The sequence below is a fragment of the Castanea sativa genome, chromosome 4 (assembly GCF_040712315.1).
Source record: "Castanea sativa cultivar Marrone di Chiusa Pesio chromosome 4, ASM4071231v1".
Lineage (NCBI taxonomy): Eukaryota > Viridiplantae > Streptophyta > Magnoliopsida > Fagales > Fagaceae > Castanea > Castanea sativa.
The window spans coordinates 39,932,946-40,077,124 of record NC_134016.1 but is presented as its reverse complement, the minus strand read 5'-3'; the positions used below and the strand labels follow the sequence as shown (position 1 = coordinate 40,077,124).

The 144,179-nt window shown below is 36.5% G+C and overlaps 9 protein-coding genes and 4 pseudogenes across 12 annotated transcripts; 8 read left to right on the top strand and 5 right to left on the bottom strand.

Annotated features, from left to right (window-relative positions):
* Window positions 1-8,881: 8,881 nt before the first annotated feature.
* On the top strand, window positions 8,882-9,813 carry LOC142630710 (germin-like protein subfamily T member 1). Its single transcript, XM_075804738.1, has one exon. It carries the CDS (start codon window positions 8,897-8,899, stop codon window positions 9,650-9,652), a length of 756 nt encoding a protein of 251 aa, XP_075660853.1. The 5' UTR covers window positions 8,882-8,896; the 3' UTR covers window positions 9,653-9,813.
* A 12,039-nt stretch (window positions 9,814-21,852) lies between these two features.
* Window positions 21,853-22,533, top strand: LOC142630423 (germin-like protein subfamily T member 2; annotated as a pseudogene).
* An 11,344-nt stretch (window positions 22,534-33,877) lies between these two features.
* LOC142630867 (germin-like protein subfamily T member 2) lies at window positions 33,878-34,724 on the top strand. The gene has a single exon (XM_075804922.1). It carries the CDS (start codon window positions 33,900-33,902, stop codon window positions 34,566-34,568), a length of 669 nt encoding a protein of 222 aa, XP_075661037.1. The 5' UTR covers window positions 33,878-33,899; the 3' UTR covers window positions 34,569-34,724.
* Window positions 34,725-41,615: 6,891 nt separating this feature from the next.
* Window positions 41,616-45,315, top strand: LOC142631960 (germin-like protein subfamily T member 2; annotated as a pseudogene).
* Window positions 45,316-50,622: 5,307 nt separating this feature from the next.
* Window positions 50,623-51,546, top strand: LOC142630728 (germin-like protein subfamily T member 2). Its single transcript, XM_075804761.1, has one exon. It carries the CDS (start codon window positions 50,638-50,640, stop codon window positions 51,391-51,393), a length of 756 nt encoding a protein of 251 aa, XP_075660876.1. The 5' UTR covers window positions 50,623-50,637; the 3' UTR covers window positions 51,394-51,546.
* Window positions 51,547-58,430: 6,884 nt separating this feature from the next.
* LOC142632897 (uncharacterized) lies at window positions 58,431-62,070 on the bottom strand. The gene is made up of 3 exons (XM_075807215.1): window positions 61,777-62,070; window positions 61,168-61,480; window positions 58,431-58,633 (listed from the first exon to the last, which is right to left on the bottom strand). The coding sequence occupies exons 1-3, from the start codon at window positions 62,068-62,070 to the stop codon at window positions 58,431-58,433; spliced, it is 810 nt and encodes a 269-aa protein (XP_075663330.1).
* A 9,011-nt stretch (window positions 62,071-71,081) lies between these two features.
* LOC142630289 (germin-like protein subfamily T member 2) lies at window positions 71,082-72,317 on the top strand (annotated as a pseudogene).
* A 20,734-nt stretch (window positions 72,318-93,051) lies between these two features.
* On the top strand, window positions 93,052-94,001 carry LOC142631877 (germin-like protein subfamily T member 2). Its single transcript, XM_075806213.1, has one exon. It carries the CDS (start codon window positions 93,170-93,172, stop codon window positions 93,836-93,838), a length of 669 nt encoding a protein of 222 aa, XP_075662328.1. The 5' UTR covers window positions 93,052-93,169; the 3' UTR covers window positions 93,839-94,001.
* A 6,571-nt stretch (window positions 94,002-100,572) lies between these two features.
* LOC142630836 (germin-like protein subfamily T member 2) lies at window positions 100,573-101,519 on the top strand. Its single transcript, XM_075804891.1, has one exon. It carries the CDS (start codon window positions 100,695-100,697, stop codon window positions 101,361-101,363), a length of 669 nt encoding a protein of 222 aa, XP_075661006.1. The 5' UTR covers window positions 100,573-100,694; the 3' UTR covers window positions 101,364-101,519.
* Window positions 101,520-102,016: 497 nt separating this feature from the next.
* LOC142632180 (transcription factor bHLH79) lies at window positions 102,017-107,462 on the bottom strand. Of its 4 annotated transcripts, XM_075806594.1 has the most exons (7): window positions 106,829-107,460; window positions 105,986-106,189; window positions 105,715-105,780; window positions 104,983-105,051; window positions 104,819-104,896; window positions 103,078-103,135; window positions 102,017-102,487 (listed from the first exon to the last, which is right to left on the bottom strand). In XM_075806594.1, the coding sequence occupies exons 1-7, from the start codon at window positions 107,135-107,137 to the stop codon at window positions 102,468-102,470; spliced, it is 804 nt and encodes a 267-aa protein (XP_075662709.1). In that variant the 5' UTR covers window positions 107,138-107,460; the 3' UTR covers window positions 102,017-102,467. The 4 variants fall into 4 exon arrangements, with proteins under 4 accessions (XP_075662709.1, XP_075662707.1, XP_075662710.1 ...); XM_075806592.1 differs by lacking the exon at window positions 103,078-103,135 and having other exon boundaries at window positions 106,829-107,462; XM_075806595.1 differs by lacking the exon at window positions 103,078-103,135 and having other exon boundaries at window positions 102,017-102,388.
* A 7,012-nt stretch (window positions 107,463-114,474) lies between these two features.
* LOC142632896 (uncharacterized) lies at window positions 114,475-114,984 on the bottom strand. The gene has a single exon (XM_075807213.1). The coding sequence runs from the start codon at window positions 114,982-114,984 to the stop codon at window positions 114,475-114,477; it is 510 nt and encodes a 169-aa protein (XP_075663328.1).
* A 3,280-nt stretch (window positions 114,985-118,264) lies between these two features.
* LOC142632895 (uncharacterized) lies at window positions 118,265-119,130 on the bottom strand. Its single transcript, XM_075807212.1, has 2 exons — window positions 118,780-119,130; window positions 118,265-118,645 (listed from the first exon to the last, which is right to left on the bottom strand). The coding sequence occupies exons 1-2, from the start codon at window positions 119,128-119,130 to the stop codon at window positions 118,265-118,267; spliced, it is 732 nt and encodes a 243-aa protein (XP_075663327.1).
* A 13,089-nt stretch (window positions 119,131-132,219) lies between these two features.
* Window positions 132,220-137,381, bottom strand: LOC142632894 (short-chain dehydrogenase/reductase 1-like; annotated as a pseudogene).
* Between the last annotated feature and the right edge of the window lie 6,798 nt (window positions 137,382-144,179).

Below are 144,179 nucleotides of genomic sequence, written 5' to 3'. Positions count from 1 at the left end.
ATTGATTTCATTACAATTATTGGAACTAGAATTTGTACCAATTAGTAACATACTTAACAATGACAGAGAAACATTGGTAAGCACAATTCTCTCATTACAGAGTTTGGCATGAAATTGTATCAATTAGTAACATACTGGAACAATGAATAAGAATTTGTAACTAAGGCTGCGTTTGGTTCGACGGTAAACCAATTCCGGACGGAAAATCATTTCCGGAAAAAATATTTTCCCGTAAAGAAAATGTACTCATGCTGTTTGGTTGCACCATGGAAAATAAGGGCAGCAAACAAATTCCACTGTTTGGCATTTTCTGAAATTCGTTTTACTGTATTCATTTTCCCATGTTTGGTTTGTTCACACATTTTACGGAAAATATGAAATGCATTTCAAATAAAAACCTGCATTGCCTAGATGAACCTGTAATAGCACAAAAATAATCATCCACTTCAACAGTTACAAAAAGCATCACAAAAATAATCATCGACTTCAACATCAACAAAGAGCATCCGAATATCACGTGGTAATATTTATATCAAAACTCACATAATGTACTTTCACCATTACAAGTCCATGGTATGCAAAATTGATACCTACACGTGGTATTCGAAGTGCACATGTGCCCTACATGCTTAAAGTCACCACACATAACTTGGGCAATTGTATCGTCCCAATAATACAAAAGAGTTCACATCCTACAGTTACAAATACATACATAGGCTGCTCCGATAATACAATTGTCACATATATCATACAATGTTAGGATCATACTAGTACTACATCACACACAATCCCTACCATCACAATCGGCACTAAACGTACAAGTCGAGTCGAGTGAACAAATAACTATCCATCCAAAGCTTCCTCAACTTAGTCTTCACAAAAATCCCCTAGCTACCTTCTTATTTTCACACGTATGGTCGAAGGCGGTTGCAAGCATATCTTCACTATACCCATCCGCCGCCATAGCCATCACCTCGCAGTAAAGACTATTAAAATCAACAGGCCCCCGATCGATTTCTTTCAGAGGCCACAAAGCAATTTCCTTAAGCCGACAACAAATCAGAGCGCTATCATCAGAGGGAGGTGCACGGCTTCTTTTGCGGGACTTTGAAAGTGTGGACCCAGTGGTGGACGATTCTACCACATTCTTCCCCTTATCCACCACACCCTCCTCCCCATTATCAGCCACCATCTCAGTGCTCTCTGCATTGTCATGCTCTGTGTCAATATCAACATATGACTTAGCAAAGCTTCCTGTGGCCAAATCCTTACCCACTACAATGGCCAACTCATCATACAACTCTATCTTCTTGTTCAAAAAATCAGCATGCTTCCGATGCGCCTGTAAGGGAGACAGGAACATACAATAACAATGCAATGATCACTTCACTCATAAATTCAATATTCAATTCAATATTGATGTCATTAGATGATTTATGTGAATGATAAACAAGTATAAGCTATTATTACCACAAGAGACATAATCCATGATTTATGGGATAAGAACAATAGAAAATATAATGCACAAATATAGTTGAAAGCCATACCATAACTTCCTCTTGGTACATCTTCGCATCGCACGTGATCATTTTTAAGCTATCATCCCAACCGAACCCACTCTTCTTTTGAAGAGTTTGAATGGTAGTCCACATTGTCCTTAAAGTACGCATTCGATTCTCAACATACGAGGGGTGGCACTCGACCCCAAACTATTCAGTTATCGCCTTGGTGACAGTAGCGAAGGAACCGGGCTTAAAAGTGTTCGAGGGCTTGTTGCCCTTCGTGGCCTCTTCGGCAAGTACAGTTAGCATCGTCGTGTGCATTGGTGGCAACCATCGAAATTGCTTACTACCCACCTTTTCTTTCCCTTTCGACATTACTACATATGATAATTGCATAGTGAGACTAGCATTTAAACAATCCAAGTAGCATTCACAAATTACTGTGCATATGAACAACAAATCAAACACACATACAACCATGATTATAGATGTGCACAACAGAACGAAACAACTACTGGAAATAACAATGTATTGTTGAAAATAATACTCCTTACACCACCAGAAGTCTACAGTAAATAGATTAAACATATATAAAACAAGAATACAGTACATATGACAATCACATAAATCTAAATAAAGTTCTACTCTCCACTCCTGGTATAATCAGACCACATAGCTTTGCATATCTCATCTCTCTTAGCATTCCACATTCTACTGTCTTCAAGGGACTCCCGACGTGACTGTGTTTCTTGTTGGGAGCCACTACCCTCTACTTGGTTCATTGCAGCTTCCATAATATAGTCAGCAGGATCAACCCCCATAATGTGATTATGAATCACACAACATGCTAACACTACTTTCACTTGTGTTTCAAAAGACCAAAATGGTTCTGCATCCAATACTCGAAAACGTTTCTTCAACACTCCAAAACCTCGCTCAATGGTAGTTCTCAAGGAAGAGTGTCGGAGGTTGAACAATTCTTGTTCATTCTCAGGAGGACGATCACTAAACTCTTTCAAGTGATATCGCACACTCCGATAGGGTGACAGAATTCCATTTTTATTACCATACCCAGCATCACCAAGATAATACTTACCTACATATGTTCAAAAATAAAACCAAATCACTACTATGCTTCGAAAAATGCACAAAATTTATTAAACTAATAAACTCAAAAGGTGAAGTCATCCTATAATACCTGAGGGAATTGAAAATCCCCGTGGCCTAGCAAATGCATCATTTAACACACGTGAATCATGTGCACTACCTTCCCATCCAGCCAATACATAAGTGAACTTCAAGTCAAAACTAATGGCAGCTAACGCATTTTGTGTGGTTCCACCTTTGCGACCACGAAACCTTCCTTGTATCTCAGGTGGCACAGATGCACGAACATGTGTACCATCTATCGCTCCAACACAATCCTAATTTTTGACAAACATAATGATTTAGAATTACACAAACTTTCACAATTTACACATATACACAAGTCTTAATATTTACCTTGAAATAGGGGTAGAACCTTCTGCTATCCCTTATCTCTGGGGGTGTATCTTCGCTAGGCAGTCTTATTAGAGCTCTATATAATTTCAGGACCCCCCTAAGGACGACGTTGAAGTATCTATGGACAGGTTTCATGATCTATGGAACCGACTACCAATTACACGAAACCTCACATTATGACCAATAATGTGTAAAAAAATTAGCACTTGCTCCGTAACGGACATGTGCGTAGTAGGGCGTATGTGCTCCCCCTCAGTGAGGATGTGACATAAGTGGTGGAAAGCTATAGGTTTCATCCTAATTTGACTAACACAAAGTCTTTCACTTCCATGCAGAATACTATTTATGTAATGCTCTCTTTAGGCTGCATGATTAATATAAGGCGCCCTAGGCAGTCGTCTACGTCGCAATTTCCTTACCAACGCAACCCCCACAAGGAGGACAGATGCAACTGAGGCAAGAACTGCTGCTTTGGTTTTTTTCTTCATCTAAAACATCACAAACGTTGTGGTCTAAGAGGTATGCAAACAAGCATGATATTGAGTACACAGTATATAAAAACAACCACAACAGTAAAACAATCCAAATTCAAGCAATCTATAGTATTTTTTTTTTTTTTGAACAAGTGAGATCAAAACCATTATGAGCAGCCATAAAATGTTTAATTCCCCTCTAAATAATAATCTAAACATTTTCTACCTAAACAGTAGAGTACCCATCAACAAAAACACCAAGAGCAGAAAATCCCCAACAAATCACATTGCATTTATATTTCTGTATAATTGTAAGAGCAGCACAATTGAATTTCTGATATCAATAATTAAATAAATAACTAGATAATTAAAAAAAACAAGTAAATCAATAATTAAATAATTTTATATATATATATATATATAACCCATATCGGTTCAACCCAGAGCTGCATTGCCTAGAGGGTGGGTCGGAGGTTTGGTCGGGTTTTGTAGAAGGGTGGGTCGGAGGTGTGTGGGTCGGAGGTAGGTGGATTGGGTTTTGTAGAATGGGTTGGAGGTGTGTGGGTGAGGTGGGTGGATCGGGTCATGGGAGTTGGCCTGAGGTGGAGTGGGTCAGAGGTGGGTGGTTCGGGCTGTGTAGAGTGTGTCGGAGGTGGGTGGTTCGGGTTGTGTATAGTGGGTCGGAGGTTGTAGAGTGGGTCAGAGGTTGTGGGTGAGGTTTTGTAGAGTGGGTCGGAGGTTGTGGGTCGGAGGTGGGTGGATCGGGCTGTGTAAAGTGGGTCGGAGGTGTGTGGGTGTGGGTTTGTCCAGTGGGCCGGAGCTGTGTGGGGATCGGAGGTGTGTGGGTGAGGTTTCGTCCAATGGGCCGGAGCTGTGGGTCGTTTGGTGTGTGAAGGAGACTGCGAGAAACGGTGGAGGAAACTCACCGTGGGAGAGTGGCGGCGCTCGTTGGACGGTGGGTGAAGCTCGGACCGGCTTGAGGCAGGGAGTGGAGCTTGACTGGAGCTTGACTTGAGGCAGCGAGAAGGTGAGAGGGAAAATAGGACTGAAACGGTTTGAAGGTAAAATACAAATGGAAAAGAATTTCCGGGTCAGAGGCCGTATTTTACAGTCAACTGTTTGCAATTTTCCGTTTGACCAAAATTTCAGCACCTGCCAAACACCCGAAAACGCGGAAAACCATTTCCTGAAACCGTTTACCGTCGAAACAAACGCAGCCTAAGTTCTAGAAAGCAGTCCTTTGCTTACACAGCTAAAGAGCTAAATCAAACTAGGAGATTCTTTCTGCGTACTGATACAATTAACTAAAGTGTATGCAGTAAGATGATAAATAAAATTATTAATGCATTTTCTACATATGATTTCATATTACAATTTTGGGTGATTAAAAGAGACTAGGAAACACACTTCAGCGTCAGACATGGAGAAAACCTACAGCACAGTTGCCCTTTGATTATAAATGATTAAGTACTAATTCTTCTCTCTTACGCACTCAAGATTACGTTGCTCTTTCTAAACTACCGCGCGCCAATATGCATATGCAGCCACTCAGGTTGTGATCTTTGAGCATATTACTTCATTGCTTGTGATCCAAATATCATTCCAGAAGCATCAAATGGCTGTGCACCAAGCTCAAACACCAAATCAATTCGTTACAAAAGTCATACAGCATATAATTCCAAAAGTCTTCTTTTTGGATCTCCGATACAATTTAAAAAAAAAGAAGATATTCTCTTCACAAGAGGATAACATAATATTCAAAGCAAATTCTTAAGAGCCTACCACCAAAAAACTAATGAGAAAGAAAAAACAGACAAGCATGATTTAGTCCTTGGGAATAAAATACAAGCCAACATTACAAATTGAAAGGGATAAATGAATTTTGGGGGGGGGGGGGGGGGTGGGAAGCGTGCACCCATGTCGAAGGGTGGCACCAAATGGTGAGAGGAGTTGGCATAATCATGCATAACAAAAGCCAATGGTTGCACACAGAAGCTCACATACATGTTGGAAGCCCTTGAAAGAACAAGTAAAGCAGAAAAAGAAGAATAAAGTGAAGGGGAAAAAATTGAAAATAGGCCAAACAAACTTCATTGGTCCTGAACCATGTGAGAACGTTTAATATCATCATTAAACTACTGATTGTGTCAATTTAGTTGCTAAAGTTCTAATGAAGTTCAAAGTTACCTTGTTCCCCACTTCTTGTCAACATTAACTACAGGAAGTTGTACTAATTTTCCCCCCTTCAAACTGTTTATTCTTTGTATTAATAAGGATCAAACTAAATTCACTCAATTTGAAAAGAATTTCACAGAAATCAATCAATTTCTAAGGGAAATGGGAGCAAGTGTAACATGCAACCATTTTCAAAATGTTGGAACTAAATTGGAACAATTAAAAGTTGACGGACGAAATTGAACTCGTAATATATCTAGGGGATAAAAATGGTAGCTTGCCAAAAAAAAAAAAGTGGGGGTAAATCAGAGGATGGCTTTATTGTAGATGTGAACGAATATGTGTGTACGGTTCTTGTAGTCAACCCAATTATTTAGAAATAGCCACACTTGAGATCCATATCAACATATCAGAAATATTCACATATGGCATTAACAGACCAAATGGAATATACAAGGAAATAGAATATGGGAGTGGTGGCATAAATGTAAAAGATTAATAACACAGTGAAGGGCAGCTTCAAGCTACGCCATACAAAACTTTGGTTTAGAAAGTCAATTTATCACTTTTTATAAATTTTTTATGAATTTATTAGAAGCACACACCTATTGAGGTTGCAAAGAAACAATGACTGGCATATGAAAGTAAAACAGACGTGACTATTTATCGGGCATCAACATTGCTTTCCAACAAGAGTAAGGTGGTCTTTCCCACTAGACTTGTCTAGAAATTTGCATGCAAAGTTGGGGTCTGGGGGTCTTGGCTTCAAATCTCTAATAGTCCAAATGAATTTATTGAATCAAACCATCAAGATTGAGAGGCTCACTTGTTAGCATCATTTTATTTCTGCATTTCCAAATCGTGTTCATTGTCACAGACTCACAGCTACAATAAGAAGAGTTTGATCTTTGGAAAGCCCTCCTTGTAATAACACACTATCTGAGATACAGAAGCCTTAATCAGACCAAGACTTGAGTCTAAACCACACTAACCTTACCAAATCACTTTTTTTTTTTTTTTTTTGTAGAATAACATCACAACTTTAAAACAAATGAACCTCAATTCTGTCTTTCTACCACATGAATACCATGTGCTGATGTGTCTTCTTCCCTCCCAATCTTTTCGCTAATCCTGCTTTTAGGGGTAACAAGAAGCATCAACATTTTTAACCTTTCATGGAATATGCTTTGCCATAAGGATTTCCAAAAGATAGTATGAGAATTATTGAATCTGTGCTGTTTATCAGCCCAATATATGGACTAGACAAAAAAGAGTGGAGATCTCTTTCTGACCAAATCACGTTTTCTTGTGTAAGGGAAGTTGGTAGAGGATTCTTGTAGCCATAGGATCCAAGGATCATTCCAAACGATTATGCTGAGGCCTTGCCCTACAAGAAAGCATCTATGCCTAATAGAATTTTCTTGTAGTAACCAATATCATGAAAATGACATATTCAATGCTCGAGGTTCTCACTATAGCAATATGTCAAAAAATTTGCCATTTGAAATCTTTGATGGAATGACTTTTTTTGTGTTTTGATGGTAAAATTTAGCATATACCCCTTTTAGCATCCTTAATGGGAATGCTCTAAAAGAGGTGATTGGTAGACAGCTGCATCCATAGTTTTTGAGAAATTGAGGGCCTGTTTTGTAAGAGATTTTTAGTAACGTTGCTATTTTTTTGTGAAAATATGTGTGGATAAAAAAATGTATAGAAATATGTGTAATATTGTTTAAATACTAAAAATTATTGTTTAAACAACAGTAACAAACACTCCCTGATTCTCGTGCTCGAACCCATAACATGCTAGTTGGGCAAATAGCACTTGCCATTGCACCAAAATCTAGCCCCTTTTATTACTAATTCACAGGGAAACAAGAAATTCTATATAGAGAGTAAAAATTGAAATGAATGAGCAAAATATATTTTGATAATAATTTTACTTCGTAGTGTGATGGGAAAATGTATTGCATACATTGTAGAGGTAATTTTTGACAAAATATTGTTTTCAGTCTTAAAATTGACATGAAGTTCAGTTTTCATCCTTAAACTATACAAAGTTTTTTCCCCCTAAACTATTGAAAACATTATACTTTATGTCATTTGTACATTCCGTTGATTTTTTATCCTATGTATCTAACAAAATGCTTGGGTGAAATTACTTAATTTGATGTGCAACACTAATAAGTAAATGGTCTTGCTAACGGGTGCTCTTAGGGTAATGGTTAACAATCTATTTTAGAAAAGTTTTGATAGAACTTTTATGGGAAATAGAAAAATTGTCAAAACATTAATTTTTTTTTTTCCCATAAAAACATTTTTTAAATGAAATATTTTTCTTTTCCCATAAATAAATAGTTATTTCTCAAAAATAAATAAATAAAGAGTTATTCTAGGATCACAACTTTTGTTTGATAACTTTTTGTCACAGCTCTGATATTATCAACTGTAAATGATTGTCTATCACTTTCACATAGATACCCCACTTTTTATCTATCACTCACAATCGACCACATTTGTGGCACAAATGTTGTTCACAAATTTTTCTCATAAATATATAAATAAAACATTTCTCAATGTGATCCATAGTCTGAAAGTAAATATGGCATGTGATGAAATTGGATTACACATGATTTGAAAAAGCAACTGCCTTCTGGCATGAATTCTGATGCAATGGAAAACCGTAATTGTTCAGGGAAATCTGGTAACTTTCACAGATGACAAACCATGATGTATCGGCATAGAACTTCTTAGGAAACACACAATCGTGTAGTTACTGCTCATTGAAAAGAGGCTCAAGGTTGAAGGAGTCAATGAATAGAGACTGCAAAAGAACCATGGCCTTTTTCACATTCATGTCATTATAAAACCCTTTCCATTAAGTTATTGAATTGTTCCTGTACAGCCATCTACTTTAAGATAAGTTAAAAAGACTATTTTAAAATTTTAAATTATTGTGATACTCATCAGACATTGTCAAAAATAGACAAATGTTCTAGACCATGATAAAGATTTAGAAAATAACTAAGATTTTCCATTTTGCTATCTCTATCAAAGCTAATTGGTCCTTAACAGTTATCAAGAGGGACACGATTTGCTAATAAATTTAAAAGATATTTTAACGACAGCCGGCCATCTTCAGTGGACTTTGTTGCTGCTTGTGTCACTTCCTATGTCTCTGCATCAGCAAAACTAAGAAGACTATTGAGGTTTTCACATAGAAAGAGCGTTATATATAGAACCATGATCTTCATTCTTCAACCACAAAACCAACCAAAAACTATCTTTTACAATCTTGTACTCTCTCAAAAACAGGAGTTTCTAGCAGCCATGATGAATTCATCAAACTCACCCCTCTACCTGCTATCTTGCCTTCTAATGTTACTGCTTCTCCCGGTGCCTTCCCTATCGGCTGACCCTGATTCGTTGCAGGACTTCTGTGTTGCAGATTTGAATGCATCCATATCAATCAACGGATTTCCTTGCATACCTGCCTCAAAAGTTAATGCAAGTGATTTTTTCTTTGATCTGAGCAAAGAGGGTGTCACTAACACATCAAACTTAAACGTCAGTGTCACTCCTGCAAATGTCCTTGCATTTCCTGCTGTCAACACTCTTGGGATTTCAATGAACCGTGTAGACCTTGATCTTGGAGGACTTAATCCACCACACTCTCACCCTCGTGCAACTGAGATGGGTTTGGTCGTTGAAGGGAGCATCCTTGTGGGGTTTGTGACAACTTCCAATGTGTATTACTCTAAGGTTTTGACTCCTGGAGAGGTCTTTGTCATTCCTAGGGGACTCGTACACTTCCAAAAGAATGTTGGAAGCAAGAAAGGTATTGTCTTCACTTCTTTCAATAGTCAAATGCCAGGGGTTGTGATTGCCTCAACAACCCTCTTTGGTTCACAACCCCCAATGCCTAATGAAGTGTTAACTCAGGCGTTCCAAGTAGACGATGCTGTTGTCAATAGCATAAAATCCAAATTTGGTTCTTAAGCCATGGCCTTCCTGATAAGGTCCCTTTGATTTGAAGATTGCGTAATAATACTATTGAGATTACTTGCCTCCCTTTGTTGGGCTGTGTTATTCAGGTTATCCGTGTATGTTGTTTTGATTATTGATTGATTTTATAAAAAATCGTTATTGTTATTGATTGATTTTGTGATACCTATGTTGTTATGTTTATTGATGAATTTTATGATAAATGTTTTCACCTGTGAGTTGAAGTATTGTGTTCTAAATAACACATTTGAAACTCCCTCACTGTATAAAAATACCTCGAAGAATATACCTCTGAATTTGGATACAATAATCTGAAAGTGTCCTGTATCAAACCCCACATACAATGACAGCAGATTGTCACAGAGTATTTATAGATCAAATTAATTTTCATTTAGTTTCATTTTAAGTGGAGAGTAATGATTCAAATTGGCTTTAAGGGTTTCTCTCAAAAAAATAATAAATATAGTCTCCTATGGCTTTTTTTTAGGGAATCCTATGGCATTTGTTAATTGCTAATTGTAGTGAGGCGATTGATGTTAGTTTGGGTTATTAAACATATATGACATAGTCTGACCAAAACATTTGGAGGCACTAAAATAGTTTTTTTTTTTTTTTGTTGTTGCAATTTTCATTATATTGGTTGCACTAAGTTTCTCATTATATTGCTATTACGTATATAATTTTGAAAATCACTATTGGATACTACATATACAATATCAATTCACAATTATTATTTGTGAAATTCTACTAAATATAACACAAAATAAAATAATACATTGGTCAAATAGAATATCTTAAATTTAATGGGGATAGGTGCATGGGATCATTCAGCCCAATTACAGTTTGTTACGTTCAATATCTTCGCATACAAAATATATGAATAGAAACAATGTAACAAATATGCTTACTAGTTCAGAGAAAAAATAACAGTAAAATTCTAAACAATTTAATTTATATGGAAAGCTAACGAAAGCAAAATCTAATTTTGATTCTAATTGAATTTTCTCTAAACTTTGGTTTTAAAAAGCAATATATATATATATATATATTACCTAATTAATAATGGAACATACATAGTCATGGTATATTATATAAATAACTTATAAATTTGAATTATTTTTAGTTATCCAAAAAAAAGGCTCATAAAAATAAACTCATTCAAACTCTCTCTTCCTCTAATTTTTTATATAGAGTTAGATATATAATTATTTTTTTTTTATGGTTTATTTATATTAGACTCTTCGTTTTCCACACTAAATTAACTTATTTGACACAAAAATTAAAAAAAAAAAACCCTAGATTAAAAAGGATGAAGCACAAAATTAAATTTTAATTGAAATTCAATTTTTACACTGTAACGACCCAAGGAAAAGTGTTAGCCACATTTATGCTATACCTCAAAAAGACTAGTCACAATTGAGATTCTTTGTAATTGTTAATGAAGCCCAGATCTACTTTGTAAATACCCGATGTAGGGCTCATCACACACCCACACACATCACACAATCAATCAAATTGGGGCATCATTAACGTCCTCGTCAGGGCCCACTTTGTGGGGGTAGTGTCTCTAAGCCCACACGGGGTTACCGGGTCGGCTTTGATACCATATGTCACGCCTTACCCCCGTGTGCATGATATTGTCCTTTGGGCAGCCCGAAGGCTCTCTTAGTCCCTCAAGATTTTGTTCTTCCCTACGTTGCGTTGGGGAAAAGGCCTCATACACAACAAGGATGGCATTTCTTAAAAGCACATCCCCATGTGCTTCCCTAGGCAATGTAGGATTCCATGAAATGCAAGACCTCCTTTTGAGTCACTACAATCCACCCTTTTTTACGGGCACACGTGTCCTCGAGTATGGGGCCCACACTTCCAGCTAGTGCATGGCTTTGATACCATATGTAACGACCCAAGGAAAAGCGCTAGCCACATCTGCGCTATACCTCAAAAGAACTAGTCACAATTGAGGCTCCTTACAGTTGTTAATAAAGCCCAGTTCAACCTAGTAAATACCCGACGTGGGACTCATCACACACCTACACACATCATACAATCAATCAAATTGGGGCATCACACATCGTGTATTTAATGGGTTGAACTGAGTTTTGTTAATAACTGCAAGGAGCCTCAATTGTGACTAATCCTTTTGAGGTATAGCGTAAATGTGACTAGCGCTTTTCCTTGGGTCGTTACATATGGTATCAGAGCTGGCTCGGTAACCCTGTGTGGGCTCAGTGACACTACTCCACAAAGTGGGCCCTAACGAGGACGTTAGAGATTTAAGTGTGGGAGATTGTGATGCCTCAATTTGATTGATTGTGTGATGTGTGTGGGTGTGTGATGAGTCCTACATCGGGTATTTACCGAGTTGAACTGGGCTTTATTAACAACTACAAGGAGTCTCAATTGTAACTAGTCATTTTGAGGTATAGTGCAGATATGACTAGCGCTTTTCCTTGGGTAGTTACATATGGTATCAGAGCCGGCCTGGTAACCCCGTGTGGGCTCAGAGACACTACCCCACAAAGTGGACTCTAACGAGGATGTTAGAGATTTAAGTGAGGGAGATTGTAATGCCCCAATTTGATTGATTGTGTGACGTGTGTGGGTGTATGATGAGTCCCACATTGGGTATTTACTAGATAGATATGGGCTTTATTAACAACTACAAGGAGCCTTGATAGTGACTAGTCTTTTTGAGGTATATCGTAGATGCGGCTAGCGCTTTTCCTTGGGTCGTTACATATGGTATCAGAGCTGGTCTAGTAACCCCGTGTGGGCTTAGAGACGCTACCCCACAAAATGGGCCCTAACGAGGACGTTAGGGACTTAAGTGGGGGAGATTATAATGCCCCAATTTGATTGATTGTGTGATGTGTGTGGGTGTGTAATAAGTCCCACATCGGGTATTTACTAAGTAGATCTGAGCTTTTTTAACTACTACAATTGTGACTAGTCCTTTTGAGGTATAGCATAGATGTGGCTAGTGCTTTTTCTTGGGTCGTTACATACACTGAATTAAATCACTTGACACAAAAATTTAAAAACTTAAATTAGATGGGGCACGTGGCACAAAATTAGATTCTAATTGAATTCCCAATTGAAATATAATTGAATTTTCTCTCAACTTTGCTTATCTATCTATCTATCTTTCTATCTATCTATCTATCTACACACACACATATATATATCAATAGCTAAAACATAGAGAGAATCAAATTAGATTTTAATTGGATTCTTAATTTTGCACCATATGTCCTATTTAACTTTTAATTTTGTGCCAAGTGAATTATTGAGTGTAAAAATAAAAAAAGTTTAAATCCAGTTAGATTCTAAATTAGATTCCAATTGGAGTCCAATTTTTCGCCACATGTCCATCTAAGTTTTTGATTTTTGTGGCAAGTGAATTAAAAAAAAAGTTTAAATTAATAGCATGTATAATTTGAATCTTTTCTAAAAAAAAAATAATTTGAACTGTATAATTGTGAATATTTTTAATTGTCTCCGTATATATGCACAGGACTACACACTAGTTAATATATATATAAAACTCCAAAATTTTGCATTATTTGATTTTATTTCATTACCATTATTGAAACATGAATTTGTACTCAATAGTGACATGTTTAACAATGGAAAAGAAACTTTGGAAAGTACAATTCTCTTGTTACGTAGTTTGGCATGAAATCAATCTATTTATAATCTATATTTATATATATCTAAAAGTTGAAACATAATATTTATTGTTACTCCACTTTTGTTGAGCCATATCAACAGCCACATCATCCACCAATTTCTAACATTCTCTCTCTTTTTTAACCATTTTTATATATTAATTTTCGAACTCATTGTTTTAGTTTCTCCAACTTTTCCGGAGAAAATATTAAAATAGCATTAATTTTCAAACAATATAGTTAGTAGTTTAGTTTTACAAACTATATTTTTTACTAGCATCTCGAGTCTAAAAGACTCGATTTTGGGGCTATAAATCGAGTCTTTAATGCTTGATTTTTATGGTCTGATTCTATCTGATGTGGCATTTTTTCCACGTGGCGACTACTTGGAAATCGAGTCTCTAAGACTCGATTTACAAGCCAGATGAAATTTGAACTCCAAAAAAAAAAAAAAAAACGCACCAGGCAGCGCGCGGCCTGGCCGCGCGACCCAGGTCTGCGCGACCTGGGCTGGCTTGGGTTGCGCGCCCAGGCCGCGCGACTTGGGCGCGCGGTGGCCTGGGTCGCGCGCCCGGGCAGCGCGCCTAGGCGGCGCGGGGGCACTGGGTCGCGCGCCCGGGCAGCGCGCCTAGGCCGCGCGACCGGGCGCGCAGTGGCCTGGGTCGCGCGCCCAGGCCGCGCGACCCAGGTAGGTTGACTACGTTTTTTTTTTTTTGGTGGTAAATCGAGTCTTAGAGACTCGATTTCCAAGTAGTCGCCACGTGAAAAAAATGCCACATCAGACAGAATTAGACCATAAAAATCGAGCATTAAAGACTCGATTTATAGCCCCAAAATCGAGTCTATTAGACTCGAGATGCTAGTAAAAAATATAGTTTGTAAAACTGAACTACTAACTATATTGTTTGAAAATTAATGCTATTTTAATATTTTCTCCAACTTTTCCCCTCTCTTTTACCTTTTCATCTCCTCACTACTATCTACCTTAATATCATTTTTCTTCTATCCCTTTATCTTTCTTTATTTTTGACTTTTCTTTATCCCTTTCTCTTACTATAAATTTACAATTCTCTCTCTCTCTCTCTCTCTCTTACTATACATTTTTTTAGAAAGACGAAACGTCATTTTATTTAGATTGGCCATCAAAATCAGCCTGCTGTACAAAATGAACATCTAATGGAACATCTTTCATCTAGACTAATAAATGAGGATTTAAAATTGCTCATCTAGCTAAAGAGTGGGCTACTGCATTGCAGTGCCCACGTACATGAGTAAGATTGAAACTTTGAAATTTCGAGGTGAGGTATTTATCATCCTCTGCTAACTAACCAAACTATACCAAGGAGTGATTATTACATCAAAGCGCATTGATAAGGATCTCGCAATCCCCTTCAAGAGTGACCTTGTTTACTCCTATCTCCATTGCCAATTCTAGAGCCCTTCTTGTTGCTAATGTCTCCACCTCTAGGACAGTTGAGGGAAGATGTATCTGCTGTGATAAAGATGTGATGACTAAACCTACTCCATTTTGAATCACAACTCTGATACCAGCTCTTCTTTCTTGACAAAATAAAGCTCCATCAAAATTTATCTTAAACCATGAAGTTTCGAGGGGGTCTCCAACAAGTTCTAGGTCTGATTGAGGATGATGGAGCAGGATTCAAATGATGGGAAAATTCTAGGATTCCCTCCTTGGCTTGTTGTAGAATCTACTACAGTGGTGTTGTCTTGCCAAGCCGAAGATTTTCGTCTGTTCCATCAAGTGCTTATCGAAACTCCACGGTTCACTCGCCAAGATTTTATCCACATCAAGTTTACTCTCAAAGGTGAATAGAACCACGTGATTTGCTTCATTTTTCACTTTAAACCCCTGTGTTGATAGCCAAAGAGGGGTGAAAGTCTTGGCAATAGCATCTATACATATTTTTCCCACACACAAAAGATTATTTCTCTTTCTCAAAATTTTGTTTTTCCAATATTTAGTGGATTTTTATTTTTATATTTCTTGCATCTTTACTTCAAGTTGATGAATTTTTGTATAATTTGGAACTTTACTTTAAAATTGACAAGATTAAGCTGTGTTTTTAAGTTGTTATCTTTCTTCTTCTTCTTCTTTTTTTTTTTTTTTTTTTTTTTTTTTTTTTCTCTTTGATTTCATAGATGTTATCCTATTGCATTATAAAGATAATATATAAGAATATAATGTTATTTTATTACATAACATAACATGAATAATTTGGTGTTTATTACTTTTTTTCTTCTCAAATTATTTTCTATAAATTTCTTATTATTCTCTCTCACATTCTCCCTTGAAAAAGTGATTATATTCTCTCTCTTGATTTTTTATTCTTTCTTTCAACTCTAATTTATATTGATGAATTATTGTGATTTTTAAAACTCTATTTTAGGTTCATATTTTTTGGTGTTGTATTTTTTAGTTCCCCATTACAAGAACTCTCTCTCTCTCTCTCTCTCTCTCTCTCAGTTTCGATTTGATTTTTGTCTGAGTTAATACTTGACTATTTTGGAAGTACGAATTTGAGTTTATATCAAAACACAATCTTGACTATGTTAATTACAAATCGATATTCAATCCATTGCAGTTTATTTGAATCCACTTCATCTATTTGGTCTGGTTTAGTCTACTTCAGTTCATGTTAGTCTCATTTGGTCTACTTCGGTCCACTTCAATTCAATTAGGTCCATCCAGTCTACTTCGGTCAATTCAGTACTGTTCGGTCTATTGCAGTCCACTTGGTTCACTTTGGTCTATTTAGGTCTAATTTGGTCTAATCAATCCACTTCAGTCTATTTGGTCCAATTTGGCCCATCCAGTCCACTACGATCTATTCAGTCCATTTGGTCAATTTCATATCATTTTGGTCCAATTCGGTGTACCTACTTAAGAATGGGAAAATACAAGTTTAGATCGCGGGTACTCTCAATTATTTGAGTAATATTAATTGTAATTATATGATAAGTTTTGGTTATCATAATAATCTCTTTAAGAAAATAAGAATTTGAATATAACTTTGAAATTAAAAATTTTAATTCTACCAAAATAAACTAGGAAAATATAATGCATACTAACAATAATTAGAAAAATATGGACCACTTCAAAAAAAGAATAATATCACCAAGAAAAAATGATAAAATTATATATTTGTAAAAATAGGGTGATGGAAATTACTTTTTGAAATTGTTTAATTCTAGGGAGAACAAATTATGTACAATAAAATTTAGAAAATAAATTATACATATTCAGTATAAGTTTGTTAAAGCACTAGCATTGGGGGGTGTAAACACCCCCAAGTTGCTATTTTACAACCGAAACTTCAAAAAACACTCCACATCTGAGTATGAGTTTCTAAAAAATTTAGCAACCTATGAAGAATTGGTTCTTACATATAGAACCAATTGTTCACTTGAATGCAAAATAAATATTAGTATTATAATTGAAATATATGACATTCTCTCTCTTCAATTCAGCTACGCGCAAGCTCCTTCTCTCTCATTTCAATTCAACTACACGCAAGCTCCTTCTGATTTCTATAAATATTAGTAATATTTAAATGATTATTTAAATGAGATGGTAAAGTAACCTTTGAGGTGGTAAAATAGAACTTTTTTGGCCACCCAGATGCTAGTGCTCTTATGAGTTTTGATTATCATAATAATCTCTTTTAAAAGGATGAAGAATTTGAATAATTTATTTAAATAAAATTATATATATTATTTTGCTTTAAAGTATAATTAACCTCATGCAATTCATTTAAAAATAATGACTTTAAAAAAAATGAGTAATTGTTTAGAAAGGCTTTCACTTAAAATTAGCCAGACTGAAGTGGACTAAAATGCTACGCTAATGGGACTCAACAAAAGTGTAGTAATAATAAATTTTATACTTAAATTTTAGATATTACAAGTTTGAGATCTATACATTTTTTTTAATAAATTTAGATTTAGAATAGATGCTCTCAACCTAAACATGTTTTTTCCCCATATGTAAATGCACAAAAATGGACCAAATTGGACTGAATTGGACTAAAGTGGACCGAATGGGAATAAGGTGGACTGAATTGGAATGAATAGGACCTAAGTGGACTGAATAAGAACGAAATAACAGACGTAATGGACCGAATAGGAATAAAGAGGACTGAATAGGACCAAATGGGACCTAATAGGACTTAAGTAGACCAAATTAGACGAAAGTTGACTGAATAGGACCAAATGGACCGAATAGAACCAATATGGAATGAAAGAACTAGAATGGACCGAAAAGGACCATAGTAGACCGAATGGCCTAAATAGGACTAAAGTGGACAAAATGGACTGAATAGGATTGAAGTGGATAGAATAGGACCAATGTGGACCTAATGGACCCAATATGACCAAAGTAGACCGAATAGAATCAAAGTGGACTGAAGAGGCCAAAATGGACTAAATAGGACTTAAGAATATTTATCATTTTTATTGCATTTTTTAGGGTAATATTTCTAATTTCTAATGTCTATTTTTTTTAATATTTTAATACCCAAAACTAAAGATTTTAGCTCAAATATAATAAAATTTAAAACTTTTCATCCCAAAAATTAAGAAAAAAAAAAAAGAATTATTGGGTTAAACTTGAAAATGCAACCTACAAAAGGAATCAATCCCAATTAGTCTAAAATGGACCGAAGGGAACCGAATTAAATGAGTCTGAAGTAGACCTAATTGAATTAAATAGAAATTGTTTAATTTTTAGGAAGAACAAATTATCTTCAACAAATTTTAGAGAACAAATTATACATTATATTATAATTACCAAATAATTATTTATTTCACACATTCTGTAGATCTGTAATTAGTATATTATAAAAGTTGGATCATATAACTTGTGGATGCACAAAGTGATGACACCTATTCCTTTGCCAATACATATATCAATGACAAGTATAATCTTCAACAGTGATGCAAACATTCAATGTCATATGACAAATAATGATTTTTACGCATCATAAATATTTAACACCTTATAATGAGTCTCATTTACTATATAGCATTTGAAAAGTTTATTACTAAAACATTCACCTTCGTCAATCTTTGACCTTCCTAATTCCCTCTTTATTAGTGAATATGTTTCTTTTTCTTCTTGCCCTCCATATTTTTAGATGTAAATATGTTATTTCTTTGTCCCTCTTATTTATTAAACAAACGCTTAGGAAATTCGATAAGAAATTTTTTTCACCATTGCATTTCTTTTCTCCACTATTAGAGATACCTCTCTCTCTCTCTCTCTCTCTCTCTCTCTCTCGTGCACACGCACAGACATATTTTTCTATTAATTCCTAACTTTTTTTTGATTTGTTTTAATACTTTTTTTATTTTTATTTTTATTTTTTATTTTTATAGATTGCTCTTTGTATATGGAATTCAAGATTGAATGACACTTGAAGAGAAGGATTGACTTACATATTTTTATTGTTTGAAATTTGATGTTAGTGCGAATATTTTTTTTCTTTTGGTGTTTTGATTAGTGGGTGATTTTTTTGTTTGTTTGTTTGGAGAATCAATTAGTGGGTGATATTTAGTTTTGTTATTTGGGTTAGAATTTTTAAGTTCATTCTTAAATTATATACAAAATTTTTCATTCATGTTTCCAATAACAAGTTTTATTTTCGTTTTATGCAAGTGTGATCTCTTAAAAAATAGTTACAATTTTTTTTTTTTTTACATATTCTTATTGAAACTCATAACTAACATACACGATAATAATAATAATAATAATAATAATAATAATAATAATAATAATAATAATAATAATAATAATAATAATAATAATAATAATAATAATAATAATTATTATTATTATTATTATTATTATTATTATTATTGTGGGGAATAGAAATTTGACAAGGTTACAATGCCACGTGTCATGTTTGAGGCCAAGGAGGCTATGACAGCTTTGTGGAGATCACGCCCTCAGACGTTAAGGCTACTTCAGTGGCACGTTACCAGAGGAGGTCATATTGAATGACCTTTGGGGAAAGGGTTAGCGCTGACTGAAGGGAAGGTGGCTGTCATCACATTTAATGCTTCCTACCAAACCTCCTGGACGAATTTATGTGAAGAAGACCCCTAAATAGTGCTGCCTTGATTGCTGCAACTCACAAGGGATTTGGGAAGGTGTCTAATGGGACAAACACTCAAATGGTAGCTTGGGCGACCAACAACTGGAGGGCCAAGATCATGTAAAGGGGGCTATATAATGTGAGAGACCCTCCAGAGGAGGAGGATCTAAAAAATTGTGGAAGAAGACACTGTAGCAACCTAAAACAGAAATTGTAACCAAGTCTGAAGAGATATATTTAAGAACAACTCTCCTCGGACTATGCCAAGGAGTGACTTTCTTTGCATACAGCTTAATTTTCTTTACTTTCCTATTGTCCTTAATCCAGTGTGCACGCTGATCCTTCCATTGAAGCCCAGCCTCTAAGTCCACTCTCTATAAATTTGTTGTGTTAGGCTGCCTGGACCTTAGTCCTGTTGCTTTTCGGGCCCGGGATCCAAAACCTACCCTTACAGTAGTAATAATAATAATAATAAATATATTTAATGAAACTACTCTAAGAAAGTTATATGACTAGTTTTTTTTTTTTTTTTTAACCGAGATAGAATTTCTACTTTAGCCTAATTTAAGTGTATATGTGTGTGAAACTCCCTCCTAGAGACGAACCCTGGCTCTTTTCCCCCCACACTCCACAAGCACTTATATTTGTAAAGTGATTACCACACCAAAGGTGTGCGATGGTCTAGTTGAACATTATAGCAACTAAAGTTCTACATAAAGAGCCAAAATTTCCAAGGGTGAAGGAGTCAATAATTGAAATTGCAAAAGTACCAAGGCCCCATTCACATTCATGTCAATAAAACCCTTTCCATTAAGTCAGTGAAATATTCGTTTATAGCCATCAACTCCAAGGTTAGTTAAAAAGACACTCTTTTAAATTATTGTATTATTCCACTAGCACTATTAAAAAAAAAAAAAAAGACAAATTTTCTTAAAAAGCCCTAGGGAACAACAATGAGTGTTTAAACACTAAAAACTGTTGTTTGAAATTGATAGGCCAAAAATGTATTGACCTATTTGGAAAATTAATTAATTAATTATCCAAGTTAATTAATTAAGTCAATTTAACATGCAATAGTATGGTAGCACAAACAAATCACCAATTAAACTAAATGCAACAGAAAATAAATTTGACATGGTGATCTGTTTATGAATGGAGAAAACCTTCGAAATAAAACCCCATTGGGTGAATTTAAGGTTACCACTCCCAAGAATCCATTATTATCAAAACAAGCGGTTACAAGTAAAAGGAATCCTAGTGCCTAATACCAACCTACAGTTGAACCCTTATCCCAATACCCAATTGGACTTGTATTGTAGCGGCAATCTCTCCGTTCAATGCACGAATCTCAGTACGTGACTAACTCCTTTGCACGAATCCTAGTATTTGAGTCACTCACCAACTTGAGGAAGATTGTTGGCTGCAAAGTTCTTTAGTTCATCAACATGAAGATCAAGAAGCTTCTTGGTCACAAAACCCTTGGCGCAAAAAGAATAATGAACTAGGGCAATTTTTGTCTTTGGCTACAATATGCGTGTAACAACAAGTGCAACAACCCTAAGACGACCCTTAAAATAATTTTTATATATGTTTAGGGTTGTGAGAAAAAAAACCCTACACAAATACTCAAGAATATGCGTGTAATCAGATCTGGAAATTCTGATTTCACAATTCTCGATACATAGACTTCTGTCGAGATTCTATCGAGCTTCAACATTAATCCTCGATAGATAGACTTCTATCGAGCTTTAATGAACAACATTTCTTCACTTGTTTCTTAGACAAATTTGCATGACTATAACACTTGACTTGAACAACATGTTTCTTGAAGTCTTAAACCATCCTAGATCTACCTAATTACAAGTAAAGTGCGTTTTGTCAAAGGATTAGCCAATTACATCAAATATGTCCCTAACATAAATTAGGAATCAAACGGTCCAGGTGATCGTTGACAGTTTCCAAGAGGGACATAATTTGTTAATACAAAATTGGGTAGTGTTAACGGGTACCACAAGGTACTCGTTAAGAAACAATTTCATTTCAATAAAGTCAACTTTTTGTCATATTTTTTACCAATTTTATAAGATGTAGAGCCAATAAAACCAATTTTTTGAGTTTCACTTGTTATTTGAGTACAATTTTCAGTCTTTTTATTAATTTATACCAATTTTTTATTAGGTAAACGTCACAATAAATCACCTTACAGTAACAATCAACATTTCCATACAAAATTTAAAAGATATTTTGACGATAGCCGGCCATTTTCAGTGGACTTTGTTGCTGCTTGTATCACTTCCTATGTCTCATAAGACTATTGGGATTTTCACATAGAAAGAGAGTTATATATAGAACTATGATCTACATTCTTCAACCACAAAACCAACCAAAACTTATCTTTTACAATCCTGTACTCTCTAAAAAACAGGTATTTTTAGCAGCCATGAAATCATCAAACTCACCCCTCTACCTGCTATCTTGCCTTCTAATGTTACTCCTTCTCCCGGTGCCTTCCCTATCGGCTGACCCTGATTCGTTACAGGACACTTGTGTTGCAGATTTGAATGCATCCATATCAATCAATGGATTTCCTTGCATAACTGCCTCAAAAGTTAGTGCAAGTGATTTTTTTCTTTGATCTAAGCAAAGAGGGTACCACTAACACATTAAACTTAAACTTCAGTGTCATTCCTGCAAATATCCATGCATTCCCTGCTGTCAACACTCTTGGGATTTCAAAGAACCGTGTAGACTGGCCCTGGAGGACTTAATCCCCCACACTTTCACCCTCATGCAACTGAGATGGGTTTGGTCATTAAAGGGAGGATGCTTGTGGGGTTTGTGACAAATTCCAATGTGTATTACAGGTTTTGACTTATGGAGAGATTTTTTGTCATTTCTAGGGGACTTGTACACTTCCAAAAGAATGTTGGAAAAGGGAAAGCTACTGTCTTCACTTCTTTCAATAGTCACATGCCAAGGGTTGTGGTTCTCTCAACAACTCTCTTTGGTTCACAACCCTCAATGCCTAACTCAGGCGTTCCAAGTAGACGAAGCTGTTGCCAATAGAATAAAATCTAAATTTGGTTCTTAAGCCATGGCCTTCCTGATAAGTTCCCTTTGATTTGAAGATTGTGTAATAATACTTTTGAGATTGCCTGCCTCTCTTTGTTGGGCTGTGTTATTCAGGTTATCAGTGTATGTTGTTTTGATTATTGATTGATTCTTGAAAATTTGTTGTTTTGATTATGTTTATGTTGTTATGTTTATAGATGAATTTTTTGATAAACTAGCCGCAAATCTAATTATTTTTATGGTGGTTTTATTAAGTTTTTATGTTACAATTTAAACTAATTTAATAAATAGTAATGTATTTCGTAAGCATTTTTTTCATAGGAACAATCATTAATGTCATATAGGAACAATCATAGATCATAACTATAAATTTTGTCGTACCAAAATAAAAACAATACAATTTTTTTCAGAAATTCAAAAGGCAAGTTAACGAAAATATTCATTTTTTAATAAAAGTTATTTATAACATTTTGTAAATCATTAAAAGGAATATAAAATTTGGAAATTATTTTTTTAGTTTTAAACAAACCTTCTCAAGCATTTTTTAAGTGTAAATATTAAAAATTAATAAATAGTTTTTTAATACAAGATAAAAATTCTACTCTAGCTTAATCTTAGTGTATATGTGTATGAAACTCCCTCTTAAAGACTTGAATCCCGGCCTTTGCCCCTCCACACCACACAAGCACTTATACTTGTAGAGTGACTATTGCTCCAAGTGTGCGCAGTGATAAATAAATGTTAAAAACAATTATAGGAAAATTGGAAAGAAAAAAGATAATGACGTGGACAATGCTAATATAACTCAACTGAAACGCAGCAACAATAAATGTTACACTTCAACTTTTAGATATATATAGATATAGATGTTTTCACCTGTGAGTTGAAGTATTGAGTTCTAAATAACACAACCGAATCTTCTGTAAAAAAATACCTTGAAGAATATACCTGAATTCGGATGCAACAATATAAAAGTGTCCTGTATCAAACCTCACATATAATGACAGCATTAGTTCGATTTTAATGACTTTAAATTGGCTTTAATGGCTTCTCTCAGAAAAATAAAAAATAAATAGTCTCCTATGGCATTTGTCAATTACTCATTATGTACTTCAACATTAGTTCGATTTTAATAACTCCAAAATTTTGCATTATTTGAATTTATCTCATTACCAGTATTGAACCATGAATTTGTACCAATTAGTTACATATTTGACAATGAAAATGAAACTTTGGAAAGAACAATTCTCTCATTACAGAGTCTGGCATGAAGTTTTACCAATTAGTAACATACTGTAACAATGAATAAGAATTTGTAACTAAGTTCCAAAAAGCAGAGTCCTTTGCTTACATAGCTTAAGAACAAAATCAACCTAGGAGATTTTGTCTGTGTACTAATACAATTTGTTAATGTGTAATAGGTTGTGGGCCTTAGCCCTATCTTGTTTACTTGTATAGCACACTTACTTATACTAAACACTCTGCATTCTATATAAAGACACACATGTATATTTTATTACTTGAGAAATATAATAATATTCACATGTTAGAAATACTGAATGAATAGTATTGTATTTCTCAAGTAATAAAATATACATGAATGTCTTTATATAAGAGTAGAGTGTGTAGTACACGTGTTAAGTTATGGTTTTTTACATAACATTTGTGTTGGCTTTATTTCATGATAAAAAAGTGTTGTAATTGCAATAAATTATGAGTCATGCTAACGAGTGCTTTTAGGGCATTGGTTAACAATCTATTTTAAGAAAGTTTTGACACCACTTTTATGGAAAATTAAAAAAGCTAGCAAAATATTAATTGCTTTTTTTTCCCATAAAAAACTTTCTTTAAATGGATTATTAACCAATGCCTTAAGTGCATTCGTTAGCATTTACCATAAATTATTTCCTTGTATTTTGTGGGATTTTATTGTATTGGGTTTAGTATTAAGTTGGCGAAGAATCAAGCCCGCAATGAAGATCAATGCAGTTTCGCAACTAGCTCGCAAGAAGCTCACAAGTAAAGGAACCCGCGAAAAGGCAACGTGTAAAGCACATGACTAAAAGCTGAAGAGTCATGCCAGCCTGTCATTTCGCAAGTACTCACAAGAAAGGCCAATGGTGGGTGTGTTGTAGAAACCTCTCTAGGTTTTTTTTTTTTTCCTGAATAGCCCCCTTACACTTTTATGGATAATAAGGGTATATATAGTATGGGTGATGGGTAGAAAAGTCACACTTCAGCATCAGACATGGAGAAACCTACAGCACAGCCGCCCTTTGATTATAAATGATTAAGCACTAATTCTTCTCTAATCTTCTTACGCACGCAAGATTCTGTTGCTCTTTCAAAACTACCACCAACTTGCATATAAAGCCATTCAAGTTGTTAGCTTTGGCAGTATTCCCTCATTGCTTGTGATCCAAATATCATCACAGGAGCATCAAATGGCTGTGCACCAAGCCTAAACACCAAATCAATTCGTTGCCAAAGTCATACAACTTATAATTCCAAAAGTCTTCTTTTGGATCTGTGATACAATTAGAAAAACAATATTCTTTTCACGAGAGGATAAATTAATACTCAAAGCAAATTCTTAGGATCCTATCCACCTAAAAACCAATGAGTAAGAAAAAACTGACAAGTATGATTTGGCCCTTGGGAATAAAATACAAGGCAACATTACAAATTGAACCTAAAGATATAGATATGATAGATGTTTATGTACTAAGTGTTGGGAAAAATGAGAAAAATTCTATATAACTGTGAATAAATTTCAGCAAGTACAACGGAAGCACAACCACACAAGAACATAAAGATTTACGTGGAAACCCTTTCTCCTTGAAGGAAAAACCACGGAACAAACTCCGAATAATTTCACTACATTAAATAGAGATTACAACACTTAGAGATACAATTTGAGAAAAAAATCTTTTTTTATTTTCACTCACTGCTCTCTTCCTCACTGTATATTTCTCACAATTTTCTCTTGCTCTCTCTATTTTTCACTTCTCTTTTGCTTGCTCTAACTCATGCAGTTCTTCAAGACTGCACCAGTCCTCACACTCTGGGACTTCTCTTCTTTTTCTTCACTTCTTCAAATGGCCGAATGGCCTCTCCTTTTATTTCTTCATCTTTTCTTTTTTTTCTCCCTTTCACACTCTTGATATTAAATCACAATAAATGCAAGCACACAAGCCTTGACTTTTGCTTCAACCAATTTCTTTTTCTTCAGCTTTCTTCCCTTAGGCCAAATAGCCTTAATACATCAACCCCTTTCTTTTTTTTCTTTTTCTCCTCAGCATGTCCAACACGCCTTGCATCAGCTTTGCATTAAACCAAAAGCTGATTTTGTGGGGCTTGAGAAGACAAGCTCATAAATGAGCTTTGACAAGAGTGGCAAGCAAGTGGACTAGACACACTAGGTGCCACGCACCCAATAATCTCCCCCTCCAGCCCACTTAGGGAGGAGATTCAACTCAATTCTTCAGTTAGAATTTATCTCGGTCAAGCCAGCACCAGGCTCAACCTTTTTCATTATCTTCACCAACACTGAAAAAATATCATCAAGATTAATACCTTTCATTTTCAAATAATTTATTTCACCTTGAATATCCTTAATCCAATTTCTTAGCTCCCCTTCATCAGAAGCACAAATATTCACAAAGCTAACTGCTTGATGCTCTTCAGTACACCTCCTTTCAAGAGGTTCAACAATCTCTAGTGGAGAATATTGCTCCCCCTTCTCAAGACCTTCACAATCTTTCACTTCATCATTCTTCTTAGCATCATGATATTTTTCATCAAATATCACTTTTTCATTTAAATCACTTTCAGGTAGAGAGAATTTTACTCTCTTGGTTGCAACACCATTAATATCAACTTTCAACTGTGGAGTTTCTTTAAAAACTTTGACTGCATTGGACTTTTTCTTACAAGCCCTCACACGAGTCCTGTACATGCCACAGCAAGCACGTCCTCTTGCAATAACCAATAATCCTTTAGAAAGTTTCCATCTTCCATTTCCAAGATGATTACAATAACCAGCTCGATCCATAGCCAATGTAGACAACACATTCATCCTTAAATCTGGAACATGCCGTACATCCTTCAATATCAACGTGCAACCGACATTGGTCTTGATGCACACATCACCAATTCCCACAATTTTTGAATAACTAGAATTACCCATCTTCACAACACCAAAGTCGCCTGCTTTGTATTTGGTGAACAACCTTTTTGTGGGGATAACATGGTGGGAAGCTGCTAAATCAACAACCCACTCAACGTCATTTTAAGCAACATGCTCACATTTTTGCTCTTCAAGAGAGAGTATCAGAACATCCTCATGAAACACAACTGCTGCAGTATTCTTCTCATCATCATTCTTTTCATCTTTCTTTTCAGTTTGTTCTTTATTCCAATGCCAGCAGTTTCTTTTTATGTGGCCCTTTTTCCCACAATGGAAACATTCTCTCATCTCTTTAAACTGAGATCTACCTTTTGACTGTGACCTGTCATTGGATTTGGCCCGATCATCAAGCCCTCTGCTTCTATTTCTGTCTCTGTTCTCCATGACAAGAGCTTGATGTTGTGCATTGTTTATACCAGCATCTCTTCTGCGAACCTCCTCACTTAGAATCAAATTTCGAATATCATCATCTTTGAGTTTGCTTTTTCCTGGAGAATTGCTCACTGCCATTCTCATGGCCTCCCAACTATTTGGCAAAGAAGCCAAAACAATTAATGCACGGATCTCATCGTCAAAATCAATCTCCACTGAGGACAATTGATTTGTGATGGTGTTAAACTCATTCAGATGCTAAGCCACAGGAGTACCTTCCACCATCTTCAAATTAAACAATTTCTTCATCAGATGCACCTTATTGTTAGCTGAAGGCTTTTCATACATACTAGACAAAGCCTTCATCAGATCCACTGTGGTCTTTTCCTTTATAACGTTGTATGCAACTGATCTTGTCAGAGTTAATCGTATAACTCCTAGCACCTGTCTATCAAGATGACTCCATTCTACTTCTTGCATACTATCTAGTTTCCTTCCCAAAAGAGGAAGATTTAATTTCTTCCCATATAGATAATCTTCGATCTGCATCTTCCAATAGCCAAAGTCTGTGCCGTCAAACTTCTCAATTCCTGACATCTTTCCTTCTTCTCCAGCCATTGCTCCCAATCGAACCTACACTCTAATACCACTTGTTGGGAAAAATTCTATATAACTGTGAATAAATTTCAGCAAGTACAACGGAAGCACAACTACACAAGAACACAAAGATTTACGTGGAAACCCTTTCTCCTTGAAGGGAAAAACCACGGGACAAACTCCGAATAATTTTACTACATTAAATAGAGATTACAACACTAAGAGATACAACTTGAGAAAAAAAAATCTTTTTTTCTTTTCACTCACTGCTCTCTTCCTCACTGTGTAGTTCTCACAATTTTCTCTTGCTCTCTCTATTTTTCACTTCTCTTTTGCTTGCTCTAACTCACGCAGTTCTTCAAGACTGCACTAGTCCTCACACTTTGGGACTTCTTTTTCTTCACTTCTTCAAATTGCCGAATGGCCTCTCCTTTTATTTCTTCATCTTTTCTTTCTTTTCTCCCTTTCACACTCTTGATATTGAATCACAATAAATGCAAGCACACAAGCCTTGACTTTTGCTTCAACCAATTTCTTTTTCTTCAGCTTTCTTTCCTTAGGCCGAATTGCCTTAATACATCAACCCCTTTCTTTTCTTCTTTTTCTCCTCAGCATGTCCAACACGCCTTGAATCGGCTTTGCATTAAACCGAAAGCTGATTTTGTGGGGCTTGAGAAGACAAGCTCATAAATGAGCTTTGACAAGTCACAAGAGTGGCAAGCCAGTGGGCTGGACACACTAGGTGCCATGCACCCAACACTAAGGGTATCTGATTTAAAGTATTAAAAGGGATAAATGAATTTGGGGTGGAAGAGTGCACTGATGTCGAAGGGTAGCACCAAATGGTGAGAGGAGTTGGCATAATCATGCACAACAAAAGCACTCGTTGCACACAGAAGCTCACATACATGTTGGAAGCTCTTGAAAGAACAAGTAAAGCAGAAAAAGAAGAATAAAGTGAAGGGGAAAAAAATAGAAAATAGGCCAAACAAACTATATTGGTCCTGAACCATGTGAGAACGTTCAATTTCATTGCTAAACTATTGATTGTGTCAATTTAGTTGCTTAAGTTCTTACCTTGTTCCCACTCTTGTCAACATTAACTACAGGAAGTTGTACTAATTTTCCCCCCTTCAAACTCTTTGTTCTTTGTGTTGGCAAGGATCAAAGTAAATTCACTCAATTTGAAAAGAATTTCACATAAATCAATCAATTTCTATAAGGGAAGTGGGAACAAGTGTAACATGCAACCATTTTCAAAATTTTGGAAGTTGGAACTAAATTGAAACAATTAAAAGTTGATGGACGAAATTGAACTCTTAATATATCGAGGGACGGGGGGGGGGGGGGGGCCCCAAAATCAGAGGAAGGCTTTATTGTAGATGTGAACTAATATGTGTGTGTGGTTCTTGAAGTCAACCCAATTATTTAGAAATAGCCACACTTAGATCAATATCAACATATCAGAAATATTCACATATTCATTTTTTCTGTGACAAAGTTTGAAGCAGTTAAGGTGTTTTCCAATGGTCCATGAATTTATAGCTTGAACACAACAGTTTCCATTGCCACTAAGGCCATGACAAAACATATATATATATATATATACACACACACACACTGAAGGCATTAACAGACCAATGGAAGATACAAGGAATTAGGATATGGGAGTGGTGGCATAAATCTAAAAAATTAATAATACAGTGAAGGGCAGCTTCAAGCTGCGCCATACAAAACTTTGGTTTAGAAGGTCAACTTATCACTTCTTATAAAAATTTTATGAATTTATTAGAAACACACACCTATTAAGGTTGCAAAGAAACAATGACTGGCATAAGAAAGTAAAACAGACATATGACTATTTAGCAGGCAGATCAAGGTGTGAGTGTATATTAAGATTCAACAAAATTAACAGGTTAATAAAGCTTTTCTCATTCTTAAAATCAGTTCTTCAACTTTTGACGGACCAATAACTTTATCTTAGAATTTTAGAAGCATTACAATAGATTTTCTGTTATTGAGTTGAATATTAACTAGAGCAGAGACAAATGAGATTCTTTTCACCCAATGCTTTCAAGAATTCACCTGCATAAATCATCACCATTATTGCAACATGCACTTTACCATCTAACACGAAGCATCAACATTTGCTTTCCAACAAGAGTAAGGTGGTCTTTCCCGCTAGACTTGTCTAGAAATTTGCATGCAAAGTTGGGGTTTAGGGGTCTTGGCTTCAAATTTCTGATAATCCACATGAATCTATTGAGTAAAACCATCAAGATTGAGAGGCTCAATTTTTAGCATCACTTTATTTCGTAATTTCCAAATCGTGTTCATGGTCACAGACTCACAGCTACAATAACTCACAATTCTGCCTTTCAACCACATAGATACCATGTGCTGACATGTCTTCTTCACCCCCCCCCCCCCCCCCCCCCCCCCCAAAAAAAAAATCTTTTCACTGATCCTGCTTTTAGGGGTAACAAGAAGCATCAACATCCTTTCCTGGAATATGCTTTGCCATAAGGATTTCCAAAAGATGGTATGAGAATTATTGAATCTGTGTTGTTTATAAGCCCAATATATGGACTTGACAAAAAAGAGTGGAGATCTTTCTCCAACCAAATCACGTTTTCTTGTGTAAGGGAAGTTGGAAGAGGATTCTTGTAGCCAGAGGATCCAAGGATCATTCCAAACATTTATACTGAGGTCTTGCCCTACAAGAAAGCATCTATGCCTAATAGAATTTCTTGTAGTAATCGACATCAAGAAAATGACATATTCAATGCTCAAGGTTCTCACTTTTCTAAGGCCTAAGAGAGGTGATTGGTAGATAGCCGCATCCTCAATTTTAGAGAAATTGATTCTCGTGCTCAGACCCATGACATGTTAGTTGGGCAAATTGCACTTGCCATCACACCAAAATCTGGCCCCTTTTATTACTAATTCACAGGGACAAAAGAAATTCTATTTAGAGAGCAAAAACTAAAATGAATGAGCAAAGTATATTTTGATAATAATTTTACTTTATAGTGTGATCGGAAAATGTATTGCATATATTGTAGAGATTATTTTTAACCAAATATTGTTTTCAGTCTTAAATTTGACATGAAGTTCACTTTTCATCCTTAAACTATCCAAAACTTTTTCCCCCTAAACAATTGAATACATTATACTTTGTCATTAGTACATTCTGTTAATTTTTTATCATATGTATCTAACAAAATGCCTGGGTGAAATTACATAATCTGACATGCTGCACTAATAAATAAAGACTTATTTCTCAAAAATAAATAAACAAAGAGTTATTCTAGAATCACAACCTTTGTTTCATAACTTTCTATCACAGCTCCAATGTTATCAACTGTAAATAATTGTTTATTACTTTCACATAAATGCCCCATTTTTTATCTATCACTCACAATCAACCACATTTGTGGCACAAACATTGTCCACAAATTTTCTCATAAATAAATAAATAAAACATTACTCAATGCGATCCATAGTCTGAAAGTAAATATGGCATGTGATGAAATTGGATTACACATGATCATTTGAAGAAGCAACTGCCTTCTGGCATGAAATCTGATGCAATGGACGCTGCTACCAAACCTTGAATAATTTGGACCTTCGCAAGTTAAAATAAAAAAGGGATAATTGCATTGATTTGTTCTGATGAGCTACGCAGCTCCATGGGGTATGGATTAAAACTAATAAATGGAAAACCGTAGTTGTTCAGGGAAAGCTGGTAACTTTCACAGATGACAGACCATGATGTATCTGCATGTATCAGCATAGAACTTCTTAGGAAACACAAGATCATGCAATCAAGGACAGAGTCAGAACTTAGAGTTAGAGCCTTAGAGGGTCTGGTTTTGCTACTAATGGTCTGTAGTGACTTCGGCCTCCGACTTTACTGCTATTTAGTTGCTTAGCTGCTTGTTGTTTAAAATTTTTTAAAGAGTCAGATTGCTTGTTTTGGATAAAATTGGTTGACTATGCCTAATTTTTTTTTTTTTTTTAAAGTTTTACTATTGATAATTTTTGTTGCTTGTATATTTTTTTTTAGATTTTAGACTAATAAATTTTTTAATGATTTTTAAAATGAGGAAAATGTTTGAACTACAAACTTATTTACAAATTACTGATAATGTAAGTGATAGATCCAAATGCAAATCAATAAGAATTTGCTATCTTAACAATTTAAAAATGTTATAAAAAAATTTGTTGACTATAACAACACTCTTAAAATAATCAATGATGTTTTTAAGGGTACAAAAGTGTAATTTTATAAAACAAAATTACTAAAATTAGTACCCATATATATAATAATATTTAAATATATATATATATATATATATATATATATATATATATATATATATATATATATATATTTGGGGAGGTATTGCCCCCCAAGTCCAACCATGGCTCCGTCCATGCATTAGTTACTGCTCATTAAAATAATCAATGATATTTTTAAGGGGACAAAAGTGTAATTTTAGTATCTACACACACACATATATATATATATATATATATATATATATATATATATATATATAATACTATTTTTTTAAAAAATATTTCGGGGCAAATCCAACCATGCCCCCTTCCATGCATGTAGTTACTGCTTATTAAAAAGAGGCTCAAGGTTGAAGGAGTCAATGAATTGAAACTGCAAAAGAACCAGCGCCCCATTCACATTCATGTCAGAATAAAACCCACTTTATGTCAGAATAAAATATTGTTTTCAGTCTTAAAATTGACATGAAGTTCAGTTTTCATCCATAAACTATCCAAAGTTTTTTTACCCTAAACTGTTGAAAATATTATACTTTATGTCATTAGAACATTCCATTAATTTTTTTATCCCATGTGTCTAACAAAATGCTTTGGTGAAATTACTTAATTTGACATGCAACACTAATAGATAAAAAGTTATGCTAACGAGTGCCCTTAGGACAATGCTTAACAATTCATTTTAGGAAAGTTTTGACACTACTTTTATGAAAAATGGAAAAGCTGTCAAAACATTAATTGTTTTTTTTTATAAAAATATTCTTTAAATGAATTATTAACTATTGTCCTAAGAGTATTAATTAGCATTTCTCATAAATAATTAAATAGTTATTTCTCAAAAATAATTAAATAAAGAGTTATTCTTGGATTACAACTTTTGTTTCATAACTTTTTGTCACAGCTTTGATCTTATCAACCATAAATGATTGTCTATTACTTTCATATAAATGCCCCACATTTTATCTATCACTCACATTTAACCACATTTGTGGCACAAACATTGTCCACAAATTTTCTCATAAATAAATAAATAAATAAAACAATATTCCTCAATGTGATCCATAGTCTGAAAGTAAATACGGCATGTGATGAAATTGGATTACACGTGATTTGCAGAAGCAACTGCCTTCTGGCATGAAATTGGATTACACGTGATTTGAAGAAGATACCAAACCTTGAATCATTTGGACCTTTGCAAGTCAAAATAAACAACGGATAATTGCATTGATTTGTTCAACTGAGCCACGCAGCTCCAAGGGGTATGGATTAAGCCTAATAAATGGAAAACCGTAGTTGTTCAGGGAAAGCTGGTAACTTTAACAGATGACAAACCATGATGTATCAGTATAGAACTTCTTAGGAAACACACAATCGGGTAGTTACTGCTCATTGAAAAGAGGGTCAAGGTTGAAGGAGTCAATGAATTGAAACTGAGAACCAGGGCCCCATTCACATTCATATCATAATAAAACCCATTAAGTTATTGAATTGTTCCTTTACAGCTATCTACTTCAAGATTAGTTCAGAAGACTCTATATTAAATTATTGATTTATTCATCTGACACTGTCAAAGATAGACATAAATTCTAGACCATGAAAAAGCTTTAGAAAATAACTAAGACCTTCCATTTTGCTATCTCTATCAATGCTAATTGATCCTTTGACAGTTTCAAAGAGGGACACGATTTGCTAATACAAAATTTAAAATATAATTTGACCACAGCCCGCCATCTTTAGTGGACTTCGTTGCTGCTTGTGTCACTACCTATGTCTCAGCATCAGCAAAACTAAGAAATCATTGGGGTTTTCACATAGAAAGAGAGTTATATATAGAACCACGATCTTCATTCTTCAACCACAAAACCAACCAAAAACTCCTCTTTTACAATCTTGTACTCTCTAAAAAACAGGAGTGTCTAGCAGCCATGATGAAATCATCAAACTCACCCCTCTACCTGCTATCTTGCCTTCTAATGTTACTGCTTCTCCCGGGGCCTTCCCTATCGGCTGACCCTGATTCGTTACAGGACTTTTGTGTTGCAGATTTGAATGCATCCATATCAATCAATGGATTTCCTTGCATACCTGCCTCAAAAGTTAGTGCAAGTGATTTTTTCTTTGATCTGAGCAAAGAGGGTATCACTAACACATCAAACTTAAACTTCAGTGTCACTCCTGCAAATGTCCTTTCATTTCCTGCTGTCAACACTCTTGGGATTTCCATGAACCGTGTAGACTATGGCCCTGGAGGACTTAATCCACCACACTCTCACCCTCGTGCAACTGAGATGGGTTTGGTCGTTAAAGGGAGGATACTTGTGGGGTTTGTGACAACTTCCAATGTTTATTACTCTAAGGTTTTGACTCGTGGAGAGATCTTTGTCATTCCTAGTGGACTTGTACACTTCCAAAAGAATGTTGGAAAAGGGAAAGGTATTGTCTTCACTTCTTTCAATAGTCACATGCCAGGGGTTGTAATTCTCTCAACAACTCTCTTTGGTTCACAGCCCCCAATGCCTAATGAAGTATTAACTCAGGCGTTCCAAGTAGACGATGCTGTTGTCAATAGCATAAAATCCAAATTTGGTTCTTAAGCCATTGCCTTCCTGATAAGGTCCCTTTGATTTGAAGATTGTGTAATAATACTTTTTGAGATTGCCTGCCTCCCTTTCTTGGGCTGTGTTATTCAGGTTATCAGTGTATGTTGTTTTGATTATTGATTGATTCTTTAAAATTTGTTGTTTTGATTATGCTTATGTTGTTATGTTTATTGACAAATTTTATGATAAATTTTTTCACCTGTGAGTTGAAGTATTGAGTTCTAAATAACACAATCGAATCTCCCTCACTGTAAAAAAATACCTTGAAGAATATATCTTTGAATTCAGATACAATAATCTAAAAGTGTCCTGTATCAAACCCCGCATACAATGATAGCAAATTGTCATGGATTATTTATAACTCAAATTAATTTCCATTTGGTTTTATTTTAAGTGGAGAGTAATGATTAAATTGGCTTTAATGGCTTCTCTCGAAAAAAAATAAGAAATAAATCATCTCCTATGGCATTTGTCATTTGCTCATCCTGAAACATATAACATTAGTTTGATTTTAATGACTCCAAAATTTTGTACTATTTGAATTTATTTCATTACAATTATTGAAACAAGAATTTGTACCAATTAGTAACATACTTAACAATGAAAGAGAAACTTTGGAAAGCACAATTCTCTCATTACACAGTTTGGCATGAAATTGTATCAATTCATAACATACTATAACAATGAATAAGAATTTGTAACTAAGTTCCTGAAAGCAGAGTTCTTTGCTTACATAGCTTAAAAACTAGATCAACCTAGGAGATTCTTTTTGCGTGCGAATACAATTAACTAAAATGTATCTAGTAAGACGATAAATAAATTATGAACAAAGTTTCTCTCAAAACTAGTTTGGAGAGAAACTTTACAAACTCATCATATATTTTTATATTAAGTGTGAATTTTGAAAATCTAGCTGTTAAATTGCATGTTTTTATTACATTCTCAATGCTTACAAAATTTCAAGAAGATCAAAGATCAATTGCTATGTCATTGAATAAATGCTATAATTTCAAGTTTTTGTGATCTAAAGTTGTATATAAAAAATAAGTTAATTGATCAAATAGTAAATAACATCCAATTTGAATGAAATTTGATACGTATGTTAAGAACATATGAAACATGAAATTCAACGGTTAGATTTTCAAAATTCACACCCAAAAAAGAAATATATGAGAAATTTGAAGAGTTTCTCTCCAAACTAGTTTGGAGAGAAACTTTGTTCATAATAAATTATTAATGCATTTTCTACATATGATTTCATATTACAATTTTAGGACATTATAAGATACTAGGAAACACATTTCAGCATCAGACATGGAGAAATCTACAGCACAGTTGCCCATTGATTATAAATGATTTAAGTACAAATTCTTCTCTAATCTTCTTACGCACTCAAGATTATATTGCTCTTTCAAAACTACCACTAACATGCATATGCAGCCATTCAAGTTGTGAGCTTTGAGCATATTCCCTCATTGCTTGTGATCCAAATATCATTCTAGAAGCATTAAATGGCTGTGCAGCAAGCTGAAACGCCAAATCAATTCGTTACAAAAGTCATACAACATATGTGCGTACCCAATATTTGGTTTTTGGGCTCATAATCTATTTGTTTTGTGGGTTTTGGATTTCCTACTATGGGTGATTCTACACTCGGCAACCCAAGTACCCCTGCTTTCCCAATTCTTCTCTAGACCTCTCAGAATAGCTTTCCCTTTTCCTCATAGAATGGTCGCCCTCTTTTTCTCAGTATTCTCTCCAAAATTACCAACCACCATTTCCTCGTTCCCATCTCTTATTTATAGCTCAAAATTTAGTGGAAGAGTTATGATTTATTTTGAGGTGAGTGAGAAAGGAGGTCCAATGTTTTTACCCTTGAGTGGGTGTTTAGTTGGAAGTGTGAGGTAGTTAGAGTGGCATTGGAACTGGTTCCCACGTTAGAAGATCTGCCCGGCAGCGATATTTCCTAGGTGATACCAAGCACCTCGGGACTCACTTTCTTGGAAAAATGCGTTCCCCGGCTAGATAGGATCTTACCTTTGCCGTCCATGTCATAAATGGTTTTATCTCAGCTTTTGGGCCTTTGATGGGTGTCAAAGCCTACCTAGGCCGAGTTCGTAGGCCTAACAGTACACACAATTGCACACAATGTCCTAAGAGCCAGGGCCCAATAAGTGTAAGATCTTACACGTGGCACCATTATGATGGGTTTTTATGAACAATGGGCTTGAGGGGGAGTAACAACCCATACAACATATAATTCCAAAAGTCTTCTTTTCGGATCTTTGATACAATTAAAAAAAAAGATATTCTCTTCACAAGAGGATAACATAATATTCAAAGCAAATTCTTAAGAGCCTATCCACCAAAAAACTAATGAGTAAGGAAAAAAATGACAAGCATGATTTGGTCCTTGGGAATAAAATACAAGCCAACATTACAAATTGAAAGGGATAAATGAATTTGGGGTGGAAGAGTGCACCCATGTCAAAGGGTGGCACCAAATGGTGAGAGGAGTTGGCATAATCATGCATAACAAAAGCCAATGGTTGCACACAGAAGCTCACATACTTGTTGGAAGCTCTTGAAAGAACAAGTTAAGCAGAAAAAGAAGAATAAAGTGAAGGGGAAATTTTGAAAATAGACCAAACACACTATATTAGTCCTGAACCATGTGAGAACGTTCAATTTTATCGTTAAACTAGTGATTGTGTCAATTTAGTTGCTAAAGTTCTAACGAAGTTCAAAGTTACCTTGCTCCCCACTTCTTGTCAACATTAACTACAGGAATTTGTACTAATTTTCCCCCCTTCAAACTCTTTATTCTTTGTATTAATAAGGATAAAAGTAAATTCACTCAATTTGAAAAAATTTCACAGAAAGCAATCAATTTCTATAAGGGAAGTGGGAGCAAGTGTAACATGCAACCATTTTCAAAATGTTGGAACTAAATTGAATCAATTAAAAGTTGATGGACGAAATTGAACTCTTAATATATCTAGGGATAAAAATGGTAGCTTGTAAAAAAAAAAAAAGGGGCTAAATCATAGGATGGCTTTATTGGAGATGTGAACGAATGTGTGTGTGTGTGGTTCTTGTAGTCAACCCAACTATTTAGAAATAGCCACAGTTGAGATCCATATCAACATATCAGAAATATTCACATATTCATTTTTTCTGTGACAGAGCTTGAAGCAGTTAAGGTGTTTTCTTCCAATTGTCCATGAATTCATAGCTTGAACACAACATTTTCCATTGCAACTATATGTCATTCAGAGAGCCCAACAAAGGCCATGACTTACAAAGCAAAAAAAAAAAAAAAAAATCTGAAGGCATTAAAAGACCAAATGGAATATATAAGGAAATAGGATATGGGAGTGGTGGCATAAATCTAAAAAATTAATAACACAGTGAAGGGCAGCTTCAAGCTGCGCCATACAAAACTTTGGTCTAGAAAGTCAATTTATCACTTTTTATAAACTTTTATGAATTTATTAGAAACCCACGCCTATTGAGGTTGCAAAGAAAGAACGACTGGCATAAGAATGTAAAACAGACATATGACTATTTAGCAGGCAGATTAAGGTGTGAGTGTAAATTATGATTCAACAAATTAATAGGTTACTATAGCTTCTCTCATTCTTAAAATCATTTCTTCTACTTTTGGTAGACCAATAACTTTGTCTTAGAATTATTGAATCACTAGTCGTAGGAGTAATGCTACAAACACAAACTATTTTACAGCATTTTTACAAATGGTTGGTATGGCTTTAGCATTTTTCAAATAGTTATTGTAAGTAAAAATGTGATGTTAGTGATAGACCCATATTAAAACTACTAAAAATTTGCCACATCAGCAATTTGTAAAAATATTATAAAATAGTTTTTCTGTAGCGTTACTTCTAGTCGTAGACCCCCACTTGCGTGGAAATAAATAATTATATTTTAGTTATGGTATAATATATAATTTATTTTCTAAATTTTGTGGAAAATAATTTGTTTTCTCAAAAAATAAAACGATTTCTAAAATTATTTTTCATTTATCTATCTCAAAAAATATATCATCATTTTATTATTTGGATTTATTTGATCGATATTATTCATTTTTTAGGCGGTTCATATTTTGATAAATTATGTTATTGTGTATTGTATTTTCCTAATTTGTTTTTCCTGTACAACTAAACAGTTTTGAGTTTCAAATATATTATTTAAAATTTTTATTATCTTGAAAAGAGATTATTATATTTATAATTTTTCTTATTGTAGGAGTAGTTTCGAACTATTGATTGGATTTTGTTTACTAATATAGATACATGAGATTGAACACTTCACCTATTGAATGAAAGAAAATAATTTGTGTAACAACATAAAGAGAATGTGTTCTAACATATTTTTTTTACTATAGACCCTTTCATTTACTAAGATTTAATTGTTGTGGGGAGCCCGAGGACCGAGGAGGGGCAAAATGGTATTTCTACTAGTCCATTTGTAAAGCACTCGAGAAGAGGAGAGGAAAGGTGCGTAGCATTACCTGAGCACCCGAGGAATAGAAACAATCTTCTAGGAAGAGGTCAAGGTATTTGAAAGAAGTTTCCTGTGAAACCTCACCTACTACTTCCGCATTAAATGACTGGCAACAACTTTATTAGATGTATTGATGAGAAAATGACACATGAACAGTGGATTCACAGCTAAGCAGCCTCTTCTACCACCTTCAACAGGAGTCTAATGGGACAAGTTTCCTAAAGAGAACCTAGAATGATGCAGATAGAGGGCTAGGATACAAGATCTGCAACAATATATAAAGGAAGAGGACTTCCAGATGAAGGGATCAGGAAAAAATCAATTTGAAGAGATTAGAACAAGAACAATAAAAAGAAAAAGAGAGAGAAGAGTGTAATCCTTGTGTATAATATTGTCCTTGGGTGAACTGGAGAAAAAACATCAATCTTATTTATTCTACATTTTAATTGTTTCCCTACTCGAATGAATCATTGGGCTTGGTCCTAGACTTGTTTTCCCCACTCTCTTTATAAATTTTATTTGTTGGGCCTAATTTGGTGGTGCAAGTGTCACTAAGTGAGTTTGGGCTTCAAATTTTTGAGTCTCTAGAAGTGTCTTTAATTGGATCTTCATATCGCATTTTTTGTTCTATGCTTCTATTGAGCCTTCTCATTCACCACATCATTATTCTTTTTATTATTAATTTTTTTTTTACTTTTAATTTTTTGATAACACTGAATATATAAATATATTAGCTTTACAAATTCATCTTAGACATTTTTAACTTTACATATTCATCTACTTTAATTTTGATGTTATAACTAAATAATAAATCAATGAAAAATTAAAACAAAAATATTGCCTATACATATTCATCTAGGGTGGTTTTAATAGTTGATAGACACATTCAAATATTTAGCCATGATAATTGCATTGATTTGTTCAACGGAGCTACGCAACTCCAAGGGGGTATGGATTAAGCCTAATAAATCGAAACTGTAGTTGTTCAAGGAAAGCTAGAAACTTTCACAGATGATAGACCATGATGTATCTGCATGTATCAGCATAGAATTTCTTTGGAAACACACAATCGTGTAGTTACTGCTCATTTAAAAGAGGTTCCTAGGACAATCTGGAAATTTTGTTGATATTGAATATTATAGCAATGTCTAAAGTTCACCATAAAGAGCCAAAATTTCCAAGGTTGAAGGAGTTAATGAATTGAAACTACAAAAGTACCAGGGCCTCATTCACATTCATGTCATACTAAAACCCTTTCCATTAAGTCTGTATGTTTTTAGACCCCTTAAACACAACCAGTTTAACCTAGTTATTTAGCTAAGTGATTAATTTAGGTAAATTATGTAGATCTAGGTTAACACATATAAATCATATCATTGTAAAGTGTGGAAAATAAAGAATACAACAATATGATGACCGAGGAAAACCAAATCGATAAAAAACCTGAAGATGATTTAACCTAGCTATCCTTAAGGTAAAACTGAATCCACTATGAAAGAATTGAAGTTTACACAATAGCAACTTAGACCACTAACATTCTATTGCTACCTCGAGTAGGAAACTTACTACCACGACCACATGACAGCTCCGAGTCCAAGGACTACTTCATTCTTGATTCCCAACAAGCACAAACACTCCCACTTGTATATCTTTAAGCTCTTGAATCTGCAACTGAATTGCTCACCAAGCTCTTGACATCAATCTAGATCTTGATAACCCTAAATGTATGTGAAGGCAAACACATCTAAATCTCACAAAAGATTTACACACACAGCATAAAGAGCATCCATAAAACGTGGCTAGGGTTTTCCTTTTATACGTAGGGCAAAAACATAAAACCCTACACGTAAAACGGGCTTGGGCTGAATTGAAAAATTCTGCAGAATAACAATCTGCACGAGCTTCGATCGATTCGATCGATCAAGCCAGGCAAATTTACACAGTAAATCCTGCAGAACACTCGATTCCAACTTTGCAACTTAAACATACTTTGAACAAGTCTAAAACAAGATTAAACGTTTTTATCATGGTTTGCCAATATTATAAATTGAAGTTCTAATACATTTAAACTTAAAGTTTTAGAACCCAACAAAGTCATTGAATTGTTCATTTACAACCATTTACTCCAAGATTAGTTAAAAAGAATCTCTTTTAAATTATTGTATTATTCATCTGACACTGTCAAAAAAAGACAAATGTTCTAGACCATAAAAAAGCTTTAGAAATAACTAAGATTTTCCATTTTGCTATCTCTATCAAAGCTAATTGATCCTTAACAGTTTCCAAGAAGGACACGATTTGCTAATACTAAATTTAAAAGATATTTTGACCACATTCCGCCATCTCCAGTGGACTTTGTTGCTGCTTGTGTCACCTATGTTTCTGCATCAGCAAAACTAAGAAGACTATTGGGGTTTTCACATAGAAAGAGAGTTATATATAGAACCGTGATATTCATTCTTCAACCAACCAAAAACTTATCTTGTACTCTCTAAAAAACAGGAGTCTCTAGCAGCTATGATGAAATCATCGAACTCACCCCTCTACCTGTTACCTTGCCTTCTAATGTTACTGCTTCTCCCGGTGCCTTCCCTATTGGCTGACCCCGATTCGTTACAGGATTTTGCGTTGCAGATTTGACTGCATCCATATCAATCAATGGATTTCCTTGCATACCTGCCTCAAAAGTTAGTGCAAGTGATTTTTTCTTTGATCTGAGCAAAGAGGGTATCACTAACACATCAAACCTAAACTTCAGTGCCACTCCTGCAAATGTCCTTTCATTTCCTGCTGTCAACACTCTTGGGATTTCCATGTGTAAGTGGAAGCAAGTGTAACATGCAACCATTTTCAAAATATTGGAAATAAATTGGAACAATTAAAAGCTGATGGACGAAATTGAACTCTTAATATATCTAGGGATAAAAATGGTAGCTTGCCAAAAAAAGGGGGGTAAATCAGAGGATGGCTTTATTGTAGATGTTAAAGAATATGTGTGCGTGTGTGGTTCTTGTAGTCAACCCAATTATTTAGAAATAGCCACACTTGAGATCCATATCAACATATCAGAAATATTCACATATTCATTTTTTCTGTGACAAAGCTTGAAGCATTTAAGGTGTTTTCTTCCAATTGTCCATGAATTCATAGCTTGAACACAACAATTTCCATTGCCACTCTATGTCATTCAGAGAGCCGAACTAAGGCCATGACTTACAAAGCCAAAAAAAAAAAAAAATCTAAAGGCATTAGCAGACCAAATGGAATATATAAGGAAATAGGATATGGGAGTGGTGGCATAAATCTAAATAATTAATAACACAGTGAAGGGCAGCTTCAAGCTGCGCCATACAAAACTTTGGTTTAGAAAGTGAATTTATCACTTTTTATAAAAATTTTATGAATTTATTAGAAACACATACCTATTGAGGTTGCAAAGAAACAATGACTGGCATAAGAAAGTAAAACAGACATAAGACTATTTAGCAGGTAAAGTTGTCTAGAAATTTGCATGCAAAGTTGGGGTTTAGGAGTCTTGGTTTCGAATCTCTAATAGTCCAAATGAATTTATTGAATCAACCATCAAGATTGAGAGGCTCACTTGTTAGCATCATTTTGGGGCCATTTGGTAACGTTGTTCTAGTAACGTTATTTGTATTTTTTTGAAAATACGTGTGAGTGAAAAAATGCATGAAAATACGTGTAATGTTATTTAAAAACTGAAAAATGAAGCTTAAACTACCATACTGTCTGAATTTCCAAATCGTGCCATGGTCACAGACTCACAGCTACAGTAAGAAGAGTTTGATCTTTGGAAAGCCCTCCTTGCAATAACACACTATCTGGGATACAGAAGCCTTAATCAGACCAAGACTTGAGTCTAAACGACATCAAGAATTTCTTGTAGTAATCGACATCAAGAAAATGACACATTCAATGCTCGAGGTTCTCACATTTTTGAGGCCTAAGAATGGTGATTAGTAGACAATTGCATCCTCAATTTTAGAGATATTGAGAGCCTGTTTGGTAAGAGATTTCTAGTAATATTGTTTTTGTTTTGTGGAAATACGTATGAATGAAAAAGTGTATGAAAATACGTGTAATATTGTCTAAATTCTAAAGACTTTTGTTTAAACAACAGTAACAAACACCCCCTGATTCTCGTGCTCGAACCCATAACATACTAGCTGGGCAAATGGCACTTGCCATTGCACCAAAATCTAGCCCCTTTTATTACTAATTCATAGGGAAGCAAGAAATTCTATTTAGAGAGTAAAAAATGAAATGAAAGAGCAAAGTATATTTTGATAATAATTTTACTTTATAATGTGATGGGAAAATGTATTGCATACATTGTAGAGATTATTTATAACAAAATATTGTTTTCAGTCTTAAAATTGACATGAAGTTCAGTTTTCATCCATAAACTATCCAAAGTTTTTTTCCCCTAAACTATTGAAAATATTATACTTTATGTCATTAGAACATTCCACTAATTTTTTATCCTATGTATCTAACAAAATACTTTGGTGAATAAATAAAGGGTCATGCTAACGGGTGCCCTTAGAACAATGCTTAATATTTCATTTTAGGAAAGTTTTGACATCACTTTTATAAGAAATGGAAAAGCTGTCAAAACATTAATTGTTTTTTTTTCCCATATAAATATTCTTTAAATGAATTATTAACTATTGTCCTAAAGACATTTATTAACATTTCTCATAAATAATTAAATAGTTATTTCTCAAAAATAAATAAATAAAGAGTTATTCTTAGATCACAACTTTTGTTTCACAACTTTTTGTCACAGCTTTGATATTATCAACCCTAAATGATTGTCTATGACTTTCACATAGATACCCCACATTTTATCTATGACTCACATTCAACCACATTTGTGGCAAAAACATTGTCCACAGATTTTCTCATAAATAAATAAATAAAACATTACTCAATGTGATTCATAGTCTGAAAGTAAATATGGCATGTGAAATTGGATTACACATGATTTGAAAAAGAAACTGCCTTCTGGCACGAATTCTGATGCAAGTTACGCTGCTACCAAACCTTGAATCATTTAGACCTTAGCAAGTCAAAATAAACAACGGATAATTGCATTGATTTGTTCAACTGAGCCACGCAGCTCCAAGGGGTATGGAAAACCGTAGTTGTTCAGGGAAAGCTGGTAACTTTCACAGATGACAAACCATGATGTATCAGTATAGAACTTCTTAGGAAACACAATCGTGTAGTTAACTGCCCATTGAAAAGAGGGTCAAGGTTGAAGGAGTCAATGAATTGAAACTGCAAGAGAACCAGGGCCCCATTCACATTCATGTCATAATAAAACCCTTTCCATTAAGTTATTGAATTGTTCCTTTACAGCAATCTACTTTAAGATAAGTTAAAAGACTATTTTAAATTATTGTGATATTCATCTGACACTGTCAAAAATAGACAAATGTTCTAGACCATGATAAAGATTTAGAAAATAACTAAGATTTTCCATTTTGCTATCTCCATCAAAGCTAATTGGTCCTCAACAACTATCAAGAGGGACACGATTTGCTAATAATTCGCTAATAAATTTAGGTTAAATCCACCGTGTAGACTTTGATCTTGGAGGACTTAATCCACCACACTCTCACCCTCGTGCAACTGAGATGGGTTTGGTCGCTGAAGGGAGCATACTTGTGGGGTTTGTGACAACTTCCAATGTGTATTACTCTTAAGGTTTTGACTCCTGGAGAGGTATTTGTCATTCCTAGGGGACTTGTTCACTTCCAAAAGAATGTTGGAAACAAGAAAGGTATTGTCTTCACTTCTTTCAATAGTCACATGCCAGGGGTTGTGATTGCCTCAACAACTCTCTTTGGTTCACAACCCCCAATGCCTAATGAAGTGTTAACTCAGGCGTTCCAAGTAGACGATGCAGTTGTCAATAGCATAAAATCTAAATTTGGCTCTTAAGCCATGGCCTTCCTGATAAGGCCCCTTTGATTTGAAGATTGTGTAATAATACTTTTTGAGATTGCCTGCCTCCCTTTCTTGGGCTATGTTATTTAAGTTATCAGTGTATGTTGTTTTGATTATTGATTGATTCTTTAAAATTTGTTGTTTTGATTATGCCTATGTTGTTATGTTTATTGACGAATTTTATGATAAATTTTTTCACCTGTGAGTTGAAGTATTGAGTTCTAAATAACAAAATTGAAACTCCCTCACTGTAAAAAAAATACCTTGAAGAATATACCTCTGAATTCGGATACAATAATCTAAAAGTGCCCTGTATCAAACCCCGCATACAATGACAACAAATTGGCATGGATTACTTATAACTCAAATTAATTTCCATTTGGTTTTATTTTAGGTGGAGAGTAATGTTTCAAATTGGCTTTAATGGCTTCTCTCGAAAAAAATAATAAATAAATCATCTCCTATGTCATTTGTCAATTGCTCATTCTATAACATTATTTGAATTTATTTCATTAAAATTATTGAAACAAGAATTTGTATCAATTAGTAACATACTTAACAATGAAAGAGAAACATTGGTAAGGACAATTCTCTCATTACACAGTTTGGCATGAAATTGCATCAATTAGTAACAAACTGTAACAATGAATAAGAATTTGTAACTAAGTTCTAGAAAAGCAGAGTTTGCTTACATAGCTTAAGAACTAAATCAACCTAGGAGATTCTTTCTATGTACTGATACAATTAACTAAAGTGTATGTAGTAAGATGATAAATAAAATTATTAATGCATTTTCTACACATGATTTCATATTACAATTTTAGGACATTAAAAGAGACTAGGAAACACACTTCAGCATCAGACATGGAGAAACCTACAGCACAGTTGCCCTTTGATTATAAATGATTAAGTTCTAATTCTTCTCTAATCTTCTTACGCACTCAAGAGTATGTTGCTCTTTCAAAACTACCTTCAATATGCATATGCAGCCATTCAGGTTGTGATCTTTGAGCATATTACCTCATTGCTTGTGATCCAAATATCATTCCAGAGGCATCAAATGGCTGTGCACCAAGCTGAAACACCAAATCAATTCGTTACAAAAGTCATACAGCATATAATTCCAAAAGTTTTCTTTTTGGATCTTCGATACAATTAAAAAAAAAAAGAAGATACTCTCTTCACAAGAGGATAACATAATATTCAAATAAATTTCTTAAGAGCCTACCACCAAAAAACTAATGAGAAAGAAAAACTGACAAGCATGATTTGGTCCTTGGGAATAAAATACAAGCCAACATTACAAACTATATTGGTCCTGAACCATGTGATAACGTTTAATTTCATCGTTAAACTGCTGATTGTGTCAATTTAGTTGCTAAAGTTCTAACAAAGTTCAAAGTTACCTTGTTCCCCACTTCTTGTCAACGTTAATTACAGGAAGTTGTACTAATTTTCCCCCCTTCAAACTCTTTATTCTTTGTATTAATAAGGATCAAAGTAAATTCACTCAATTTGAAAAGAATTTCATAGAAATCAATCAACTTCTCTTGGGGAAGTGGGAGCAAGTGTAACATGCAACCATTTTCAAAATGTTGGAACTAAATTGGAACAATTAAAAGTTGACGGAAGAAATTGAACTCTTAATATATCTAGGGGATAAAAATGGTAGCTTGCCAAAAAAAAAAAAAAAGGGGGTAAATCAGAGGATGGCTTTATTGTAGACGTGAACGAATATGTGTGTGTGGTTCTTGTAGTCAACCCAATCAATATCAATATATATATAAAAGTAGAGACCTCATGCAGAATGCATGAGGTTCTGCCATGTGGCGCTTTGTATGAGTACTTTTTCGTTTAGCCTTTCACCTCCTATCTTCTTATCAATGATTAGTTTAAGCCATAAATGCAGAAAATTAAAAAGTTTGGTTCTACTCCTTTTTCCAACTTCTTAAAGTCTTCCACTTTTAATTTCATTAATTTAAAAAATGAAAGGTTTTCTCCATTCAATGTTAGTTTTTATGTTCTTTTATATATTCTAATTTCACAAACTATCAAAAGGCCAAAAGAAATGTAGGACAGGAGAGATAGAGAGGCAAAGAGCGAGAAAATTAGTGTAAAAAAGAGTACGAAATTGGCTTTGGTTTCAGGTGCATATGATCTAAGTTTCTTAATAACTTAACGTTATCAAAGCTCGATACAATGCTTTAACAACTTATGGTGTTTCTAAAAGGTATGTGTTTTTTGTCTTTATTTATATATTTGGAAAGTGTTTAATTTTTGTAAATGATTAAGGTACCCAATTAAACGTGAGAGATATAAAATAGTATAAGTTTATATTTCTCTGCTCAATTATTGTTTTATTTTTAATCTCTTGGCATGTATATTTAGTTTTGTGAATTAGAAATTATAAACCTTAAATCTTAGATGTTTAGCCTTCAAAAGTTCACATTTTTTTTTTTTTAAACTTCTATAAAAAAGATACAGCTGATCAAACAAAAAAGAGCATACAATGGCATTTTTAGAGTCTAATTAATTATGGCTACTTATGGATATATTGTGTTACAATTTTTTTTTCATTCATTATTTTAGGAACATATAATTCATAATTGAAATAAAATTTTCAAACATTATAACACATATGAGTATTATAAAATAACTAAGAGTGAATACGCGCATCGCGCGGGACATCCTCTTGATATTTAGAAATAGCCACACTTGAGATCCATATCAACACATCAGAAATATTCACATATGGCATTAACAGACCAAACGGAATATATAAGGAAATAGGATATGGGAGTGGTGGCATAAATGTAAAAAATTAATAACACAGTGAAGGGCAGCTTCAAGCTGCGCCATACAAAACTTTGGTTTAGAAAGTCAATTTATCACTTTTTATAAAACTTTTATGAATTTATTAGAAACACACACCTATTGAGGTTGCAAAGAAACAATGACTGGCATAAGAAAGTAAAACAGACATATGACTATTTATCGGGCATCAACATTTGCTTTCCAACAAGAGTAAGGTGGTCTTTCCCACTAGACTTGTCTAGAAATTTGCACGCAAAGTTGGGGTTTGGGGGTCTTGGCTTCGAATCTCTAATAGTCGAAATGAATTTATTGAATCAAACCATCAAGATTGAGAGGCTCACTTGTTAGCATCATTTTATTTCTGCATTTCCAAATCGTGTTCATGGTCACAGACTCACAGCTACAATAAGAAGAGTTTGATCTTTGGAAAGCCCTCCTTGTAATAACACACTATCTGGGATACAGAAGCCTTAATCAGACCAAGACTTGAGTCTAAACCACACTAATCTTACCACATCACTTTTTCTTTTTCTTTTTTCTTTTGTAGAATAACATCACAACTTCAAAACAAATGAACCTCAATTCTGTCTTTCTACCACATGAATACCATGTGCTGATGTGTCTTCTTCCCTCCCAATCTTTTCGCTAATCCTGCTTTTAGGGGTAACAGCAAGCATCAGCATTTTTAACCTTTCATGGAATATGCTTAAGGATTTCCAAAAGATGGTATGAGAATTATTGAATCTGTGCTGTTTGTCAGCCCAATATATGGACTTGACAAAAAAGAGTGGAGATCTCTCTCCGACCAAATCACGTTTTCTTGTGTAAGGGAAGTTGGTAGAGGATTCTTGTAGCCACAGGATTCAAGGATCATTCCAAACGATTATGCTGAGGCCTTGCTCTACAAAAAAGCATCTATGCCTAATAGAATTTCTTGTAGTAACCGATATCAGGAAAATGACATATTCAATGCTCGAGGTTCTCACTGTAGCAGTATGTCAAAAATTTTGCCATTTGAAATCTTTGATGGAATGACCCTTTTTTTTTTTTTTTTTTTATGGTAAAATTTAGCATATACCCCTTTTAGCATCCTTAATGGGAATGCTCTAAAAGAGGTGATTGGTAGACAGTTGTATCCTTAATTTTTGAGAAATTGAGGGCCAGTTTGGTACGAGATTTCTAGTAACATTGTTGTTTTGTGAAAATATGTGTGGATAAAAAGTGTATGAAAATATATGTAATGTTGTTTACATACTAAAAACTATTGTTTAAACAACAGTAACAAACACCCCCGATTCTCATGCTCGAACCCACAACACACTAGTTGGGCAAATAGCAGTTGCCATTGCACCAAAATCTAGCCCCTTTTATTACTAATACACAGGGAAACAAGAAATTCTATATAGAGAGTAAAAATTGAAATGAATGAGCAAAGTATATTTTGATAATAGTTTTACTTCATAGTGTGATGGGAAAATGTACTGCATACATTGTAGAGGTAATTTTTAACAAAATATTGTTTTCAGTCTTTAAATTGACATGAAGTTCAGTTTTCATCCTTAAACTATCCAAAGTTTTTTTCCCCTAAACTATTGAAAACATTATACTTTATGTCATTTGCACATTCCATTGATTTTTTATCCCATGTATCTAACAAAATGCTTGGGTGAAATTACTTAATTTGATGTGCAACACTAATAAATAAAGGGTCTCGCTAACCGGTGCTCTTAGGGCAATGGTTAATAATTTATTTTAGAAAAGTTTTGATACCACTTTTATGGGAAATAGAAAAAACTGTCAAAACATTAATTGTTTTTTTTTTCCCCATAAAAACATTTTTTAAATGAAATATTTTTCTTTTCCCTTAAATAAATAGTTATTTCTCAAAAATAAATAAATAAAGAGTTATTCTAGGATCACAACTTTTGTTTTATAACTTTTTGTCACAGCTCTAATATTATTAATTGTAAATGATTGTCTATCACTTTCACATAGATACTCCACTTTTTATCTATCACTCACAATCGACCACATTTGTGACACAAATGTTGTCGACAAATTTTTCTCATAAATAAATAAATAAAACATTTCTCAATGTGACCCATAGTCTGAAAGTAAATATTGCATGTGATGCAACTGCCTTCTGGCATGAATTCTGATGCAATGGACGCTGCTACCAAACCTTGAAATATTTGGACCTACGCAAGTCAAAATAAACAACGGATAATTGCATTGACTTGTTCAACTGAGCTACGCAGCTCCAAGGGGTATGGATTAAGCCTAATAAATGGAAAACCGTAGTTGTTCAGGGAAATCTGGTAACTTTCACAGATGACAAACCATGATGTATCAGCATAGAACTTCTTAGGAAACACACAATCGTGATATTCTTAGGAAACCATGAATTGTTCCTTTACAGCCATCTACTTTAAGATAAGTTAATAAGACTATTTTAAATTATTGTGATATTCATCAGACATTGTCAAAAATAGACAAATGTTCTAGACCATGATAAAGATTTAGAAAATAACTAAGATTTTCCATGTTGCTATCTCTATCAAAGCTAATTGGTCCTTAACAACTATCAAGAGGGACACGATTTGCTAATAAATTTAAAAGATATTTTAACGACAGCCCGCCACCTTCAGTGGACTTTGTTGCGGCTTGTGTCACTTCCTATGTCCCTGCATCAGCAAAACTAAGAAGACTATTGAGGTTTGCACATAGAGAGAGAATTATATATAGAACCATGATCTTCATTCTTCAACCACAAAACCAACAAAAAAATATCTTTTACAATCTTGTACTCTCTAAAAAACAGGAGTTTCTAGCAGCCATGATGAAATCCTCAAACTCACCCCTCTACCTGCTATCTTGCTTTCTAATGTTACTGCTTCTCCCAGTGCCTTCCCTATCAGCTGACCCTGATTCGTTGCAGGACTTTTGTGTTGCAGATTTGAATGCATCCATATCAATCAACGGATTTCCTTGCATACCTGCCTCAAAAGTTAATGCCAGTGATTTTTTCTTTGATCTGAGCAAAGAGGGTGTCACTAACACATCAAACTTAAACTCCAGTGTCACTCCTGCAAATGTCCTTGCATTTCCTGCTGTCAACACTCTTGGGATTTCAATGAACCGTGTAGACTTTGATCTTGGAGGACTTAATCCACCACACTCTCACCCTCGTGCAACTGAGATGGGTTTGGTCGCTGAAGGGAGCATACTTGTGGGGTTTGTGACAACTTCCAATGTGTATTACTCTAAGGTTTTGACTCCTGGAGAGGTATTTGTCATTCCTAGGGGACTTGTACACTTCCAAAAGAATGTTGGAAACAAGAAAGGTATTGTCTTCACTTCTTTCAATAGTCAAATGCCCGGGGTTGTGATTGCCTCAACAACTCTCTTTGGTTCACAACCCCCAATGCCTAATGAAGTGTTAACTCAGGCGTTCCAAGTAGACGATGCTGTTGTCAATAGCATAAAATCCAAATTTGGTTCTTAAGCCATGGCCTTCCTGATAAGGTCCTTTTGATTTGAAGATTGTGTAATAATACTTTTGAGATTACCTGCCTCCCTTTGTTGGGCTGTGTTATTCAGGTTATCCGTGTATGTTGTTTTGATTATTGATTGATTTTATAAAAAATCGTTATTGTTATTGATTGATTTTGTGATACCTATGTTGTTATGTTTATTGATGAATTTTATGATAAATGTTTTCACCTGTGAGTTGAAGTGTTGTGTTCTAAATAACACAATCGAATCTCCCTCACTGTATAAAAATACCTTGAAGAATATACCTCTGAATTTGGATACAATAATCTAAAAGTGTCCTGTATCAAACCCCACATACAATGACAGCAGATTGTCACGGAGTATTTATAGATCAAATTAATTTCCATTTAGTTTCATTTTAAGTGGAGAGTAATGATTCAAATTGGCTTTAATGGTTTCTCTCAAAAGAATAATAAATATAGTCTCCTATAGCTTTTTTTTTAGGGAATCCTATGGCATTTGTTAATTGCTAATTGTAGCGGGGCTATTGATGTTAGTTTGGGTTATTAAACATATATGACATAGTTCGACCAGAACATTTGGAGGTACTAAAATAGTTTTTTCTTGCAATTTTCATTATATTGGTTGCACCAAGTTTCTTATTATATTGCTATTACGTATATAATTTTGAAAATCACTATTGGATACTACATATACAATGTCAATTCACAATAATTATTTGTGAAATTCTACTAAATATAATACAAAATAAAATAATACATTGGTCAAATAGAATCTCTTAAATTTAATGGGGATAGGTGCATGGGATCTGTAGGGTCATTGGGCTCAAGAATTTATGTAGAGTGGCCCAAAGAATATCTTTTGGGCTAAAAGCCCAATCCGAGAACATCGAATGGTCCGAGAGTGTATGAATGTTAACTCATAAAAAAATTCTAGGTAAAGAAGTGATAATGTCTAAATAAATATGTCCGAGGAAGATTGTGTCCTCGGCTAGGTGAAGCCGAGGTAGGAGAAGGGTTGTTTGATATCCACAGGCTATGTTCTAGAAATTCTTATAGGTTTGGAAAGACACGATACACGTGGAAGATAAGAAGAAGAGCGGTGGAATATCTAAGATAAAGCTGTTATCACCGCCCCGCATTGAATGCTCTGCAACTGATATTCTGGCAGCATTAATGGGGAAGTGAGACCTGAACATCAGGTTTGAAACTTGGCCCCTATCTCCAAAGACTTCAGGGAAGGCGGATGGGACAAGTATCTAAATCAGTAGACTAAACCATGAGGTGGAGGATGAATAAGGGAAGAATGAGGGAGTATAAAAGAGAGAAGGGACATTCGGTAAAAAGGGGGATTTTTGGGGAGAGGAAAAGAAAAAGGATATTACAAACCTGACTATCCACAATTGTAATATATCTTGAGAAGCAGTAATACAAATTAACCTCGGATTGTGTCCGATGAGAAGTTTTCATTCATATTCATATAAACAACCCCTTACAAATGTCATTGTGACCAAAGCCCATCATTCTTTATTATTTAAACATCATTAGAACCTAGATTTCAAGCCCACTCTCTACAAATTTTATTGTAAAAAAGCTTTTCAAGCCCATTCCCTTCTAGTTGTGGGTTCGGGCTCAAATTGTGTCCTTACAGGATCGTTCAGCCCAATTACAATTTGTTACATTCAATATCTTTACATACAAAATATATGAATAGAAACAATGTAAAAAATATGCTTATTAGTTCAAAGAAAAAATAACAGTAAAATTCTAAACAATTTAATTTGTATGGAAAGCTAACGAAAACAAAATCTAATTTTGATTCTAATTGAATTTTCTCTAAACTTTGGTTTTAAAAAGCAATATATATATTACCTAATTAATAATGGAACATACATAGTCATGGTATATTATATAAATAAATTATAAATTTGAATTATTTTTAATTATACAAAAAAAGGCTCATAAATATAAACTCATTCAAACTCTCTCTTTCTCTAATTAAATATAGAGTTAGATATATGATTATGTTTTTTTTATGGTTTATTTATATTAGACTCCTCGTTTTCTATACTAAATTAACTTATTTGACAAAATTTTTTTTAAAAAAAAAAACCTAGATTAAAAGGGATGAAGCACAAAATTAAATTTTAATTGAAATTCAATTTTTACACTGTAACGACCCAAGGAAAAGTGCTAGCCACATCTATGCTATACCTCAAAAAGACTAGTCACAATTGAGGTTCCTTGTAGTTGTTAATAAAGCCTAGATCTACTTTGTAAATACCTGATGTAGGACTCATCACACATCCACACACATTACACAATCAATCAAATTAGGGCATCATAATCTCCCCCACTTAAATCCATAACGTCCTCGCTAGGGTCCACTTTGTGAGGTAGTGTCTCTAAGCCCACACAGGGTTATCAGGTCGACTCTGATACCATATGTCACGCCCCACCCCCGTGTGCATGATATTGTCCTCCTTGGGCGGCCCGAAAGCTCTCTTAGTCCCTTAAGGATTTGTTCTTCCCTAGGTTGCGCTAGGGAAAAGACCTTATACACAACAAGGGAGGGCATTCCTTAAAAGCACGTCCCCATGTGCTTCCTTAGGCAATGTAGGATTCCATGAAATGCAAGACCTCTTTTTGAGTCACTACAATCCACCCTCCTTACGGGCACACGCGTCGTCGCGTGTGGGGCCCACACTTCCAGCTAGGGCATGGCTCTGATACTATATGTAACGACCCAAGGAAAAGCGTTAGTCACATCTGCGCTAGCCACATCTACGCTATACCTCAAAAGGACTAGTCACAATTGTGGCTCCTTGCAGTTGTTAATAAAGTCCAGTTCGACTTAGTAAATACCCAATGTGGGACTCATCACACACCCACACACATCGTTCAATCAATCAAATTGGGGCATCACACATCAGGTATTTATTGGGTTGAACTAGGCTTTATTAACAACTACAAGGAGCCTCAATTGTGACTAATCATTTTGAGGTATAGCGTAGATGTGGCTAGTGCTTTTCCTTGGGTCATTACATATGGTATCAGAGCCGGCCCGATAACCCCGCGTGGGCTTAGAGATACTACTCCACAAAGTGGGCCCTAACGAGGACTTTAGGGATTTAAGTAGGGGAGATTATGATGCCTCAATTTGATTGATCGTGTGATGTGTGTGGGTGTGTGATGAGTCCCACATCGGGTATTTATAGGGTTGAACTGGGCTTTATTAACAACTACAAGGAGCCTCAATTGTGACTAATCATTTTGAGGTATAGCGTAGATGTGGCTAGTGCTTTTCCTTGGGTCATTACATATGGTATCAGAGCCGGCCCGATAACCCCGCGTGGGCTCAGAGACACTACCCCACAAAATGGACCCTAACGAGGACGTTAAGGATTTAAGTGAGGGAGATTGTGATGCCCTAATTTGATTGATTGTGTGATGTGTGTGGGTGTGTGATGAGTCCCACATTGGGTATTTACTGAGTAGATCTGAGCTTTATTAACAATTACAAGGAGCCCTGATAGTGATTAGTCATTTTGAGGTAAAATGTAGATGTGGCTAGCGCTTTTTCTTGAGTTGCTACATATGGTATCAGAACCAGCCTAGTAACCCCGTGTGGGCTCAGAGACACTACCCCACAAAATGGGCCCTAACAAGAACATTAGAGATTTAAGTGGGGGAGATTGTGATGCCCCAATTTGATTGATTGTGTGATGTGTGTGGGTGTGTAATGAGTCCCACATCGGGTCTTTACTGGGTAGATCTGGGCTTTCTTAACAACTAAAATTGTGACTAGTCCTTTTGAGGTATAGCGTAGATATAGCTAGTGCTTTTCCTTGGGTCATTACATACACTGAATTAAATCACTTGGCACAAAAATTTAAAAACTTAGATTAGATAGGGCACGTGGCGCAAAATTATATTCTAATTGAATTCCCATTTGAAATCTAATTGAATTTTCTCTTAACTTTGCTTATCTATCTATCTATCTATCTACACACACACACACACACACACACACACATATATATATATATATATATATATATATATATATATATATCAATAGCTAAAACTTAGAGAGAATCAAATTAAATTTTAATTGGATTCTCAATTTTGCGCCATATGTCCTATTTAACTTTTAATTTTGTGCCAAGTGAATTATTGAGTGTAAAAATCGAAAAGTTTAAATCCAGTTAGATTCTAAATTAGATTCTAATTGGAGTCCAATTTTTCGCCACATGTCCATCTAAGTTTTCAATTTTTGTGGCAAGTGAATTAAAAAAAAAGTTTAAATTAATACCATGTATAATTTGAATCTTTTCTAAAATATATATATATAATTTGAACCGTATAATTATGAACATTTTTAATTGTCTCCGTATATATGCACAGGACTACACACTAGTTAATATATATATATATATATAGGCGTAAATGCACTTTTAGTCCCTACATTGTGACGTTTTTCCATTTTAGTTCCTACATTTTAATTTTACCACTTTTAGTTCCTAATTCAATTAACACGTTCCATTTTGGTCTTCCATCAGCCAACCGACAGAAATAGCTTAGGTGGCAGCCGGAGGAATTAAAAAATTATAAAAAATGCCACATCACCCATGACACATCAGCAAATAAATTTAAAAAATTAATTTATTAATTTTAACTAAATAATAAAATTAAAAACTAAAATTCAATTAAAACATAATTTAAAAAATCATCTTCAACTCAAACCCCATTCTCTCATCTCAAACTCAAACTCTCTCATCTCAATCTCAAACTCAAACTCAAATAAGAGTAAAGAAAAAGAAGAAGCTGAAAATGGAGAAAAAGAAGCTGAAAACGGAAGAAATTAAACCCAAAAAATACCCAAACCCAGAAAATCACCGGACACGGCGAGATTCTCTACCAACGGAGTCGTTTCTTCGGCGTCACCCTCGAGATCCTTCTTCAGATCAACGTTCTCCGACTCCTCTTTCAAACTCCAGTCTCTCTCCTCCTTCAACCTCTTAAGCTTCAACTCCAACGACCTGTAGACATAACAACTACAACAACAAACTCAGATCTTAAACCAACAGATCTCCAATGAAAAATGAACACAGATAACCCAGAAAAAGAAGATGAAAATGGAGAAAAAGAAGCTGAATACGGAAGGTGTTGGGTTGATGTGAGAGAACTGGAGGTGGAGGCGTTCGGAGATTGGAAGCGGGTCGGAGCTCGTCGTCTCCGGCTTCATCTACGACGTCATCGTCGAGCCCCCTGGCATTGGCTCCGTCCAAGACCCGGCCACAAGATCCGTACGACCCGTTGTATTCCTACAGGGGCGAGTGAACGGCCAGTACATCATCGAGGGACTCTAGTCCAGGTTCATGTTCATCCTGGGTGGGTTGCGACTCGCTTGGGGGTTTAGGGATATTTTTCAACCCGATCTGAGAGCAAGTCATGGATTATTATTGGGTTTGCTAGTTTGTTGTTGTGTTCTTTGTTTGGGTTTGCTAGTTTGTTATTATGTTCTTTGTTTGTTGGATCTGAGAGCAAGGTAAAAATTTTCTTGAGATGTGTTTTTCTGGGTTGAGATTTTTTTTTTTTTTTTTTGGGTTGGTTGTGATGTATTTTTGGATTGATTTGGTACTTTGGGATTTTGGGATTAGATGATTTTGCTGGGTTTGAGAAAATGGTGCCTTTGAGATTTATGATTTTGTTTTTGAGCTGAAATTTTTTGGGTTTTTTGTGTGTTTGTTTCCTAAGAAAATTTTTGGGTTGGTGTTCTTGTTCAAGAAATTTCTGGGTTCAAGAAATTTCTGAGGTGTTGAATTTGGGTTTTTTCTTCTTGTTTTCATTTATGTCCCAGTGATCTGGGTTTGAGTTTTTGGTAGTTGGGTTTGTGTTCTTGGTTGCTGGGTTTGATTTAAGAAGAATATGAAGAACAAGTTGTAAAATGAAGAACACTCTAAAGAACATAAAAAAAATCTTAATTAATGTGAATTTTAGTTTTTAATTTAGTTTTTATTTTTATTATTTAGTTTAAATTAATAAATTAATTTTTAAAATTTATTTGCTGACGTGTCATAGGTGATGTGGAATTTTTTATAATATTTTAATTCCTACGACTGCCACCTCAGCTATTTCCATCAGTTGGCTGACGGAAAGGACCAAAATGGAACGCGTTAATTGAATTAGGGACTAAAAGTGATAAAATTAAAATGTAGGGACTAAAATAAAAAAATGTCAAAATGTAGGGACTAAAAGTGCATTTACACCTATATATATATATATATATATTTTTTTTTTTTTAACTCCAAAATTTTGCATGATTTGATTTTATTTCATTACCATTATTGAAACATGAATTTGTACCAATTAGTGACACATTTAACAATGGAAAAGAAACTTTGGAAAGTACAATTCTCTCATTACATAGTTTGGCATGAAATCAATCTATCTATCATCTAAAGTTGAAACGTAATATTTATGTTACTCCGCTTTTGTTGAGCCATATCAACGGCCACATCATCCACCAATTTCTAACATTCTCTCTTTTTTTTAACCATTTTTATATATTAATTTTTGAACTTATTGTTTTAGTTTCTCCAACTTTTCCCCTCTTTTTTACCTTTTCATCTCCTCACTACTATCTACCTTAATATCATTTTTCTTCTATCCCTTCATCTTTCTTTATTTTTGACTTTTCTTTATCCCTTTCTCTTACTATAAATTTACAATTCTCTCTCTCTCTCTCTCTCTCTCTCTCTCTCTATACATTTTTTTAGAAAGACGAAACATCATTTTATTTAGATTGGCCATCAAAATCAGCCTGCAGTACAGAATGAACATCTAGTGGAACATCTTTCATCTAGACTAATAAATGAGGGTTTAAAATTGCTCGTCTAGCTAAAGAGTGGGCTACTGCATTGCAATGCCTACGTACATGAGTAAGATTGAAACTTTGAAATTTCGAGGCGAGGTATTTAACATCCACCACCAAGTGACCAAACTATACCGAGTGATTATTACATCAAAGCGCATTGATAAGGATCTCGCAATCCCCTTTAAGAGTGACCTTGTTTACTCCTATCTCCATTGTCAATTCCAGAGCCCTTCTTGCTGCTAATGTCTCCACCTTTAGGACAGTTGAGGGAAGATGTATCTGTTGTGATAAAGAGGCGATGACTAAACCTGCTTCGTTTCCAATCACAACTCTGATACCAGCTCTTCTTTCTTGAAAAAATAAAGCTCCATTGAAAGTTATCTTAAACCATGAAGTTTCATCGGGGGGGGGGGGGGGGGGTCTCCAACAAGTTCCAGGTCTGACTGAGGATGGTGGAGCAGGATTCAAATGATGGGAAAATTCTAGGATTCTCTTCTTGGCTTGCTACAGAATCTACTATAGTGGCGTTGTTGTCTTGCCAAGTCGAAGATTGTTTCGTCTGTTCCATAGAGACCACACTGTCATGGCAAAGAGAGTAGCATCCCGATTTTATGCAATAAGAAACTCCATAATGTCAAAAAAAAAATTAGTGCAATGCTCAATGCATCGATGTTGCCGTTTTGGATTTTCGTTCCAAAGCTCAAATAGCTTCGGACATTTTTAGAGAGCATTAACTGTTGGAGAAAAATCCTAATCCCCTCTATGTCTATGTGTGAATTAAAATTAATGAAAACCAAGCAATAGCAATATTATGGAAACAAAAAAAAAATTCCAGCAAGCACCACATAAACACAACCACACAAGAACACCAAATCTTACATGAAAAACCCTCTAGTGTAGAGGGAAAAACCACAAGGCAACTCCGAAAAATATCCACTATGAAATAGAGATTACAACTATTAAGTTTATGCTAAACTTGAGTCCACAATAAATTGGATATACAACAAATAAATCTCAAGGAGTAAATACAATCTCACCACAAAGCCAATAGCAAAATCTTCCTCTGAATACTCCAACTCTCCATGATTGTAGCACTCAAAAACTCCATGAGAACTCCACCAATTTATCTTCCTTGTGTATAACTTGAGCAAAGAAAAATTCTCCTTTTTCTTTTTCACTCTCTTACACTCTTACTGTGTTTCTCTCTATCTTTTCGGACTGCACCTCTCAAGCTAAAGCACTCTCTTTCTCACACACAAAATGGCCGAATGGCTCTCTGTTTGCTTCAGCTCTCCCACAAGGCCGAATGGCCTTTCTTTTCTTTTTCTTTCTTTTCTCCGCAGCGTGTCTCATGCCTTGTATCACTTCTCAATAAGAGAAGTCAGACCTCTCCCATGCTTTGGTCATTTCTCAATAAATGAAAGACTTGCTTTGAAGACTTTTGGAACAAGCTCATAAATGAGCTTTGACAAAATGTGCGTGCTGGAATCCAAAGGGTGTCACGTGCACCCAACATGGACTACATCTTCTTGGCTTGCTTTGCAAATCTCACAGGTTCCATTAGTTATCACCTTCCTTCGGACTAGGTTTTTCTTTGATGGTAGAGCAGCTTGACATGCTTTCCAAATCAAATTTTTTACTATGGCCGAGATGTCTAACTTCCAAATAGATTGCCGCAGAGATTTCCCAGCTTCTGTATTTGAAGGTCCAAGTTGTTGGCTCTGAAACTCACTTTGCAGAAACTTATATCCCGACATCACTAAGTATACTCCATTTGGGCTGTGAGGCCAGGTTAGAGTATCTTGTTGTTTGGTTTGACACAGTGGGATTGATCTGACCAAATCCACCTCAAAATCCAGCAAGTAATTCTCTAGAATATCGTATCTCCACGAACAAGTTTTTGGATTAATGAATATACTAACTTTAGCTTCAGCTACTTCAGGCCAACACAGTGAAACAGTCTTCCTCAACTGCTTGCCAGGTAGCCAAAAATGTTGCCAAACCTTCATTGAATTCCCATCTCCAATTCTCCAAGCTGCACCTCTCGGCCCTTAATGATTTTCTTCCATGCATACGAGGCTAAGTTTGGGTTTTTTGCTTCCATTACCGAACAATTCGGGAAGTATTTCACTTTAAAGATCCAATAAAATAAAGAGCCAGTATCATGTAAGAGTCTCCAAGTTTGTTTAGCTAGTAATGCATCATTAAATCTTGATAAATCTTTGAATCCCAATCCCCCTGAAAATTTTCGCTTGCAAATTTCTTGCCACTTTAGCCAATGAATTTTTCTATTTTCACCCCTTTGCCCCCAAAAAAATTGGTGTATAAGAGCCTCAATATCTTGGCACAAACCCACTGGCAATTTGAAACAAGACATGGTGTATGTTGGAAGAGCTTGAGCTACTGCCTTAATAAGAATTTCTCTACCCACTTGAGACAACAGCTTCCCTTTCGAGCCTTGGAGTTTTTTCCAAATTCTCTGCTTGATATTATCGAAACTCGTCTTCTTGCTTCTGCCAACGAAGGATAGTAGGCCTAGATATTTATCATAGTGTTCGACACTTGTCACTCCCAACTTGGCCTTTATTACTTGTTGCATTGCCTGAGATGTGGACTTGCTGAAAAAGAAGTTCTTGTCTTTGATCTATTGACTTGTTGGCCTAATGCTTGCTCATAAGTGGACAAGATATGTAGTAAACTTTGACAATCTGCCTCATATGACCTGCAAAAAACAAGAATATCATCTGCGAGCAGAAGATGTGTTAGTTTAGGTCTATTTCGGCAAATAGATACCCCTTTCAAGTCACCCCTCATCACTGCCTGATTTATCAATCTATGCAGTCCTTCAGTACACAAAAGGAATAGGTAAGGTGAAGTGGATCACCTTGCCTAAGTCCTCTAGTTAGAGTGATGCTACCATGTGGTTCTCCGTTTATTAAAATCGAGTATGTGGCTGCGGTGATATACTCCATCATGAGTTTAACCCATCTACTATTGAAACTCATCCGCTCCATCAATTTCTCCATATACTTCCACTCCGACTGGTCATAGGCTTTGCTCATGTCAAGCTTGAGAGCCATATTTCTTATTTTCCTTGTGTAGTGATTTCTCATATGATGCAATGTCTCAAAAGCCACCAAAATATTATCTGAGAGTAACTGGTCAGTCATAAAAGCACTTTGATGTTCTGAAATAATCTGTGGAAGCCAAATTTTTAATCTATTTGCCAAAACTTTAGAGAAGACCCTATATAAGACATTACTCAAGCTAATAGGTCTATACTATGAAATATATTCAAGATTTTTCACCCTGTGGATAAGAGTAATAAATGAGTGTACAAGTGACTAAGGAAGAGACCTCGAATTTAAATACAATAATATAGCTTCCTTTACATCAGTGCCTACTAGGGATCAATAATTTTGATAAAACAAGGAGGCATATCGTCGGGTCCTGGAGATTTAAGAGGTTCCATCTGCTTTAGAGCTCTCTCTACCTCATTTGCTGTAAAGGTACTTGTCAAGGATGTGTTCATGTCATTTGTCACTAGCTGGGGTATTTCGGCCAGCACTGCCTCCAGGTTTGTAGGGTTGCTACTTGTGAAGAGTTGTTGATAAAAATTGACAGCAATATCCACAACCCGATCTGATTGAGTTGTCCATTGACCCGATAAATCAAAAAGATCTCTAATATAATTTCTACGCCTTCTTTGAGATGCTTTATTGTGGAAAAATCTAGTGTTTCTGTCACCATCCTTCAGCCAAGCCACCCTTGAACGTTGACTCCACATCTTTGCCTCTTTATCAAGCAATACATTTATTTCAATCTCCAATTGTTTTAACCGACTAACATCTCCTCCCCCTGATAGCTCTTTTTTCGGCTTCAAACATCTGCTTCCTTTTTTCTTTTCTTTTTTCTAACTCCAAACGAACACTTCCAAAATGTTTCCTGCTCCACTACATTAAGTCCGACCCACATTTATCCACTTTCTTCAGAATTTTTTCTGCTCTTGATACATCATAATCTGCTCTCCATATGGCTTCAATGGTTTCCCCACAACCCTTTTCCGACATCCACATTTGTTCAAAGCGGAAAGGCCTTTGCTATCTACAATCCATAGCTTCTGGTACAATCCATATTGGCTTATGATCTGAAGAAGTGACATCCAAGTCTTAGTTTTGGGAAATTTTAAAAACCAATTGTTAGTCGCCACTGGCCTATCCAACCTCTCCCAAACTGTGTAATTTTCATAGTGTTTGTGCCACGTAAATTCTAAACCTACAAAGCCCATATCCACGAACCCGCATTCATCCAAAGCCTCATAGAAAGGCTGCATCTACCCATGTGGCCGCACCCTGCCTCCTTCTTTGATTGCTTTGTAATTTCATTAAAATTACCTGCACAAATCTAAATATCCGACCCTCTACTCTTCAAGCTTCGTAATCTGTCCTAGGGCTCCTGTATTTTTGGTGTATCGGCTTCCCCATAAAAACCTGTGAACCTCCATTCATCATCTAAATTTTTATTTATTGTAGTGTCAATGTGATTCTTTGAGAAAGTCTGCACCTCCAGATTGAATTCTTCCTTCCAAAAGAGCACCAAACCTACTGCTTTATTTTTCCTTGGCACCACGAATTTATTTTTGTACTCCAATATATTTTGAATTATTTTTAGCCTATATTCATCTATCCATATTTCAACTATAAACATGACAGAGGGATCTTTTGCCCACACTATCTCTGCAAGCTAATTTCCTGTACATTAGTTTCCAAGCCCCTGACAGTTCCAGCATAGAATACTCATTGCTTCTGGCAAGGCAGGAAACCAGCCTTCACCAATATCTCGATGTTTTCCTTATCATTCTGTGAAACCACTCTTTCTTTCTTTTTTCTTTTTTTTCAGGTAACACTGAATGATTAACTTCAGAAATTGCACTTCTCTTTTGCCCCACAGACTCTTCCATTACTATGTCAGTACCTGTGTTTTGTCGCAGAATCCTCTTCTAGCGTGGGTCATTAGGACTTTTAGCTGGTATACCCTGGTTTGTCAAATCTGATAAAACAGATGGGGCCCGTTGTATGGGGGATGGGGATATGGGCTTCGGCCTGGTGATTGGAGAGGTTGGGCGTTGCTGAGTCCATCCCAGGATTTTCCTTATCTGTATCAGCTGATTTCCCTCAACAAAATTACTCTGATAATTCATATCTCCTCAAATCTTGGTCAATCTCATCAAGTTCATCCTGGAAAGAATCCCTGTATTTTTGTTGATCCTCAAAATCAGGGATTTTGCTCATCGGATCATTTTGGGAAGTATGAACCTCGGCATGCGGATTTGGTGGAGAAGGGATATTAATTGGCTTCACCGTACAAGGAAAGGCATTTAAGTTTTTTGAAAAACTCGGGCTTACCATATCAGGATCCTGGGTGGCGGTTGGAGGTGGGGTGGTGGTCGGAGTGGGAGCTGTTGTCATGTTTCCTCCATATTTTTTTTTGTAGAAACCTGGCACCGAGCCTACGTTCTTCCTAGATGGGGTGTACACGGGTTCGCATCCATGCTCCAAATTGTTGCGCCTCAGGTTGTAGGGTACCCTCACTATCAATCCAAACCTCACAGTCTCTGTCATCAAATGTTAGGCATCCGCACCAGTAACATAGGTTTGGTAACCATTCGTATTTGAAAGATACCCAATGTGGTTTACCATCATCCAAAGTAATGATCCGCCCTCAGCTCAAAGGTTGACAAAATCAACAGTAACACGAACACGAATAAAACTCCCCTCATCCCCATCTGTAGCCTTCGAGGGTCTGTTGATTTTACCTATGGCTTCACAAACCAATTCTACCACCTCGGTTTCTGAACCTTGGTGGAATTATATGGACTTGTACCCAAACACTAGTGGTGTTGAAATCCGAGTCGTCTAGAACTGTATTCTTTTCGTATCATTGAACCACCACCAAGTGCTTATCGAAACTCCACGGTTTACTCGCCAAGATTTTATCCACATCAAGTTTACTCTCAAAGGTGAATAGAACCACGTGATTTCCTTCATTTTTCACTTTAAACCCCTGTGTTGATAGCCAAAGAGGGGTGAAAGTCTTGGCAATAGCATCTATACGTACTTTTCCCACACACAAAAGATTATTTCTCTTTCTTAAAATTTTGTTTTTTCAATTTTTAGTGGATTTTTATTTTTATATTTCTTGCATCTTTACTTTAAGTTGATGAATTTTTGTATAATTTGGAACTCTACTTTAAAATTGACAAGATTAAGCTGTGTTTTTAAGTTGTTATCTTTTTTTTTTTCTCTCTCTTTGGTTTCATATATAAGAATATAATGTTATTTTGTAACATAACATAACATAACTTGGATAATTTGGTGTTTATTACTTTTTTTCTTCTCAAATTATTTTCTATAAATTTCTTATTATTCTCTCTCACATTCTCCCTTGAAAAAATAGTGGTTATATTCTCTCTCTTGATTTTTTATTCTTTCTTGCAACTCTACTTTATATTGATGAATTATTGTTATTTTTAAAACTCTATTTTAGGTTCATATGTTTTGGTGTTATATTTTTTAGTTCCCCATTACAAGAACTCTCTCTCTCTCTCTCTCTCTCTCTTAGTTTTGGTTTGATTTTTGTTTGAGTTAATACTTGACTATTTTGGAAGTACAAATTTGAGTTTATGTCAAAACACAATCTTGACTATGTTAATTACAAATCGATATTCAATCCATTTCAGTTTATTTGAATCCACTTCATCTATTTCGTCTGGTTTAGTCTACTTCAGTTCATTTTAGTCTCATTTGGTCTACTTTGGTCCATTTCAATTCAATTAGGTCCATCTAGTCTACTTGGGTCAATTCAATACTATTCGGTCTATTTCAGTCCACTTGGTTCACTTTGGTCCATTTAGGTCTAATTTAGTCTAATTAATCCACTTCAGTCTATTTGGTCCAATTTGGCCCATTCAGTCCACTACGATCTATCCAGTCCATTTGGTCAATTTCATATCATTTTGGTCCAATACGGTGTACCTACTTAAGAATGGGAAAATACAAGTTTAGATCGAGGGTACTATCAATTATTTGAGTAATATTAATTGTAATTATATGATAAGTTTTGATTATCACAATAATCTCTTTAAGAGAATAAAAATTTGAATATAACTTTGAAATTAAAAATTTTAATTCTACCAAAAGAAACTAGGAAAATATAATGCATAATGACAATAATTAGAAAAATATGGACCACTTCAAAAAAGAATAATATCACAAAAAAAATGATAAAATTATATATTTGTAAAATAGAGTAATGGAAATTAATTTTTGAAATTGTTTAATTTTAGGGAGAACAAATTATGTACAATAAAATTTAGAAAATAAATTATACATATTCAGTATAAGTTTGTTAGAGCACTAGCATTGGGGGGTGTAAACACCCCCTAGTTGCTATTTTACAACCAAAACTTCAAAAAACACTCCACATTCGGGTATGAGTTTCTAAAAAATTTAGCAACCTAGGAACAATTGGTTCTTATATATAGAACCAATTGTTCACTTGGATGCAAAATAAATATTAGTATTATAATTGAAATATTCGACATTCTCTCTCTTCAATTCAGCTACACGCAAGCTCCTTCTCTCTCATTTCAATTCAACTACACGCAAGCTCCTTCTCATGATTTCTATAAATATTAGTATTATTTAAATGAGATGGTATAAATAAAGAAAGAATAAAAATGAATATTTAAATGAGATGGTGTAAATATAGAAACTGGGATGTTGAGTGTATTGTAAAATAAGTTAATATAATAGATAAAGTAACCTTTGAGGTGGTAAAATAGAACTTTTTTGGCCACCCAGATGCTAGTGCTCTTATGAGTTTTGATTATCATAATAGTCTCTTTCAAAAGAATGAAGAATTTGAATAATTTATTTAAATATAACTTATATATATTATTTTGCTTTAAAGTATAATTAACCTCATGCAATTCATTTAAAAATAATGACTTTAAAACAAATGAGTAATTGTTTAGAAAGACTTTCACTTAAAATTAGCCAGACTAAAGTGGACTGAAATGCTACGTTAATGAGACTCAATAAAAGTGTAGTAATAATAAATTTTATGCTTAAAATTTTAGATATTACAAGTTTGAGATCAATATATTTTTTTAATAAATTTAGATTTAGAATAGATGCTCTCAACCTAAACATGTCTTTTCCCTATATGTAAATGCACAAAAATGGACCAAATTGGAGTGAATTGGACCAACATGGACCGAATAGGAATAAGGTGGACTGAATTGGAATGAATAGGACCTAAGTGGACTGGATAAGAATGAATGAACAGACGTAATGGACCGAATAGGAACAAAGAGGACCGAATAAGACCAAATGGGACCAAATAGGACTTAAGTGGACCAAGTTAGACCAATGTTGACTGAATAGGACCAAACGGACCGAACAGAACCAATGTGGAATGAATAGAACTAGAATGGACCGAAAAGGACCATAGTAGACCGAATGACCTAAACAGGACTAAAATGGAGAAAATGGACTGAATAGGATTGAAGTGGATAGAATAGAACCATTGTGGACCTAATGGATCCAATATGACCAAAGTAGACCGAATAGAACTAAAGTGGACTAAAGAGGACAAAATGGACTAAATAGGACTTAAGAATATTTATCATTTTTATTGCATTTTTAAGGGTCATTTCTAATTTCTAATTTTTATTTTTTTAATATCTTAAAACCCAAAACTAAAGATTTTAGCTCAAATATAATAAAATTTAAAACTTTTCATCCCAAAAATTAAGAAAAAAAATGAATTATTGAGTTAAACTTGAAAATGCAGCCTACAAAAGGAATCAATCCCGATTAGTCTAAAATGGACCGAAGGGAATCGAATTAAATGAGTCTGAAGTAGACCTAATTGGATTAAATAAAAATTGTTTAATTTTTAGGAAGAACAAATTATCTTTAACAAATTTTAGAGAACAAATTATACATTATATTATAATTACCAAATAATTATTTATTTCACACATTGCATGGGTCTGTGATTAGTATATTATAAAAGTTGGATCATATAACTAGTGGATGCACAAAGTGATGACACCTATTCCTTTGCCAATACATATATCAATGATAAGTATAATCTTCAAGAGTGATGCAAACATTCAATGTCATATGACAAATAATGATTTTTACACATCATAAATATTTAACACCTTATAATGAGTCTCATTTACTATATAGCATTTGAAAAGTTTATTACTTAAACATTCACCTTCGCCAATCTTTGACCTTCCTAATTCCCTCTTTATTAGTGAATATGTTTCTTTTTCTTCTTCCCCTCCATATTTTTAGATGTAAATATGTTATTTCTTTTTCCCTCTTATTTGTTAAAAAAAAAAACGCTTAGGAAATTTGATAAGAAATTTTTTTCACCATTGCATTTTTTTTTCTCCACTATTAGAGATACCTCTCTCTCTCTCTCTCTCTCTCTCTCTCTCTCTCTCTCTCTCGTGCACACGCACAAACATATTTTTCTATTAATTCCTAACTTTTTTTTTATTTGTTTTAATAATTTTTTTTATAGATTGCTCTTTGTATATGGAATTCAAGATTGAATGACACTTGATGAGAAGGATTGATTTACATATTTTTATTGTTTGAAATTTGTTGTTATTATTTTGATGTTAATGCGAATATTTTTTTTTTCTTTTGGTGTTTTGATTAGTGGGTGATTTTTTTGTTTGTTTGTTTGTTTGGAGAATCAATAAGTGGGTGATATTTAGTTTTGTTATTACGTATAACTTTTGTTCAATTGTGATCCAAATGTCTATTCATATTTGCATGATTTTGGAATCTACTGTGTATATAAAAGTTTCTAATAGTTTTGTGAACATTTTTGCATCCAATATTTGTGTTAGAATTTTTAAGTTCATTCTTAAATTATATACAAACTTTTCATTCATGTTTCCAATAACAAGTTTTATTTTCGTTTTATGCAAGTGTGATCTCTTAAAAAATAGTTACAATTTTTTTTTACACATTCTTATTGAAACTCATAACCAACATACACGATAATAATAATAATAATAATAATAATAATAATAATAATAATAATAATAATAATAATAATAATAATAATAATAATAATAATAATAATAATAATAATTGTGGAGAATAGAAATTTGAGGCCGAGGAGACTACGACAGCTCCGAGGAGATCATGCCCTCAGACGTTAAGGCTACTATAGTGGCATGTTACTAGAGGAGATCATACTGAAGAGAATGAGTTTCAGGAAAAGGGTCAGCCCTGACTGAAGGGACGGTGGCTGCCACCACATTTAATGCTTCCCACCAAACCTCCTGGCCGCATTTATGTGAAGAAGACCCCTGAATAGTGTTGCATTGATTGCCACAACTCACAAGGGATTTGGGAAAGTGTCTAATGGGACAAGCACTCAAGTGGTAGCCTAGGCGACCAACGACTAGAGGTCCAAGATCATGTAAAGGGGGCTATATAATGTGAGAGACCCTCCAGAGGAGAAGGATCTGAAAAATTGTGGAAGAAGACACTGTAGCAACCTAGAACAGAAATTGTAACCAAGTCTGAAGAGATATATTTAAGAACAACTCTCCTCAGACTTTGCCAAGGAGTGATTTTCTTCGCATACAGCTTAATTTTCTTTACTTTCCTATTGTCCTTAATTCATTGTGCGCGCTGGTCCTTCAGTTGAAGCCCAGCCTCTAAGCCCACTCTCTACAAATTCATTGTGTTGGGCTACCTAAGCCCTAGTCCTATTGCTTTTCAGGCCCAGATCCAAAACCTACCCTTACAATAATAATAATAATATTTAATGACACTACTCTAAGAAAGTTATACAACTAGTTTATATATATATATATATATATATATATATATATATATATATATATATACAAGATAGAATTTCTACTCTAGCATAATCTAAGTGTATATGTGTATGAAACTCCCTCCTAGAGACTAACCTTGGCCCTTTGCCCCCCACACTCCACAAGTACTTATACTTGTAAAGTGACTACCAGACTAAAGGTGTGCGATGGTCTAGTTGAACATTATAGCGACTAAAGTTCTCCTTAAAGAGCCAAAATTTCCAAGGTTGAAGGAGTCAATGAATTGAAATTGCAAAAGTACTAGGGCCCCATTCACATTCATGTCAATAAAACCCTTTCCATTAAGTCAGTGAAATGTTCGTTTATAGCCATCAACTCCAAGATTAGTTAAAAAGAGACTCTTTTAAATTATTGTATTATTCAGCGGGCACTATTAAAAAAAAAAAAAAGACAAATTTTCTAAAAAAGCCCTAGGGAACAACAGTGAGTGTTTAAACACTAAAAACTGTTGTTTGAAATTGTTAGGTTAAAAATGTATTGACCCCTTTAGCAAATTAATTAATTAATAATCCAAGTTAATTAATTAATTCAATTTAACATGTAATAGCATGGTAGCACAAACAAATCACCAATTAAACAAAATGCAGCAGAAAATAAATTTGACACGGTAATTTGTTTATGAATGGAGAAAACTTTTGAAGCAAAACCCCACCGGGTGAATTTAAAGTCACCACTTCCCAGAATCCACTATTATCAAAACAAGCAATTACAAATAAAATGAATCCTAGTACCTAATACCGACCTACAGTTGAACCCTTTCCCCAATACCCTATTGGACTTGTATTATAGCGGCAATCTCTCCGTTCCATGCACAAATCCCAGTACGTGACTAACCAATGATGCACAGATCCCAAAACGTAACTAACTCCTTTGTACGAATCCCAGTACATGACTCACTCACCAAATTGAAGAAGATTGTTGGCTGCAAAGTTTTTTAGTTCATCAACATGAAGATCAAGAAGTTCCTTGGTCACAAAACCCTTGGTGCAAAGAGAATAATGAACTAAGGCAATTTTTGTCTCTAGCTACAATATGCATGTAACAAGTGCAACAACCCTAAGACAGCCCTTAAAATAATCTTTATATATGTTTAGGGTTATGAGAAAAGAAACCCTACACAAATACTCAAGGATATGCGTGTAATCAGATCTAGAAATTCTGATTTCATAATTCTCGATAGATAGACTTCTGTCGAGATTCTGTCAAGCTTCAACATTAACTCTCGATAGATAGACTTCTGTCAAGCTTTAATGAACAGCACTTCTTCACTTGTTTCTTGGACAAATTTGCATGGTTATAACACTTGACTTGAACAACATGTTTCTTGAAGTCTTAAACCATCCTAGACCTACTCAATTACAAGTAAAGCGCGTTTTGTCAAAGGATTAGCCAATTATATCAAATATGTCCCTAACAGAAATCAGGAATCAAACGGTCCAACTAATCTTGGACAGTTTCCAAGAGGGACATGATTTGTTAATACAAAATTGGGTAGCGTTAACGGGTACCACAAGGTACTCGTTAAGAAACAATTTCATTTCAATAAAGTCAACTTTTTGTCATATTTTTTACCAATTTTATAAGATGTAGAGCCAATAAAACCAATTTTTTGAGTTTCACTTGTTATTTGAGTACTATTTTCAGTCTTTTTATTAATTTATACCAATTTTTTATTAGGTGAAACTCACAATAAATCACCTTACAGTCACAGTCAACATTTCCCTACAAACTTTAAAAGATATTTTGACGATAGCCGACCATTTTCAGTGGACTTTTGTTGCTGCTTGTATCAGTTCCTATGTCTCATAAGACTATTGGGATTTTCACATAGAAAGAGAGTTATATATAGAACTATGATCTTCATTCTTCAACCACAAAACCAACCAAAACTTATCTTTTACAATCCTGTACTCTTTAAAAAACAGGTGTTTCTAGCAGCCATGAAATCATCAAACTCACCCCTCTACCTGCTATCTTGCCTTCTAATGTCACTGCTTCTTCTGGTGCCTTCCCTATCGGTTGACCGTGATTCGTTACAGGACACTTGTGTTGCAGATTTGAATGCATCCATATCAATCAATGGATTTCCTTGCATAACTGCCTCAAAAGTTAGTGCAAGTGACTTTTTCTTTGATCTGAGCAAAGAGGGTACCACTAACACATTAAACTTAATCTTCAGTGTCACTCCTGCAAATGTCCATGCATTCCCTACTGTCAACACTCTTGGGATTTCAATGAACCGTGTAGACTAACCTCGGAGGACTTAATCCACCACACTTTCACCCTCATGCAACTGAGATGGGTTTGGTCATTAAAGGGAGGATGCTTGTGGGGTTTGTGACAACTTCCAATGTGTATTACTCTAAGGTTTTGACTCGTGGAGAGATCTTTGTCATTTCTAGGAGACTTGTACACTTCCAAAAGAATGTTGGAAAAGGGAAAGCTACTGTCTTCACTTCTTTCAATAGTCACATGCCAAGGGTTGTGGTTCTCTCAACAACTCTCTTTGGTTCACAACCCTTATGGCTTGTTTGGAAGTTTAGAGAGGGAGGAGAGTAGAGGAGAGGAGAGGAGAGTAGAGTGAAATGATTACCCTCCACTTTGTTTGGATGTTTTTAAACGTACTAAGGGGAAAGAGAGTAATTAGTCCTTCCCCTTGTTTGGATGTTTTTAAAATTGGGATGGAGAGGAGAGGAAATGATTAAATAGACAAATTTACCCATATTTGAAAATAAATTGCAACATTGGTCTATGATTAATTGGTTTGTAATTTTGTTAATTTAAAAAAGGTAAATTGAAGAATTCATTTGGTCAATAATTTATCTACTTTACTCTCCCTCCAAATCTCTCCAATTTGAGGGAATTAAAAATGAGGGATTAGAGGTAGTTAAAATCCCCCCAAACCCCTCCAAATCCCTCCTCCTCCTTCCTTAAAAAACTTCCAAACAAGGGATTTAAATTACTCTCCCTCCCTCTACTCTACTCTCCCTCTTTTTTTAAACATCCAAATAGGCCATTAATGCCTAACTCAGGCGTTCCAAGTAGACGATGCTATTGTCAATAGAATAAAATCTAAATTTGGTTCTTAAGCCATGGCCTTCCTGATAAGTTCCCTTTGATTTGAAGATTGTGTAATAATACTTTTGAGATTGCCTGCCTCCCTTTGTTGGGCTATGTTATTCAGGTTATCAGTGTATGTTGTTTTGATTATTGATTGATTCTTTAAAATTTGTTTTGATTATGATTATGTTGTTATGTTTATAGACGAATGTTATGATAAACTAGCCACGAATCTAATTATTTTATGGTGGTTTTATTAATTTTTTATTTTACAATTTAAACTAATTTAATAAAGGGTAATGTATTTCGTAAGCATATTTTTTTTTATTATAGGAACAATCATTAATGTAATTGTGGGGGGTAAAAAGATCCTGATGGGAACGTGGGCCTTTTGGGCCGTGTTAAGGAAGGCCGACCTGACCCTGAGTTTGGAAGTTGTTAATACTATGGGTCGGCCCATGCGCGAGATCAGAGGACTCGGCCGAGGGTGAACTTATCCTCGAAGCGGACACCGAGAACCCGGGACTTCATGGTACAGGTTAGGGAATGACACGGTCAAGACCAATGGTTAAAAGGGGTGAACCCTTGAATGCCCCAGAAGCACCAGTGTTGAAGAAATGACAAAGACAAAGGCTGCTACCTCCACATTAAAGACCCTGCACCTACCACCCTGGCCGCATTAATGGGGAGGTGACACTTGAACAGTGGAAGGGAAACTTCTAGTTACTGTTCAAAGGCACTAAGAAAAGAAATATCTATACTAAGGGAGGAGTTGGGGGCAACACGTGTATAAAGTATTAAGAAGAAGAGTATTTAAGGGAGGACCTAGAACCAGAAAGAAGGACGGAACTGTTTGTAACCTAAAAAGAAAAAAGACAAAGAGAGAGAGATAATATAAGAACGGCTCTCGGCTTACGTCCGAGGAGACCTATTTACATTACTCTTTCTTTGTTTCCTAATACGCAATCTTTAGTTTGTCATTTAATCTTCACTCACTTCTAATGCGGGTTTCAAGCCCACTCTCTACAAATTTTCATTGTTTAAGGCTCATTGGGCCTTTGAGCCCACAACTGTTCTTGGGTCCAGTGCAATTGTGCACTTACAATTGGCGCCGTCGTAGAAATCTAGTCTGGAAGTAGTAGAGATATTATGGCAGGCTTAGGCTCTCACCATGCGAGTCACAAGGATCACAACCGGAAGATCATTTCGAACGTCTTGAACGTCATAGGGATCGTGAGGGAAGCGTCCATACAGAATACCCAGGGGATAGCCATACTCAAGGAGGGGGTAGCACTACCCACGATGAGGGCTCTAAATCCATGCAGAAGGAAATTAATCGTTTGAAGAATAAGTTACGCCGTGCTAAACGTAAGGTTTCTCCGTCCTCATCTAGTTCTTCCTCAGAGAAGGATAGGGGGGTTGGCCACAGTTCAAGGTCATATTCCCCCACTAGCGCAACATCCTCCGGCGAGGAGGACGACCAATCAACTCGCAGACGTAAGAAGCTTCGTTCTAGGGGCTTAGGCAACGATACCATGAGTAGAGCGTTGCACCAACTCTCTAAATCTCCGTTTTCGCGGAGGATTGAGAGGGGAAGGCTTCCCAGAAGGTTCACCCAGCCCACCTTTACCATCTACAATGGCCGGACAGCGCCGGTGGAACACGTGAGCCACTACACCCAAAGGAGGGCAGTGCACTCCCCCACCGAGACTTTGATGTGTAAAGACTTCCCCTCCAGCGCGGGACCTGTGGCTATGAGATGGTTTAACGGTCTCACATCGGGGTACGTGGGCTCGTTTGGGGAGTTAACTAGGGCATTTGCTTCGCGCTTCATCACGTGTAGCGAGTCCCTCGGCCATTGGATTGCCGGCTATCCATGGTCATGAAGGAGGGGAGACACGAAAGCATACTCCGACGGATATTGGGAGATGTTTAATGAAATAGATGGCGACTTTGATGAGGTGGCGCTTAATACCTTTAAGGTAGGCCTCCCTGCGATCACGACCTAAGAAAGTCTTTGACGAAAAAGCCCGTCCGCGGCGTACGCCGTCTTATGGATCGTATCGACGAATATAAAAGGGTAGAGGAAGACCGGCGGCAAGGAAAAGGAAAGGAGAAGGTTATCCGCGGGGAGAAGGGATTTGGTCGGACGGATATCACAACAACAAGCCGAGGAGGGATTACTTCGGACAATCCGGCTCGGCGGCACCCCAGCTGTAAATGCGTATTCGAGAACCGATTGCATCGGTTATTAGAAAAGTTCGTAAAGAGCCCTTTTCGGATGGCCCGGCAAGATGGCGGGGGACCTGCGAGAAGAAATCAAAACCTTTTCGTCGGTACCATCGGGATGTGGGTCATACTGCGAGGCTGGGACCACGTGGAACCATGCAGGAGCAACTCGTCGGTGAGGGAAAGTTAAAGCGGCACTTGTGTCGACCCTTTGGGCAAGTAAGCCAAGTTGGTTCAAACAACCAGAGGAAGGCAGTTCATCTCGGCCGGCATTGGGAACAATTAATGTTATCTTCGCTGCACACAGTAGGACCGGTTCGAGTCCCGCTAGGATTATGGCGGTTCTCATCCGCGAGCCGAGGATGTCGGTAGCGAGGCCGAAGAGATTAAGGAGCACCTTACTGTCTTGGGTTTCTCCGAGGAGGATAAGGTAGGGACTATCCGGCCCCGTGACGATGCTCTTGTCGTTACCCTCAGAATAGGCAACTATGATGTGAGAAGGGTGATGATAGATCAGGGCAGCGGTGCAGATATCATGTACCCTGATCTATTTAAGGGGCTAAGGTTGGAGTTGGAAGATTTAACTCCTTATGACTCACCCCTTATCAGCTTTGAAGGGAGAGCCGTTTTGCCAAAAGGACGGATCCGTTTACCCGTTCAATCGGCACGAAACGGTTGAAGTAGATTTCATTGTGGTTGACGCGTACTCTCCATATACGACCATCCTCGCCGGACCATGGCTGCACGCTGCGGGAGCCGTCTCCTCTACCTTGCACGTTAAGGTTAAATTCCCCTCGGGGGAACACGTTGAGGAGATTCTCGGCAGCCGGTAGTGGCCGAGCAATGCATATCGGCGGCAGTACTTCGTCGGTCGAAATCGAGTTATCAACCTTACCCATCCGGGAGTCATAGCAATTAACGGCTCGGAAGCACGGAGCGATGACGGAAAGATGAGGCGGTTTGCGAGGAGTTAGAGAAGTTTGTAATAGATGATCCGGAGAGATTCTTCCAAGTTGGCATACTTTTGCCATACCAAGAGAAGATGGAGTTGTTAAAATTCCTAAAGGACAATATAGATGTCTTTGCGTGGGACTTATGAGGCTCCGGGCGTGGATCCGAGCTTTATTTGTCATCGTTTAAACGTCAATCCGGCCATTGTTCCGGAGGCAGCCACCTCGGCGATCTTCCCGAGAACATTCGAGGCTGTGAAGGGGAAGAGGTTCTTAAACTCGAAAAGGGCGGGGGCTATCAAAGAAGTTTTCTACCACGAATGGTTGGCTCATCTTGTTGTCGTTAAGAAGAAGAACGGCGAGGTGGAGAGTGTGTGTAGATTTTGCGGCGAACAAGGCCTGTCCTAAAGATTCGTTCCCAATGCCACGGATTGATCAAGGCGGTAGATGCTCTTGTTGGACATCCTCGGATGAGTTTCTTGGACGCCTTCCGGGGTTACCACCAAATTCCCTTGGCGTTAGAGGATCAGAGAAAAGCTGCTTTCATTACTCCAAGGAACTATCATTATAAGGTCATGCCATTTGGGTTAAAAAATGCGGGGCTACTTACCAAAGAATGATGACCCGAATGTTTGAACGACAGCGGGAAAACCATAGAAGTATACGTGGATGATATGGTGGTGAAGAGTAAAGACGATTACCTTCGCACATGACAGATGATTTGGCCGACACCTTCCAAATGCGAGGAAGTATAAGTTGCGCCTTAACGCTTCCAAGTGTTCTTTTGGCGTGGGATCCGGAAAGTTCCTAGGGTATATGATCACTCATAGGGGCATAGAGGTGAACCCGGTGCAGGTTAAGGCTATTCAGAATTTGCGGCCGCCTCGGAACCCAAAAGATATTCAAAAATTGACCGGAATGATTCTTTGCGTTGAGCAGTTATTTCTCGGTCAGGCGGCCGGTGCCGTCCTTTCTTTCGATTCTTGAACAAGTGGAAAGGATTTCAATGGACCGAGGATTGTGAGTCGGCTTTCCAACGGCTTAAGCAATATCTATCTCGGCCACCCATTTTATCTCGCCCGAGGTGGACGAGGTGTTATTCGCTTATCGGCCGTGGCTATTCATGCGGTGAGTCTAGTCCTTATAAGGAATGAAAATGGGGTGCGAGGCCGATCTACTATGTTAGTAAGTCCTTGAATGAAGCCGAGGTGCGCTATTTGCCCTTGGAAAAAGCACTTCGGCTGTAGTCCACGCCACGCGCAAACTTCCTCATTATTTCCAATCTCGTACGTGGTTGTTTTGACCCGAGTTGCCTCTGGCTGTGTTGCGTAGTGCTGATTATTACGGCAAGGTGGCGAAGTGGGGAACCATTTTGGGAGCCTTTGATGTTAAATACAGGCCTCGCACATCGGTGAAGGGACGGGTCCTCGCAGATTTGGTGGCGAGTTTACCGAACCATTGATAGAAGAAACTTCAAAAGAAACACACATGGGTGGAAAATCGAGTTGGTGTGATCACGGATGTATCACCCTCGGTTTGGAGAGTTCACGTGGATGGGGCTGTTAATCAAAGAGGGTGCAGTGTTGGGCTTGTTCTAGTGTCCCCTGAAGGAATTGTCTTTGAAAAATCTTTGAGATTGGCCTTCTCGACTACTAATAATGAGGCCGAGTATGAAGCAGTCTTGGTAGGCATGCAAATGGTACATAAGATGGGTGGCAAAGAAATCCATGTGTTCTCGGACTCTCGATTAGTGGTCGGCCAAGTCATGGGGACCATGGAGGCTAGAGACCCCGAATGCAAGAATATTTGGCCCGGGGTTAAACGTCGGCCCAGAATTCGACTCATTTGCCTTAGCTCATGTCTCTAGGAGTGGAAACACTCATGCGGATTCTTTGGCCACATTGGCCACATCCTCGGCTCAAGGTCTACCAAGGGTGATTCTCGTTGAGGATGCGATAGAACCTTCTCTTATAAGTGCTAACGCACCTCGCATCCATTTAATAAGCTGGTCCTAGTTGGATGGATTCGATCATATCTTTTCTCAAAAATGACATCCTTCCGAAGACAAAGTTGAAGCGAGAAAAGGTACGTCGAAAGGCGCCGCGCTTACGGTTGTCCGAGGGATCGGAAGCTATACAAACGATCCTTTTCGGGACCGTATTTGTTGTGTGTACACACGAATCAACGGAATCGTTCTTTGGAGGAATTGCATGAAGGAATTTGTGGGAGTCATGCGGGGAAGGTCCTTAGCCCATAGAGCACGACTCGGGGTTATTGGTGGCCTAATATGCGGAGGGAGGCTCGAGATTATGCCGAGGAAAGTGTGATCGGTGTCGAGAGGTTCGCCCCTAATATCCACCAACCTGGAGGGGTTCTTAATCCTCTGTCTAGCCCTTGGCCCTTCGCACAATGGGGCTTGGACATTGTAGGGCCATTCCCAGGAAATTCTTGGAAACAAAAGATGGTTGCTTGTAGGGACGGACTACTTCACTAAATGGGTCGAAGTGAGCCACTTAGCCAATGTCAGAGATGTTGATTCCAAGAGGTTTATTTGGAAGAATATTGTTACTAGATTTGGTATACCACATACTCTTATCTCGGACAATGGCGTTCGGTTTGACGCAATGCCTTTAGGCGATGCGCTAGTGACATGGGCATCACAAACGGATACTCTACCCCGGCTTATCCTCGAGGAAATGGACGGGCCGAGGCGATTAACAAGGTCATTGTCAACGGGCTCAAGAAGAGGTTGGATGATGCGAAAGGCGGATGGGTGGAAGAGCTCCCTCATGTCTGTGGACGTATCGGACCACTCCGCACGGAGTCCACTTTGGAGAAACGCCATTCTCTATGGCTTATGGAGCCGAGGCGGTGATACCATTGGAGTCTGGATTTCCTACTCTAAAGACAAGTTCTTTTAGTCCGAGAGAATAACAAGGAACTTCTAGAGAGAAATCTTGATTTACTTGAAGAACGGCGTGAGGCAGCTATGGTCCAAATGGCTTATTATCGGCGAAGCTAAAACAAGGACATGATGCCCACGTGAAACTAAGGCCACTTGCGCACAGTGATCTTGTATTAAGGAAAGTTGTAGGCACTTCTAAGAACCCGGCATGGGGTAAGCTAGGACCTAGCGGGAAGGCCCCTACCGCATTGTTTCAATAGCAGGCGTAGGGTCGTATAGGTTAGTTTACCTGGATGAACGAGTTGTACCACGTCCATGTAATGTAAATAATCTTAGAAGGTATTATTATTAATCAAATAAGCTTTCGTCAATTAATGTTTCAAAGTTATGGGCGGCTCTCATATTTGAACTTATTTGTTCTAAAGAATCAAACGAAACTTGGTTAAGTGTAGTCCTCGGACCACAAACCTTGTGGAAATTGATGTCTTATCATTTGTTAAAAACGAACCTTAGTTATGCCGGGTCTTCGGACCTCCTACTTTGGGAAAATTAACATTTGAAGTTACAATTTTTGAGAATCAAACAGAAACTTGGTTAAGTGTAGTCCTCGGACCACAAACCTTGTGGAAATTGATGTCTTATCATTTGTTAAACGAAACTTAGTTATGCCGGGTCTTCGGACCTCCTACTTTGGGAAAATTAACATTTGAAGTTACAATTTTTGAGAATCAAACGAAACTTGGTTGAGTGTAGTCCTCGGACCACAAACCTTGTGGAAATTGATGTCTTATCATTTGTTAAAACGAACCTTAGTTATGCGGGTCTTCGGACCTCCTACTTTGGGAAAATTAACATTTGAAGTTACAATTTTTGAGAATCAAACGAAACTTGGTTAAGTGTAGTCCTCGGACCACAAACCTTGTGGAAATTGATGTCTTATCATTTGTTAAACGAACCTTAGTTATGCGGGTCTTCGGACCTCCTACTTTGGGAAAATTAACATTTGAAGTTACAATTTTTGAGAATCAAACGAAACTTGGTTTAGTGTAGTCCTCGGACCACAAACCTTGTGGAAATTGATGTCTTATCATTTGTTAAACGGAGAACCTTAGTTATGCCGGGTCTTCGGACCTCCTACTTTGGGAAAATTAACATTTGAAGTTACAATTTTTGAGAATCAAACGAAACTTGGTTAAGTGTAGTCCTCGGACCACAAACCTTGTGGAAATTGATGTCTTATCATTTGTTAAACAGAACCTTAGTTATGCCGGGTCTTCGGACCTCCTACTTTGGGAAAATTAACATTTGAAGTTACAATTTTTGAGAATCTAAAAGAAAATTTCATAAGTGTAGTCCTCGGACCACAAATCTTGTGGAAATTGATGTCTTATCATTTGTTAAAACGGAACCTTAGTTATGCCGGGTCCTCGGACCTCCTACTTTGGGAAAATTAACATTTGAAGTTTACATTTTTGAGATTCACTTGGTTTAGTGTAGTCCTCGGACCACAAACCTTGTGGAAATTGATGTCTTATCATTTGTTAAACAGAACCTTAGTTATGCCGGGTCTTCGGACCTCCTACTTTGGGAAAATTAACATTTGAAGTTACAATTTTTGAGAATCAAACGAAACTTGGTTAAGTGTAGTCCTCGGACCACGAACCTTGTGGAAATTGACGTCTTATCATTTGTTAAACGGAACCTTAGTTATGCCGGGTCTTCGGACCTCCTACTTTGGGAAAATTAACATTTGAAGTTACAATTTTTGAGAATCAAACGAAACTTGGTTGAGTGTAGTCCTCGGACCACAAACCTTGTGGAAATTGATGTCTTATCATTTGTTAAAGCAGAACCTTAGTTATGCGGGTCTTCGGACCTCCTACTTTGGGAAAATTAACATTTGAAGTTACAATTTTTGAGAATCAAACGAAACTTGGTTAAGTGTAGTCCTCGGACCACAAACCTTGTGGAAATTGACGTCTTATCATTTGTTAAACGGAGAACCTTAGTTATGCCGGGTCTTCGGACCTCCTACTTTGGGAAAATTAACATTTGAAGTTACAATTTTTGAGAATCAAACGAAACTTGGTTAAGTGTAGTCCTCGGACCACAAACCTTGTGGAAATTGATGTCTTATCATTTGTTAAACGGAACCTTGATTATGCGGGTCTTCGGACCTCCTACTTTGGGAAAATTAACATTTGAAGTTACAATTTTTGAGAATCAAACGAAACTTGGTTAAGTGTAGTCCTCGGACCACAAACCTTGTGGAAATTGATGTCTTATCATTTGTTAAACGAACCTTAGTTATGTCGGGTCTTCGGACCTCCTACTTTGGGAAAATTAACATTTGAAGTTATTGTTTTAAAGAATCAAACGAAACATGGTTAAGTGTAGTCCTCGGACCACAAACCTTGTGGAAATTGATGTCTTATCATTTACTGATTACAATTTTGAAGAATTAAACGAAAGATTGCTTAAGATTTATCTTCGGACTATGACTTTGATTAAACTTAACTTCGATTGTGTACGGATGTTAATACCTTACGTTTATTAACTCGGATCTTAAGTTTTATATCTCTAAGTATTGAGGAAATTTGTGTAAGGAATGGTCCTCGGATCTTACAACCTACTAAAAGCAGTGTTATGCATTATAAGAACTGGCTTAATTGTTACATGAAGTCCTCTTTCCTTTTTTAATCGAGGTATTATTCAAATGAATTAACCATGTCACCTTGTATTAAATCTTTAATAATATACGCATGATTATGTGAAAGTTATGACTATGCAATCCTTGGAGTTAGATTTTGATGCTCTGAGAAACTTCTGATATGACTTAATGGGAAAAATTTTGTAATAAGTACATAAAGAATAAAGAAAAAGCAGACACAATCCAAGCGAAAAGCAAACGAAATTGTTCTTCATTAATCAAGGTGAATATACATTACAATATATAATTCAAAAACAAAAAAAAAGAATGGAAAAAGAGAAGCCCTAAGCTAAGTCCTAAGCTGTTGGAGGAGGATCTTGCTGAGAGGTACTAGTGCCCTCGGTCTTTCTCAACTCCAGCTCAAAAGGAGTCATAACCTGCTTTCCTTTATCCGCTGTCTTTGTTGGAAGGACGTTGGGTTCCACTATCTGGTTCAAGTCCTTCTCTGCATCCACTCCTCCTTCCTTTTCTTTATTGGAACCAGAAGGTTCTGTAGGATCGAGGAATTTGCTTTGTGGGACCACCGGAGGTAGGGCGGGAAGAGTTGGCTCGGGGGTAGGAGTAGCGAGCGGGAGCCTCTTCAATCTCTCCTGTATTTCTAGGGAAGCCAAACGTTCTCGGACTTCCTCAAATCCGAAGATTGAGGAACTCCTGCTACGTTTAAAGCTTCCCCATACTTTTTGACGGTATTCGCGGCATAAAGCCGCGAACTCCTCCTGTCAGTGCTCCTCGGTGGTGGCTACCCCTTCATTAAAACTTGCCTGCTTGGCGACTTGGAGAGAGAGTTGGAAGGAATTGGCTTCTTCTTTCATCGGCGCTAGTTGCTTCTTAAGATCCGAGCACTCCCTTTGAGCTTGGGAGAGCTCTTCATTTCTTTCCTTAAGGAGTTTGCGCTGTCCTTCTATGCGGGTCTTCATGGTCTTCAAGTTTGACTCGACCCCATTCTTCTCTCTCCTCGGCTACGCTACCTCAGAGGTCAGCTTCTCGTTCTCGGCAAGGGCTGCACCTAAGGTCTTCTCGATCTCCACCCTAATTTCGAGTTCAGCCACAGCTACTTTCCGAGCGTCTTCAATAAACTTTTCAGCTACAAAGACCTCCTGAATAGCACAGTAAAAAAGCATGATGGAGTTAGGAATAACAAAAACTAATTTACTTATAAATATTGTTAAAAGGAGGAACACTTACCAGCGCTAAGTCTCTTTTTAGAGAGAGGAATAGTTGTGGTTGGCCCATCTTTTCCAAGGTCTCCATGTCCGTGGGCGGCGAAGAGGGCGTTCTAGGACCTCGGCCGGGTGGTGGGCGTGGCCTTGTTGGAAGCGCCTTATCCTGGGAGCCGGGAGATAGGAGCGCCGTCCGGCCTTAGATCGGGGGACCGGGTGGCCGGTGCTCGGTGCACTACAGCCTCATCCACGATTTCCCCGAGTTCAGGCGAGCACGGGATCTACCCCTTGCCCTTATCCGGCTTCGCGTGGGCCGGGGAGTTGTTGGCGTGGTTTCTTGGGCTCTTTATTAGTCGTCCCCTCATCATCCCCTTTCCTCTTCTTCTTGGGATCCTCGGCTAGCCGGTTTGGGCTCGGTTTGGAGGAGGAGGAGGAGGTAAAACTGGGAGAACTTGGGACGTCCCCTTTTTCTTCTTCTCTGCAACTTTGGCAGCCCTATTAGTGAGAAGACCCTCCATTCGTCCCATGTCTTCTACGGATTCGTCCTCGGGAAGGGCAACTGCAAACCCTGCAATTCCAGAGGCCTCGGTTGCTTCTTCTTCCTCGTCGGAAAGCACTACAAACTGGTTCCCGCGAGGTCTCTCGGTGTCTTCGAGATGGAATTGATCTATCTCGTCGTCAAGGGTGTGTGAAGAAGACACCTGCTCTTCTGGAATGACAGCTGTTTGTGCGTGCACGGCAAGGGGGACTGCTGCTATCGCCCGGTTGTACAGAATGGTGTTAGGAGCGTCCGGGAGGTCACGGTCGTCCAGAAAATGGCGCCGAGCTACGTTGATCCTCTTCCGTCTTCGGTCGCCTGCAATAATGGCGTCCTCTATCTCTTGGAAGTCTTTGGAAAGGGGAGTGTATCCGAGAATGAGGTGAGCCGCCCGAAGTTGTAAGTCTTCGCTAACGAACACCTCGGAGCGAAGTACTCGGTTTAAATCGGCAACGTTACAGTGACTCAGACGAGGACGCACGTGCTGCTTATCTCACGAAGACGTCAAAACAAACAAACCTGATTAGATTCACACAAATATTTAACAAGTTTAAGTAAATACAAATACGCATTTGTGTGTGTGTTAGGAGAAGTTGTGTTGTGGGGAGATTAATCCTACGGCGTCGCACACTGGATCCCCCGGCTGGGCGGGCGATGAAAGCCATCGTGCCGGTTCCCGGACACGATCAAGTAGTCGTCCTTCATGCCTTTGTTTGATTTGGGGCGGACGGGAGATTAGCCTAACGGTGCTAGACCGAGATTTCATATAATAACCTACTTTAGAAAGTTTGTGGGACTCATATAGGAACACGACATCGTGCCATGTGAGGTTTAAACCCATCTGCTCGTTTAGAGCATCTACACTACCTAGAACTCTAAAAACGTTTGGAAGGCATTGGTCGGGACACAACTGTGGTTGCGAAGATACTCCCTCATTACGGGTTTCATTGGAAGGGTCATCCCACCCTCTATGAAGGCTATCATAGGGATGATAACCTCTCCTCTTTCCTAGAACCGGCCACGGTGTTGCCGGGCGGTATTCTAATCCTACGTCGGCGGGAATATGATATTTGGCTCTAAAGCCTTCCATCCCGACGGCGGTATCAACTAGACACTTGAATTTTCCCATTAACGAGAGACGATAGACTAAACCTTAAAAGGGAGAGTGTTTGTATTGGTAGCCGAGGACAAATATTGAGGAGAAAAGGTTTAGAATAGGAGTAAGAACTTACAAGGTCGAAGATGTGCAAATCTCACGGTTTTCTCGAGTAATGTATGATGGCTGATGTCTTGATGGGATTACCCCCGAGGAATTAAATGAAGGCGCGGGTTCCCGAAAGCGTCACGACGTGCGAAAAGGCGGCCTCGAAATTATGTCTATCCCGCCTAAAATTTCGTGGAGTAATGAGAACCGTTGGATGCCCATCTCACGTTGAACATGGGAGACAAAGAGCAACTTACGATAATAAATGCGCGCATTTTCGAAAATAAAACCGCCAAGTGTCATCTTACGGGACGCAAAACGATTTCCACACGTGCCATCACTTATAAAGTGTGTAGAGCGAGGTTCTCGTCGGATCGAAACCCTATTTTTCTCCTCGGACGTTGAAAATTAGAGTTTTGAGGGGCTATTGTGGGGGTAAAAAGATCTGATGGGAACGTGGGCCTTTTGGGCCATGTTAAGGAAGGCCGACGACCCTGGGTTTGGAAGTTGTTAATACTATGGGTCGGCCCATGCGCGGAGATCCGAGGACTCGGCCGAGGGTGAACTTATCCTCGAAGCTGACACCGGAGAACCGGGACTTCATGGTACGGGTTAGGGAATGACACGGTCAAGACCAATGGTTAAAAGGGTGAACCCTTGAATGCCCCGAAGCACCGAGTGTTGAAGAAATGACAAAGACAAAGGCTGCTACCTCCACATTAAAGACCACACACCTACCACCACAGCCGCATTAATGGGGAGGTGACACTTGAACAGTGGAAGGGAAACTTCTAGTTACTGTTCAAAGGCACTAAGAAAAGAAATATCTATACTAAGGGAGGAGTTGGGGGCAACACGTGTATAAAGTATTAAGAAGAAGAGTATTTAAGGGAGGACCTAGAACGAAGAAGGACGGAAGCTGTTTGTAACCTAAAAAGAAAAAAGACAAAGAGAGAGAGATAATATAAGAACAGCTCTCGGCTTACGTCCGAGGAGACCTATTTACATTACTCTTTGCTGTTTCCTAATACTGGCAATCTTTAGTTTGTCATTTAATCTTCACTCACTTCTAATCTGGGTTTCAAGCCCACTCTCTACAAATTTTCATTGTTTAAGGCTCATTGGGCCTGAGCCCACAACTGTTCTTGGGTCCAGGTGCAATTGTGCACTTACAGTAATATAGAAACAATCATAAATCATAAATATAAATTTTGTCGTACCAAAATAAAAACAATACAATTTTTTTCAGAAATTCAAAAGGCAAGTTAACGAAAATATTCATTTTTTAATCAAAGTTATTTATAACATTTTGTAAACCATTAAAAGGAATATAAAATTTGGAAATTGTTCTTTTAGTTTTAAACAAACCTTCTCAATATTTTTTTTGCCTACAATCCAAAACACCGAAAAATGTAACTAAAAAAATCAATAAAACTTAACAATGATTAATTTGATCAATTAGGAAAATAATTTGTTGTTGATAATCTATTCATGTTATTTTCTTTGCAGAAATTGTAATTTTGTCCACCTAGAACATATTATCAAATAAATAATTATTAGCAAAATCTAAGAATTAAATTACTATATATGCATTGTTATAAAATAATAATTATTATTATTAAAATAAAATTGCAAAAGTTAAAATTTTTCACCCATTTGATTATTTTCATTTGGCTAACGTACATTTGCTTTTCTCTAAATAAATGACATTATAGAGTACTTCTAATACAACTATTATGAGTACTTTGTCCACCACAAAGGATTAAAAAATAAATAAAAATTAGTAAAGTCTCATAGTTTAACATCCAAATTGAGCGCTTTAAAAAAAAAAAACATCTAAATTGAGCACTATAAAAAATTATGCTATGTAATAGAATAAATATCAAATTACAATAAATATAAAATTATCCAAATCAAGCTATGTAATAGAATATTTTTATATTTTTATATGCTATATTTAATTCTTTATAACAAAATAGGATAACATTTAACAATCAAAGAGAACAACAACAACAAAAAAAACCAACAATAACAACAATTTGAAAAAAAAAAATTAAATCCCATTAAGCCAAATTAAGTAGAGTTTTAAAGAATATAAAAAAGTATCAATCTAAAGCAGAGATGCAAGAAAAAAAAAATTTTAAATCCACCAAAAAATTGAGAGAGAGAGAGAGAGAGAGAGAGAGAGAGAACATTTTTTGGGAGGGAAAACTATGCATAGAATGGAAGAGATAGTGACAAATTTATTAGAAGGGTGTGAATAAGAAGTGACAAAAATTAAGAAAAATGAAGGGAAAGATGAAGAATGATATTAATGTAGAGGGTAGTGGAGAGATGAAAATGTAAAGGAAAGGGAAAGCTGTGGTTCCAGTTAGTACAACTGGTAAAGTTTCTGATGGTTGTATAAGAGATTTGGGGTTCAATACCCGCCAATACTAGAATTGATTGGTATCTTGGTCTGACGATGAAGAGTTATCATCAAGAGCGAACGGCATAAGTTGAAACTCTCTAAAAAAAGGGAGAGAGAAATGTTAGATAAGTGTAAATATTAAAAATTAATAAATGTTTTTTTAATACAAGATAAAAATTCTACTCTAACTTAATCTAAGTGTATATGTGTATGAACCTCCCTCTTAAAGACTTGAATCCCGGCCCTTACCCCCCACACCCCACAAGCACTTATACTTGTGGAGTGACTATTGCCCCAAGGGTGTGCAGTGGTAAATAAATGTTAAAAACAATTATAAGAAAATTGGAAAGAAAAAAGATAATGACGTGGACAACACTAATATAGCTCAACTAGAGCGCAGCAACAATAAATGTTATGCTTCAGCTTTTAGATATATATAGATATAGATGTTTTCACCTGTGAGTTGAAGTATTGAGTTCTAAATAAGGCAACCGAATCTCTTGTAAAAAAATACCTTGAAGAATATAACTGAATTCGGATGCAACAATATAAAAGTGTCTTGTATCAAACCCCACATATAATGACAGCATTAGTTCAATTTTAATGACTTTAAATTGGCTTTAATGGCTTCTCTCGGAAAAATAAAAAATAAATCGTCTCCTATGGCATTAGTCAATTGCTCATTCTGTACTTCAACATTAGTTCGATTTTAATGACTCCAAAATTTTGCATTATTTGAATTTATTTCATTACCAGTATTGAAACATGAATTTGTACCAATTAGTTACATATTTGACAATGAAAATGAAACTTTGGAAAGAACAATTCTCTCATTACAGAGTCTGGCATGAAGTTTTATCAATTAGTAACATACTATGACAATGAATAAAAATTTGTAACTAAGTTCCAAAAAGCAGAGTCCTTTGCTTACATAGCTTAAGAACAAAATCAACCTAGGAGATTTTGTCTGTGTACTAATACAATCTGTTAACATGTAATAGGTTATGGGCCTTAGGCCTATTTTGTTTACTTGTATAGCACACATACTTATACTATACACTTTGCATCCTATATAAAGACGCATATGTATATTTTATTACTTAAGAAATACAATAATATTCACATGTTAGTAATACTGAATGAATAGTATTGTATTTCTCAAGTAATAAAATATACATGAATGTTTTTATATAGGAGGCAAAGTGTGTAGTACAAGTGTTAAGTTATGGTTTTTTACATAACATTTGTGTTGGCTTTATTTCATGATAAAAAAGTGTTGTAATTGCAATAAATTATGGGTTATGCTAGCGAGTGCTTTTAGGGCATTGGTTAACAATCTATTTTAAGAAAGTTTTGACAATACTTTTATGGGAAATTAAAAAAGCTAGCAAAATATTAATTGCTTTTTTTTTCCATAAAAACTTTCTTTAAATGAATTATTAACCAATGCCCTAAGTGCATTCGTTAACATTTCTCATAAATTATTTTCTTGTATTTTGTGAAATTTTATTGTATTGGCTTTAGTATTAAGAATCAAACCTGCAATGAAGATCAATGCAGTTTCGCAACTAGCTCGCAAGAAGTTCACAAGTAAAAGAACCTGCGAAAAGGCCACATGTAAAACACATGACTAAAAGCTAAAGAGTCATGTCAGCCTGTCATTTCGTAAGTACTCACGAAAAAGGCCAATGGTGGGTGTGTTGTAGAAACCTCTCTAGGTTTTTTTTTTTTTTTTTGTGGATAGCCCCCTTACACTTTTGTGGATAATAAGGGTATGTATAGTATGGGTGAAGGGAGAAACCTATAGCACAGCTGCCCTTTGATTATAAATGATTAAGCACTAATTCTTCTCTAATCTTCTTACGCACGCAAGATTCTGTTGCTCTTTCAAAACTACCACCAACCTGCATATACAGCCATTCAGGTTGTGAGCTTTGACAGTATTCCCTCATTGCTTGTGATCCAAATATCATTACAGAAGCATCAAATGGCTGTGCACCAAGCCTAAACACCAAATCAACTCGTTACCAAATTCATACAGCATATAATTCCAAAAGTCTTCTTTTGGATTTGTGTTACAATTAAAAAAACAATATTCTCTTCACAAGAGGATAAATTAATATTCAAAGCAAATTCTTAGGATCCTATCCACCTAAAAACCAAAGTAAGAAAAAACTTAAAATACAAGGCAACATTACAAATTGAACCTAAAGATATAGATATGATAGATGTTCATGTACTAAGGGTATTTGATTTAAAGTATTTAAAGGGATAAGTGAATTTGGGGTGGAAGAGTGCACTGATGTCGAAGGGTGGCACCAAATGGTGAGAGGAGTTGGCATAATCATGCACAACTAAAGCATTCGTTGCACACAGAAGCTCACATACATGTTGGAAGCTCTTGAAAGAACAAGTAAAGCAGAAAAAGAAGAATAAAGTGAAGGGGAAAAAAAAATAGAAAATAGGAAAAACAAACTATATTGGTCCTGAACCATGTGAGAACGTTCAATTTCATTGCTAAACTACTGATTGTGTCAGTTTAGTTGCTTAAGTTCTTACCTTGTTCCCACTCTTGTCAACATTAACTACAGGAAGTTGTACTAATTTCCCCCCCTTCAAACTCTTTGTTCTTTGTGTTGGTGAGGATCAAAGTAAATTCACTCAATTTGAAAATAATTTCACATAAATCAATCAATTTCTATAAGGGAAGTGGGAGCAAGTGTAACATGCAACCATTTTCAAAATTTTGGAAGTTGGAACTAAATTGAAACAATTAAAAGTTGATGGACGAAATTGAACTCTTAATATATCAAGGGACAAAAATAGTAGCTTGCCAAAAAGAGAAAGGGGGGGGGGGGGGGTAAATCAGAGGAAGGCTTTATAGTAGATGTGAACTAATATGTGTGTGTGGTTCTTGTAGTCAACCCAATTATTTAGAAATAGCCACACTTTAGATCAATATCAACATATCAGAAATATTCACATACTCATTTTTTCTGTGACAAAGTTTGAAGCAGTTAAGGTGTTTTCCAATGGTCCATGAATTTATAGCTTGAACACAACAGTTTCCATTGCCACTAAGGCCATGACATATATATATATATAGACACACACACTGAAGGCATTAACAGACCAATGGAATATACAAGGAATTAGGATATGGGAGTGGTGGCATAAATCTAAAAAATTAACAACACAGTGAATGGCAGCTTCAAGCTGCGCCATACAAAACTTTGGTTTAGAAAGTCAACTTATCACTTCTTATAAAAATTTTATGAATTTATTCGAAACACACACCTATTAAGGTTGCAAAGAAACAATGACTGGCATAAGAAAGTAAAACAGACATGTGACTATTCAGCAGGCAGATTAAGGTGTGAGTGTAAATTAAGATTCAACAAAATTAACAGGTTACTAAAGCTTTTCTCATTCTTAAAATCAGTTCTTCAACTTTTGGCAGACCAATAACTTTATCTTAGAATTTTAGAAGCATTACAGTAGATTTTCTGTTATTGAGTTGAATATTGACTAGAGCAGAGACAAATGAGATTCTTTTCACCCAATGCTTTCAAGAATTCACCTGCATAAATCATCACCATTATTGCAACATGCACTTTACCATCTAACACGAAGCATCAACATTTGCTTTCAAACAAGAGTAAGGTGGTCTTTCCCACTAGACTTGTCTAGAAATTTGCATGCAAAGTTGGGGTTTAGGGGTCTTGGCTTCAAATCTCTGATAGTCCAAATGAATTTATTGAGTAAAACCATCAAGATTGAGAGGCTCACTTTTTAGCATCACTTTATTTCGTAATTTCAAAATCGTGTTCATGGTCACAGACTCACAGCTACAATAACTCACAATTCTGCCTTTCAACCACATAGATACCATGTGCTGACATGTCTTCTTCATCTCCCCCACCACCCCCCCCCCACAAAAAAAAAAAATTCACTAATCCTGCTTTTAGGGGTAACAAGAAGCATCAACATTTTTATCCTTTCGTGGAATATGCTTTGCCATAAGGATTTCCAAAAGATGGTATGAGAATTATTGAATCTGTGTTGTTTATAAGCCCAATATATGGACTTGACAAAAAAGAGTGGAGATCTTTCTCCAACCAAATCACGTTTTCTTGTGTAAGGGAAGTTGGAAGAGGATTCTTGTAGCCACAGGATCCAAGGATCATTCCAAACATTTATACTGAGGTCTTGCCCTACAAGAAAGCATCTATGCCTAATAGAATTTCTTGTACTAATCGACATCAAGAAAATGACATATTCAATGGTCAAGGTTTCCACTTTTCTGAGGCCTAAGAGAGGTGTTTGGTAGATAGTCGCATCCTCAATTTTAGAGAAATTGATTCTCATGCTCGAACCCATGACATGTTAGTTGGGCAAATCGCACTTGCCATTGTGCCCAAATCTGGCCCCTTTTATTACTAATTCACAGGGACAAAAGAAATTCTATTTAGAGGGGACAAAAGAAATTCTATTTAGAGAGCAAAAACTAAAATGAATGAGCAAAGTATATTTTGATAATAATTTTACTTTATAGTGTGATCGGAAATGTATTGCATATATTGTAGAGATTAGTTTTAACCAAATATTGTTTTCAGTCTTAAATTCGACATGAAGTTCACTTTTCATCCTTAAACTATCCAAAACTTTTTTCCCCCTAAACAATTGAATACATTATACTTTGTCATTAGTACATTCTGTTAATTTTTTATCCTATGTATCTAACAAAATGCTTGGGTGAAATTACATAATCTGACATGCTGCACTAATAAATAAAGAGTTATTTCTCAAAAATAAATAAACAAAGAGTTATTTTAGGATTACAACTTTTGTTTCATAACTTTTTGTCACAGCTCCAATGTTATCAACCGTAAATAATTGTTTATCACTTTCACATAAATGCCCCACTTAATTTTTATCTATCACTTCCGATGTTATCAACTGTAAATAATTGTTTATTACTTTCACATAAATGTCCCACTTTTTATCTATAACTCACAGTCAACCACATTTGTGGCACAAACATTGTCCACAAATTTTCTCATAAATAAATAAATAAAACATTACTCAATGCGATCCATAGTCTGAAAGTAAATATGGCATGTGATGAAATTGGATTACACATGATCATTTGAAGAGGCAACTGCCTTCTGGCATGAAATCTGATGCAATGGACGCTGCTACCAAACCTTGAATAATTTGGACCTTCGCAAGTTAAAATAAAAAAGGGATAATTGCATTGATTTGTTCTGATGAGCTACGCAGCTCCATGGGGTACCGTATCGATTAAGACTAATAAATGAAAAACCGTAGTTGTTCAGGGAAAGCTGGTAACTTTCACAGATGACAGACCATGATGTATCTGCATGTATCAGCATAGAACTTCCTTAGGAAACACACAATTGTGCAGACAAGGACAGAGCCAGAACTTAAAGTTAGAGCCTTAGGGGGCTGGTTTTGCTACTGATGGTGTGTAGTGACTTCGGCCTCCGAATTTATTACTACTTAGTTGCTTAGCTGCTGCTTGTTTAAAAATTTTTAAAGGGTCAGATTGTTTGTTTTGGATAAAATTGGTTGACTATGCTTAATTTTTTTTTTTTTAAGTTTTACTATTGGTAATTTTTGTTGCTTGTATATTTCTTTTTTAGATTTTAGACTAATAAATTTTTTAATGGTCTTTAAAATGAGGAAAATGTTTGAACTACAAACTTATTTACAAATTGCTGATAATGTAAGTAATAGATCCAAATACAAATCAATAAGAATTTGATATCTTAACAATTTAAAAATGTTATAAAAAATTTGTTGACTATAACAACACTCTTAAAATAATCAATGATATTTTTAAGGGTACAAAAGTGTTATTTTATAAAAACAAAATTACTAAAATCAGTACCCATATATATAATAATATTTAAAAATATATATATTTGGGGAGCCATTGCCCCCCAAGTCCAACCATGGCTCCGTCCATGCATTAGTTACTGCTCATTAAAATAATCAATGATAATTTTAAGGGGATCAAAGTGTAATTTTATAAAACAAAATTACTAAAATTAGTACCCATATATATAATAATATTTTTTTTTTAAATATTTGGGGGGCCATTGCCCACAAGCCCAACCATGGCTCCGTCCTCATTAAAATAATCAATGATATTTTTAAGGAGATAAAAGTGTAATTGAATAAAACAAAATTACTAAAATTAGTATTATATATATATAATTTTTTTTTTTTAATATGGGGGGGGGGGGGGGTGCGGGGGGCGGGGGCAGGGGGGCGCAAATCCAACCATGCCCCCGTCCATGCATGTAGTTACTGCTCATTAAAAAGAGGCTAAAGGTTGAAGGAGTCAATGAATTGAATTATTGATTTATTGATTTTATTCATCTGACACTGTCAAAAATAGACATATATTCTAGACCATGAAAAAGCTTTAGAAAATAACTAAGACTTTCCATTTTGCTATCTCTATCAAAGCTAATTGATCCTTTGACAGTTTCAAAAGGGGACACGATTTGCTAATACAAAATTCAAAAGATAATTTGACCACAGCCCGCCATCTTCAGTGGACTTTAGTGCTGCTTGTGTCACTACCTATGTCTCAGCATCAGCAAAACTAAGAAATCATTGGGGTTTTCACATAGAAAGAGAGTTCTATATAGAACCACGATCTTCATTCTTCAACCACAAAACCAACCAAAAACTCATCTTTTACAATCTTGTACTCTCTAAAAAACAGGAGTTTCTAGCAGCCATGATGAAATCATCAAACTCACCCCTCTACCTGCTATCTTGCTTTCTAATGTTACTGCTTCTCCCGGTGCCTTCCCTATCGGCTGACCCCGATTCGTTACAGGACTTTTGTGTTGCAGATTTGAATGCATCCATATCAATCAATGGATTTCCTTGCATACCTGCCTCAAAAGTTAGTGGAAGTGATTTTTTCTTTGATCTGAGCAAAGAGGGTATCACTAACACATCAAACTTAAACTTCAGTGTCACTCCTGCAAATGTCCTTTCATTTCCTGCCGTCAACACTCTTGGAATTGCAATGAACCGTTTAGACTATGGCCCTGGAGGACTTAATCCACCACACTCTCACCCTCGTGCAACTGAGATGGGTTTGGTCATTAAAGGGAGGATACTTGTGGGGTTTGTGACAACTTCCAATGTGTATTACTCTAAAGTTTTGACTCCTGGAGAGATCTTTGTCATTCCTAGGGGACTTGTACACTTCCAAAAGAATGTTGGAAAAGGGAAAGGTACTGTCTTCACTTCTTTCAATAGTCACATGCCAGGGGCTGTGATTCTCTCAACAACTCTCTTTGGTTCACAACCCCCAATGCCTAATGAAGTGTTAACTCAGGCGTTCCAAGTAGACGATGCTGTTGTCAATAGCATAAAATCTAAATTTGGTTCTTAAGCCATGGCCTTCTTGATAAGGTCCCTTTGATTTGTAGATTGTGTAATAATACTTCTGAGATTGATTGCCTCCCTTTGTTGGGCTGTGTCATTCAGGTTATCTGTGTATGTTGTTTTTATTATTGATTGATTTATAAAACTTCGTTCTTTTTATTGATTGATTTTATGACACCTATGTTGTTATCTTTATAGATGAATTTTATGATAAATGTTTTCACCTGTGAGTTGAAGTATTGAGTTCTAAATAACACAACTGAATCTCCCTCACCGTAAAAAAATACCTTGAAGAATATACCTCTACTCTAAATTCAGATACAATAATATAGAAGTGTCCTGTATCAAACCCCGCATACAATGACAGCAAATTTCCATTTGGTTTCATTTTAAGTAATTATTTAAATTGGCTTTAATGGCTTCTCTCAAAAAAATAAAAAATAAATCGTCTCCTATGGCATTTGTCTATTGCTCATTCTGTACTTCAACATTAGTTCTATTTTAATGACTCCAAAATTTTGCATAATTTGAATTTATTTCATTACCATTATTAAAACATGAATTTGTACCAATTAGTAACATTTTTAACAGCAAAAAAGAAGATTTGGAAAGCAAAATTCTCTCATTACACAGTTTGGCATGAAATTGTATCAATTAGTAACATATTGTAACAATGAATCAGAATTTGTAAATAAGTTCCAGAAAGCAGAGTCCTTTGCGTACACGGCTTAAGAACTAATTCAACCTAGGAGATTCTGTCTACGTACTAATACAATTAACTAAAGTGTATTAATGATGATACATAAAAAGATTAATGCATTTTCTACATATGATTTCGTATTAAAATTTTAAGACATTAAAAGAGACTAGGAAACACACTTCAGCATCAAACATGGAGAAACCTACATCACAGCTGCCCTTTGATAATAAATGATTAAGTACTAATTCTTCTCTAATCTTCTTACGTGAGCGAGATTATGTTGCTCTTTCAAAACTACCACCAACCTGCATATGCAGCCATTTAGGTTGAGCTTTGAGCATATTCCCTCATTGCTTGTGATCCAAACATCATTCCAGAAGCATCAAATGACAGTGCACCAAGCTGAAACACGACATCAATTAGTTAGAAAAGTCCTACAGCATATAATTCCAAAATTCTTCTTTTTGGATCTGTGATACAATTAAAAAAGCGCTATTCTCTTCACAAGAGGATACCTTATTATTCTTATTATTCAAAGCCTATTCCTATGAGACTATCCACAGAAAAACTAGTGAGCAAAAAAAAAGGGTCAAGCATGATTTGGCCCTTGGGAATAAAATACAAGCCGACATGACAAATTGAACCTAAAGATATAGATATGATAGATGTCCATGTACAAAGGGTATTTGATTTAAAATACTGAAAGGGATTAATGAATTTGGGGTGGAAGAGTGCACCGATGTCCAAGGGTGGCACCAAATGGTGAGAGGAGTTGGCATAATCATGCACACAGAAGCTCACATACATTTTGGAAGCTCTTGAAAGAACAAGTAAAGCAGAAAAAGAAGAATAACGTGAGGGGAAAAAATATATTAAATAGGCCAATTGTTCCTAAACCATGTGAGAACGTTCAAGTTCATCGTTAAACTACTGATTGTGTAAATTTAGTTGCTAAAGTTCTAACGAAGTTCAATGTTACGTTGTTCCCACTTCTTGTCAACACTAACTACAGGAAGCTGTACTAATGTTTCCCCCTTCACTCAATTTGAAAAGAATTTCACAGAAATCATTCAATTTCTATAAGGGAAGTGGGAGCAAGTGCAACATGCAACCATTTTCAAAATGTTGGAACTAAATTGAAACAATTAAAAGTTGATGGACGAAATTGAACTCTTAGTGCTGGTTTGGATCCAGCTTATATTTGCTGCGTCCACGTTTTGCTTTTTTTTTTTTCTACTGCGGGGGACAAGCGCACTATGCGCGCACTGTTCACGTACTTTTTTAGCAATTTTTTATTAAAAATAGGTCCCGCAGCACTATTCATACATTTAAAAATAAAATTGCTACAGTGTTTTCAGTTTTTAATTTTCAACAATAAGTTCTATCTAAACGGACCCGTAATATATCTAGGGACAAAAATAGTAGCTTGCCAAAAAAGGGGGGGGGGGATGGCTTTATTGTAGATGTGAATGAATGTGTGTGTGCAGTTCTTGTAGTCAACCCAGTTACTTAGAAATAGCCACACTTGAGATCCAATCAACATATAAGAGCATCCACATTCATTTTTTTCAATTCTATCCTATTTTACCATCCAAAAAGCCACTTTATCAATTATACAATACCATTTTTCACTACACCCAGCATCAAAACTTCTATTTTCCTATTCTACTCATTAAAATAATATATTTTCACATTAAAATATACAAAATGTCTATCAGAGATACCTGTTCCAAAAAAGAAAAACCCAAGAAACAACCACGCCACCGACCAGCAACCACCACCACGCCACCGACCAGCAACCACCACCACGCCACCGACCAGCAACCGCCACCACGCCACCGGCCAGCAACCACCACCACAACCAAACTCACCACCAACAACAACCACAAAAAACAACTACCAAGAGGGAAAGAAACACAAAAAATTTCCACCACACAAAAAATCTTAACACTATCAGAAAAACCCAAATCAATCCACACAACAAACTCAGCAAACCCAAATCAATCCACCACCCACCGATACACCACCTCGGCACCACCCCGAGACCCACGGCGGCTTAGTCACGGCGAGCATGGCACCACCCCGACCTGCCACATCTGCCTCCACATCAAACCCGAGCGCCACCAACCCATGAGACCCATGATCCACGGCGATCTCGGCTCCACCCCGATCCACCACCACGGCACCACCTCGAGACCCACGGCGGCTTAGTCACGGCAAGCACAACACCACCCCGACCTGCCACATCTACCTCCACATCAAACCCGAGCGCCACCAACCCATGAGACCCACGATCCACGGCGATCTCGGCTCCACCCCGATCCACCACCACGGCAAATACGAGACCCACGGCGGCTTAGTCACGGTGAGCACGACACCACCCCGATCCACGGCCACGGCACCACCCCGATTTGCCACATCGAACCATACTCCACCCAATATGAGACCCACGGAGGCTTGATTCAAGGGAAAATAGAGAAGAAAAGGAAAAAAGAAAAAGAAAGGGAAGTCAGGGATGAGAGAGGGAGAAGGATTGAAGGAGAGAATCAAAGAACTGAAAAAGAAGAAAGAAAAAAAGAGAGAAGAGATGAGAGTACCGGTGAGAGGGTGAGAAGATAAAGCAATAGTAAAAGTAATAAAATAATAATATTTAGTTTTACAATTGAGCTACAGTGTGATTCTACATTTAGAATCACACTGTAGCTCAATTGTATTTTTTTTTACAATAGTTGTATTTTACACTTTTCAATGGAGCTGATGTTTTGAGCCTAAATGGTATAATATCCTTGCATTTGCCATATGCCCTCTTCGTTGCGGATGCTCTAAGAAATTCAGTTATTCATTTTTTCTGTAACAAAGTTTGAACTAATTAAGGTGTTTTCCAGTGGTCCATGGATTCATAGCTTGAACACAACAGTTTCAATTGCCACAAATGTTATTCAGAGAGCCCAACTAAGGCCATGACTTACAAAGCCAAAAAAACGATTCTAAAGGCATTAACAGACCAATGGAATATATAAGGACATAGGATATGGGAGTGGTGGCATAAATCTAAAAATTTAATAACACAGCGAAGGGCAGCTTCAAGCTGCACCATAAAAAACTTAAATTAGAAAGTCAATTTATCACTTTTTATAAAAAATTTGTGAAATCTATTAGGAACAGTTGCAAAGAAACAATGACTGGCATAAGAAAGTAAAACAGACATATGACTATTTAGCAGGCAGATTAAGGTGTGAGTGTAAATTATGATTCAACAAAATTAATAGGTTACTATAGTTTCCCTCATTCTTAAAATCGTTTCTCCAACTTTTGGCAGAACAATAACTTTATCTTAGAATTATAGAAGCATTACAAGAGATTTTCTGTTATTGAGTTATATATTGACTAGAGCAGAGACAAATGAGATTCTTTCACCCAATGCTTTCAAGAATTCACCTGCATAATTCATCACCATTATTGCAACATGCACTTTACCATCTAACAAGAAGCATCAACATTTTCTTTCTACCAATAGCAAGGTGATCTTTCCCACTAGACTCACCTCGAAATTTGCATGAAAAGTTGGGGTTTAGGGGTCTTGGCTTCGAATTTCTGATAGTCCAAATGAATTTATTGATTCAAACCATCAAGATTGAGGAGCTTACTTGTTAAAATCACTTTATTTCTTAATTTCCAAATCATGTTCATGGTCACAGCTACAATATAAGAGTTTGATCTTTGGAAAGCCCTCCTTGCAATAATTCACCATCTAGGATTCAAAAGCCTTAATCAGAACAAGACTTAAGTCTACACTAACCTTGTTTGTCTCTCAAAACTGATCTAAACCACACTAATCTTACCACATCACTTTTTTCTTTTTCTTTTTTTTGGAGAAGAACATCACAACTTTAAAACAAGTGAACCTCAATTCTGCCTTTCTACCACATAGATACCATGTGCTAATGTGTCTTCTTCCCTCCCAATCTTTTCGCTAATCCTGCTTTTAGGGGTAACAAGAAGCATCAACATTTTTAACCATTCATGGAATATGCTTTACCATAAAGATTTCCAAAAGGAGGTATGAGAATTATTGAATCTGTGCTCTTTATCAGCCCAATATTATGCGGACCTAACAAAAAAGAGTGGAGATCTCTCTCCAACCAAATCACGTTGTCTTGTGTAAGGGAAGTAGGAATAGGATTCTTGTAGCCACAGGATCCAAGGCTCATCCCAAACGTTTATACTGAACCCACAACATATCAATTAGGCTAATAACACTTACCATTTCACCAAAATCTGGCTATTTTTATTATTAACTCACTAGAAATAAGAAATTCTATTTAGAAATTAAAATGTAAAATGAATGAGCACAGTATATTTTGATAATAATTTTACTTTATAGTGTGAAGGAAAAATGTATTGCATATTTGCATACATTGTAGAGATTATTTTTAACAAAATATTGTTTTCAACTTTAAAATTGACATGAAGTTCAATTTTCATCCTTAAACTATCATTAGTTTTTTTTTCCCCCTAAACTATTAAAAACATTATCATTTATGTTATTAGCACATTCCGTTAATTTATTTATCCTATGTATCTAACAAAATGCTTGGGTGAAATTATTTAATTTGACATGCAACACTATTAAATAAAGAGTTTATCTAGGATCACAACTTTTGTGCCATAATTTTTTGTCACAACTCTCATCAACCGTGAATAATTGTATATCACTTTTACATGGAGCCCTCACTTTTATCTTTCATTTACAAAAGATATGATAAAAGTAAGTTGTAGCACAAAAGCTGTCCACAAATTTTCTCATAAATAAATAAATAAAACATTCCTCAATGCGATCTGTAGTCTGAAAATAAATATGGCATGTGATGAAATTGGATTAGACATGATTGAATTCATGACTTAGTCTTGTTGCTGATTTTTCTGCCATAAATTCTGATGCAATGGATGCTGATACCAAACGTTGAATAATTTGGACCTTTGCAAGTCAATATAAACAACTGATAATTGCATTGATTTGTTCACATGATGCAGCTCCATGGGGTATGGATTAAGATTAATAAATGCAAGACCATAATTGTTCAAGGAAAGCTGGTAACTTTCACAGATGACAAAGCATGATGTATCTGCAGTCATGTATCAGCATAGAACTTCTTTGGAAACACACAATCATGTAGAGAGTGTGATAATGCTCATTAAAGAGAGGTTACCGGGACTTCCATATGGAAATTTTGTTAATTTTTAAATTATGTAGCTAAACAGCCTCTTCTCTTTTTTTTTAATTATCTAGCAAAATACCATTCTTTTGAAACTCAACATTGTTGATGTTTAGTTTTGACTGGAACTCAAGCTCTATGCATATTTTTAAGTAAAACTGTTGAGTTTTGCACAAAATTAAAATAAAATTTTAAATAGCAAAATATGCATAAAACACAATATTTGAATTTCAGAAAAGTGGTATTTTACATTATAATTTGAAAAATTGGTTGTCTGACTACATTGATTAAAAAATTAAGTTTATTTGGCCATTTTTTCCTAAATACAGATATAGACTAGGTCTTCCCACTTATCCGACCACTATAACGAGTAAAGACTTCAGTTCTCTCCTACCAAAGAGCCAAAATTTCCGAGGTTGAAGGAGTCAATGAATTGAAATTGCAACAAGTACAAGACCCCATTCACGTTCATGTCATAAATAAAACCCTTTCCAATTATTCATTGAATTATTAATTTCCAGCCATTTGCTCCAAGATTAATTAAAAATCCTTTCTCTTTTAAATTATTGAATTGTCCATCTGACACACTGTCTAAAAAAGAATAATTATCTAGAAGATAACTAAGATTTTTCCATCTTGCTATCTTTATCAAAGACAACTGATCCTCTAACAGTTTCCAAGCGGAACACCATTTGCGAATACAAAATTATAAGATATTTTGATTTTTGACGACCGCTCACCTTCTTCAGTTGACTTTGTTGCTACTCGTGACTTCCTATATCTGCATCAGCATAGCTAGCAAGGAAGACTATCGGGGTTTTCACATAGAAAGCGTGTTATATATAGAACCATAATCTTCATTCTTCAACCACAAAACCAACCCAAAACTTTATCTTTTACAATCTTGTATACTCTCTAATAAACAGGAGTTTCTAGCACTAGCAGCCATGATGAAATCATCAAACTCAGCCCTCTACCTGCTCTCTTGTCTTACAGTGTTGCTGCTTCTACCAGTGCCTTCCTTAACCGCCGACCCTGATCAATTACAGGACTTTTGTGTTGCAGATTTGAATGCAGCGATATCAATCAATGGCTTTCCTTGCAAACCTGCCTCAAAAGTTAGTGCAAATGATTTTTTCTTTGATCTGAGCAAAGAGGGTGTGACTAACACATCAAACTTAAACTTCAGTATCACTTCTGCAAATGTCCTTACATTCCCTGCTGTCAACACTCTTGGGATTGCAATGAACCGTGTAGACTACGGCCCTGGAGGACTCAATCCACCACACTCTCACCCTCGTGCATCTGAGTCTGGTGTGATCATTAAAGGGAGAGTACTTGTGGGGTTTGTGACAACTCAGAATGTGTATTACTCCAAGGTTTTGAAACCTGGTGAGATTTTTGTCATTCCTAGGGGGCTTGTACACTTCCAAAAGAATGTTGGAAAGGGGAAAGCTCTTGCATACACCTCTTTCAACAGTCACTTGCCAGGAGCTGTGATTCTCGCAAATACTATCTTTGGTTCACAACCATCAATGCCTAATGAAGTGTTAACTCAGGCCTTCCGAGTAGAAGATTCTGTTATCAATACCATAAAATCTAAATTTGGTTCTTAAGCCAAGACCTTCCTGCTAAGGTCCCTTTGATTTGAAGATTGTGTTATAAGATATTTGAGATTGCCTGCCTCCCATTTGTTGGGCTGTGTAATTCAGGTTATCAGTGTATGTTGTTTTGATTGTTGATTGATTCTATAAAATTTGTTGTTTTGATTATGCCTATGTTGTTATGTTTATTGATGAATTTTATCATAAATGTTTTCACCTGTGAGTTGAAGTATTGAGTTCCAAGTATTGAGTTCTAAATAAAACAACCGAATCTCCCTCACTGTTAAAAAAGATGCCTTGAAGAATATACCTCTGAATTCTGATACAATAATCCAAGTGTCCTATGTCAAACCTTCACATACAATGACGGCAAATTGTCATGGAGTGTTTATAACTCAAATTAATTTTCATCCGGCTTCTTTTTTAAGTAGAAAGTAATTATTTAAATTGTCTTTAATGGCTTCTCTCAAAAATAATAAAAATAAAAAATCTTCCATGGGCCATGGCATTTGTCAATTGTTCATTCTGCACTTCAACATTAGTTATAGTTATGACTCCAAAATTTTGCATTATTTGAATTTATTTCATTACCATTATTGAAACATAATTTGCACCAATTAGTAACATATTTAACAATTGGAAAGCACAATTCTCTCATTACACAGTTTGGCATGAAATTGTATCAATTAGTAACATAATGTAACAATGAATAAGAATTTGTAACTAGTTCCAGAAAGCAGAGTCCTTTGCTTACACGGCTTAAGAACTAAAATCAACCTAGGAGATTCTGTCTGCGTACTAATACAATTGACTAGTGTATCCAGTAAGATGATACATAAAAAGATTAATGCATTTCTACATATGATTTCATATTGCGATTTTAGGACATTAAAAGAGACGAGGAAACACACTTCAGCATTAGACGTGGAGAAACCTACAACACAGCTTCCCTTCGATTATAAATGATTAAGTACTAATTCTTCTCTAATCTGCTTACATGCGCAAGATTATGTCGCTCTTTCAAAACTACCACCAACCTGCATGTGCAGCCATTCAAGTTGTGAGCTTTGAGGATATTCCCTCATTGATTGTGATCCAAATATCATTCCAGAAGCATCAAATGGCTGTGAACCAAGCTGAAACACCACATTAATTCGTTAGAAAATTCCTACAGCATATAATTCTAATAGTCTTCTTTTTGGATCTGTGATACAATTAAAAAATGATATTCTCTTCACAAGAGGATAACTTAATATTCAAAGCAAATTCCTAAGAGCCTATCCACCAATAAACTAGTGACTAAGAAAACACTGACAAGCATGATTTGGCCCTTGGGAATAAAGTACAAGCCAACATTACAAATTGAACCTAAAGATATAGATATGATAGATGTCCATGTACTAAGGGTATTTGATTTAAAGTACTGAAAGGAATAAATGAATTTGGGTGGAAGAGTGCACCAATGTCCAAGGGTGGCACCAAATGGAGAGAGGAGTTGGCATAATCGTGCACAACAAAAGCCAATGATTGCACACAAAAGCTCACATATATGTTGGAAGCTATTAAAAGAACAAGTAGAGCAGAAAAGAAGAATAAAGCAAAAAAAAAAAAAGGAAGCCAAACAACTATATTTGTCCCGAACCATGTGAGAACATTCAATTTCATCGTTAAACTACTAATTGTGTCAATTTAGTTGCTTAAGTTCTAATGATAGTTCAATGCTTACCTTGTTCCCACTGAATATTAACCACAGGAAGTAGTACAAATTTTGCCTCTTTCAAAATCTTTGTTCCTCGTAATAGTAAGGATCAAATTAAACTCACTCAATTTGAAAAGAATTTCACAAAAATGAATCAATTCTAAAAGGGAAGTGGGAGCAAGTGTAACATGCAACCATTTCCATAATATTGGAACTAAATTGACACAATTAAAAGTTAATGGACAAAATTGAACTCTAACCTACCAATATAATCTAGGGACAAAAATGGCAGCTTGCCCAAATAAAATAGGTAAATCAGAGGATGGCTTCATTGTAGATCTAATATATATAGAGTTCTTGTAGTCAACCCAATTATTTGGTAATAGCCATACTTTAGATCCACATCAAGTATCAACATATCAGAAATATTCACATATTCGCTCTTTCTCTGACAAAGTTTGAAGCAGTTAAGGTTTTGTCCAATGGTCCATGAATTCATAGCTTAAACACAACAGTTTCCATTGCCACTAAATGTTCTTCAGAGCACCCAATAAGGCCATGACTTACAGAGCTTAAACACAACAGTTTCCATTACTTCAACTTTTGGCAGACCAAGAACTTCATCTTAGAATTAGAGAAGCATTACAAGAGATTTTCTGTCGTTCAGTTGAATGTTGATATATAGTAATGTTCTTTTGACTCCTAGAATTGTTGATACATTGAAATATACACACAAAAAACAAAACAAAACAAAATGTTCCAGACTCCAGAGATGATTTCAGCATAAGACCTCGAACAGAAAATAATCAAGATTAAAAGTCAATAACATGAGATTTTGTCTTATCTCATCCTTATACTTTACAACCGAAAAAAAAAAAAAAAAAAGAAAGAAGAAGAATGATGAAATGAAATGCCTTTTTTAACTTTAAAACATTGTAAATTCACTCATGCAGATGTTGAGAGTCTAGAGACAATAAGTATGTATATATCAATTTCACCCAACTGTGAAAAACTAAACCACTTTAACATGAAGCATCTGGTCATAATTCTCCATTTTCCTTCAAAGTTCCTTCTATTTAATACAGGGTGATCAGATGATCATCTACGTGTACTTTTAATCAAATGAAACATTTGGTCCTAATTTTCCATTATAAAAACAAGGACAGAGTTTTCCTCCAAACACATTTAGAAGTTCCTCCAATCCAATACATGGCAATGAGAGGATCATCAACGTGCACTTTTACTCACATGACTTTTTTAAAAGTCATGTAACTTGTTTGACTCATATTATTAAGCATGTCTGCAAGGTCATCTGATCACCATGTAACGGGTTGAAGGAGGTTCCTCAAAACCTATTTGGAGAAAAACATTGTGCCAAAAACACATACAGCACAACTTCTTTTTATGCCTAGAAACAGAACTGTGCTCTCTAATGGAACAGATTAGAGCTTAAAGTTGTCCATAAAATTTTTTTAAAACTACACTCTGGATTTGACTTCAGATGCTACCCAAGTTTGTTAAGAATCTAGTATTCAGGTGACTGAAAACTCTGTTTCAGCAAGACTGATGATGACCATGTCAAAATTATTGTTGCTCAATAAGCAGCGCACTATAAATAAATAGATCATAAATGTATTCCTAAGATGTTTTTTTTTTTTTTTTTTGTATGTGTATTCCTAAGATGATGTATCAGGAGAAATAATTATTTGGGACAATCGCTTTGTGATGATAGATATGTCAGGCAATCAATCAATGTATTTAAGCTTACATCTTTTGGAGGAAAGCCGTCCATGACAGGGTTCATGCCCATCCTTGAATTAACTGCTTCAAGCTTCATTGACAGGAACTGTGAAATTGAGTACATATTGCAAAAGTTCAGGTTCAGCAGTCTAAAGGAAATTATCGTCATACAGTGGCAAAGGAGATACATACCTCAACCTGGCGTTGCAGTGACTGGATGTAATTAATTATCTCATCAAGGACAAGTGCTTTTCCAATGACCTGTTCCAAGGGAAGTACACTAAGTCAAAGCTGACTTTGGACTCAAACCTTCGGATTTTCACAAAGATCAAAATAGAATTAAGCTACTCCTGAGGTAAGAAAACATGAAACATTACATTAACAAGACACAAAATCAGCGGGAACCCTGCCCTCTTCTTCCAACAAATGCTTGCCACTCAGCTGAGCAACTTCTTTATTTCAACCAGGGGGCAAATCCTTATTCCTACTTTCAACAGGCTCCATCATTAATTTTTTATATGCTAAATTATATAGCACTTAGCCAGCACAATCTATAGCAATAGACTAATAGTACCATAAGAACCACAGACACTTCAAAACCCCCAGGGTGTCCATGTCCTAGTCAGACTCGCCAAGGGACACTTCTGCATGTGTCCTCATATTGTTGGGAGGAAAAAAAAATTTTAATTTTAGGTATGTTTTTAAAGATTTTGATAGTTGTAATTTATTTTTAAACTTATAAATAAACCTAAAATATGACTATAAATAAATAAATTACCTAAAATATAATAATTAATTAGTTGTAGTATCTCTACTGCATTCTGTCCTAATTTTTCAAGAATTTTCATGTCTGGTGTTGTGTCCATGTCCATGCTTCTGCTTCATAGACCCATATTAAGCAACCAACTAGAGAACAAAATATACCTTGTTACATCCAGGGACCAAATCTTGGAGAATCTTCATCCTCTCACTGATCTTCTCTCTCCTTGCCTGCCAGTATAGGTATGGTAAGTAACACATTTCCAGAGTAATATATTACCATACATATCTAATCCAACAGCAACAAGTGTACTGCACTAAAGATTGAAAAAATTCCATATCAGGAACTAGAGCTCCCATGAAATTTTAGTTCATTATTGTCAGAAATTAGCCAATGATTGGAAATGGCAAGTTCACGGAGACTGAAGGGAATTACTCTCTCTGCTAGACTATGGCTATCAGTAGCTTGGCCCCTTCTTGCTCTCACATGGATATAGTCTTGCTTGGGTGGCTCAGAAGGTTGAGTGCTCCCTTCAGCTGGTTTGTTATCAGCTGCTGAACTAGCTTCCACTTCTGCCTTTGAACCATCATTGTCATCACAGGATCCAGCTACTTTCATCCGTTTACCATTTGACTCACTCTGTTCCAAATGAATAAAAACTGTAACACTAAAGCCTTAAAAATCAGCATAAAAATTAAGCACATTCACAAACTAAATTAGTTTCCCAAATCATACCCCATTTCATCCTAATCACATAGTTCTTAATTCCACACAATTCAAACTTCCAATCCATCCCCCTAGTTGGATATCACATCTAAATTTTCAGCTTAAAGGAGAATAATACCACAAGAAATCATAGATACATTAAGTTTCCAAAAGCAAAAAGTCCTAACCACTTACAATTACACAAAGACAAAAAAACAGTTAAATGCCACGAAAATGTTGTAAAAGAAACCGCTCAAGTCCAATCATTTCCAATCTGCTTCATCCTTAGTTTAACACTAAAACCATTCACCATAACTTTATTTTCTCTCCATTTCCTTCAATTCCCAGATACCAAACACATAAAAACATGAACCAAAAACGTCAAAACTTGTTTCATTACATTAGACTCAGTACTCAATTAAGCTTAAACCTACCAAAAAAGACTCAAAAATCTTTCCTTTTTCTCATATCTTTGCTTTCATTTTCCTCCATTTCCTCAGCAACCACACAAAGATAACACAACAAAACAAAACAAAACAAAAAAAGCAAGAAAAAAGAAAGCGAGAGACGAACCAACAAGTCATTAGCACTACTAGTGGAAACCATTTTTGAAGACTCATCCTCAGAGCTCACTTCTTTTCTCTTCTTCCTACCACCGCCACCACCGCCACTCTGCTCCGTCACAGTCGATTCCTCGGCCGACCCATCACGGTTCCCGGAGCTCTCAGCAAACCCATTTGGGTTCGGACCCAAGTTACCCATCCGGAGCCCCAGTGAGCCGGTTCCAGGCTCCGAACCACCAAATGGCCAAAGCTCAGCCAAGCTGTAAGCTGCAGGGTTGGCTGCTGAAAATGAGGACTCGCTTACAAGTGGAGGATCCATTTCCAGTGACCCGAACTCATTCAGCGTAGTGCGACCCAAAAGAGTTCAGAGTTTGAGCTGAGCTTGAACTTTCAGCTCCCAATAAAAAAAGACTCCAAACTTTGAATATATATATATCAGACAAAAGCTTCAAACTTTTTGTGAGTTTTGAACAATATTGTAACTAAGAGAGAGAAACAGAAGGCTTTTACAGTTACAGAATGGGTTTTGCTTATTGTAATATAAGAAGTGGTTTGGCAATGAAAGAGAGAGAAAGTGTATCTGTGTTGTTTTTATGAGAGAGAGAGAGAGAGAGAGAGAGAGAGAGGCAAAGCAAGATGTGATCTTTTTGCGAGCGAGAGAGAGAGTTTTCTTTTTCTTTTTTTTGGAGGGGGGGTTGGGTGCGTAATGCGCACACTGTGCTTTTTAGGTTCTGAATTGTGTGAACAGTGAGACTCTGTTTGTGTGAGAGAGAGAGAGAGAGAGAGAGAGAGAGATCTGCTAAGGGCAAGAGTACGAGATTACTGTTTGGTGACCAAAGTGTGGGGGCTTAAATCAAGGAAAGGTTTCTGTCTGTCCTTCAAATTATTTGGAATATTTTTTTATTGAATGTAATTTTCGAAAATTTTGTTGTAGATGTAATTTAATATTCGATCAAAAAAACTTGTTTTTTATGAAAAATTTTAGACTACAAAAATTTGATTGATAACATAACATGCATAACATATAATCTACGGTTGCATGTTTATTATGTTCATAACACGTCAAATTTAGCTTAAATTCGGATATTCTTTACTATTTAATTAAAAAGTTAGTATCTTTTATGCAAAATTGTAGATTATAAAAACTTGAAATTTAAAAATTGAATTGATGACATAGCAATTATTTTTTTTATTTGAAATTTGCAAATATAGATATGAATAAAAACATTTAATCAAACGGTTAGATTTTTAAAATTCATACCTACATTAACCATTCATTTAAAAAATATATATATAGAGAATTGAAAAAATGATCAATATAGTTAATCACTCTTTTCATAAAAAAATTTTAAATTAATTTATTAATATATGTCTTAAAAGCATACATTAAGAAACCTTAAAAAATATATAGAGATTTCTTTTTAATTAACTTTTTCGAGATCAAAAGTAGTAAGTGCATAATATATAGTAAATACTATATTGTGGTCTGTGGTGCTGTTTTGTTACAGTAAATATTTGAGGGTATCAAGCTACTCTGTTTGGCCTCTGGGGCTCGGGGGTTCTTTTCAACACTACTGCTACTTTGATTTCTAGAATTTCGTGTTGAAGTTGACAATTCGTTTTTGCTCTGTTATAACTCCAAGATATTTATTAGTTACCACTTTACTCTCAAGTCTTGGCTGATAGTAAATACTATTTTAGTTTTTTTCTCTCAAAACAGAAATTTGTCTTGGCTGAAAAGCCTGAAACAAATATAGATTGTGATAGAGACTTGAGTTTTTGGGGTCAGGTAATTTTATTTTTTTTGGTAAAAAGTGGGTTAAAGAAATTTATTTATTTTTAAAAAATTAGTTTATTTGGTAGGAAGTAACATAAAAAGTGGATTTAATTATAAGGTTGTATTAATAGACACCATAAGGTGTCTATTAACAATATATTTTTGGGTAATTTTTTAGATAATTTTTTTAGTTTTTGACAGTTTTTTAGTTTTTGGCAAATTTTTTTTCTTCTTTTGGTAATTTTTTTCACAATTTTTTTTTATAAGTAAAACACAAAAAAGGAAACGTTAACAAGCTCCGCAAGGTGCTTGTTAACATTTCCCTTAAGTAAAATGTTGGATGCTACCTTTTTTAAAATTAAAAAAAAAAAGTAAAATGTTGGATGCAATTTTTGTTTAAAATGTATTTAATATTTATTTATTTGAAAGTTAGTTAAAATTAAAAAACATAATTGTGCATATCCAAAAGGAGCTGTTGGGCCCAACTTCTATCTGGGCTCACAATCTATTTATTTTGTGGGCTTTTGGATTTCCTACAATAGGTGGTCCTATGCCTGGCAACCCAAATACACTTGTTCTCTGTACTCTCAAAATTGTTCTCCCTTTCTTTTCCAGAATGATTACCCTCTTTTCTTAGTGTTTACTCTCAAATTGCCAACCCCCTTCTCAAATTCTCCACTCTTATTTATAGCCCAAGGCTAGTGGAAGGGTTATGATTGTTTTCATAGTGAGTAGGAGGAGAGATCCAATGCTATTACTCTTAAATGGGTGTTTAATTGGAAGTGGGAGGTGATGAGAGTGGCATTGGAACTGGTTTCACCGCTGGATAGATTGTCCGGCAACGATACTCCCTAGGCTTCACCGAGCTTACTGGAACTCATCTCCTCGGGAAATTGCGTTCCCGACGAAGTAGGACTTCGCCTTCGTGGTCCATGTTGTAACTGGCTCCGTAGTGCTTCGCGGCTTTTTGGTGGGGTGACGAGGATCACCTAGACCATGTTCGTGGCCCAATAGAGTATATATTCACTCATGATACTTTAGGATTTGAGGTCCAACGAGTTTTGGGACCTATACTCGTGATATTATTGTGATGGGCTTCGTGGGTATTAGGCTTACAGAGAAGTAACATTCCGTTCAATAGCCCCCCCTTGATTCGTGCCCGGCCCCTGAGCACGAGTCAAGGATTAGAGCCGAGCGTTATCTGAGAGACTCATCGCACAGGCATAGGGAGGTTCAAAAGACTCATTAATGCACTCCTAAAAAGGCGTGTGGTATGTGACCACTGGCTCAGCTGTCATCATTGCTTGACGGTTTGTGAACCAAGACGACACGCGCGTGGCAGTTGATATGGGGATTCGCAGAATTTCCCACTCCTCATTTATTAAACAGCATTCATCTTTCCCCTCTTAGTTCCTATAAATAACTCACTCTGAATCCTTCTTTCACTTTTACATTCTCCATTCTCTGAGTTTCCTCTCTGTCGAGCATTCATCTGCGTGTTAATCCTTCAGCCAAGAATACCCCTCTTTCTCAAAGCCCAAAGTAGGTCTTCTACCTCTCTCTTTACTTTAGTTTCTTTCTTCAATCTTGGATTCTAGGATGGGTTATGCTCACCTTCTAAACACCGAGGCATCCTTATCCATTTTTAAGCAAACATTCAACATCCCTGAGGATGTGGATGTGGCGTACTACCATGAAAGCGAAATTGCTCTTTATGGAGGTTCTAACACCGTTTTTTTCCCTTTAATGTCAATCTTGGAGGATGGGGTTAGGTTCCCTGTGGATCCTCTCTTACTCAATACCCTTAGGTTTTATGGTTTATGTCCGGACCAACTCCCTCCCAACTTTTACTGGGTAGTTAGTTGTGTCAGTAGGTTGAATCAGATATACGATTTGCAATTGAACCATCACGATATAAACTACATGTACAGTCTGTGTGGGAATAAGAACACCTATTATTATTCGAAAGTCAGAGATATGTGAGTACGGCTAATTTCATGCCTACCTAATTCCAACAGGAATTCCGCCAGGGAGTTCGTTCGGGTGCGCGGCAACTGGTTTGCCAATGACATCCCTTGCCCCTCTCGCGACGCAAAGTTGGTTCATACCGATCACTAATTCGTTTTTTCCCTTCTCTTTTTTTTTTTTTTTATTTATTTATCTGGATACTAACTCACTGTATTTCTTTGTTGCAGACGATAAAGTATTTACCCCAGATCTGAGAGTAGTGAATGCAAGAGACCTAAATTTTGTGCTTAGGTCCAAGATATTCGTTCACACCGACGGGCAACTCTGAGCATCGCACCTCATACTCAGTTGCACCCCCGTGTACAAGACTTGGCAATCTTTCAGCCAAGCCCTTTTAATAGATAGCCCACTGCTGTCTTATATCGATGTCTGGCACGCCAACTTCCTCTTCCCCTCGTTGACCACTGGCGAAGCCCGAGATCTTGGTCCTTGCTACATAACTGCTGAAGACCTTGCCCCAGTCAGGGACGAGTCAACCAAGCGAGTTTCCCGGGCTCTCAGAGAGCAAGAACATATTCCCGTTGAAGGGAACGGAACCCAAGTCCAGGCAGCTGAAGGAGAAACAGCCGAACCAATCGGCATTTCGGGCGCCGAATCTGGCCCTAGCAGAGAAAATGGTGAAGCAAAGAATGATGACCCTCGCTCGGTTTTTGCTCGGGGCCAGCTCTGTGGCTTAACCTCAACCTCAACCCCCCCAAGGAAAGGGTTAGGCTCTTCCCGCTAGTGAAAGCAAAAAAAGGAAACGCGCTGTTGAGAAAATCACTCTCGTCCCAAGTGATGCTCTACAAAAGACCCCGCCACGTGCAAAAGGTGGACCCAAGATCCCGGAGACAATGGGTGTTACTCAACCAGTGGCCCAAGTCGGGACCAATGTGGCATCTTCTTCCCCGCCCGAGGTTGGTTGGCAGCTCGTATTTAGATTGGGCGGCAAGCCTTTGCCAGCAACCGCCAATGTTTGGATGTGGGCACAAGGCGAAGGGGGGCGGGTTGCTCAGAGTCTGGAGCAAGGCCTCCTTTTACCCAAGGATGCTCACTTCTTCTCGGACGGTGATGACGAGTCGCTAGCTAGGCGGTTGTAGTGGCACACAATTGCGGTAATTTCCTGTCTCCTCTTTTTCACACATTGCAATATGTAGGTATCTTTTTAGTCTTAGCGCTCTATTATTGTTACGTCCTCAAGCTATGCAGTTGACTTGCATCATTGATGAGAGACTAAAAGAGACGGCCAAGGTCATTGATCGGGAGAAGGCACTAAAGGCTATTGCCTACGGCCAAGGAGAAGGGCAAAGTTGCCGATGCTTCTGAAAGAAAAGCAATAGATGCTGAGAAAGCCCGATTGGCGGCAGAGAGCAAGCTGACAGACATGGTGACCAAACTGGGAGAGACCAAGCTCAAACTGGCAACGACAAATAGCCTAAATTTGGCCCAAGCCAACCAGATTGCTAGCTTGAAAGATGCTCTTGAGGCTTACGAGGATAAATGGTACAACGCAGGTTTCACGGAGGTGAAAAATTATGTAGAGCCTATTATCCACCAAGCCCGGCATCATGGGTTCGGGGAGGGGTGGTTGGCCGCCCTTCAAGTAATAGGAGTGGCTGAACACTCTCCGCTGTGGAATCCCAAGCAGATTCCCTATCCAGCCCCTTCTCCCCTTGTTCAGAGTCGAGTTGGTGCCGAAGATGAGGAGGATACGCCAAGCATGAGGGATCTTGTGCAAGCGATTGACTCTCATGTAGAAATGGTCGACCTAGAGGTCACAAGTAATATTCGTACTGAAGCAGAAGATGTTCAAAACCAGACCTCCTATATAGCTCAGTTAACCAAGGATATACCCGGGCAACTTGCTGCTCAGACTCCACCTACCGACCCTACTGCATGAAGACTTTGTTTTTTTTTTTTTTTTTGTTATTTACTGGTTTTTTGTTCAGTAAGCCTAGATGGTCGGGCTGTGGCGACAAAACAATTTCTTTAATTTTTGAATGGTCTTATTTAATCTTGTTGAGATGGAAACTTGTGTGTTTTACTCCTTTCCTCCTCCCTCTACTTTTAAAAACATCCATGCTTGTTTGATAACTACTAAGTTTGCACATGGTTATGGTTAATTTGCTCATCATACCTTACTTGCTCATTCATGGTGGTTAGGAAAATGTATCGGGGTTCGCCCCGTTTTGTTCATAACTCCCACTTGTTCGGTAGTAAAGATTATACTATGAGCAGTTTTCTACCTTAGGATATTCTGGCTTTAGGGTTTTCATTTGTTCGGTGATGAAGATCGAACTGATGAAAAGTTTCTTAAGGTTTCCACCTGCTCGATGATGAAGATCGAACCAAGGATAGGTTTATGTCCTTAGAACATTATAGCTTAAGGTTTCCACCTGCTCGGTGATGAAGATTGAGCCGAGGACAGGTTTTTTTCCTTAGAATATTATACCTTAAGGTTTCCACCTGCTCGATGATGAAAATCGAACCGAGGATAGGTTTCTATCCTCAGCGTAGAACGAGTTGCCTTATCCTACTCAACTTTCTCCGTATTTGTTGATCGGCAATAATAAATTAATAGCAATGGGGTTAAATGCATCTGCATGAATAAATACCATCATATTAACATGTAAAGCATATATGCACGATTACATTCAATTTGCACCCTGGTGTACAATCGGTCAGTGATAAAACTTCTTTAAGTTGTGAATGTTCCATGGCAGAGGAAGCGGTCTTTCCTCTAAATCCTCCAAGTAGTATTCTTTTGCACCTGCAATGGCGGTCACTCTATAGGGCCCTTACCAGGATGAGGCTAATTTCCCTGTATTGATGTCTTGTGTATTCCCCATAACCTTACGAAGCACTAGATCTCCCGCGGTAAACTCCCTTCTCCTCACGCTTCTATTATACCTTAGGGTGAGCTTCTGTTGATACTTTGCCAGTCGAATGGTCGCCACTTCACGATGCTCCTCCAACAAGTTTAGCTATCCGAACATCAATTCTTCATTTTCGGCTGAAGCGAATCCTGCAACTCGGGCGCTGCATAGGTTTATCTCAACTGAAATGACAGCCTCTGCTCCGAAAGTTAGAGAAAATGGTGTCTCTCCCGTAGATCTGCTCGGGGTTGTCCGATACGCCTATAGGACGCTTGGCAATTTCTAGACCCATTTACCTTTGGTGCCCTCCAACCTTTTCTTCAATCTGTTAATGATGGCCTTAATAGTGGCTTTAGCTTGGCCGTTACTCTGCGGATATGCCGGGGTAGAATACTAGCTCCTGATGCCAAGGTTACTACAGAATTCGCGGAAAGCTTTGCTGTCGAATTGCAGCCTATTGTCCGACATGAGGGACTCTAGCACCCCAAATCTCGTTATAATATTTCTCCATACGAACTTCTTGACATCAACATCTCGAATGTTTGCCAATACAAATCTTCGGTTGCCTGTTGCTCGAGGAAAAGGTTCAACTATGTTCAGCCCCCACAGAGCGAAAGGCCACTGGCTATTAACAAGATTTAGGTTCCCAACAGGTTGGTGGATCGTTGGGGCCTGCCTTTGACATTGCTCGCACCTCCGTGCATATTTGATGGCGTCCTTTCACATTTGTGGCCACCAAAATTCCTGAGTCATTGCTCGGTGAGCCAATGAACGTCCACCAACGTGACTGCTACACACGCCTTCATGCAGTTCGGCCAGCAATTCTTCAGTCATGATAGGGTGCAAACATTGCAGGTACGGGCCCTCAAAAGACCTTCGATATAACTTCTAATCTGTAGATAGCTAGTACCGAGAAGCGTTCCGTCGAACTCTGGCCACCTCCTTTTCGTCCTCCAGTACTCGGTCCTCAGCTAAAAATTCGACTATAGGATCCATCTAACACTTCCCGACAATGGTAACTTGCGAAACTCCTGTCTTCACGATGATGCTCGGTTCAACCACCAATTCCACCTTGATTAATCGGGGCACCTCATTAGCTATTGATGATGCTAACGTGGCCAGGGAGTCGGCGTGACGGTTCTGCCCTCTAGCAACTTGTTCCACTTTCACACTTGAGAAGTATCTCATAGTTTGCTTCACTACCCGTAGATACTCAACCATCTGGGGATCCTTGGCCTTAAAACTTTCCTGCACTTGGTTAACTAAAACCCGGGAATCCGAGTAGATTTGCACCTCCTTAGCTCCCAAGTCTAAGACAACTTTTAGTCCGGCCAGTAAAGCCTCATACTCGGCCTCATTATTAGAGGCTCTAAAGCCTAATCTGAATGAATGCTCTAGCTTTATTCCTTCCGGGGTGATGATCACAATTCCAGCTCCTACCCCTGTCGCATTGGATGCGCTGTCCACAAATACCTTCCATGGGTTGACTCCCACAAGGCAAACCATCCCCGTATTTTTCGGTGAAAACTCAGCAATGAAGTCTATGAGTACTTGGCCTTTCACCGAGTTCCTTGGCCTGTATCTAATGTTAAAAGAACTTAGCCGAGTCCCTCACTTAGCTATTCTCCCCGTAAAGTCATATTTCCTCAACAATGACTACAGAGGATACTCAGTCAGAACGTGGACGGTGTGAGCCTAAAAGTAATGGGGCAATTTTTGGGTAAAGTGCACGAGTGCTAGCACCAATTTCTCCAGTGGCAAATACCTTGTCTCGGCGTCAACAAATGTTTTGCTTATGTAGTAAATTAGTAGTTGTACACCATTATCCTTCAGCAGCACTACGCTCACGACATGCTCGGATACCGAGAGATACATATACAAATCTTTTCCGGGTTCTGGGCTTGTCAACATTGGCGCCCGTCCAAGATAATCCTTCAGGTCTTGGAAGGCCTTATCACATTCTTCATCCCATTGGAACCCCTTCCACTTCTTTAAAAGCTGATAAAATGGTCGGCATCGATTAGCGAACTTGGAAATAAATCAATTAAGGGCAGCCAACATACCGGTCAATTTTTGAACATTTTTCAGATTTCTCGGCAGTTTTAGGTGTTTCATGGCTTCAATTTGATCAGGGTTAACTTCGATGCCCCGTTTGGTGATTAAATGGCCCAGGAACTTGCCGACCCCTACCCCGAAAGTGCACTTATCGGCATTGAGATGCAACTGGTATCGCCGGAGTATTTCAAATACTTCTTTAAGGTGGTCAATATGTTGCCCTTCTTGCCTGCTTTTTATCACCATGTTATCAATGTATACCTCGACCGTATGCCCAATCTTATCCTTGAACATCCTCGTCATCAGTCGTTGATAAGTGGCTCCTGCATTTTTCAATCCGAATGACATCACTGTTGGGGTTTATGCCCTAAAATCCAATTTATTGGCATGTATTTAATAATTAAATTGTTTAATTATATGAGACTATCTATAAATGAACTAAGACATTATCATAGTCCATGAGATGCATTGTATGTGATTTATGTAAAAAGTCACAGAAGATATAAATCACAAGTTCTTTGTAAACTCAGAAGTTTAGTTCGTAGTCAGTGATGAAATTGGGCGTTTCATCTGCGAAGACTATAACATATCAACTAAGATGATTTGTCTTGATCATGGAAGTGGAGACTTCTAGTTGGTATGTTGATATGTTTTAAGAGTTAAGACATATTGAACTGGACTGCTGTGAGATTTATTATTCTCCTAACGACTGTCAAATGAATAATAAATCTCACGACTTCTATTTACATCAACTCTAAATCCTGAAAGAATAATGGACCTGATCATGAGATGTAGGTTGCTTTGATATATCAGGAGTGAGATCTATTAGTTACGGTCAAAACCTCAGTATGTTGGGCATCCGCATTTAGTGTTGATGGAACATATATTCTCAAGATGGAATTCATAGTCTCTTAATGGAGATACAAAATATTCCCTTGAGATAAGTTTAATGGATTTAGTTATTCAGAGTGTTGGGCCCAACCACTTTAGTAAAGAGTTACTAAAGTATATATTTATGAAATTGGATTTCATAAATATATGACGAATAACATAAATGATTAAACCGGGTACTCAAGGATTAAGATGTAGTAATCTTCAAAGTGGCAGTCTATATTCATGACTTTGGATTACTACGAATATTTTGATGAAGGGGTTGCATGCATAATAAAGTCTTGGGATATAATTTATTAATAAGGCCTAGAGTGCAATTATATTTATATAGTGGTATTAAATATAATTAATGGTAACTTTGGGCTTGTCAAGAGTTGACGGAAAAGCCCAAGGCCCATTGGAGCTAGTGTCTTATTGGTCCCTTTTGGTCACACTTCAAGCCACACACTAAAGCCCAATTGGAAAGGCCTAATAGGCCAGCCCAATTAGATAATCAGTTAGTTATAAAGGGAGAAACATACAGAATTTTTATAAGAAGAGATTAGAAAAGAAATAAGAAACGGTGTGTGAGAGAGTGTGAGACACACTTTCATTCTCCCTTTGAAAACTGATTGAGAGACCACACATCTTGGGCATAAAGTGGAATTGGAGTGAAGATTAAAAGTGTTCCCAAGTGCTTCTAATATTTGTTTTGAAATTCTCCACACCAAGGTACGCTATCTTGTTCTTAAATTCTGAAATTTACATAGTGCATGTTATCAATCATGAATGAAATAGATCCTTGTTCGTTGCTTCCGCTGTGGGTTTTGCATGAGATGCAAAACCAGAATTTTTCCTTCAATCACAGTGTAATGATAATTAGCATCAGGCATTATGAATGCAGTCTTTTCCTAATTTTCAGCAGCAAGGGAAATTTAGTGATAACCTTGGAAAACATCCAAAAGACTCATCCTTGGGTGCCCGTATGTTGCGTCTACCAATTGATCAATCTTCGGCATCGGGAACGGATCCTTTGGGCATGCTCGGTTTAAATTAGTAAACTCAACACAGACCCTTCACTTACTGTTCTTCTTCCTTACTACCACAGTGTTTGCAAGCCATTCTGGAAAAAAACGTTTCTTTTATGGCCCCAACTTCCTTCAACTTCAACCTCTTGTCTGACAGCTTCGACATGCTCTTTAACCAATCTCATCGGCCTCTACTTCCTAGGAAGGTATAAAGGGTCCACATTAAGCTTGTGAACTATAAATTCGAGGTCAACCTCGGGCACCTCGTATGGATTCCAAGCGAATACATCCACGTTTTTTACAAGAAAAAGCAACAACTCCATCTTTTCTTCGTCCTTCAAGCTTGCCCCTATCAGGAAACTCCTTTCACAATCTGGCAGAATCTTCACTTTACACAGGTCTTCAACACAGCTGGCCCCCACTTCCTTTTGGGGTCGCTGTAGTTGCTATAAGGAGTTTTTCATGGTGGACTCCCTTTGTTGGTTGAATGCGGCCATTAAGCACTATCTGGCTACTTGTTGATTGCCCCTTATCACTGCGATTCCATCCTCGGTGCGGAACTTGACCTTTACATGCAGGGTAGACGGTACGGCCCCTATGTCATGAATCTATGGCCTTTCAAGGATTGTAGTGTACGGTGAGAAAGAAGCGACCACTATGAACATTATAGTTACCTCCTTACCCTCCATGCTGACGGGGAGTGAAATCTGCCCTTTTGGAATTACCATATGGTCGTCAAACCCCATTAATGGCGTATCATACTTGGATAAGTCTTCCTTCTTCAGCCCGAGCCCCTTGTACAAATTGGGGTACATCACATCTGCACCACTCCCCTAATCTATCATTATCCTTTTTACTATGAAACCCCTTACGCGGGTCATGACTACCAAAGCATCGCCATGCAGCTGAATGGTGCCTTCCATATCATCATCATCAAAAGCAATGGGATGTTTAGTGTACCTCAGCTTCTTCCCTAGAAAATGCTCGCCCGCACAACTTTCTCCCGATACCACGACCAATATCCCCCTTGTCCTAGACGTTGGAGCGCCCTTTGGAACTGCATGGATGGCTTTTATTACTCCCAAAGGGGGTGGGAGAGGATTTCCGCGCAGCTGATCCACCTGCTTGGCCTCTTGATTCCTTGTTGCCGCCAAAAACTCTTTCAAATGCCCCGTCTTCACCAACTGTTCTAGATGGTCTTTCAATACCCTACACTGCTCGATGGTTTGCCCTTTATCTTTATGGTATGTACAATACAAATTCTGAATTCTCCTAGATGGGTCGCCCCCATCTTGTTTGGCCATTTAAAATACGGCTCATTTTTTATTCGATCGACGTTCCTGTGCACCGGCTCCTTGAAGGCTACATTAACTTCTCTAGTTCCCGGCCCAGGCTCTTGAATCCTCAAATCCTTCCGGGGTCTTGGTTGGAAACTGATATTCTGAGGATGATTTATGACCGGGGCCTTCCCCTTGCTCTGCAACCGATCATCTTCTAACCGCTTATACTTCTTGATACGCCTCATCAACTGCCTCATATCCTCGGGAGGTCTCTTCGTCAACGATTCCTTTAGTCCGAAATCCTCGGGCAACCCCATTCGGAGAGTGCTTGCCGCAATCTTTTCATTCCTCCATCCGATCTCATTATACAACTCCCAGTATCGGTTAGCATAGTTGTGGAGGGTCTCCCCAGCCCCCATTTTCATTGACAACAACACGTCCATGGGCTGCGGAACTCAGCTACAAGTCATGAATCTTACACCAAACTCTTGGATCAGTTCGGAGAAACTGTGGATCGAGCATTTCCTTTATCCATTAAACCACCTCAGAGTAGTGGGGCCGAGGCTCGAAGGGAAAACTTTACACATTAGTGTGTCATTTTGAGCATGCAGAGGCATCATTGAATGTAGTGGCTTATATGTTCCACCGGGTCTGTCTTTTCATTGTAGGAGTTGAATGGCGGCCGCGTGAATTTGCTTGGCATAGGTGCGCTTTCAATATCTCTCAAGAAATCAGGCAGCTTGGTGCAACGCCCGACTCATTGCATCCATGGCCATATTTCGAGGTCGTCCCCCATCTGGGGAAGTTGAATCACGGTCTGCATATTCCCTTGAACGATCGTAGTGTCAATGAAACCCAGATTGATGGGACCCTGCTGCACGATGGTTCCCTACACTAGCCGACCTTTCCCTTCGTTCCTCATAGTCCCTTCTCTGACGTCTACCCCTTGCTTCCAATTCCAAATCTTTCACCATCCTACGCAGACGCTCGAGCTCCTAGTCCCTCTGCTCAAGCTCCCAGTCCCTTCTGTCATTGCAGTTGTGCCCTGAGGCATCGGACGCTGTTCGGAGTGTTTGAAACGATCTTTCTTCGAGCCCAAACTATTATACTTCCTCATGCTGCCTGTCTTCATGCCTTTTCTGCCTTCTCTCTCCCCATTAGACCCCCGCGAAGACCCTCTAGAACCACTTTCAGCATAACTCCCTAGTCGACTCCCAGACATTTTCCTGTACATGTCACGATAGAGCCACAGCTATGTGGGAGTTTCCCACAGACGGCGCCAATTATGCGTACCCAAAAGGAGTTGTTGGGCCCAACTTTTATCTGGGCTCACAATCTATTTATTTTGTGGGCTTTTGGATTTCCTACAATAGGTGGTCCTATGCCCGGCAACCCAAATACACTTGTTCTCTGTACTCTTAGAATTGTTCTCCCTCTCTTTTCCAGAATAATTACCCTCTTTTCTCAGTATTTACTCTCAAATTGCCAACCCCCTTCTCAAATTCTCCTCTCTTATTTATAACCCAAGGCTAGTGGAAGGGTTGATTGTTTTCATGGTGAGCGGTGGAACCAGTTCCATTGCCACTCTTACCATCTCCCACTCCCAATTGAACACCCACTTAAGGGTAATAACATTGGACCTCTCCTTCCACTCACCATGAAAACAATCATAACCCTTCCACTAGCCTTGGGTTATAAATAAGAGAGGAGAATTTGAGAAGGGGGTTGGCGATTTGAGAGTAAACACTGAGAAAAGAGGACAATCATTCTGGAAAAGAGAGGGAGAACAATTCTGAGAGTACAGAGAACAAGTGTATTTGGGTTGCTGGGCATAAGACCACCCATTGTAGGAAATCCAAAAGCCCACAAAATTAATAGATTGTGAGCCCAGATAGAAGTTGGGCCCAACAGCTCTTTTGGGTACGCACAATAATTATGTCTTGAAGGTAAGGCTTTAGAAAATTATATATGAATAAATAAATGACATTATTAACAAACCTTATTAGTTATTTCTTCTTGTGCTTTATAAATAAGTTGCTTTTTTTAAATGATCACATAATTTAAATTAAGAGCTATTGGAACCTGGGAGTGTCCTATTTCTTTTTGATTTCAGATCAGTGGATACAAGACTTATTTATGTTATAGTGTATCTTTTATTATCGTTCATCTTATGCTACAATAAAATGATTTTGATTATTACGGTTGTATCAAGTGAATGTTATATATTTAATACTTTTACTCTTTCTAAGTAGTTTTATATCCAAAACAAACAAAGATAATTACAACAATAAAAAATGAATCTATACTCATGTACATTTTGTTCTTGTTTTGGTCTTCTGATCTAAGTAAATACCCAAGCATTTCCCCTTAAGTATTGTTTAATCAAATTTTGAACCTCTTTTAATAGTTAATATAACACATAGGGACACGCTTAACTCAAAATATCTAAGTCTGATGAGTATGAGCTCAACTATGTCTATGTTATATTAACCACTCATTATTCTTATCACTATTCAATGTGGGGCTTAGGGCAATACTTTAAGTTAAGTAATGTGTTTGAATTTGGTGAAACAGTGTAATTAAGTGTGTGTGTGTGTGTGTGTGTTCAACAATTAGTTTGTTTCTCAAAAAAAAAATGTAGGACTTCACGCACACGTAAATACCCAACAGGTGGTGGTATTGAGAGGAGAATGGTGGTGATATAAGAATTTTAGTTCTAGTACCATTTATATTATGATATAATCTCTCCGGGAAACTTGGTTTATGGTTTGGATGCTTAAAAATTATAAGATAAAAGATACCACAAAAAATTGTAAACAATTTTTTTTGTTAACCAAACAGGAGAAATAAAACATAGAAATTCCAAAATTATAACTGTAATAAAATTTTATTATAAAAACCTTCATCTAACAAACATTTGAATGGCGGCAACAGACACTACAAAAAACGGGGTCTATAGCCGCGTTTCTTATTATAAAAACCTTCATCTAACAAACATTTGAATGGCGGCAACAGACACTACAAAAAACGGGGCCTATAGCCGCGTTTCAAAAACGCGGCTATAGACCCCGAAAACGCGGCTATACTTGTTTCCTGGAGCTGCATTTTTGTAAAACGCGGTTCAAAGCCCCTGTCTGTAGCTGCGTTTTACAAAAACACGGCTAAAAAACGCGGCCAAAAAACGCGTTTTTTGTAGTGAGATGAGTTTGGTGTTGATGTGGCACCTCAGCCAATCACAACAAAGAACCCACTCGACCAATCTAAGCATGCCTCAACAAGAAAGCAACGTGGCTCCCTAATCTCTAAATAAAGGAATGCATTTAACCTCAGTTGATTACCAAAATTCTTGAGATACATTTTCAACCTCGAACTTAAAATCACAAAGGAAATCTCTCCCATAAATGGAATAAATGAAAGGCACTTGACAAAGAAAATATATGAAAAACACAAACCTGAACGTATGAATGTTTTCAATAAGAATTATGTGATAAATCATTGCTAACTTAGGCAGCATCGAAGAGTCCTTCAGGGCTCATCTAATGTTTTTCTTTCTTTGTTAGGTTTTCATTGACCAAGGTCACCCTTGTGATCCTATCAAAAAAGAAAAAGGTCACCCTTGTGATGATCTGCATCATCAGCAACCAGTCTACTCTTCCTCACATGCCTACACAATTTAAATTACAATGTTTAAGTTTAAGGATGATTACACTTAGCCCTATCTTAGATAATAATTAGTTGTTTCTCTTGCCTTGCAATTAAGATTCTTCATAATAGCTTATATAGCCAAGTTCAAAATAACTAGTCAAATTATAATTAAGACTCTTTGTAATCGCTTATATTAGTTATATGTACAAGATTTATTTTGTAAACACCTAATGTAAGACTCAACTTACGCTCACATAACACATATTTATACAATTTAATCCAACCAAATCCACATACTATGGGATTTCACAATTTTCTCCACTAAAAACCCTTACATCTTCGTCAAGGGACATTTATGCCTACTTAAATCAAGACTCATACTCAAGAGTTTGTTCCCAAATACTATGTTTAATTTTTTCTCACTTTGTAGAATTTTTTGTTTGGTTGCCAATAAAGTTAAGGGCATATGTTGGAAAAAGAAAATATTTGGACATTATAAATGATGTTCTAAATGAGTCTAGAACATCGTTATAATATGGAAATATGATATTTCTTCTTCTTCTTCTTCTTCTTCTTTTTATTTTTTTAATTTTTATCTTTTGAATGAGGAGGACAATACAAGAGCAAGAGGTCCAAAATCACCGGGGCCAAGGATAAGGACCATAATGTGAAGAATTATCATTAAAGACAAGGAACAATGTAGGGTTCTTTGAGCAAGGAGAGGATGGAATATAAAGTCAAAAAGGGAAAAAAGTATCGTTCCATCCTTATTTCAATTGGGGTGCCTTTTATCTTTATTTTCTTTAAATATTAATATAATGATTTTATTTCATTGTAGAATCAACTATCGAATTATCAAATGGCATCTTTTAATGTTTCTAATAAAGGATAAAATTCTTCATCTCCATTGTAAGTGTAACTATCAAATTATTGAGGAAAAGAAAAATCTATCACATATTCTTATGCTATAATACATAAGTTTGAAATTAAGATGATGTCAAGTGATTATAATACATAAGTTTGAAATTAAGATGATGTCTAGTGATTATATGTCATATGCTTTTACTTCATCTAACTAGTTTTATATGATTATAAAAAATAAAGATAAAAAGTTTTATATGAGTGTAGATAAAGAAAATTACTAATTTCAAAATAAAAAAGAAATACAAGGAGGCTCATAAATGAACTCATTGGAAGTGGCTTTGGTACATTCAAGCCAACACTATGTTTGGCAAAAAAGTGACAAGGGGAGAAGAAAAAAAATAGAGAATTAAAGAGGTGAGGGAAGAAATTTTCTTTTTAGTTATTTGGTTTAGAAAGAGAAAAGAGAAAGAAATAACCTACTTGTGGTAGTGGGTCTCATCTTTAAATTTTTCCCTCTGGCTTTTTCTCCCAACTTGGTAGAAAAGAAAATGGTCAATTACGAGGAAAATAAATTTCTCATTCCCTTTACATAAATTTCTCTCAACCAAACGAGGAAAATCCCTTCTTTTCCCTCTCCTTTCACTAATCTTTTTTCCTTTTTCTTTTCTCTTGTCCCAAACCAAACACAGTGTTGGTTCATAATTTGACAAAGAGAAAGGGAAAGAAAGTGACCAATCGAAAAGGGGACCATACATATTCTTGAATGTGTAGGCCTATACCCTTTAGTCTTTAATTTACTTGCAAGTTCCCAAGTGGATAGAGACATGGGCAGGCACAAAGTGAGAGACTAAGAGGGCTTTCACCTTAAAAAAAAAAAAAATACTAATACATAATAATAAAGAAGAAGAAGATTAAGAGCCCTTCTTCCATGCCTTTATTTAATGGAAAAAGTTAATCAATACACTAAATGCATTAATTCATAAAAAAAAATTTAAAAATTTGATATGAAAAAATGAAAATAAGTAATTAATTATTTACTTATATTTTCAATAAAATTGATATTAAAACTTCCTTAAAATAGTTTATTAACAAACGTTTTAAAGGCAACGCTATTTAATTTAAATTGTTGACATAATTGCAAGCAGATTATATTAATATTTAATAGGTACTCACTCAACATGTACCTTAATAATCTTGATTTTTCTAAATTTATTTTGTTTCTTTTTGTTTGTAAGCTCACATAAAATAACATCCAAATCAGATTAAATTGACAAAGTTTGAAATCATCATTTCCAATCTATTATTATATGACAGATTATAAAATTATTTAGGTGAATTATCGAAACAATTTACATGAGTTATTGAAAACATTTTCCTTCATCAAATTACTTTCAATTCAGACCGAAAGCATCACATGGCAAAGGGGAGAGTATATATAATTATATATGTTTTAGTGTTTTACCACACTCGTATGTTTTAAAAAGAGTTTTGCTATGGGATCATGCGCCTCGCAAAAGTTCATCGAACAAAGAACCAAAATATGGGGTCAATGACTCAAACATGCACCATTCTCTGCACCAGCCAGAAGTTAAAAAAAAAAAAACACCCTGTAAAGACTGATTTTTGAGGTAAAAAAAAAAAACCATAGATACATGCACTCTGGGATCAGGGTTTATTTTTATTTATTTATTTTATATAAATTAAGGAATATAGTACATAGGAAACCTCGTACAATTTATAATTAGCTTTGAGAAAAAAGTTATCCTTTTAAATTGGACTCATGTTAATGGATTCTATCTATTTTTCACATTCCTTTTATCATTTTTTTATTAAAAAAAAACATTCTTTTTTATCTATTACCTAACAAATCTCTTCCACAAAAATACTTGAAACTCATTTCGATTTGGTCAAATTTTTTAAAAAAAAATTAGAGATTTAAATGATATGATAGCACATGAAAACACTCTTGGATAGCAGCAATTAAAAATTTATCTATTTAAATGATTTAATAATTATGTAAAGAATATTTTTATTTGAGAGAGAATATTAAATGATAGGTGATGTGATTAGGATTTTTGTTATTTAATGTTTTTAACATATACTAGTAATTAAAATAAGGGTTCGGTTAAAGAGTATCATAACTCAAATTGACACAATTAAAAAATAATAAATATTCAATTATGAGTTGTAATATACATTTAAAAAAAAGAAGCAAAACTTGTAAATCTTTATTTAGTCTGCATGAACAAATATATTATAATGGTAATCAAGTGAAACAAAGTATAATTTTTTTGCTAATCAAGTAATTGTAGAACAGGACTGATATTAAATGGAGTACTTCTTAAATGGGTGTTGCACGACACTCATTAATCAGATGCTTAATATCTGTATACAAATTGACTTTATTTTTTAAAAATGTTAATACCATTTAATGGAATATTAAATACGTTTTAACAAGTCTTCTTAGTGATTACTAAAGAACTTAAATTGATAATATTTCGAACAATCAAAAACATTAACTTTTTTTTATATATAAATATGATAAGATTTAAAATTTTGTGGTCCACTTTATTTATTTATTTTTATCCCATCAAAACGTTAATTAGTTTTTTTTTTTTACTTAAAGATGACATACAAATTTATGGAAAGCCTTTGTTCAATGGCAAGATATTCTTGGGCCATTTGTTACCGTTACTAGAACAATAGTTTTCAGTGTTTAAACAACATTACACATATTTTTACACACTTTTTCACTCACACGTATTTCTAAAAAAATACAAACAACGTTTTACTAGAACAACATTACCAAATGAGCCCATCACTTGAGCAACCGAAGGGTCAAAAACTTATTCAAAAATAATTGATCCCTAGGACCCTAGCTGATCATAATATTTAATTGAGGTTCAATAAATAGAAATCTAGTAGTAGTTTATATAGGTATGCCACGGAAGATAGCAATATGGCAAACTGGTTTAACTACAAGATTCCTAGTTGTAGTAGAATCCAAACCCCACACATTTGCCCTAGTTTCTACTGATGTGAAAGACAGTTTCCCATCTTATTCTTGAGAAAGAGAGAGAGAGAGAGAGAGTAATAAGGCACAACCTAAAGATGCGTCAAAGAACAGCCATTGTGTGGACAAAGGACAAAGGGTTGGTGCAAGTGATAAATACACAACTTGCCTGCTCTTTTTGTCAAAGAATTCAAAGTTGAGAGAAGCTTATAGCTTTCAGAAACACTATTATCTCTCTCTCTCTGCCTAACCACTTCTCCTTCTTAATCACCAAATAAAAATAAACCACAGACCCCAAGTCACTCGCTGTGCCTAACTTGTTTAGCAAAAAACTGATACTCAGCTAACCAAATATAATTAAACCCCAAAAAGTCTCTTTGTGCTTTGCCTTATATAGCTGGTGTCCAATTCATGTGGCTCTAGTTTTTCCATTGCAAATTAACTTAGCTATTTTGTCACACTCACAGATAGGTACGTGAGAAGGACTAACTCCCTCTTTTTTTAAGTGTTCTAGACTTGGGTTCTTTGAAAACGTGCTCCAAAACTTGGACTTGGAATCAAGCTGTAGCTTGTAAGATTGTTAAGAATTTCATTGTCATGGTCATGTCATGTCCTTCTCATCCAATTGCACATGCTAAAACATCAAAATGGGATGTGTTCCATTGCAATTTTCACCATTACATCTAATGTTGGTATCATAGTACAGTTTGATAGATAGTGAATAAGAACATAAAGAAAATAAAGGAAGGTAGAAGATGACGAAATAAAGTTCTCCAATCTTAAACATCAAAGTGATGCTATATACTGATTATGTTGTAAAGCTAAAATATGAAGTTGAGACGTGTCAAGAGTTTGTTGGTTTAGACTGAATATGTGAAGTTGAACTCTTCCTTTATAGGAATATTATATGCCACATGCCAAACTGAAATATTGCTAATCATTTAGCCATAATAACAGATTATCGACTTGTAAAGGAAAGATGTGACTGATATAAGTTGTCCATCTACTTTCAGAATTCATTGACAAATGACAGTTAAGTCAATTTTATGATAATAAAGTTAGCGTCCCCCCCCCCCCCCCCCCACAACAAAAAAAAACAAAAAAGTGTTAGTTTTCAAGATTATCTTTGCTTTCTTCGTTGTAAAAATTTGAATAATACCACTAAGCAAACACTTCTAAAAGTTTACTGGTTTCTTACTTATTAAGATATTGAGACTTAAGTCAAGAGTTTTATATATAGTTCAACTAACATCTTTTAATATTTTCAACAAAGAACTTCGGAATTCAAATTTCCCCTAACCCTTTATAACTATCAAGTTAGCAAAAAAAGATTAAGCAAGGTTTAAAGTTTAAAACTTAACATATATGTGTGTGCGCGCGCGAGATAGTTAAACTTAACAATAAGTAATTAAATCGTTAATTCATTACTTGGCATATAATATAATATTAAACATGATTGTAATGATTAGTCCCTTAAGTTGAATATATGCCTTCTTTTTTTCTTTTCTTTTTTTTAAGTTAATGTCAATCTACAAATGACAGAAGGGGGAGTATAAAGCTCATAAGCAAATTGCAAAATTCACTCTAAACAAGAAATTTAACTTACAAAAGTGTTTAAGCGATAGAATGGTCCCCAGAAAAAGAGAGTTGGTTTTCAAGATTATCTTTGCTTTCATTCGTTGTAAAAATTTGAATAATTTCACTAAGAAAACACTTTTTAGTGTTTTCTTATGTATTAAGATTGGGATTTAAGTTAAGCCTTTTGTAGTTTAATTTGCATCACCTGGTATTTTCAACAAAAAAGTTCCGAGTTCACATCTTCCCTGTCCCATTATAAATTTATAATTATCAAATTATATATATATATATATATATGTGTATATATATATATGTGTGTGTGTGTGTGTGTGTGTGTGTGTGTGTGAATCTAAAAATGAGAAACGGGGGAGGATAAGGCTCATAAGCAAATTTCTAAATTCACTCTAAATGAGAAATTTAACTAACAAAAGTGTTTAAGCGGCATATCATTAGGTCAAAAGGCCACTAGCAAACATATGTAGTGGGGGTGATTGGAATTACTTCTACTACATGGTCCATAGTTAATGATTGATCAACAAAAAGTAGAAGACAATAGATGTACCCCCTACATAAAGGGCCCCGACCCATAATATAAAGTGTCTTTTAAGTTCTAAGAGGACCAAGTTCCTTTAAGATAAACTTACCAAAACAAGGAGGAGATAGTGTAATGCCTAGTAAAAGTTGTCTCACATAAACTAATGATAAGGTTGCCTAGCCATTTTGTGTAGAAAGTTTTGTTGAGTTGTAAAATTGCAATGGTTAGTTCTTTGATGAATTATTTAGACGTGTTGCTGTCATGCCTTGAGAAAGGTATTAGCCACATATGAACTATATCCAAGAATGGCTAATCAGATTATAATTATGGTTCATTATAACCATTTAGTATTTTTATATTCTTGATTATTCTAAACACATTTAATATATGAATAAGTATATGTCCACACAATGCATCCACAACTCAAATCTTCAAACAAAGCCAAATTTGAGGTATAACAGAATTATTACGATGTAGGCCTTTAGGGATTTTATGATAAGGACTTTTGTTAAATGTTATAACAAATTCTCCATCGGAATCTTTATCAGCATTTGATTTGCTTCATCTACCATTCTCCAGTTCTACATCAAACTTGAAACAACAAGCACATCAATAAATGTTAAGAAGGACATCACATGGTGATCAATTTTTGATATTTTTAACATTAAATAATATTTCCTTATTTTATATGGTTTTTATGGTCACATTCAAGTCCAATTAGAATACTATGCGCAATTTAGGAATGTTATACAAGCTGGTTGAATCTTCTATGCCACATAAATATGCAATAAAGTAGGTACACAGTAAAATTTGACAATAATTTCACATTCATTCAAAAATTAACATATCACCTCACACATGAGTCTACTATAATATGCAATTTGGAATTTCTTTTAATAACCCACATGTGCAATGGTAGGCTAATTTGAGAATGTTGTGAATTTTTGTTTTATCCTAGAAGAACTCATAAATATTCCTAAACGTAAAATGTAAATATATAATTCTTCTATCGCTAAAAGTTTAATTTGTTAGGCTTCAAAAAACTTTTATGAAGTTAGGGATTTAGCCTAAGTTATAATAAGATGTAGTTTGAATAATCTCGTTAAAAAATGACTAGTTAGAATAAAATCTATTTTTTTGACATTTTTCTTTTTGTATCAAATAGAAACACATTGTTATGTCGCAATTTGAATTCTTCCCCTCATGTCCAATATCTCATGTTACTGAATTGAAACTTTTTTGTATTTTTTATTTTTGTTAATTACTGAATACAGAACCTGGTTGTAAAACTATTGTCATCAAGAAGTGAATGTTAGAATTCTTAGGATTCTTTATTCATGTGTTCCATTGTTTGAAATGCATAAAACCTTCAACAGTAAATTAATTAATAGCCAAAAATTTTAGGGCCGTTTAGTAACGTTGTTTGTATTTTTTAAAAATATGTGTGGGTGAAAAAGTGTGTGAAAATACGTATAATCGGTTATTATTCTTATTTCATTCAACTCCGAAAACCCATTGCTGATTTTGAAAAAATAAAATGAAATAAACAAACTTACGTCTTGCAGGAAAAGATGAGAACAAATAATGTCATATGTGGTGTGGAACACAAGAATTTTGATTCCATTGTGATTATATTTAGGCAAGCAAAATTTGATCCTAATACCTTTCTTTTTACTTTTGGGCCAATTTAATTCACACACACACAAATTGGTCTCTATAAGTCTATATAACAGGCCCTAAAAAAAAAAGAGTCAAAAACAGCCATATATGGCCTAGCTAGACAAAATAGACTAACGGGTTTGTCTATGTAGTTTGGGCTTCTATTGTGTCAATAACTTCAGGCCTACACGGACTAAATTTTGGGTATGGCTTTCACTTTCCAGTCCTAGGTCGAGCTACAAACTACAAGGCCATTAATGAGAGATGGATTTCTCTATCAACACTGGCTCTAGTCCCAATTCCTAGGGTCCTTTGTCCACCCATCAATGATATTGGATTCCGTGCAATGCTCACAGACAATGAATAAAAATTTGGGTATATAGTTCTTAAATTCAACAATGTGATTTTATTTGATCCATGAATCACATAATTAAATTTAATTGTTCCTCAAAATGATAAAACTGTAGCGATCAATACAACCGTGCTTGAATTTAAGTTTGGCCCCAAAAACAAAATGACACATTTGTGGAAAGTTTTTTTTTTTTTTTTTTGAGAAGAAGCATTTGTTGCAAGCTGTAAGTATTTGATCTGGGTTTTTTTTACAGGTTACTTTTCCTTTCCATTGAGCCAATTCATATTTCTTTGGAATGCCTCGCTAAACTGACACAAGCACAAAATTTATGCTAGAGCAAATTTCATGCTTGTAGATCCAATTAATGATTTTACAGTTAGTGTGCATTTGGCTTCAAATTAAAAATCAAGCTTAGTTTACTATTCAACTTATTTTTGTTACTATTTATAGGTCTTACTACACTTTTTGGTACTATTCATGTGTCTCAATGTACTATTTCAGCTAACTCTTACTTTTATCTATAATACTTTTAGCAAAAAATTTTCAATTTCAGCAAAATAAGTGGATTCCAAACAGACCCTTAAACCAGAGGCTATACTTTTTTTTTTTTTCTCAACTAAAGATTTCAATTAATACGAAAAGAAGTCATACAGAGAACATCATGCTGCACTTGTGCAGCAATTATAGGTGAGGTATCCTCCACCCATATGACCCTATCTATTACAAATTTGGCATGTCTTGCCATAATGTGAGCCGCAGAGTTTGACCCTCTGCAAACATGAGAAACATTCCACGCTTCAAAACATCGAAGATCCATAGTTAAGCCCTCTATGACTTTTTGGATGCTACTCGGTGCTAAGTGATGGTCCCGAATTGAGCTAACCACTATTTGAGAATCACTCTCAATAGTAATTCGTTTAAGGCCGAGATCCCAAGCAAGCCGAACCCCCTCTTCTACCGCTTTAGCTTCAATCTCTAATGCACCCAGAGGCAGCTCTCATTTTTTACTCATTGCTCCCATGATTAGACCATCTTCATTCCTTATCACCACACCACAGCCGCAGCTCCCAAACTCACTGAACACAACACCATCTGTGTTAATTTTAAACCAGTCTTGCCTAGGAGGGGTCCATGGACGAATGGTCTTTGAAGGGTGCCTCAACCGGAGGCTATACTTAAAAGTTAAAACTGTTTTTGTGCCTCATACTAGGAAGTGTGTGAAAGCATTAACAAACCCCAGCCTTAGCTTATCTAATTTTTTTTATTGAAATTATTGTAAAGAAAAGGTAAAATTATATATTCAACTATTTCACAACTTATAAAACTTTTAATTTCAATTATTTCACATTCACAACTTCATAATTGCTATATAAATCTTCTTCTTTTTTTTTTAATGTAATGTTGCTTTCATTTGCACTACCACTAAAGGCCATTTTTATTAAGCGCTAATTGCAATATATTATATTATCACCTCAATAACTTTGATTTTTTTTTTTTTTTTATCATTAGAGATATTGAATTACGCTTTAGGTACAAATTGTAGTAACTATACCGTATGACTCCAATAATTTCACCTTATTTTTCCTGGCAAGACTAACTCCACGAAAAACGAAAATTGTCCTCATGCATGATTCATCAGAATTTTATTTTATTAAAATTAAGTACAAAAGAAACACAATTGCAAGAGAAAGTAGTTTGTACATGTAACCCAATTGGTTAACAAACCAGATAACTCAACTGGTAAAGTTTTTGATGGTTGACTAAGAGATCTGGGGTTCAATCCTCGCTTACACTAAAAACCGATTGGTGTCTTGGTCAGATGATAAAAAAACTATCATCAAAAGTGGACGCCTTCTCTCTCTCTCTCTCTAAAAAAAAAAAAAAACGCATACGTAACATGTTATTGTATTGCTGCTATAACTATTGCCTAATATTTTGCAGTCAAAACGTTGAAACTTCTGTATTATCAAAGAAAAGTCCAGAAGGCTTAGAATCATGCAACAAAGCCAACATCACAGGGCCTTTTGCAGCTTCTTCAGTAGTCAAGACCCCGGCGTTGTAATTCAAATCCGTTTTGGTAAATCCAGGACTAACTGCGTTAATGGCAACTGTGGGATGCTTCTTTGCTAGAACCCTTGTGTACGCATTCAGAACTGCCTTGGAGACAGAATACGCTGAAAAATTATTACTAGGCCAACCTTTATCTTCTATCAAATTCTCCTTCACATCTTCTAAGAACTCTTCAACCACCTCATCCACTTTCTCTTCTGTGAGACCATCCACATCTCCTAGCTTCTTCTTTGCATTCTCATTTGAAATAAACTGAAATACAAACACAAAATTTTCAATTTATATATTTTTTCTTTTTTTCATCTTGGTCTAGAAAATTCTAGCACCTTCGTTTAATGCATGTCAAATACAGTTTCAAAGCACAAGTAAGAACATGTTTATATCATCTAATTATCAGGAACAACCATAAAGTTTCCAAGTTATTGGAGAATTTACACTTTGCTCCTACTAAACTATACCTCATTTTACACTTATCCCCTTAAAATATATCCCCCGTTTACACTTACCCCTAAACTATAAGAATGCACACTTTATTCCCTTAAATTATACCCCTTTTACACTTACCCCCTAAAGTATATCTCATTTTACAATTACCCCTAAACTATGAAAATATTAACCGACTTCCCTAAACAATTACCCATGGGTTAGGGTGCAAAGTGTTACACAAGTAATAGTTTAGAGGGTAAGTGTGCATTCTCATAGTTTAGGACGACAAGTGTAAATGAGAATATAGTTTAGGAGAGTAAGTGTAAAAAGAAGCATAGTTGGTGTAATTTCCCTTAAGATTTTTGACTTCGAACAATACGAAAAGAAAATGTATTTACACACTCATTAGTGTACACTCCATACACATCATATCTAGAATTTTGTGCATGCTTTCCTCAATTTTCATACAGATATTCATAATAAAATGTGAATAGTGATAATGTATACAGATCATGTACTCTAGTGAATGTTTGATAATCATGACTCAAAATATTAAATCTACAACCAGTTTTACTACAAAATATTCGTAATCTAATATTATAATTAATGTGAATGGTGAAACATCAACAATATCGCAAATAAAATTTCTTATTATCCTTTTATCTTGTATTTAAAACGCATCATTTTAATTTCCAAGATTTAAATAATAAAATTGTAATATTCCTAGCTAGTATTACTCTTTAAATTGTCACGTAATAATTTTATTAACCATGTGATTATGAAGGAATTGTGCCTCTTTCAAAAGTCTTCTACGTATATGGTCTATACATTCAACCTCTTACAGCCTATAGGGCCACAAACTGTGAGAGATGTGATGTATATATTTAATGCATAAGATATATTCTCTTTCTATGACATAACTAGAGGTAACTAGCTTCTTTGGATTAATAATATTTTACCTTGAGCTGTCCCAAGTCGGAGGAGATGTTTACTATTCTTGCTGATTTTGATAACTGAAGAAGTGGAATAAGTTCTTTGCTCGAACGCTTGATCCCATAATAATTTGTTTTGAAAGAGTTCACTGCAGATTCATAAGTTTGCTGTACAAATTTCTTAAAGGCTCCAGCATTTGGACCTACAACCTGTTATCGCAGACAATGGTAAACCATCTTTCATACATGTCTAAATTAAATTATTTGATTACTACTTTTTATTATTCATCTTGCCATTGCTACTAAATTTTGGATTAAGTCCTCAAATTTTGAAATACTGAAAAAGATTATATTACACTGAGAGACTCACATCATCAGGCCCCAATTTTAAGTCTTTTGGATCCACTGTACCAACTGTGATTAATCCATTAATCGCGGCGTTATTTACCTGCATAATAAGAACAAAATTTCATCTAGTTAAATTGCGTTTCAATTTCGCCAAGCTAGTGACTGTAGGTTTATCTACCTAGCAAGCAAAAAATAGAAGGAAAAAAGAGAAAAATAATACATGGTTTATCTTCATTTAAAACCCTATATAGAAAAATAATTTAATCATATTTGTCTTTTTCAAAGCTACAAGTTGATTAAAAAAGGAGTCTAGTCCAGCTAATTAGATATTTCCACATAAATATTGTTTTAGCCCCCATCTACTAAAATTTCATAAATTATTATTTGTCTCAAAAGTTTAAATCGTTAAAAATTATTAATTTAACCATTTAATCTAATACTACATACCCTTCATATTTAGGCCCAAGTTGCCCTATGTGAGATTTTCTTTTTTCTTTTTATAAATTTTATTTAAACAAGAGGAGATGTGGAGACAGAGATAGCTTAACTAGAAATTTCTACTATGATAACAGTGATAAATATTGAAACAATCAGCAATATATTGGAATCAAAACAACATACTAATGTATTATCTTTGTTAAAATCAAAATTTTGCTAATATCCAAAATTCTAGGAAAATGGTTGCAACAAATTAAAGAAGCAATTAAACACAATCTACACGATCACATGCAAGCAGCAGTATATATAGAGTCAAGTTCAGAAGATGGGTAGAGAGTTGGATTGGCTAGGTACCAATATGTCAAGCTTCCCAAATTCGGTTTTGATGAAATTCACGAAAGCAGAAATGCTAACTGGGCAGGGGCGTAGCTTGGAATTTACACTTAGGGGGCCGGTTTGTTATAATTTTTTTTAGAATCTCCACAACAAAAATTGTTGTGTTAATACAATAATGATAATTCAAATATTTATTGAATTTAGAATTATCAATTTTGATATATCATCATTCTCAACAATTATTTAGTTCACTATAGATATATACAAAAATTTTCACTATTATTTTAAAAACTATCAACCCATCATTATTTGTAATATTGAAAATTTCCTATATTTTAAAATTTTTTAATGAATTATTTAGCACCTAATTTCAAACCAAAAAAAAAATCAACTTAAAAAAATGATGACATAGAGAGATAAAATATATTATAATATAGCAATACAAAAATTGAAGAACAAAATCTTGATAAACAAAACATATTCATTAAACTTATTAGAAAGGCAAAAACTCATATGGTCAGGTTCATATCATAATAAAACAAAAAAAAAAAACAATATGACCGTTATCATATGTATAAAGAAACTTAAATCTATATGCCTATATGCTTGAGTTTATTTGGTTGTGTTGAGGAGTGAGTTAACGTATTGACTTGAGAGAGAACAGTGTAGGCTGGCAGCGATAGGGAGATGGCAGCAATAGGGAGAAGTACTAAAGGTAGCTTCTTGAGATTGAGAAAAATGGAAAAAAAAGGTATAAGTTTTTGTTTGAAGAAATGACTAAATGATGCTCTTTTGAAACAGTTGTTATTATCCATTGGGTATGCAACGAATCATTTGGACAATTGGGAGACTAGCAAGTATATTATTTGAGGATTTGTGAACTTTGAGTCATGTATTTATTGGACTATGTTGACATCTTAGGAATAATTGGGGGGGGGGGAGGGGGGGGGGGAGATTGTCATATTTTTTGAGGGGGCCATTGCCTATTACTTCTTTGTTGGACCAGACCTATAGCCTAAAATTACCATAATAGTATAAGAAAATTAAAATGGGGGGGGGCGGGCAAGCAATAAGGTAGCTCCGCCCCTGTAACTGGGTCCGAGACATCAAGTTGATGAAAACTCAAATCGGAGTACCCAGCAGCCTTGAGTGTTTCGACAGCTTCAGTGCCCCTCTTCACATCTCTGGCAGTTAATATCACCTTGACTCCATTTAAAGCTAGCTGTTTAGATATCTCCAATCCTATCCCTTTGTTGGCTCCTGTTACGACTGCAACCCTGGGAAAGAGTTTGAAATTAATTAATGTCAAAAAAAGAAAAAGAAAAAAGGAAAGAATAATGAGGATTAAGGGTGTCACTAGGATCTTTGGCTTATGTTCCTAAGAGATTTTGGGGTTTAATCTTCTCTTACACCAGAAACTAATTGGTGCCTTCGTCTGATAATAAAGACTATCATCAGGAGTGGACGCCATAAGTTGAAACTTTCTATAAAAAATAGTAAAAACATTATAATTGAATATCAAATTTCCTCTTCGTTTCAGGATTCTTGGTTGTTTCAGCCATTTGTTATGAGCTTAGAGTAAGTTCCACCAATTAATGCAGAAGATGCCTTAATTAAATTTGTAGTTTGAAGTTGGTGTAAAAAAATGTTAAAGCTAATTGGTATTTATAATTTTGGCTCATTGAATTGTCTCTTTCTCGTCTTGCTAAACGTTTGCGTACGTAAGCCATGACATTTTTTTCCATCTAATCCATTCTATTTCTACACGTTCGCCATGATGACATCTATGATCTATATAATATTCAACAGTAGAATATTCTTTATGAATATTATTTATAAATAATATTCAATTGTGCTAGACCTTGACTTAACATTTACTAAGAGCATCTTTAATAGACCCTCTAAAACCAATTTTGAAGAGCAAACACTCTAAAAACTCACTCTAAGCCTCTATATTTTCTTTTAGAGTTGTTATAGTACCCCTCTTGAAGAAGAGAGTAAGAGGGGTATTGTAGGGTTTATTGTAGCACCTTCAAATATTTTTATCTATTAAAATAATGGCGAAACTACAATATTGGTCCCACAAGTTTACTCTGTGTGTGCAATTGGTCTCTTAAGTTTCAAGAGAGCATAATTAGTCCTTCAAGTTTTAAAACTGAGTTGTATTAGTCCTTTTACTGACTACCGTTAGTGATGTTACTTACGTGGCTAACAGAACAATGACTTGAAATTTTTTTAATGATGTGGCATTTTTTAATTAAAAAATTACAAAATAAATTTACATGTAAGAAATTAACAAATCAATACCAAATTAAAACCAGTATTGCAACTAATTCACAAACCCACACTTCTTAAAAAAATCACAAACCCACCCACAAGAGAGAGAAGGGGACTAACCCAACGCTGGTGAAGACCCAAGCCCTAGCCACCGCCGGCGATAGCCATTGACTGGCATCCCTGCTTCTCTCGTACATTGGAAACAAACAAATCCCACTATTACTCTGTCCAGATTGGAAACAAACATTTACATACATAAGGGAATTTCTCCACCCTAATCATCAAAATTGATTAAGTTAATCCCCATATATTTAAACGGAGAAAAAAGCAAAAACATTAAAAATATTATATATTTTCAATCTGATTTAGAAAAAGGGTTTTGGAACTTGCAGGTAAGTCTTATGTTTGAAACGGCGCATTATTGCATTTGTGCTTGAAGTAATCGAAACTCCAGTTGCCATGGGAGTCTAGTCAGAGTACAATGAAACCAGAAAGTTAGAAACTATATGGTTTTCTTTGTTTCTTTTATATTATTAATTGTTACGTTTTTATACAAAAATGCACAACGTTGCTGGTGTGGTGATTTCACTAGTCCACCCTTCTATATTGGGACCACCCATGAGGTCCAAGGGGTGGCTTATAAGGTGAACGAATCTTCATTTTTGCTTGTTTCCAATAAGGTCATGAATTAGAATTTGTTTCCAATCTGGATAGAGTAACAGATTTGTTTGTTTCCAATGTGCGACAGAAGCAGGGACGCCGGTTAGTGGCTGTCGCCAGTAGTGGCTAGGGATTGGGCTGTCGCCGGCAGCGGCTACGGCTTGGGTCTCCACTGGTGGCGGATCAGCCCCCTTCCCTCTTGTGGGTGGGTTTGTGATTTTTTTTTTTTAATTTTTAGAAGTGTGGGTTTGTGAATCAGTTGCAATAATGGTTTGAATTTGGTATTAGTTTGTGAATTTCTTATGTGTAAATTTATTTTGTAATTTTTTAATAAAAAATGCCACATCATTAAAAAAAATGTCAAGTCATTGTTTCGTTAACCACGTAAGTAACACTACTATCGGCAGTTAGTAAAATAACTAATACAACTCAGTTTTAAAACTTAAGAGACTAATTGTGCTCCCTTGAAACTTGAGGGACCAATTGCGCACACAAGGTAAACTTGAGGGATTAACATTGTAGTTTCGCCTAAAATAATCACCTGGTTGAGTAAAAATTGATTTTTTTTCCCTCTTTCCTCCCTTTCTTTTTCTTCCACACTCTTTTCGTCTCTTCTTTATCTCAACGACTACAAAACACAAAACACAATCCAAACACAAAAACAAATTTTCTCATAAACCAAATGAAATCAGAACAATAAAAACTAATATGAAAAAAGAGTGACCCATCTACAAAGAGAGAAGTGAGACCCATCTGCAAAGTGAGAGACCCATCTGGACTGCAAGTTTCTGTCAATGGAGAAGAGGACACGACTCTTTCTTTCTGTCTAGGGTGTGAAAAATAACTGTTGGTTTTTGTTCTCCACCGGATCTTTCTCTCTCAGATCAAATTTTTCTTATTTATGAATGTTAAGACATATGTAGATATTGTTAGAGACATATTGTGCATTTTTAGACACCTTAAATCAACCAGATTAACCTAGTTATTTAGCCAAGTTGTTAACTATAGATGCTTATTTTTTGTAAGCCCAGCAGGAAGGAAGGCCCAAAGGCACGGGCAAAAGAGAGTAGTATGGAAATGACATTAAGCTAAGTGGCAGGAATGATGGATAATGGGTCTATAAAGCAAATAAATAGACCCTGAGGAAGTAAGTGGGCCTAAAAGGGCCTGGAAGAAAGAAATGACAAACCCATGAGCTGTATGAATGAAGAAAATTGAGAATGGGCCACGGCTGTCACAGCAGACCCAAGGTAATGTAAAGTAAAGAAAAGAAAGTAAGGGGCAATGGAAAACTCATGAACCCCAAGGAAAAAGTGAGAAATACTTGGGCCGAGGAAGCCCAAGGAGTTAGTAGAAGCCCATGGGAAACACAGAATTGGAAAGGGCCAAGGATGCTTTAAGAAAGTAAGAGGGTTGATGATGCCCAAACAAAAGTAGGTGAGACAAGGGAGCTCGCTAGTGGCAAAGGGTCCAATGAGATTATTGGGCCTTCTGAGAGAGAGTGAATAGAAAAGCCCAAAGAGGCCTAGCAGGCCTGGGTCAAGCAAACCTCACGGTAGGCATAGCAGAATGATGCGGCAGGAAACAAGTAACAAGGGGCTAGAAACATAAGAACAGCCCACAATCTGGCGAGGCCCGCCCCCTGAGAGAAGCAAGCCATAAATGCAAAGCCAGGGAAAGCGCCCACACCAAAACAAGCCAAAAACGGGTGGCAGACTAGATAGTTTGACTTTCAGACCGTGGTAGACAGATGAGTAGCAGGCAAAATTTGAATAAGCATGGAGGTAAGGCACGTGCAAGGCCTAAGCACCACCAGCCTGTATCCAGCCAATACAGGAAATGGTGAGGTCATGGGTCAGAGATAAGGGGGTATGGTCTGGCGGTGGGGAGGGGAAAAAACTCATTTTTGTGTTTCCTGCTTAAGCTCTTTTGGAGGCAATGTCCTGCTGGGATGACATACTACCCAAAAGAGGCAAAATTGAGTTGGAACCACCAGGTGCATGCCATGAGGGATAGAGAAAAGGAGAGTATTTACACCGTGGCAAGTAAGAGTGCCATGGCGAGCAAGCAAACAAGAAAAAAAAAAGCCTTCTCCGTCTGGTGAGGCGGAGTGGCGTTGGGTCATGACTGACCAGTCACTGATGGTCGACCAAGAAATCCACGCTAGATAAAAATGGTTAAAGGCTAAAATGGTAAAAGCCAAGCACGACTGGCCCTATATAAGGAACCCTACTGTGCACGGCTAAGGGGGACGGTAGCCTCTGTGAGATAATCACTAGAGTCGCAAAATCAGGGGAGTAAGAAAAAATTAGAAGAAAAAGAGAGAAAGAACAAAAGGAGAGTAAAAACAAAAAAGAAATAAAGGAAAGGATTAAAGGAACTGAAAGGAGAAGTAAGAGAGAGCGGAGAGAATAGAGTGATTGGCATGCACCAAATGGGTTAATCTCCCTCTCCCCCTCCAACCCATGCTCTCTGGTAACAAAAAAGGACTTCACCCAACCCAAGTTACTTAGGCCTGCTCCTTCAAAGTAGCTAATTTCTCTCTTAGAGAGATTAGTAGCATTGAAGAAGTGGTTCCCCTTCTTGACATAGACTCTGCAGAATGGTTTAACGCGGCAGGCTGACACTTATTTCTTTAATACGCTCGTTGTTCTCGATTCAATACTTATTCTTTTGTTACTATTGTGTAAAATGAGCACTCCTCGTCAATGCCCACTGTCTATTTTATCTAAATTCTCATTATTGTCTTTGTTATATCTGCCTGCTGAAGTTAACATAACAGTTCTGCTTGCCATAAGCGTATGATCAAGACCTGATTAATAGGGGCACTGTTTGCGCACAAACTGGACCGGGAAGGTTTGCTCTCGGACCAGCCCCAACTTCTCGATCCAGAAATCTTTGGGCCTAGTGTAGTGGCAGGTGATCCAGCCCAACACTTACAAAAAAAGGCCCACACATTTAAATTGGCGACTTCACTGGGGAGTTGGGAAACAGACGGATACAGAGATCCTCGCAAAAAAATGCCACCAAAATCCAGGACAACACGAAATATAAGCGCTATCCCCTCGTAGGCTGAGTCAAGGCCAACAACGCCTCATCAGCCCAATCAGGCAGAAAACATCAATGAACCCTGGGGCTGAGCCCCAACTGCAGGCAAGGAATCCCGCTGACGGAATCAATGCTTTTGTTGAGGTGCTACAAGCATTACAGCACTCACAGCAGCAGATGATGGAGGAAATACGCCAGTTAAAGACAGAAAAAACCAAGGAGAAAGAAAGTCAGCATGATCCTGAACATGTGGCTGATAAAGAAGAGACGCTAGTCGGAGGCGCCCCACAGACCGAAGGACAATGCTACATCACCATGGCCGAGGTGGCAACTCTCTTAGAGCAGGAGAGGGCCAGAGCACCCAAAGAAAGGTTCTACGCATGGAGACCCCCTTATACGTTAAGGGTGCTTAGCAAACCATACCCAGAAAGATATGAACCACGCGCTTTTGCGCAATACGACGGCAGAAAGGGTAGTGCTGTCGAGCACGTGAGCAAATTCATTGATACTCTTGGCTTGTATGCGGCAAATGAGGACTTGTGTCTACGGGAGTTCTCAAAATCACTGTGCGATCATGCCTACACCTGGTACATAGGCCTGAAACCAGGATTCATCCAAACCTGGGATGATATGGTGGATGTATTTTGTACTAAGTAATTTCACAGAGAGGAAACAGTGATGCTTGCCACTTTGCAAGCTACTAAGCAGAAAAACGGAGAAGATTTGATGGAGTACATTAAGAGATTCAGGGATATAGCACTAGATTGCTATGACCACTGTGAGGAGAAGAAACTAGTAGAGATGTGTATGACGAATATGATCCGAGAAGACAGGGCTGTACTGGAAAATCTGGAGATTTCCCAGTTCACACAGCTTTTACAGAAGGCCAGAAAGACAACCCAATTGGTAAAGCCAAGTTCCGACAAAAGGAACACCCTACAGGTTATGGCAGCATCCACCAATGAAAGGAAGAGGAAGAGGAAGATAGACGGGAGGGAGTACGATACCCCTCCGCCAATACCATGCACTCCTAAGGAATTGGATGTTCTTTTAGACTGGTGGATAATAGATAGAGTTTTTAAACCCAATCAAGTTGCCCAGGAGCCCACAGAAGAAGAACGGAGGGACCCACGCTTTTGCCGCTTGCACAATTATGTGCAACATCCTAAGGCAGAATGTTGGGTGCTCCGTAGGCTGGTGCATCATCAGATTAAAGAAAGGACCCTGGAGTTGACGCAACAAGAAGTCCAGACGAACCCACTCCCGAACCACAAAGGGAAAGGCGTGGCAGCAGTGGTAATCTGTGGGGACCTAGGGGAAGACGAGGAGGAGAACCCAACCCTGCCTGCCACAGCTATCACCACCTTGCAGAGAAGCTCTAAGTTCAAAAATCAGTTTGACCAACTAGGTCTCATAGCGAATGAGCGAAAGACAGCCATAGAGGCTCTGGTAAGCATTGCTTCCGGGGCAGAAATAGAATGCTTGTCAGTAAAAGTTGCAGATGATAGGGCTCTCCTGCAGGAGTCAACTGAAATCACCTTCAGTGATGGAGATATGGAAGTGGGCTCTCCTGACCGCAGGAGACCCCTTTACTTGGCTGCATCTATAAATCAGATCCCCATCAAGAGAGCCTTGGTGGATACTGGCGCCTCGGTGAACCTGGTACCACTAAGCACCCTGCAGGCGGTAGGAATTTCAGAAAGAAAAATCTAGAGGTGCCCAATGGAAGTAACAGGGTTCGGTGGAAGCGGTGAATACGCAGCCAGCCATATCCAGCTATGGTTAAAAGTAGGTCCTATAGCTTTTTTGGCCCGATTCCATGTGGTGAAGACGGAGGTTTCATACCATGTGCTCCTAGGAAGGCCATGGCTGCACAAGCACCGGCTAGTACCATCCACCTATCACCAGTGCGTAAAAGGGAGGTTAAATGACCGAATGATACGTATAGCGGCAAACCCATCGTCATTTGAGCAGGCAAAGGCTCATTTAGTAGAAACAATTTTTTACAACCAATGAGCATCGTCTGGGGAAAGCTCAGTATCAAAACCAAGGGGTACTTTTGTCCACAGATGGGAGGATGTTCGAGATGACCCAGAGCCTGATCTAAGGGAGTTACTCTCTCAGAAGAAAAAGAGAAAGGAAGCGCCTACCACAGAACCAGGCGATACACCACAATGTGTCAGGGTCCGAGGACCTGACGGCAGGATTGTATATAAACTATGAAGGTACGTGGGGCCTATAAGTGAAACACAAGCAGGCCCCAGATATGAAGGGCAACACAATAGCCTGATGTGTTGCATAGCTCAAGAAGGCTCAGAAGGAGAAAATCGCGAAGAAAGAGATGAGGGAATTACGGCAGACAAGGAGGTACAAGTTACAGCAAAAGAATAGATGGAAGAAGTCAACTTGGGACCTGGCTCGCACGAATTAAGACCCATCTTAATCAGTTCAAAGTTGTCAGAAAAAGAGAAATCGAAATTCATACTATTGTTAAAAGAATACAAAGTCGTTTTTGCGTGGAATTACAGTGAGATGCCAGGATTGGATCCTGGGTTAGTAGTGCACACGTTGAATGTGGACCTAGAGGCCAGGCCCGTTGCCCAGCCTGCCAGGGTTTTCCACATTGACATAGAGGAGCAAATAGTCAAGGAAGTACAAAAGCTGTTAGCCGCAGGATTCATCAAGCCCATTCAGCATCCACGTTGGTTATCCAACATTGTGCCAGTGAAGAAGAAGAATGGGCAGATAAGGTGTTGTGTGGACTTCAGAAATCTTAACAAGGCCTGCCCAAAAGATGAGTTCCCGCTGCCAAACATGGACCTGCTGATAGACTCCGCGGCAAGAAACGCCATGTTTTCCTTTATGGACGGATTCAATGGATATAACCAGATCAGAATGGCACCAAGGGACGCGGAGAAGACTGCTTTCAGAACACCTATAGGCAACTTTTACTATACAATAATGCCATTCGGGTTAAAGAACGCAAGTGCAACTTATCAAAGGTCAATGACGGCTATATTCCATGACATGATGCACAAAGAATTAGAAGACTATGTAGATGACACAGTGGTGAAGTCAAAGAAGCGGGAGGAACACATTCTAGTGCTGAAAAGAGTGTTTGAAAGATGCAGAACTTTTAAGCTTAGAATGAACCCCCTCAAATGCGCATTCGGAGTATCTTCGGGGAAGTTCTTGAGCTTTCTGGTCCACAACAGGGGAATAGACGTAGACCCAGCCAAGGCTACGGCCATAGCCACTATGAGACCTCCAGCCACAGTAAAGGAGTT

Coding starts and splice junctions, on each gene's coding strand:
- LOC142632180 (XM_075806592.1), bottom strand. CDS start 107,137: ATGGATCCTCCACTTGTAAGCGAGTCCTCATTTTCAGCAGCCAACCCT. Junction 105,052..105,714: donor TGGTCCCTGGATGTAACAAG/GTATATTTTGTT, acceptor CCCTTGGAACAG/GTCATTGGAAAAGCACTTGT. Junction 104,897..104,982: donor CACTGCAACGCCAGGTTGAG/GTATGTATCTCC, acceptor TCAATTTCACAG/TTCCTGTCAATGAAGCTTGA.
- LOC142631877 (XM_075806213.1), top strand. CDS start 93,170: ATGATGAAATCATCAAACTCACCCCTCTACCTGCTATCTTGCTTTCTA.
- LOC142630728 (XM_075804761.1), top strand. CDS start 50,638: ATGATCTTCATTCTTCAACCACAAAACCAACAAAAAAATATCTTTTAC.
- LOC142632895 (XM_075807212.1), bottom strand. CDS start 119,130: ATGGGGGCTGGGGAGACCCTCCACAACTATGCTAACCGATACTGGGAG. Junction 118,646..118,779: donor ATGTAGCCTTCAAGGAGCCG/GTGCACAGGAAC, acceptor ACCATCGAGCAG/TGTAGGGTATTGAAAGACCA.
- LOC142630836 (XM_075804891.1), top strand. CDS start 100,695: ATGATGAAATCATCAAACTCAGCCCTCTACCTGCTCTCTTGTCTTACA.
- LOC142630867 (XM_075804922.1), top strand. CDS start 33,900: ATGATGAAATCATCAAACTCACCCCTCTACCTGCTATCTTGCCTTCTA.
- LOC142630710 (XM_075804738.1), top strand. CDS start 8,897: ATGATCTTCATTCTTCAACCACAAAACCAACCAAAAACTATCTTTTAC.
- LOC142632897 (XM_075807215.1), bottom strand. CDS start 62,070: ATGTGGAGTCAACGTTCAAGGGTGGCTTGGCTGAAGGATGGTGACAGA. Junction 61,481..61,776: donor GTACCTTTACAGCAAATGAG/GTAGAGAGAGCT, acceptor TGGCTTCCACAG/ATTATTTCAGAACATCAAAG. Junction 58,634..61,167: donor AACTAGAGGACTTAGGCAAG/GTGATCCACTTC, acceptor TATTTTTTCAAG/AAAGAAGAGCTGGTATCAGA.
- LOC142632896 (XM_075807213.1), bottom strand. CDS start 114,984: ATGGTTTGCCTTGTGGGAGTCAACCCATGGAAGGTATTTGTGGACAGC.